We start from the raw sequence: 141,073 nt of genomic DNA, 5'->3' as shown, positions 1-141,073 counted from the left end.
TGAAAAAGGGTATGATCAATAGGATGTTAATAAAATCAGGCAAATTTGATGAACCGATCTTAAATGACTCCGTATATGATATTACATGAGTTTCATCCATAAAAAAAACATTAGTTTCAAAAAATTAGGTTTAATTTTAATTTCATTTAATCCCTTTTTGTTCAAAATTGTATAAGCTCTGGGTTAGCTTATTAGCCTTTTTTCTTTTTTACTATTTTTATAATATTATAGAGTTTATTTGATTGACTATTTTTATATATTAAGCTAAAGCTTCATGTTATAAAATAATAAACAACAAAGATTAAAAGTTAAAGACATTTATGAAGATCTGTCAAACAAAAAGGCATTTATGAAGAGCTTCCAAAAATTATGATTATATTAAATATTTATGAGATGTGTTTATGTAGGAATGCAATCTCAGTAAAAAAAAAACTATGTAGGGACAGAGGAAATTTGTATAAAAAAATAACTCAATAATGAAGAATTCTATCCTTTCAAAAAAATATAAAAAAAAGGATTTTATGTGATTGATGTTTTGAGGATATCGTGTGTGCATGGTGGCATCAGAGTGTGCATGTTAGCGCATTGTGGGTCTTGGAGCATGGTTAGGTTACGCGTGAATAATTGAATACTTTCCAGAACTTAATTTCTTGAAACGGATTTTTTTAGTAAAAAAAACATACCAAAAAGTGTAAAGAGAGACAAGATTTGTAAGCAGGGGAGGTATATTTAACAATTTCCCATAAAATTGCCATTCATTTAGCTTTTAAAAAATTAAAAATCATGAAAGAATATAAAATAAATGTCTGGAAATCGTTAAGGACAAAAAAATGAAGAAAAAGATAACTTGGCCCATGTGTCAAAGGAATCAGTATAGCACATGAACCTACTAATTGTATGTTGATTGTTGCTTTCTGCACCGCCATAATTTTCTACCAGCACCCATTACATTAAGTAAGATCCAATCCAGAATGTAATCGGGAATAAGCGTGGGCTACCTAGTAATAAACAGGCCCATGTGTCAAAGGAATCAGTATAGCACATGATATTTATAACCTATTTTTTTTATCTTTACACCTTCACATTTATTGGTTGTACTGTCGTCATTGTCGATCTTGAGTATGATATCATCCTAATTCCTCAACCCCTTTCCTTTCACTCTTTCGGAGGATGATTTTTGTCTGTAGTGAAAACATTAATTTGCTAGGAGAGCGAAATTTGGAGGCTAAGTTTACTTATCCTCCAGTACTAATTATATATATCATCGGGATTATTATTGTTCAAACTGAATAGTTTATTTATGAATAAACTTATTCATGCAATACATTTTTATATTTATATATTTATTCTTCTTTCTATCTATTTTCATAATATCATTCATTTTATTATATATCTACTTGTCTCTTTTCTTTTTTATCTCTCTAATTCAGTATTTAAACGTTGTTGCTCTTTATATATTGATAATGAATGAGGAAAAACTTTTAATGTTGTATAAAAAATGCTAAATGAATCCAGCTCAGTTGTTGAAAATATGTCTTAGTTATTATATATGAGTTTAATTCCCATGGATAAATAAACATATTGCATCAAAGATATACAATCTTGTTTGGATGAGTTTTCACATTTTTGTCTTGTCCGCCATAATACACAGGTTATAATACTATTTTTTTCTATAAGCTAAAATTATCAATCCTTGGAAATATTAGGGGGAAAAATCACCGTTTTTTTTTTCTTTTCCTACGTTCTGATATATAGTTACTCTGCATGTGACGTACCTTGATAAGCATGAAACTTTGTTTTTGCATGAAGCATGATCAAACGTGTCTACATGTAGTTCATATTTCCACTTTGAACGAACAAATTTATACTCCTCTGACAGCAAATTCCCCAAACAGATCATGTTGGCATCAGGAAACGGTATAAATCTCACATCTACACTCTTATGAATTTTCATTCGATCTAATGCCCTAAATTAATGTCTGTAATCTTTATTTCCTAACTATTTAGTTTTAAGTGCATGGATAATTTAAATATAATACTAATCTTTTATTTAAATTTAAATGGTCAAAATTAGAATTTTAGATAAACAAAAGATCAATTAGGCATTGGCTGAATAGATTGAATTGAATTCCTCTTACCGACAAGTCTTGGTTTGATTTCTGCAATTAGCAATTAGTTCTCCTTACCATAAAATTTTGCATGAATGATGTTGTACATTGCTCTTTTTTTCTTCTGCAAAAAAATGCACTACAAATATTTTTTATCCTGTCTAAACAATATATACACAAACATAGTACATTCTTTTTTATCTCCAACTTTGAGCTGTATGAACTGCCGAGACTTTTATGTCGAGTGCATGTGCAATTGAACCACACTAATCCATTTATAATTAATATGTGGAACCAATATTCTTGCTAAACAATATACCAACATTATCATGTTATGCACATTGTACCGGAGCTTTGACATTTCCAATTTCCTAATATTTTGAGCACTTTCTTACTACTTTCAAATAAAATTGTTTTGAATCACCTTTTGTTTGGTGAATACTCTATTTTCAAGATCTTCTTGAATACTATTTCAGTTTAAGATTGGTGATTTCAATTATTTGATGCACGCGTGGACCGCATTTCTGATTTAAATAGAACGAGCAAGGCAAAACTGATTTATAGAAAGTGAATTCTAACAAATTCTTGCAGAAAAATTTAATTATCATTTTATCCTTTTTAAGGCTTGTCATTCTTTTCTTCTTCTTTTTTTCAGATTTTAATATTTCAAAAGTCCTTTTTGTTCATCGTTTATATGGTAATGGTTTTTTCTTCTTTTTATCAAGTTCATCTCGTAGCACACTTATTAATATTTAAGAATTGTTTGGTTAGAAAAAAATATTTTTTATTTTCACTTTGAATTACAAAAGTGACACATTATTTTTACTTTGCTTCGTATTTTTAAAAGTTTGTAGAAATAGTTATAAAATTATTATTATTTTCTTGTTTCATTTTTTGTTTTCGAAAAGTAAATAAAAATATTTTCTTAAACCAAATATCTCTTAGCTTTTGACAAATGCAACAACATGGAAAGCTTAGAATGAAAAGAAAACTCCAAAATATAGCATGTGTTTGTGGAGACTTTATCAACTTAATTTCTATTTTTCCAATGCATAAAATGCAAAAATAATAATTTTGTTACTTTTGCATTTTATGCATTGGAATGAGAGAAAATCCATTGCAACTTATATACAAACATATTGATGAAATGAATTAGAAATGTTACGTTTGCCATTCATTCAGTTATAGTTTTTTATCAAGCGGATTTGACATTAATCCTAAAAGAAACTAACAAGAAATATGAATTTAAGGAGAATGGAACAAGCTTGAGTTGAAGTGTGCTATAAACTAAATCATAAAAAGATTGGGGCTGTGGATACTCCAACGTTTGGGTTGAGATTGACTCAAAGGTGTCTGAATTGATTTTTTGTTGAAGCCAACTAGACCTAACGCCATCTCATGAGTTCCCTTATTCAGATGGCTAGAGAACACATCGGAAAGCATTGGTCTGTCATGTTAACTCATGTACATAGAAAAGTCAATTTTCTAGCTGATAGTTTGGCTTCTAACATGTTTAGTAGACAGAGCAATGATACATTTTTTTTTAGTTCAAGGTATATTTTTTTCCAAAAACTAAAGAGTTAACTTCTCTTAATATATTTTTTCATACACACAATAAAGATTAAATTCCGGCTCATATGTTTAATAAAATTATATAAATACTCCTTCAAGTATTGAATAGTACCTATCAATTTACTTCCTAAATTGGTAGATTTTACTAATATTTAAAGACTACTTATAATTATTTATAATATATGGAGGATTACTTTCTTAAATTTCATGTCTGAAGTATTACTTATCAACTCTTAAAGGGTTTCTAATTTCAGACATAAAATTTGAGAGTTAGTACATGCATCTAATATCATATATGCATAACAAACTTAAATGTATATACAACGTAACAAGTGAAGAAGTTATAAATATAGAGGCTAATGAATATTCATATAGGGTCACAGTCATTAAATCATAAATTATTTATTAATTTTGCAACACTTAATTTAAAGTCATATAGCATGGAGATAGTGAAAATGTCTCCATCAATGAGGAAATGTTGTTACAGACGTAGATGTATAGTTGTAAAAATCAAACGGTGGATCAAGAGTACCGGTGACTTATAGTTGGTTACAATTTGTAGGATCTAGTGTTGTTACAATTTGTAAATTTAGCAAATGCATTTTTTAATAAGTCTAAATTTTGAGTCAACTATAATTAACAATTTACTTTTTTTAAACCATATCTTACAAGGTAAATAAATAAAATCCAAAATTAATAATATAGTCCTTAGAAAATTTTAAAATATAAAACTATAATAAATTAAATTTACTTGTTTTATAAATATTATACGAAATGTTAAAAGTTATTTTAATTTAAATATACTCTTAATTTTTTACATTTTCACTTTAACTATTTATAACTTGAATTACCTTTTAAATATATTTATTAACCATGTCTTCAATAAGCCAAACTTTTTAGCCACGTTTCACAGTTTACTTATTTAAATAAATTATTTTCACTGCGACTCTTAACTTTTTTTTGCTATATATGTTTTTATTTCATTTCGAGAATTACATTCAATGTTTATATCTATGAAAACAATAATAAAGTTTAAATTATTTAATATAATAATTATATATATTCTAGTTGACTAGTTCTAGCTAGCAGCCCTCAAAGTATAAATCAGTTGTTTGTCACTAGTGATATTTTTTTTCTCAGTTTTACTGGTCCTGGCTAGTAAAATGTTACAACTTGCATATACAGTAAGTAACCATTACATTTATCGCTTATTAAGCCATTTAATCATAACTGTACAATTCAACCAAGCATCTTGAATGGTTGCAGTTGCAGTCACGGTATGGAGCCTGCCAAAAAGAAAACATTTAACTTTTCTGCAATCAGTTAGTGCTCCCCACCTTACACTGCTTCCACTTGAAATAATTAACTACACTGTGCGTTCCGAACGAATTCTGGCCCATTTTTTTCTGACTTGACAAGATCATTATTTATGAACATTGGATTTTGGTGTTACTATCTTAAACATTGGAGCCATCCTTGCACTAGTTGAGTAATGAATACTTGGTGCATGTTACAAATTCAGTATCCGGGAACCATATCTCTCAATATACTCGATGTAAGTGGAAACAATCTGGCATGATTGCTTAATGAAGTCGTGTCAACAATTCGTGTTGTTCCATATTGGTTGGCTAAAACCGTGAGAGCAAGATATCAAATTGATAGAAGTAGAGTGTTAATCAAGGGTTCAACTTGGGCTTTGACATTCTAGGGATATTAACTACTACAACAACCTGTATTGTTCTTTTGTATTTTGTTCCCACATAAGTTCACATACTGTATTCAATCTGCTCGTGGGTCTCATCTCATTCATCAGCTAAATTAATTTGTCTATTTAAAATGCAAGTTCTGCTGAACTGTGACAGGTGAAGATTAATTTAATTTAGACTTAAAATATTAATGAAGCATTTGATACTATCATGTTGGAATTGAAATTGAAGACGGTAATTAGTTCCCATGCATCATAATCATACTCAAATGTCAGTGTCATAAAGATTACTTCTATAATGACAGACTAATGGTGCACGCGTATGCATTATTAAAGTATGCACCGGTAAGAAAAAACATTGCACGGAAAAAGATTTTTAAAAAAACGTTCAGAGGAACAGATGCAAAATAGGAAATATATGGAGATTGTTTTCCCATGAATTGGTTCTATCATATCAAAATATAAGGTTCTGCCAAACTACAACCAATTTAAGACATTAAAATTATATGCAGTAAAATGTAATAAACCCACTGAAAAGCGAAAACATCAATGTCCTCTTGATCCCCACTATCCAGTGTCAACCATTAGGCATTGACACTCGCATTCACAGGTGATAACAAAGACATGACTTGGAATCACTCAACAGTGGAATTCAGAGATGACAAACCTCACAAATACCTCACCAATACAACAGCTCGATCAGATCTGCAAATCTCGGGTCTTGCATTTAGATCCAAAAAAAACCCTACTTCCATGGTGTACATCAGGGCTACAACTCGTGGGATAATACTAATATTTTAGATTTATTTGGATAAAAATAAGGGAAAAAATTGTATACTGTCAATATAAATAATTTTACAGTCATATATAATAATTTAAATGATAATTTATTATTAGATGACAAATTAACAGTATAAAATTATTTTACATTATTAATACATAATCATTAAACTCAATATAAATACATAAATCCGGTTGTCACTTGTTCCAGTAGGCAACTAAATAACTAACGTGTCAAAACTAACCAACCAACAATGAGCATTGTGCTTAATCACGAGTTGCCAATCTGGTTTTCAAACTTTTTTCTCACCCACACTTCAACATCGAGCTTAACATATATAGTTTTCACAAACACCTAGAGGCTCTTGCAAGTTAAAAAAAGCATATAGCACAGTAACTCGCACGGCCCGTCTCACACATTCATAAGGCCACAGAACCCAAAAGATTCGGCCACTTTAGTCATACGTGTGGGCATCAACCCTACTTTTAGATCTATGCATGTCCTTTCCTGTCATGCAAGAGAAACTAAAGGGTAGATATGATATGAAAGATAAAAGTGGCATCACTCACATGGGTAGGTGCTGGTGGTGGTGGGTAGGACCAATACACAACCTGGCATTATATAAATATGTCTGGCCCACTTGCAGTGTCAGCAAACCCCATGTGATGGTGTGCCTTGTGGACCCCCTTTCTTTCCTCCCCAATAATAGCAAAAAAAAGACAGACCCCACAAATTTACAATTTGAAAGGGAAAGAAAAAATAATTGCAGGAACAATGAGACAATTTATCCTTTAAAACCAAAAGGTACACAGGAGAGAAGAGGCAAATAGACCAATTAGTCTAAAAACTCACTTTTGATTCTTGTTTCTCTTTTCTGTCTGGGTTGATAAACTGTGTATAACAACTAAGTAGAACTACAAACATAACATCCAAGCTAAAAATCTTCACTTTGAACTTTAATCCAGCTAAGATTAACAATTATACACTACCCTCCTCACTTCTGGCCTTCAAACTCAAGTTATCCATCACGGGGGAATTTGAAACAGCCTTGTAGTTATACAACTCTGCAATTACGATTATACCACTTCATCTGTGCATGCTTTCTCTGGGTAATGCTCCAGCTGTACAATGACTTCAAATTATATCTGTAACAATAAAGGACTAAGAATCTACACTACTACATATCCAAGGGTAGGAAATGAAATTACAGTGCCTGGGAGTGTTCCTACTACACATTAACTCGGGTGATTCTTTGTGTGTTATTTTAACCTGTGGTTCATTCAGCTACTACAGATATGAGAAGAAGGAAAATGGTACAACAATAATAATGCTAACAAAAGAAGGGGGAATGCCTGCCCCACTTCCTTTACTAAACTTCTTTTTCCGTATGCATTTTGTATGGTAGTAAATAGTATAGTATTGGTGATTGATGGTGATGGCCGTCATGGTGGTGGTGGTGGTGATTCTCAACAGATTTGTTTAGTCATCTTTCACTTCCTGTAAATGTTGCACAAAAAAATCAAACCGACATTCAAGACAACATGCAACAGAGCCTCATCAACATAAACTTCCAAATTGGCTTTTTACCTGAACTTGGGAAACTAAATGCCAATCGGTCCACCGGTGCCAGCAAACATCCCAATAGTTCCATGACCAGAAGAGAACCTAAATCCAAACCCAGATCATCAAAAAATTATGGACACTAAAACTCATGGCATGGGGAAAGAAGACTAATTGGCTAAAATGGGATGTAACACGCCAGTACCTTGGTATTTGGCAGTTAAAGGATTTGAAAGTTCCCATGTCAAGAGCCGATGCTGCAGGAAGTAATGTGCCAGTGCCAAATTTGGAGTTGGCAGATGCAGCCGAGGCATCTGCATCAATGGCCTCATTAGGTCCATTGGAGAAGGGAGCCATGAAGCCTCCAGGACCAGTAGCTTTTGTTGGGGAAGCAAAAGGGCTATCAGGGAGATTATGCTCTAAACTGCATGCATTTAAAATACTGACAATTAAATATGGGAAAATGGGAAAAGCTGAATAAATGCACAATTTTTTTATCGGCAAGTACTGAAAAAGGAATTTTTTGGTGTAAAAAGGTGTTTTACTATTCTGGTGCCCTGTATTCTAAATGAGAACAATTTTTATACCATTCTTGCAAATCACAATCGTCATGACTAGAGCTCTGCCTGCCATTGCCTTCATCATATCCATCCTCGCCATTGACCATCACTTCCTTGCCAACAGAAATGTTGACTGACTGTTGACCAGTAGAAACTGACGCAGTACCAGCTGGAGCAGAAGTTGAACCACTCTCTGGAATCAAATAGCATAAATCAAAACCAATCCATTCCATTCCCAAGAAATACACCAAGTTCAATCCAAGAGCAGCTGCATTTTAAAATGTATGAGAGAGAAATACCCTTTGGGGCCTCTGAAGTGATGTGAAAAGAAGGAACAAGATTTTGGTTGAACATGTTAGGAGAATGGGTGGGGGAAGGAATTGGGCTTCCAGTGCAGAGTGCACGCTGGTGATGCTTCTTGATGTCAAGAAGTTGCAGACCCATTAGCCTCCTACTTTGTAGCTCAAGAGCTTGCTGCAAATCAGCCTGCTCCTCCAGCTTCCTCCTCCACAGCATGTCTTGAGTATTGTAGAACATTCTGCCTCCTAAAACCATACAATTAAGACAGTACACGTGTTAAGTAGAGTAGGTTTCACCAACACAATCTGAAAAGACAACAAAATGGAAGGTTCAACTACCAAGTTGAAGATCAAATTGGTGGTCTCTGGCATCTAATCCAGTAGGAGTACCACATGGTGAAAAATCTCCTCTATCTACCTGCTGCTGCTGCAGCTTCCTGCAAATCACAAGAAACAATAGTGAGCACATTCAAAACAAACTCAAGGGAATAACAAAAACAAAAAAAAGATAACATAAGAGTAGAAAGAGGGGGTGCCTGTACTTGTCTGGGACTTTGCCCTTCTCCTTGTAAGGCTTAACAAGCACTCGTGCATCACACACAAAATGAGGGTTTCCTTTAGATAGAATAAGCTTCACGGTCTCTGGATAAACAAAGGTAACAAAACCAAACATTCGCTTCTGCTGGTATGGGATCCTCACGTCTTGGACTGGACCATATATGCTTCAACAACAGAAATAAAAACTATAAGTTAATATTTCTGCCATTGACCAACTATGCACACTGACCCCAGTTAACAAAGTTAAACCTAAACAATAATAACCTGAAGTAATTTGAAACATCTTCCTCCCTGAAAGTGCTATCTGCTGGGAAAGTCAAGTAGATCTGCCTGGAAGCTGGGTTTACCATGCCAGGACTGTTCAAAGAAAAATCATTTCTTTCAAGCCTGGATCGTCCAAATTTATGCAAATCCTCACTCATCATCAGAGCTGCAGCTGCCGCTCTGCAATTATTATCAACCATGATTAAAATTCTGCACCCCAACTATTATAAAGACAACAGTAACCAAAACACTTGATTGCAAAGGGGTACCTTTGGGTATCATTCTGTTGCTGCTGCAACAGGAAATTCATGCACTTAGGGGAGTATGGAAAAGTGGAAGAGGACATGAGCTGAGAAGCAGCAGCCAATCTTTGTTGTTGAGCAGATTTGGATCGTAAGAGCTCATGGCACTGCTCCATCATCTCAATCTTGCTAGGAGAGCCAACCATTGCAGCATCAGCATCTCCAAGTCCACCATGAAGGAACCTGCAACTAGTCCCATTTTTACAGTACCCTCTAGCAAAGTAAAGACAAGGCTTCCATCCCAACCCAGAATTAGGGTCCTCAGTGCCCAAACAAGCATCATTGACTGAACAACTCCTACGATGAAGAGACCCTCCCCAACCATAGGAAGGAAAAAGGGTAGGGTCAGCAGCAGTAGTAGGACTTGAAGAAAAGTCTGAGTAAGTCGGGTAAAACAAATCTGGGTTGTTCTTGTGAGAAATGCTAGTATTAGAACCATCATTCAGGAAAGAAAGCTGGTCTTGAAGTTGGAACTCATCAATTGGATCCGAGCCTCCGTTAGCATAGAAGGGTAAGGAAGATAAAGAAGTAGAAGAGCCAGCAACCAAATCGGTTTGAAGCTCAGACATAGTAGGCCATGAAGCAGAAGGGTTTGGGATAGTGAGAGGAGGAGGGAGGTTGATACCACTGACACTGAGTCTTGAAGAAGTGTTTGAGTTTTGCCTAGAAATGAAGGGTGAAGGAGAGGGAGGAGTGGAGGGTGTGGGCGGAGAGTTCGAAGGTAAACCCAAGTCCTTGCGGGCTTTGAGAATCACAGAGTGAACAAGTGCTTCTGGACCAAATGCTAATCTAATCATTTCTTTCTCACCATGGTCCTGAAGCAGAAGTAAACCCATGATTTTGGAAGCATTTTCAGCATCCAAGTTTTGGATCCTTGAAAACACAATTCTTGTAGCTTCGTAACTATCCATGTGTGAACAAAAGAGATTGCTACATGATTATTATCCCTAAAAATCAATTGTATTTTTTTTTTTCAAGTCGGGTGGCTCTTTCTCTCTCTATTCTCTAGTGGCCATCTTTCTCACTCCTTTTTTTTACAAGTAAAGCTTCTTTCTGAACCACACACAAGCCCTACCTACCACCAAGTTGATATGAGTGGTGGCACAGTGAGTTTCATTCTCATATTCCTGCAAGCAAAGCACAAAGGAGAAGAAAAGGGTAAGAAAGTTGAGCGTTAAAAGGAAAGGAGTATTCCCGTGTGGAGGAGGATGCCAAAAGTTAGTACCTTTGATAAAAGGGAGTGGGAAATAAGAGGGCGGTTGAATAAAAAAAGTAAAGAGTGCAGTGCAAAGGTTGCAGAAACAACGGAAGGAGAAACTTACAAGCAAAAAAAAAAAAAAACTCATCTTTTTTCTTAATAAGCAGGTCCATTCTTTTATCCAAATTAAAATCTGAGGAAAAGATGAGGGGCTTACCCATGAAGGAAGATAAAGTGTGTCTCTTGGCTTGGTTACTGTGGTTGAAGACAGTGATCTCCTCAAGCAGAAACACAATGGTAGTGAGTCAAAGTTACTAGAAAATAGAAAAGGCAAAGCATCAATTGCCTCAGTGCCCCTTATGTATGTTTTATGGGGTTCTGGGCAAGAGTGGGCAGTGAAGTTGAGAGTTCAAGTATTTCTCATTTTGCCCTTTGATCTCTCTCTATTGTCTTGTCTCTCCTCCCACTTGCTCTATGTAGACCCTTCCCTCTTTGAAGGGCGAGAGAGCGTGCGTGAGGTAATACTAGTAGTGTTGTGTGCTTGTGGCTTCAAATAAAATAGTACTAGTAGAACAATAACAACAGGTTCACTGACACTGCTCTCTATTAGTAGTATTTTCTGAGCTTTGATTGCTTTCCCGAGCACATGAGTTTGGTGTTCACGCTCCAACGGAGGCTCTCTCTGAATTCCATTGGAGAGTGAACAACACGTCCCCGAACCCCAAGGATATGGTCGCTGCATTTTGCTTTGTCGTTTTTGACCTGCCCCACTCCACCACTTTATTTTTTCTCCTACTCCCCAACCCCAACTCATGTCTCCATAATACTACTACTAGTCCTCAGTCTATTTTCTAGTCAAATACTAACTAGTATTTTTAAATATTAGTTAAGAAATCAAAAATATATTTTTAAATACATCAAATTATATTCCTTATAATTTTTATATTTTTTATAATACAAAAATTAACAAATAATGTCCTAATGATATTATTTAACAAAATCATTTTTTTATAAATTAAGCTCAATGATTAAATAATTTTAAAAGTATTTATCATATGAATAATAAATAATCATGTGTCTCTTAATATTAATGGAGTATACAATATTAACATTTAAAATTAATTATAAAGATTAAAATCGTAAATATTTTAAAAATAAGGAACAAAAAAATTAGTCATGAGAATTAAAATTATAAATTTTTTAAAGGTGATAAATAAAATATTTTAATTAAAAAACAAAGAAACTAAAATTATATATTTAAAAAGTATAGAAAGAAAAAAATTTATCCTAAATAATATAAGTTTTGAAATGATTTAAATCACGATTAACTATGAAAAGATGTTGATCTTCCTGATTTTGGAATGTTATACCGGCAAGATTCGAACCAGTCTCATGTGAGATTGTCCTACGATAATTATTATCATTCGAATCAAGAATGCCAGTAAAAGATGTTGATCTAACTTTTTTAAAAGCATAAAAATTTACTTTTAACTTTTATTTTAAGCATTAGAGAATAGGGACTTGTTAACTTAATGCCTTTTAGATTCTTAACGAAAACTCTAAAAATACTTATTAATATTTATTATAAAAAAATAATTAAAAAATACACAGTCAACGTTTGATATTAGGTTTTTTTCATAATTATACCTATTTAATCTAAAATGTTTTCAAAATACACTAGTTTATTAAAAAAATCCTAAACTACAATAATTGAGGATTTTTTTTTAGTAAATTAATGTATTTTGAGAATATTCTAAAATCATGATTTTTTTAAAGTGAAATACAAAATGTTATAATAAAAAAATAACTAAAATCATAATTTTTTAAAAGTGGGAGATAAAATATTCTAATTAAAAATGAAAGAATAAAAATTATGAATTTAAGAAAATAAAAAGATAAAAATTATATTTAAATCTATTATTTATTATTGATCAAGGTGTGTTCAAGAGAGCCTTAAAATCATACGAATTTGATGAATATATGTTAATGACTCAATATATGATGTAAGATGAGTTTTTAACATTTACGTTTAATTTTAATTTGATTCAAAGTTTTATAAACTCGTGAGTTGTTTTAGCTTACTATCCCAATTTTTAATTATTTTATAATATTTTAGATATTTATTTAATTGACTAAATTTTTATATCGAACTAACCTTCATGTTACAAAGTATTCACTTCTTTTTATAAGTTTCAAATTAAAAATATAATTTAATTTTTTTATAAGATTCAATTGAAAACGTTTCATGTATCAAATATTTTTTTTAAAAAAATATACTTAATTAAAGTCAATTCTACAATAATACGTTAGTGAGATAAACATAATTCAATAGTATTTGTTAATCTTATTTAAGGAGTGGTTTATGGTATTTTGAAATATGTAACTTAGGAGTGAAAACTAGTTAAACTCTTAAAGTTTGGATTTCACTTGTCAAAATAATTAATTGTTCAAACTAGGCTCATTTATTTGATCGAGCCTAATTTACTTGAACTAACTCATTAAGAAAATTAAGCTTGAACTTAACTTGTCCAACTCATTTATAACTTAATTATTTTTTAAAACTTTATCAATATAGCATTTAATAGTTATTTTAATACTAGATGATAATCAACAAATAGAAAAAATGTGTTTAATATGTGATACATGTAATTAAAAAAGTTTTGATTATTACATTTTCAAAATTAATTCAATGTTTTTTCTTAAAAGGCAAAAACACTTTTTTTAGAAGGTAAAATTGAATTTATTAAGATATCAAACTTGACAAAAGGGGTGTCAAAGTTTAGTACAAAAATACATGGGATCACTAGAATTAAGTTTATACATCATAGTTCCACAACAGTATCAATATGTATACTCAAACAATTAAACATCGAGATAATTAAGTTAAAAATAATAATAATAAAGATATTAAAATTTATGTTAAAGTTATCTTTATATTATTTAATTTGGTGTATATATATATATATATATATATATATATATATCACTTATTCACAAGTCTTTAATCTTTAACTTTTAAAGTTTAAACTCAGATTAGTGGATACATTTATTGGCTTAATAGTAATATAAGTTACACTCGTTGGTGAAATAATTATGTCTTATATCACATACAATGCCATTAAATATAACTATTAAAAATAATTTAATTTTATGGTTAATTTTGAAATAAAGTTTAAATTTATGATATTATTAATTAATTTAACTACCTTAATTACTTTGATTTATCTTGATAAATTAATTATTAGTTTCTTATATAAAGGACTAGAAGAAGTATTTTGTTATGTCGAATTTTAAATCACTTTAACACATAACTTAGACTCTATATGTGTTATAGATTATCGATTCAGTCCCTGTATATAAAGTTTTATTAAATTGATCTTTACATGTGCAAACATTGTAAATTAATTTCTTGACGTTATCTACACTTTAATTTGATCATATATACAAAGTACATTCTTAATTTAGTACTTGTATATGTAACATATTCTTAATTTGGTCTCAATAACAATTAAGAATTAAGCATGCATTGCATGTATAATGACAAAATAAAAAATACACATATAAGATTGTCATGCACATGGACTAAATTAATAATTTGTAAACAGTGTGATAATGGTAACCAATTTGATAACACTTGCATGTATGGGAACCGAAATGATTTTTTTTTTTTTTACGTATGAGACCAAATTGAAAATTGGACTAAATCATGTAATTAACATTAAAATTATTTTGAAGTTGTATGTGACTTCTTTTATTGATAAATGAGTTAAGTTATAGGGACTTATTAAAGTTAATATAAGCCTTATAGAAGTATTTATAAATTATTTATCAAAAAAGTCTGCATTGATAATAAAACTTGAACTCACTTATCTTTATATGATGTTGTTTATTCTTATCAATTGAATCAATTTTATTGAACGGGTGACTTATTATAATTAGATGGATATCATAGACTATTTTTAAAAAGTTAAATATATAAAATTAACATAGTGAATATTTTTAAAACTATTAATTTCACATAAATATATTAATAGAGAGTAAAATTATAGTGTCTTGTTTGTAAATACCAATGGTCCTGTATTTTATAACGAGGGGTTCGTACGCATTTGATCTATTTTTCCATTAAGTATAAGTCAGTGATGTGTATTATAGAGGAAAGTGAATGGGCAGTTCCCACTTGAAAAAGTTAAGATTTTCATGAAGAGAGAAAAATATAAGGGTATTGATAATCAGTCTCCTATAAGTCCCAATTACTTTTAAAGTATAAAAGGGAGTATGCACACTTTAGAGCTTCCCACATTTTGTTTGAAGTCATGTTCAATCATGCCACACACAATAAGTCCAAACACACGAATTCAGCTACAAATATATACCCAGTCCCCACACAGCCGGATTTTTGTTTGTCTTCTACCTATTCCAATTTAACACATGTCTATCACTATATCTCACCATTCCAAAACAATACACATCCTTTCACTTTCTCAAGGAGGGACTATTTCTATTTTCTACAATTATTTCCATTTAACTTTAAAACAAACATAATTTATAACTTTAAAGGTTGAGAAATCAGAAGAAAGTAAAAGATAGTACATGTAGTGAATATAAAATTTTGAGGGGTAAAAAGGTTAAATAAGAGACCTTCTAACCTGTTAAGTTTTCATGTCACAACTTTAAATATTTTTTCATTTCTTAACTTCAAATAGATTAATCTGTTTCAAAAAAAAAACCCTTAAAATAGATTATGTTAATTGACCAAGTGTATTGGACCGGTTTTAATGCGATCCTATATGTGATTTCTATTTTCATGTGAGTGACACTGTGATTTGAACCTTTTTAAACTCATCTCCAAACTCCTCTACCAAACACTTCGTTAATAGAAGCGAAGCGACATTCAATTAAGAGGCACGTGCATATATATAAAACAATAGTAGTATCAGTTTTTACGCCGACAACGTGAAAGCTTCAAAATAACATTATTATATGGCACATGTCTATCAGTATTACTGTATTAGTATTTTCTGCTAAAAATATAATTTATAGGTTAAAAATAGGAGTAAAATGACGTAATTCAAACTTCAAATGTTTTTTTTTTTCACGCCTCCACCAGTGAAATGAGTGGAATACAAAATGGGGAAAAAGTGAAAGGTGGGACAAAAAACTGAGGGAAAAAAAAGAGAAAATATGAAGTAAATATAAACAAAAAATGTGTAATAAATTCTTAATTCAAAACACATGATGGACCATCAAATTAAAACCATATGATACGAAATTGAATTTAACATATAAAAAAAATTATTTGATTTGATTCGAAAACTAGATCCTATAATTTTTAATATTTTTATGACTTCGATTAAAATTAATAAATAGTATAAAAATTTTATATTAATATCTAATTACATTGTTATAACAAAAAGTTAATCATGAAATAGATTAATTTAAAATATTCTAAATATTTTAAGATGTCATGGTGATGATAAATTTAAGATATTTTAAGATGTCATAAATTAATTTTTTAAGATATTTAATTTTTTATTTTATAGATCTGATGGAGATTATATAGTTAAATGAAATTTTAATTTGAATTTAAAATATTTTAATTTTGATTTTTCTCATATAATATGTAATATATATTTGTTTATGACCTAATACCATTTTGCTAGAGAATGAAATTCAAACTAGCAGACTAGCCGAGCAGCTTAAATAATAGGCGGAAAGAATGAAATGGCAAAGATAATAATGAATCAATGATATTTTGAGCATCATGACCTCTCAATCTCATAGGACAAATTGCCAATCTACCAACATGAGAGAGAACATGGTCACGTACCCACCTAATTTAATAATTATTAAAAAGGAAAACCCAACCCCCCCACCCCCTCAATTTCGGAAGAATCAAACAACACACAGCATAGGAGCAAAATGAAGAAATTCTTAATTAATTTTTCTTTTCATCATTAATTTTATTTGTAGTATTTCAAATCATGGTATTTTAAATACTCTCTATCTCTATTATTTAAAACAATAAAAATTGCTTGTCTTTTTCTCAAAATTGCTTGTCTCTATTTCAATTATTTTTAATTTAATAGGATCAAAGTTTTTATTTTATGCTAGATATTACTTTTTTCTTTTTATTTATTTTCTAAGGTTGTTTTGTAAAAACTAAGAAATGCAATAAATTTTGTTGACTTTATAAAAATAGGTATGAGATTTCCTATTTTATTCCTTTTTATTTCCACTTTATTATAAATACATGCGTAAATTAATGAAAGATAAAGAGACAATTAAGAGCATAATTAATAAAAAAATAATTAATGTGATTTTAAATTTTACAATTAATAAATAAATAGAAATAATAATTCTTCAACAATTTGACAATTAAAAAAGAACGGAAGAAATATAAAATTCTAATGAAGAATATTAGAACAAAAAACATCTTTGTTGTGAGATTAACACAATTTAATGAAATCAACTATTTTTTTTAAAGAAAATTGAACAAGACAAAATAAAATATTTATTAAAATGAATTTCTTTTTCTTATAATATAAAGCAAAGGGAGTATAATTATAGTAAAAAGCAACAATACTTCTTATAATTAAAGTAATTATACATTTAACATGAGAAAACAATTTAAAGGAAAGTTCTTCCACTAAAAATCCTGAGGAAAATAATACTGTTGGACAAAGATAATGTGTGTCTCTCACGACCACCACAACAGCGTTGTTTATTGGGTGGTTAGCGTTTGTTTCCCGGCAGTGGTGCAGGAATTCAGGCTAATTAAAGCATAGAACAGAACACAGAAAACCACATTAACACACATAGACATAGCAATGGGCAATCTCTAATACAGTATGAAGTGCCTTGCACGCTCCTTTGCACGTGAGCTGTCTCCAACTTTGGCCAAAATGTTGTTTTGCTCCCCCATGCCAAATAAAGACACATCGTTTCCATTTCCAAATGAATGGGACCACTCCCAGTCACACTTCCATTTGATAAGTACTATTTCCTAGTAATTGTTTCTGCATTTAAAGATGTGCAATCATAGTGCACCCTTTTCTCTTTGTTTTTCCCGTGTTGCCTTCTTTTTTCTTTGTTTTCTTCCTTGCAGTAATTATAAAATTTTGGTCTAAGCTCATTAATGACTTGCGCAAAATTCAAATGTTCCTATTATTTTCTTCTTTCCTTTTTTGAACTTTTATTTCAGGGAATCATAATTTGTCTATCTTCTTAATCCTAAATTGAACTACGTAGGATGAAATGATGATATGGGTGTGTGTATCTATTGTTACTTTTCCAAATGAGTGGGAATCTACTAACGACATTCTCTGCATTTCAGATTTAAATTTGTAACCAGTGAGCCGGCTCATATAATTGGAGTATGAAAAGTGATATTCGTGGCAGATATATATGGCACATAAACTCTATATCAAAGCCTCTACAATGTTTTCCTATGTATAAAAAAAAAGCCTCTACAGTTGAAATTTCAACTACAAAGCATCTAAGCCATTAAATATACATGATTTTTAATTATTAACGTAAAATATAAATATATAACACGCTAATAATCAGATATAACTGCATTAAACAGCATAACTAAAATTTATTACATAATAAAATTAAATATTTGCATGCTAAAATATACTGCAGAGATTATAGCCTGAAGGTTATGGTTATCTACAATTCATTTTTCCATATGTGTGCCTATGTTTTCTTGGTAAGAAAAAAAGAGGAGGAAAGTGAGATTCGTTTGATTTTTTTTCTCTCTCAAAAATAATACGGACAAGGGATAGAAGGACGAATTTAAGTGTAGAAATGATATTATTGTTGTTATTATTGTAACAGGAATTAATTAAGAAAGGTTTAAATATCACAAACTAACTCACTGTAGCGTTGAAATAGAATTGATGACTAAACTGTAATATACTGTTAACTCCATGTTAAACAAGTTGAAGATCCGTTCTGAACATGTTGGCAATGCAAGCTTCTTATGTTTGGAATAAGTAAAAACCTAAGTGCCAATATTGCACTAAAGTCAAAAATAAATTAACATGATATCTTTCAGTTCCTGATTACACAGCTAATGGTGTTGAAAAGGTGACAGCTTGGATCCTTCCGGTCATATTGTGATCATATCACTGTAAATACGTAAGTTAGAAATTAAATTCAAATCCTGAAAATAAATTAAAAATTTCTCCCTCGCTTTCTAATATCATTGTTTTGATTATTGCCACTTTAGCTTCATTCTGAAAAGTAAAACTAAAAACTACAAGTTAAAAGGTAGGTTTGCTTAAGACTGCACTTTTTTCTTTTCTAAAAGGACCTTGTCCAAATACTCTGTATTGATCTGTTGTTCACATGCACTTGCCCTCTTCAATGGATGTTTCCTTATTGTTGGGGTAAACTTAAGGGTGAACTGCCATTAATTACTTCTTTTATTTTTTTTTTCTTATTTACTTCTTTTGGGCGTAAATTTTTCCTCATAGTTAAGTATCATAAAATAGTTCGGTGGCATAGGAAAACTCTTAAATAATGGCTCGTTTGATTTAATTTTTTCTATTACTGTTATTTTAAATAATAAAAAATATCATTAAATTCAATTTTCTTGTTAATTAATTTTAGTTTACATGTTTTTTTTATATGATCTCTATCATCATTTAATAATAATGTAAAATCAATCTAAACATGTCGTATTATCAGTCATTCTGACCTAATGTAACATGTATTTAAATGTTGGTCTAAACTATAGAGTAATAATGTGACAACTAACATGTTTAGATACATATTGTATTATTATAATAAGTGGTGATATGAATATTTTTAAAAAAAATTAAAATTGAAAACATATAAGAATTAAAATCAATTAAAAAAACTTAAAATCAAATTAACTATGCTTATAAAATAAAAAAAATATTTTATTCATGTGTATTATTAACTATAGTTTTTGCTGACATCGTAAAGCTTTTTTGTTTCAATTCCAACATCATGAAGCTTTTTTTAGATATACTTTTAACGAAGAAACGAAGTTAAACAAAATTTATATGTTTTAGACAAAGTGAATAAGTCTGATTTACTATTTTTTTTTTTTTAAGATTTATATGCAGTCGGCAAAAGTTCGCCAATAAATGGACCGGTGCAGACTCAAATAATAATTTGAATTTTTTTTTATGATAGAAACAAAAAAAGTAAGATAAAATCTATCGCATCAAAATATATAAATATATAAATATAACAAATTAAACACAACAACTTAAATTAAACATGAAAATTTTAACATAATAAATAAACATATTTAGACAGATTACATTAATAATCGGAGCTTAATTAAGCGGAGTAAAAAACTTGATATAATTATACAAGTTTGAATAGAAAAGGAAAGTTATTTATAAGGTTGAGGAGCTTAATATAGGAATCCCTTAATGAGGAAGCATAATTTGATGGATGCCGTGGGGCGTATGTGGTTGAGTGCAGCTCATTTTCGAATTAAAACATGCACTGTCGTTTGCGACTACATATAATATCCTTTTTCAGACACATCAAAAGAAATATGATATGGAAATCCAACCCGCATCAAAAGATAAAACAAAAATGACATGCCAACAAGTGTATTGTTTTATTCACCAAACTTCCTAATATACCAGCGCATAAATTAAAAAACCCTAGTATTCATATACATGACATCATTATGTTAGAGTTGTGTTTAATACAAGTATAAAATTTAATTAGTTTAAAACAGTAGCCATTTCTTGTTCATAGATTTATTCTCATACTACATATTGAAATCCATAATTTTTTCTCATTCAATTAAATATTCTCAAAACATTCTCTCTTCTTTTCGTGGGATATGTATTTTTTGAATTAGAAAAAAAAATATTTCAACCATTTCAAATTACTATCTTCTATCTTTATCTATATATCTGATTTTTTAAACTGCATATTTATTCAATCTGCCTTTTTAATAAATGTGTTATTTTTCACTCTAATACTAAAACTAAATATATATTTTTTAATCTTTCTCCCTTCTTTCCCTCTCATATTTTTTTTATAATGCTTATGTAAATATGACAAGAACTTGGTTGTTGTAATTTCTTATACAAGAACCTATTTTACAAGTAGATCGAGTCCGTGTCCCTTTTCTCTAATGCTACAATAAAATAAGAACCCAAATGAAAATTTTGCATTGGAGATGGTACCACTTGCATAAAATTTTACAGTACAAAAATCCCAATTACTTTTTTTAAAAGGAAAAATTCCCAAATACTAATAGACACAAATAATCAAGTATTAATATTATCTTCGCAAGAATAACCTTTAGCAAATAAAAATTAAATTGTTAGTATAGACTCTGAAGATATAAATTATATAAATGATAATACATTCTTTTTAGCATATTTTTTTATTTAATGAACTACATCTATAATAACTTTTTTTAAGAGAACTTTTATAACTTTTAATATATATATATATATATATATATATATATATATATATATATATATATATTATTTTGATGGCTGACTTACGTAATTATTTATGGATTAATAGGTGTTTTGTATACTTGACGAAAATAAGTGTCAACATCACTGTTAAAACTCCCAAATGACTTAATATATTGATATTAATATAAAATACTAATATCTGTCTCAATTCTTTAATTACAAATCATTGAGAGGGATAATAACAGCTTATTGGGCGGTCTTGTGTCTAATCCAAGTCACTCACTTTATTTTTATGTCCAGATGAACTTTACTTTTGACCACAACCACTAATAAAAGGTTAACCTGCTACGGGGAGGAAAAAAAATTAGTTCCATTCAAGAAGTTAATTAATTTTGAAGTAAAAATGTTTAGTACTTCAGATTAGGGGTTTAGTTTTTTTAGTTTTCAAATTAAAGTTTATTTTTCTTAGTCCTTTAAATTTAAGGAATGATATTTTTAATTCCTCAAATTTGATAAATGCTTTTTAGTCATTTTTTCCATAAGTGTCAGACAAGAAACATTTAATTTATAAGTTATGAGAGTTTTTACCCACCTATATCCGATTCCGAGTAATCAAAAGTCACCACAAATTATAAATTTAATATATTTCGTTTGACATACACTAATAACATATATGGAAAAAAAATTAAAAGTACATTTTATAAATTTAAAAGACTAAAAAATAATTTTTAATTTGGGGATTAAAACAAAAAAATCCTTGTATTTAAAAGACTAGAAACACATTTAAGTTAATAATTCATTAGCTAGTTATTAAAATATTGTTTGCACCGGAATCTAATATTTTTCATCGATAAAACACTGTCACTTTGACCACCTAATGCATTTGCTTTGGGTTTAGATTGGGCCTTACTTCCAATGATTTTTCTTAATAAAAAAAAATTGAAGGGGGAACTGGGTGGTTCTCTTCCCCCCACTTTATTTTTGTCTAGACATATTTACATGGACAGGTATATAATAATGAGATTCTGAACATAAATTACGACGTTAAATGTTGCATAATCAACTCAGTAATGCCACATTGGAAAGTAGCAAAAACCTAAAATTGTAAAATTAGGGAAACAGAAACGTAAGTCACAGCCTCTAGGCTCCAGCACTCACGATCAGGTTCTCCCAGCTTCTCCTTCTCCGATTTTTAATTTCAATGATCCAAGAATATTACTCCAATGTGAGTTTTTGGGTTGTTAAAAGTGTTATAAAAAATGTGTACAAATAATACAGCGTTTATAACTATTACAATTCGCATGTACCAATAAAAAACTACTAATAGAATTCGCAACATGTGTCTTTGCTTTTATATTATACAGGAAATATATTAAATGAAAAAGAATCTTTTATAACAGAGGGGGAAATACATATTAATTATTAAATTTTAACGTAAAATAAAATAAAAATAAAAATTAAGAATAGGCTTGTTTTTAAAAAATCATGTTTTTAAAAATTAATAATCAAAAGATTTGAATTTACATCTCATTTACATACACCCTCAATACTCATTACTCCATAGTCTATACATACATAACACACAAGTTAATAAAAATGATTTTTACTCATTTACGTACACCTTCAATACTCATTACTCCATAGTCTATACATATATAACACACAAGTATCCTTTATAAGATACAATTTGATTTTTTTTTATGGATAAAGATTGCAGCCGATAGATTAAGACTAATTGAGTTTGCACCATTTAAACCAACAGTATAATAATATTACTTTCTTAGACTTTTTTTTTAAAAAAAATTATTTATTTATTTTAATAACATTATTTTCAATTTTTTTGCATTCATGATTATTTTTACCATAATACCCTTAATCACTTTACAATAAAAGTAATTAAGTGAAAAAAAAAGATGATGAATTCCAATAATTTTAAGAATAATTTTGAAAAATAATACAAAATAATAATAAATTTAATATTAATACTAACTAAATTAATCAACTTGGATGTAAAAGTATCTTATATTTAGGTACAAAAGGTATTATATTATATTTATTTTATTATAGATAAAGCTTATGTGCATTATTTTAACTATCTTTCACATTGTATTTCTATCAAATAGAAACCTTTGTCTTGTGAACCTATATCCTTGAGCTTGATTTATAGCACGTTCAAGCCTGAGATAGTGAGATATTAGAATACCACAAAGTGAATGACTCAAACATTTTTGGTTATTTCATACACGATCAATGTATCAAACAGATGTCCATGCTCTTGATTGAAATTAATTAAATTTTACTAATGTTAACAAAATTTATTTTTCTTAAATTAATTTTGCATATTAAAAAATAATTCAAACTATTTTGAAATTAGTTAATATATCAAATTTAAATTAGTTTTAACATTATTTAAAATTTTGATATTCTATGTACAATAATAATATATATACATCAAACTATTGACTATTTTAGACCTTTGTACTTAAAAAAATAAAAATTAAATGACCAAATTATTAAGATAAGTTATGCAGATGAAATAAGTGTTCATGTTAGTATTATAATACCAAGTCGGTCTAACTTTATTGAATAATGCGCGTGAGTTATTGAACTTTCTAGTACATAAATTCACTTCCTACTAATAAAAAAAATGTTAGTATTATTATAATTCGAATCAATATTGATTTTTTATTATTAATCATTCAATTGAAATAGACTTTTATTTTCTAATTTATTAATATTTTACAAATAATATTAAGTATATATCAATATATAAGCTTATAAATTTTCACAATTTCAGTAAACAAATTAAGGAAATTCATCCCAGTTTTGACTTCTGATTGAGTGAAGCCACAAGACACGTACCAAAGTTCCCAAATTAAGACAAACTGCTTGGTCAGATGACCCAAATCCAAGCTATAACAGACCCAGCAGCTAGACCAAAAACTAAGAATAATACACTCACAATCCCTGCAGTCTCTGCATGCTGCAATTTTACAATTTTAGGAATCAGAATCATCAATACACTGGTTAGGTAGCCATTAGTAAGCCCTAACAGGCAAGTCAGTATCGTCACTGGAATCTCAGTCCGGAAGAATTTGGGACCATGCAAGCAACCTAAGAAGAGAGGGAAAAACAACAATCTTGCTATGCAACCACCTATTGCAACTTTTGCATTTTGTAGGAGGTAAACTGCAGTCAGACACTTGCCAACAAGATCAAACACGTTATAGCCAGCAATTAGGAGAATCGGATACCAATCCTTAAGAATTTGAGAGTGCACATCCTCTGTAATGTAACCAGGAAATATTGCCAGAGTCACAATATAAATGAGCACAATGCCAAACCCATACCACTTGATTCTTCCCACAATATTCCATACAGTTGACCTCCAGACAGCTCCAGTCAGGGGACCATTGTCTTCATTTGCAGTGACTGCCTCAACCTTAAGTTCCTTATAGTACTTCATCACAGGAAGTTTGTGCACCATGTTGTAGAAAACCATGCATACGAAGACAATCACAATTGATACAGAGAAGTAGAGATTTGCACTCTTTTGCAGGCCAGAGGCATCTTGCGGGTAAACAGCTTTTGTAAATATCCTCAGGGCAGAAACAAGCACTCCTGAAGTTTAAACATCCATAATGAAAAGAGTGAAACATTTATCCATCCGAAGTTCAATAAACAAATGAATATATCAAAGACTCTCACAAAATGCTTATGAACCTAAAACCAGTACAATAATGTGCTTCAGATTTAAGGTACAAAATACTATGACCATGAAATAGATAAACCATATCAAACACAACTCTGCTTATTCTTTAATTGGTTTACATTGCCTAACCAAAAGGTCATCTGATTGACAACATTTTGTCTGTTAGATTATTATTTAATTTATTACCCATGATAAAAAAAAATGCTTAGGCAAAGGAGACGCATGACACGCAAGTAATAATTACTAAACATCACAAACCTAGGCAAGCTTAGCATAAAAAAGCTTAAGAATATTACCCCCAAAGAGAGTGCTATACATAACAAACCTAGGCAACCTTAGCATCAAAATGCTTAAGAATATTCACCCTCATAAGATTAAAAAAAAAAAAGCTCAAGAAACCAAGATTCCCATGATTATACTATAAGGTGATTTTAAAATTATTCTGGTGAACCCAAGACAACCTCTGGCCGAAAGCCAAGTAAACTGAAATCATTTAAAGGGTTGACCTTTCCCAAAAGACGTTCTGCCATAGGCACAAACTTAGGGATCAAATGGTTAAACATCTGAGATCCCCGAGTTTAGGGAAAGTATCAGTAAATCTATCATGTTTATACATCACTAAATAAGAGAATGGCTGAAGTGAAGAGTGAATGCGATACGAAAGCCTAATAAGTAATAAATATGACATCCCCACTCTCAATCTCTCATACCATAATGCAAACAAAGCATCTATTAAACTAAACCAACTAAACCCACCAAAAGCGTTAAATAGAAAAAAATAGAAGCAGTAATAGTAGTAACTAGTAATTAACAAGATAGATACCAGAGCCAGCAGTGCCGGCGACGACAGCTTGCATATACCTCTCCGGCAACTCGCCGGCGCAGCCCACAATGGAGCCCTGCACCAACGCATCGGCCACGGCGGAAAGTCCAACGGCGGCGGCGGTGACGTAGAAGCCGCTATACAAGCCGACCCTACCCTTGAGATAAAAGGCGTCGAGGAGGGGGATGATGAGGAGAGAAACGACGAAGAGGGCGAGGCCAACGTTGATCCTCACATAGGCGTTGGACTTGTGGCTGTAGAAGATTATGAGGGAGATCCCCACGAGGCCGATCAACATGTAAACGACGGCGAAGATGCGGTCAACGCTGGCATCGGGGTAGAGATAGGAGAAGTAATCAACGGCAGTGATGAAAGCGTTCCATGGGAGAAGGTAACCGAGGCCCAGGGTGAAATACACTATGTAGGCCATATCCCATTTGTCTTCTGGAACCCTGTTCTTGTTTCTTCCTGAACCCGAGGGAAGGAGGAGACACGATTCCGTCAAAGCCATCTTTCTTTCGATTCACACTCATCTTTCTCTCATTATTTATCCATAAAACTATGTAGGCCATATCCCATTTATCTTTCTTTGGATTCTTATTCTTTTTTGACTGTTGTTGATTTTGTTCCTCCTCTATTAGTTATGCTTGTTTTGGCCGATGCTATAGAGGATGTACATTTTCCTCTTTGATGGGAGCTTAATATAATCTTTATTCATATATATATATATATATATATATATTTTAATTTTTCTAGTTTCAAAAACTACAATATCAATGAAATACACTTTAAGTTGCCAAATTGATGTTTTACCCATTTGAGAAAGCTAGTAAAAACACAAGGTTTTTCTTAAAATGGTGTATTGAATGACTGGATCAAATATATATAATGTAAATGTTTTTCTTACTTATAAACGATCGATGGTTTCACAAACCAAACCCTTTGTGGAAGCTAATAGAATTATATGCTCGCTTTGAATGTAAGCTAATGACACAAAACAGAAGCAGCTGCAAGGGAAGACAAACATCAATTGACAATTGAATTCTGTACTACTCGGCCTAGATTGAGGTTTTTATGACCTACTTAGTGCAGTTCAAAACCATCACATACAAGTTGAAGCTAAAATATCTAAACCAACAGAACAAAACGATACATGAGTCTGTCATCTGGGTTACTGGATAAGAACAAGAGAGATCATTTGCGTGAAGTTGTCTTTAGCACATAGAATCTCTTTCAGAGTCACAAACTTATATTTAATTCTAATTATTAGTGAGGTAAATCGGATAATTAATAGTCCAAGTTTTATATAAAACAAATAATAGAAATTTTAATAGTTGATTTATTTTAAATTGATATAGTAGATGCGTTAGCACTTCTAACAATAAATGTTAGATATACCTTGATCACCAAAAAAATAATATACATCTATAACAAATCATAGAAATATTAATTAATTAATTATTTGTAAAGATATTCTGGTTCAAGCATTTTTTCTTTTCTTAAAAAAAAAAATCTTATATACTCCCCAAACTCAAATATTTTTAACACTAAGCCAAACAGATCAATATTTTTCGGTCAATCAGATATATCTTAAGTATCTATCACTGTCGCATTTTCTTTTACTCTAGCTAACAAAATATCTAAAATAAATAATTTGTTAAACACTTACATATTTGATATTGAAACAAATCAATTGAATCTAAGGACACTTTAATTTGCTTATATTTTTTTTAAATAGAAATACTTTTAATTGAAAAAGACGTCTAACAAGTTTATAGTAATTAGATGAATCTGTTTAAAGTAATTATGGTAATTTTATGACCTGTTTAACGTCATGCCTTGCTTATAAATGCACCGAAAATGCTAGGTTTGGTCACATTTTTGGTATCTTCATAATGTTTGGGGAAAAATTTTGTGTCAGGTTTTTACTGTGGCTAGAAAGAAGAAGAAAAATCATTTTACCATCTGATAATGTTCATGTTGGATTCACTGTGATCATTTTGATATATGTGATTGATTTGGTATTAATAAGGAATGACTTCGTTAAATATTATATTAAAAATGTTCACGTGTTAAAAATGCTGCGAAGTGAAGTGGATAGGAGAAATCTGCCTTCATCATGTTCGTGGTAGTGGATGTTTCCACGTGAGGAATTATTTTTGTACAACTAAATCGTATATTTTTTTTTTACAATTATAAAAGAAATAAAGAATACGTAATATAATGAAAAATATAATTACAAATAATATTGCAAAAAATTATATGAACAATATAGTTATTCTTATTTTAATTTTATCTGTATTTTGTCAGACACTGCGTTGTCACTGTTTGTCTCTTGTGTGTGGCATCTACACCTCCGTGCGACAATTTATTCAATTTTCTTCTTCACAACATGATGCTGAAGCTGAAAAAATCAGGAAAAACAAAAGAAAAAAGAAAAAAAAAAGATTATTCTTGGCTTATGAAGGAAGAAGAGCCTCCAAGCAAGGAGGAACGTGTCTGAATCTCCATATAAACACCGAGATTTCAGAGAGAAGCAGAATCTTATGCTACCTCCTTCGTTAAGTTAAAGGGTACAGTTTTTTAGAAAATTTGTATACAAAATTAATTCTGATAGTGGCTGGCGCTATTTTTATTATGGTTGTAAAGATGGATATTTTGGTTGGAATCAAATATGTATCACCGAAAAGAAACCTATAAATTGATGTGTTTCGAATCCAGGCTTGTTTTTTCTGTTTAGTTCTGTTTGCACTTTCTTCTATCCTTGCTACACAATTGGTTATATTTCTTAAAGGAGTAGTATAAACACTAAACAGTTAAAAGTCCTTACTAATTGCTTTGTTTGATAGAAGAAACAATTCAATTTCTACTTCCAAACTATCAATTTTACGTTTTTCTTTCATTTTCCTTTCTTTGTGATGATCACAAAGAATTTGTAACTGAATCACTTGCTGGCTGGCCAATGCAGAATTCAGTTTTTGGGCATGGATTTTCTCTCATGTGGATCTGGACCATGCTGTCAAGCAGTGGATATGAAGTGGAAGTTGGTTGGCAAATGTTTGAATTCACGTCAAGCAAGGTTTCCCAGTGTTGGAAATAGAAGCGGGTCAGTGAGATTTCATGACAATAAGGAGCTGCAAAGAGACTTTGGGTCTCTGAGTGCTCTTGAAGGGTCCAAAAGAACCAATTGCAAGGCTTATAGTGAAAGTTATGATGGCTATGTGATTGGTGGTGAAGAGGATGTAGCAGACATTTCAGGGGTAGAAGAACCTGCTACTAACAACGTTGTCATTCCAGGTCTGCCAGATGGGTCAAATGGTGCTCCAATAAGTAGTTGCTTTTGGGAGTGGAAGCCTAAACTTAACGTGCACTATGAGAAGGCAGGGTGTGAGAACGTGGATTCCCCACATGTTCTCTTTCTTCCTGGTTTTGGTGTTGGCTCTTTCCATTATGAGAAGCAACTCAGAGATTTGGGGCGTGACACTAGAGTATGGGCACTGGATTTTCTAGGCCAAGGGTTGTCCTTGCCTTTTGAAGATCCGGCTCCTCACTACAATAAGGAAGGGGCTACATCAAATGGAAATGCTTCTTCATGGGGCTTCGGAGACGAAACGGAACCATGGGCAACTAAGCTTGTTTACTCTATTGATTTATGGCAAGATCAAGTTCGGTACTTCATAGAAGAGGTTAGTGTTAGTGACATGCTGGTTTGATTGCAGCCATCTGGTTTTTCATTTCAGTTAATCTTTTTTACTCAAACTATGTGATGAAAAATGTACCATGCAAAAAACTTGAGTATATGTTACATAGAGATTGGTTGAGATCATGAACATGTAGCTGATTTTGTGTAGTTCACTGAGGAGCTACCTTGTTTGTGGCTTTCTGCAGGTCATCGGTGAACCAGTCTACATTGTGGGCAACTCATTAGGAGGATATGTTGCATTGTATTCTGCGGCACGTAACCCTCATTTAGTGAAAGGTGTCACACTGCTTAATGCAACTCCTTTTTGGGGGTTTCTTCCGAATCCTATTAAGAATCCTGGCCTAGCAAAATTTTTACCATGGGCTGGAACATTTCCCCTACCCTCTAATGTAAAGAGGCTGACAGAGTTGGTGTAAGTATCATCTATTTTATTCATTGCTTCATTTGTGCGTTTTAGGTAGACATGTTTTCAATCTTCTAGTTATGAACTGCTATGGCACATTTCATTAATCGAATTGTAACCCGCGGTCACATTCCTATGTGAATGATGATAGAATAAGAAACTCTGCTTAATAGACCAAGTATTCTATCTGAGAAGAGAAAACTAAAAGCTTTTTCACTAGAAGAATTGTGGTGTTGTGAATTTGTGATAGGTACCTTGTTAATGTATTTTGAGTAAGTAACCTTTGTAACTAGCTTCAACGTCAGACTGTGTTTTGATTGAATAATGTTTTTTCTTCCCTTTAGGTGGGAGAAAATTAGTGATCCTGCAAGTATTGCTGAGGTACTTAATCAGGTTTATGCAGAGAATTCAACAAATGTAGATAGTGTATTTTCACGCATAATTGAAACCACGAGGCATCCTGCAGCGGCAGCAGCATTTGCTTCAATTATGTTTGCTCCCCAGGCAGAATTATCTTTCAGCGAAGCGTTGTCTAGGTAGATAGTACTACATATCTAAATAGTATTAGATTTGTGTGAATGCCATCTATAGTTATGGTTTCATTCGAACAGAATGATCTTAAGTTTATTTGCGTTTTAGATGTCAGAAAAGCAATGTGCCAATTTGCCTAATGTATGGAAAAGAAGATCCCTGGGTGAAGCCGCTTTGGGGACTCCAGGTTAAAAGGCAGGTGCCTGAAGCTTCATATTATCAAATTAGCCCTGCTGGTCACTGCCCTCATGATGAAGTCCCTGAGGTATACAATACAATCCCTCACTAACTAACTAGTTTCAGTTTTGAAAGTTTGATGAGGAATGTGCTTTTTAATTTCCATTTTATTGGTTTATCTGTAGTTAATAGTTACTCCATGATAATAGTTGATATAAATAATATCATCATTGGCAGGTCATAAATTTCTTGCTACGTGGGTGGATCAGAAATCTAGAGTCTGAGGGTTCTATCTCATTGCCACTGCTTGATGGCCTAGACAATCTGAAACAAGCCAATGCCAGGGAGTTAGAATTTATGAAAGAAGGTTCAAAAAAATCAGTGATGGTGAGATTTTTCGACTCCAAATTCTCCCTTTGGGACAGGATAAGATCTTATATCAACCCTCGATTCAAGTTGAGAAATTCGGCAACCAAATCTCAGATTTAGTTTAATAATGTACATTTAAAATTATTATTTTTTGATTGATCCATGTACATTAGACATTAGTTATACAATAAGAATCAGTTGCCCTTGTCGTATGGTTTGCAAACATTACACATTAGTACTGGAGATGTCAAATAATCTCATAAATATCTTCAAAAACTTGAAAGAGATGGCTTTAGAGTCTGACATCAGGTGTATTGGTTCTATTATCCCTTTAAAAATCGTTAGACAAATTATATGATGAATACACAAATTTAACTGGCACGCAACAGTAGATGGTGACAGTGACATTAGCTATAGTGGTGATGCAAGGTGTTAGGGGGTGATGGTAAACGTGGGAGACAAGATAATAGTGAGGGAGAGACAAAATATTATTCTTTAGTTTACTAATTAACATTTTCTTATATACTTTTTGTCTCATGCTTTTTAGAAAATTATTCTTCAGTTTACTATTTCATGATTTTTAAAAAATAAATTAATACAAAATAATAGTTTTTATGGCATCCTGTCTTCTATTTATTTTTGTAAACAAAGGTATACATAATTTGAAGGTTTAATTTATGATAGATTATCAAATTTGTCCTTGAAATTATTAGATCCTGATAAATTAATATGTGAAAGATGTAAAATTTAAATTTAGTCTCTAAATATATAAGAAGTACAACAAATTAGGTTGTTAGACAATCTAAAGATAAATTGGTTCATAAACCTTACAACTTAATGTAAAATGATTCTTAAAAAATATAATTTATTATCAAATTAATCATTGAATATAATAACTTATGATAAAATAGTCTCACAAATTCAATCGCAAGATTAGTTTATCACATTTTTTGCACATTCAAAGACTAAATTTATATTTTTTATCTTTTATAAATCAATTTATCACCCTATTAAATTTTTGAGGATGAATTTATCTATTTTTTTAAGTGTAATCTTATTAATCCTAGAGCTTTATTGTAAATTTAGCAAACTATAAAATTTGATATTATGTTATTTATATAATATTTTTTTTATCTAAGCTTCAATTTCCTTAAAAATAATTAGAGTAAAATAATTTACTGGGTAAATTATTAGTGGGGTTCAATAATTAAAGAGTATGATTTTTAATATATTTCAACTAAAAACAAAAAAATATTAAATAGGGTATTGTTAATATTTTTCTTATTTTTTTATATCAAGAAAAGCTGGGATTTTTTATGCAAAACGTTTTTTTTATAAAAAAAAAACTAAAGTTTTACAATTCTTACATGATTTTAGTTTGACAAACAATATTTAAGTCCTGTTTGAATAAACATATTTGTAAACATATATAAGAGAAAAAGAATGAAAAGATAAAATAAATTTCTCACTTAAGCTAAAATAAACTTATGTATTTAACTTTTATATTTGAACAGTTGTTTGTTTTGAGATAGAAAACAGTTGTTTCACTTGGTTGACTTTTATTATCAACCCTTAGATGCATCCAACGGTCTACAAAGCTACTGCAGATAGGCTGTAAAGGGACTTGGCTGGAGAGGATTGGAACTCATTAGAAACCTCCTGGAAATTTGGAATTGATTATCCCAAATTCCAAATTATTAAATTTAAAAAATATCAGAGAATTGAACCATTAAAAAAATATACTAGAAGAAAGGCAAAACAAAACAATCATTGATATTTCATTTCATTTACATTAATCTCCCTTATTCCAATCAAAGCAGAACAATAATTCCAGAACCTCTTATGGACGATGCCTAATATGTACAGTGTGAAGATACCACCTAGCTAGTTATTTTACACGACTTAATAAAACAGATTCCGTAGCATTTTAGGACATTTCCTTCCTTTTTTGCTTCCTCTTGAAGTACACGAATTCACTGATATTAGGTCAATTTTAAGGAGTATATTAAGAAAAATCTTAAATTTTATTAATTTTCCCTTTCAAGTATCAAATAGTTATCTGTTCTAAAAAAAGATATTAGTTAACTATTCATACTATCAAATCAATTCTTTTCATATTCAAAATTTCGAGTTTCCAAAATCTCAACTGCACTACTTTAATATATATCAAATTAAAATACATTGACCTAATCTCTTTTCTTATTAAAGAATGCACATATCATTTTTTTATTTTAAAATAAATTAAAATTTGTTAAAAATTAAATGCAAGCATATTAGGTCTACAAATTGAGATTTTTATATTTGTGATGTATTTTTTATATTCTAGGTGAATTAATTAACATATATCTCGTAATTTTAAATTTTTTTAATTTAAATTTTATGCAAATTTGGAATATCTATAAAATATCAAAGATACTTGTCAATTATCTTAAATTGTGCAATTCAGCTCTATATTCTAAATCTGACTTGTCATCTTTTTTAAAAATAACTTTCATTATCATTAAGTTATTTGTGACTTTTCATGGATTAAGAATTCCATTTCATTCTTATTTATACTACTTGTTTATTCTTTTTGAATATCATTTTATAAAATTAATACCAAATTTAATTTAATTGTAAATTTTAAGAATGACCCGTTACATGAAATTGAAGGTATCTTTCCCTTTTAGATAAACTAAAATTCAAGATTATTTAAGCTTAATCTATTATAATTAAAATTTTATTTTAAAATACTAAATAAATTTTAATATTTTGACAAATGCTAAATAATGTCCTTAGTACATTAGTTAACAAATTAAAAGGAAAAATATTTTTATTGGGATGTTCAAAATTATATTGTCCATAATTTTTTTTATACCGCCTTATAATTTTCACAATAAATAATTTTTTATTTTAATTTATTAATCGATTTTTTAAGGGTACTTATTAGTAACATTCTAATATTTTTTATGAATATAGTTAATGAATTTTGTAGTCAATTATGAGAGACTCCTGGCTCCCCCTTACAAAAATTTGTATTTTTATGTTTCCAATAAGATAATATCATTAGAAAACAAAATCCTTAAAGAATTGACCTTACAATTACACCTACCTAGATTTACATGATAGCTATCATCTGCCTCTATCTCATTTCTTTCAGCCATTAAGTGGGAATAACTGTCTCTTAGACCAATTGCCAAAATCCCATCGACATCTCACCATCTCACCAACTCAAACCAAAAAAACACAATATGGCACAATCATGAGGAAGAACCCACTAGACGATAAAGATAACAAGTACCTGAGATATTCAAAACTTGAAATAGTAATGTTAACCCACGGTGAAAACTAATTTTATTCACCGAATAATTAATCAATCAAAAAGTTAAAAATTAACTAAAATATCTTGTTTAACATAACCGATTTCTCAACCGAAAAGAATATGGAACATGAAATATTTTTGTTGTGCTTTGTTAATTTTGAGAAGTAAAGTCATTAGTACATCAGAAGTCTGAGAAGACTTTCTTCATTAGAAAGTGTATTCCTTTGAACGAGTAACTACTTAACAAACATTTAATCTTATTATGCAAAGCACTAAATATATTTTTAACATTTTGGTTAGTTATTTGTGAAGAGTTTGTAAGATGAAAATGTGGAAGCATGAGGATGAAGTGGGTGGAGTACCCACGAGGGAGTCCCATATAAAATAGGGAAGTTATGGGGTGCCTATGGAGTAAGGTAAAGCACAGCGCCCACATTTAGCCGGTTGGGCTCCAAAAGTGCGGTACCCACTAACCAATTGGGTTGGTTTGATGTACAGAAGAACATAGCCACATGGAAACTGCTTGCGACACCCACCATACTGATTGTCAATTCGTATAACTCATCCGTATAGTCATATGGATTGACAACTAATCGATCATACGGATTGATAATCCGTATAGTCATATGTATTGACAACCCGTATGTTTCTAACTTTTTTAAAAAAATTTAAATCCGCATGGATTAATAATTAAATTTTAAATCTTAAATTTTGGTTTCAATATTTTTTTATAACTATCAAATTTAATATATTTTTAAATTTGATTTCAATCATTATCTTAAACTAATAATCTTATCATATTTTAAATTTTGAACTTTGATTTCAATATTTTTTATAACTACCAAATTTAATATATTTTAAAATTTTATTTCAATCATTATCTTAAACTAACCATCTTATCATATTTTAAATTTTAAATTTTGATTTCAATATTTTTTATAACTATGAAATCAAATATATTTTTAAATTTGATTTCAATTATTATCTTAAACTAACAATCTTATTATATTTTAAATTTTAGTTTCCATATTTCTTATAACTACCAAATTTAATATATTTTTAAATTTGATTTCAATCATTATCTTAAACAACAATCTTATCATATTTTAAATTTTAAATTTTGATTTCAATATTTTTTATAACTACCAAATCAAATATATTTTTAAATCTGATTTCAATCATTATCTTAAACTAACAATCTTATCATATTTTAAATTTTAAATTTTTGTTTCAACATTTTTATAACTACCAAATCAAATATATTTTTAAATTTGATTTCAATCATTATCTTAAATAAACAATCTTATCATAATTTTAAATTTTAAATTATGATTTCATATTTTTTATAACTAACAGATTTATTGTACAATTAAAAATTATGTTTCAATATTTTTATAATAAATTTTAATTATTTTTAATTATGATTTCAATATCTTTTAAATATTTGTTTCGATTTTTTTAAAAAGTTAGACAAATATAATATAATAATATTGAAAATTAATTGTTTCACCAATCTAATATTAATTTTAGCAATCTAATCTAATCTTAATAACTAATATATATATTTTTTATAAATAAAATCAATACTTAACATATAAATCATAAAAAATTATAAAATTTCACTAACATTACAAAACAATATTACACTATGAAATAATTTAAATAATAATTGACAAATATATATTTACAATGCAAACAAAAATTTCAAAAAAAATAAATTTAGAAGAAGAAAAATTGAAAAAAAAAATATTCAACAAAAAAAAAACCATACGAATCAGCAATCCGTATGAGTCATAATATGAATTGTCAATCACTATGACACATACGGATTGTTAATCCGTATGGTTCATACGGATTGTCAATCCATATGAACCATAATCCTTATGGAATTTTTTCAAAAAGTCATTTTTTTTGTTGGAGAGGAAGAAGAAAAACCACAACGACGTGAGAAGTGAAGGAAGAAGAAGGAAAGAAGAAAAACCACAGTTGTACGGGAAGTGGAGGAAGAAGAAGTATCGCAAGAGGAAGAAGAAGAATCATAACCATGAAGAAGAAGAACCACAACGAGGAAAAATCACAAACCATCAGGAGAATGAAGGAGACCACCACGAGGAAGAAGAAGCACACCGCAACACTAAAAAAGAAGGAACACTACAGCAGAATCGTAAGGACACACACTGCAGTCCTATTTATATTAATAGGATGAAGGACATTTTAGTCTTTTTAATGCCCAAAGTAACACCCTAGCCACATCTGATTAATTTCTATGTAGGGGATCATAACTTTAAATTTCAATATAGTATTTATTTAATATTAAAAAAAGTCAGAAATAAAAAAAATTACTAAACACTTCGAAAATTGAAAAGGTTGGAAACTTCTCAGGGAAGATGCTGGTCAATGAAGCTAACCAGCCGTTTAGTCTTCATTTTCATTTGAAATACATAAATTTTATTTTCATAGGAAAGATAGTCATAATTTGAAATTATTAATTTTAAATTTTTCCATGATATATTTTCACAATTAGTCTTATTAAAAGAAAAAAAAATTTGTTATTAAAATAATAATTATACTTTTTTTTCTTTAATACTATTTCATAGAGAATACATCTCAATTGCTAAAATTTGCATTGAAAATTCTAACATCTAGAAATTATGAATTCTACGCAAATATTTAAATTAAGAGTGACGTGATTCATGAAAATGATGGATTTTCTGTACAAATGGTTTTAAAATCATGACCTCAAGAAATGTGTGTGTGTAAATTTATGCCATACAAATTGAATGACGGCGATTAAAAATTAATTATTGATCCCATAACATGACTATTTAAAACAATTATTTTCGATCATTTATTAAATTTTAATTAATTATTTAAATACGATTTGATTGTTCTCGTAGAAAAATAGAATTTAAAAGGTTTTTTTTACTAACAAAAAATCCTCACCCGATGTTTGCGTGTACAAAAAAACCCTCACACGGGGATAGAATTCAGAGAAATGACCACAATAAGTACAAACTTGGATTAAACTCATGTAGTGAGTAAAGGGTTAAGATGAGAAAGTGTAATACGATAATAGAGAGAGATGACAAAAATGATGTAGCTATGACTTTGGTGGAGAAGAAATAGTTTCACATTATACCCGAACCCAATTTGGAAAACGTAAATTTATTTTTATTTATAAATAATATGTTTGACAAATTAATCAATTTGTTTGAATGTGATATTGGGTCTTAAATTATGATTTTGAGTATTTTTTTAATAGATATTATTTATCATAGATAAAATATTTAATTTATGAGTAAAGTTATAAAAAGAAGTTATCAATTTCGTATTATTAATCTCTAAGAAAAAAACTCCTAAAAAGTCAATTATGAAATAAAACGTTTAAAAATAACGTCATAAATGTAACTTATACTCAGTTTTCTTTCACGGTACGAGTGAAAATATTACTTAATTCAAACCATAATATACTATTTATAATAATTTAAACATGCTATGATTCACTTTATTATGATTTTTTTTTGCTTGTAAGAAGTAAAGACAATCTTACTTGAAATATATAGTTTTCTTTAGAGTTACTCGAAATATATAGATGAAAATTGTGAATAAGTATTTGTCTTAGCAAAGCTTTTTTGGTGAACTTCTTAGCAAAGTTTTGAACGGTAATATATGCGTTAAATTCTCAGCAATGAATCTATAACGTTTGTTACCCGTTCCCCTTCTCAACCAAAAAAAAGACGAAAGGAGGTTGGTTTCTGAATGAAGTATGGGTGATGAAAAAAAAAGTTGAAGTACATCACAGGTGAGGTGAAGTTGGTTTCTGAATTTAATTGAAGCTAGCTAACCCAATCCGTGAATCTTCTTAATTTTTGTATCGTATGACCCGATTTAGAAGCACAACAAACCAACCTACATAAACAAAAAAAATAAAATACAAACATCTTAGTTGCATTCGCTGTATTTTCCAGAAGAGAAACGTGAGCTGTACGTTAATTTTGTACAACATTTTATGTAAATAAATAATGCAATTAATAAAAAACAAAGTAATATACTTTGAGTTGTTCCAAAGAGTGGGTCCCTACTTTGTCTGTCTAATTTGTAGAGAGAGAAAGATACACATCCTCCAAGACACACACAGCATTTAATTTTTATAAAGAATGAAACGGATGCACATTTTTGCAATCCCATAAAAAATCGTTTTTTTGATACTGATTTCTAACACTCTGAAGCACATTTCATCTGTGGTCCAAACACAAAATCTTTTGTTTGCCCTGCTTTTGTTTTGTTTTGTTCCATTCCATCCATTCACCTTGTTCTATGTTCATCTCCAGCACCCCTTGATTCATTCATTCAAAAGCCACAAACTTGAATTGATGATGGGGTACCTCTACCTTTCTTGCAGAGCCGAATCCGCTGTCTCAACCTCCAATTCGGTGTCCTCTTCCAAAGAGAAAAGCAGCAGCATCAAGATCCAAGAGTTTCTGTACAGTGACCTCGAAGCTGCCACCAATGGCTTCTCCGACCGCAAGCTCCTCGGTAAAGGGAGCCACGGCTACGTCTACAAGGCCGTCGTTCGCGGCCGTCCCGTGGCGGTGAAGCGTCCATCGCGGCCACAGCATCATCATAACAATGTTCCCCAACGACCTGTCTCTTGTTCTTCTTCCTCTGCACCCTCCGAGGTCGACAACGAGATCGACATCTTGTCCAAAATCCAGAGCCCCAGGTTGGTCAATCTGGTCGGGTTCACCAATGATTCAAGAGACAGGCTTTTGGTGGTTGAGTTCATGAGCAATGGCACCCTCTACGATGTTCTTCATTCCTCTCCAAGGCCTCCCAATTGGGGTAGGAGGATTCGTTTGGCTTTGCAGACTGCAAAAGCTATTGACACTCTTCACTCCTCAACCCCTCCTGTGATTCACCGTGATATCAAGTCTGCTAATGTTCTCATCGACCGCAGCTACAATGCAAGGTTAGGTGATTTTGGTTTGGCCTTAAGAGGCCATGTTGATGATTACAGACTCAGGTCTACTCCTCCTGCTGGCACCATGGGCTATCTTGATCCTTGTTATGTCACTCCTGATAATTTAAGCACCAAAACTGATGTTTTTAGTTTTGGGATTTTGTTGTTGGAGATTATAAGTGGAAGGAAGGCTATTGATATCACTTATTCACCTCCTTCCATTGTGGATTGGGCTATTCCTCTTATTAAGAAAGGGAAATTGTTGGCTGTTTATGATCCTAGAATAGCACCCCCCAAGGATCCGATTGTGAGGAAGCAGTTGGCTGTGATTGCTGCCAAGTGTGTGAGGTCTTGTAGGGAGAGAAGGCCCTCTATGAAGGAGCTTGTTACTTGGCTTTGTGGGTTGTGTAAATTGGTGCCTCTTCATTCGTGGAATGGTTTTAACAACCCTTGCATGATGGCTGAGATTGCAGGGCGCCCAGTGGAAGCGGCGGCGGCGGCGGCAAGGAATTATGGTCAATTCAGTTCTAGGCTGGAAGGTGTGGAGGAAGGAAAGTTTGATGCTTTGGATGGCAGGTTGTCAAAGTCTGCAATGAGGTATTCTAGGAGGGTGTACTCTGATTTGGGGTTCAGCAGCAACTTGATGGACTTGATGGCTACCACTGAGGAGCCCGAATTTCTTAGAGATGCGGATGGGGTGGAACATAGTTCTAAGTCAGCTGAACAAGTTTCTGGTAGCTCCAGCAGGTTTGGGAGTGGAAGATATTCCATAAGAGGGAGGAATCTGTACCGGCCTTGTTGGAGCGACAAGGATGCATTAGGCTTGAGTAAAGGCCAGATTTTAGGTCAGAGTGAGACTACTTCGAAACAGGATGGGGTTTCTGGTTCCAATTCGAAGAATTTGAATTCTGTTGCTGCTGAGGTTATCTAGTTTGAATTTAATTGCCGAGACATTTAATTGGAGTGATGATGCCTAGGCTTGTGAGCTTTCCTTGCTTGCAAATTGTGTAGATTTGTTGTTGGTTCATTATTTGTGGATTTCAGATTCATTTTTAGTAGGTTTTTGGATTGAAGGGCACATTCCTGATGTCCCCTTAACGTTGTTCAAAAAGCTTTGCCTAAAGATTTTGTTTCCCCCTCAAAAACAAATGCAAAAGCCATTGTATGAATGATTCAAGAACAATTCTAAAAACTAATACATGAAGCTGCCGCAGAAAAATTGTAAAAAAAATCTACCATTGCTTGTTGGTTGAATAAACTGTTTGTATGTAGCTCAAATAAAATTTTCAATACCAGCACTGTTGTGGTCCTTCTTTTTTGCAATTCTGTTACCAGCTTTTGGTTTTTTGATCTGTCAATTTCACCGCTTATTTCAAGTAAGATTTTGAATTATTGCGCCTGTTGTTGTATGCTCTATTTATTAACTGGTCATTCTTTGATTCCTTCTTCATCTACCCATGGTATGTTCAAAATCTTTTTAGCAGTCGTTATCCATCTGTGTATGAACAAGGAGTAAGGATCCTTTAAATTAATTGCAACTTACCGAGTGGGTTTTAAAGGTACTGTAATGTATCAACAAGGAGATTTCTTGTTAGGTAGTCAAGTTTGCCTTAGACTTTGCATCCTCCCATTGGCATTAAAGTAGCACTATATTTTAATCAAGCAAATATCATTAACCTTGAGGCCAAGTTTGGTTTCAGAAAATTGTGGCGTAGATTAATATGCTAGTTTGGCATAGGATGATAATTTTATGCAAAACAAAGAGAAAATGACAAAAGGTTAAGGTCTCAACTTCCATAAGTGGTGGTGTCTAATGGGCCCCACTAAGCCGATAGCAAAGTTTCGATTCGTCATGTTGTGATCAGTATATGAAGAATTTGCATTATCACAAAATTGCAGCTGCTTAGGTAATACTAATAGAGACAGCTACGTAGCAGAAAGTGGGAATATTTTAAATCTTTAAGTTTCCGGTTTCTATACTTAGAAGTACAATTCTTGTATGTCTGTTACTCTTCTGGTCCTATTTCACGTGCAACTCTTGAGAGACGAACGAAATTATGCTTTAGCCACACAACGTGAAGTCTCTTACTGACTTCAGTAATATTCTGCACTCTGTTAACTATTTGAAATCTGGTAAAACTAGGTTAATACACCGAAAGAAAATATTACAAACCTCGCATAAGTGAAATTAGAGAAAGAAAAAATATTGAGCTCTTTGTAATCACATTTTTGTACAGCCTCTTAGTAATCACATATTCACTTGAGAATTATATTCACGGGGAATTTGTTTGACTTAGATGCCGCAAAATAAACACAAAACTTTAGAACAGAATAAATATTAGAATAAAAGTGTCGGAAAATATTCTATTGAACTTTCTCTTGCCGTACTAATATGTTTTTCTCTATTCAATATTACTCTAATGTTCTTGCACCATTAATTTTCTCAGATCATGATTCCTCACATGAAAGAGTCAAACTCTCTCATTCTAAGGGAGTTGCACTACGCACAAGATACAATATTTACTAGATTACTGTACTCTATTCCTAGATATACAGACTTTTAGTAGCTCTACCAAGTTCTAAGGATTCTAAGCATTTTCCAATACCAAAAACCTAACCAAGCATACAAATGGATGATCAAGTCACAAGTATGTAAAATAAACACAAATAGAAGTAGAGAACACTATAAATAATATTAAATAGATAGTTAGAAGTTTTACATTAAGAGTGCTGCTCAATAGAAAAACTCCCAAGCAATGAAGTTTTTAGCCCTCCATTAGTAAGGAGGGCTTAATACAAAGAGGAAATGATATTTGAATGAAAGAAAATGGTGAAACTATGAAGAAAATGTCTTCTCTTTAGCCTTGGTGTCGTCTTCCTTCTGTCTCACGTAGTCTGTCTCCTCTTCTCTCTCTATTCTCAGTGTTTTTAAAGGTTTTTGGGCTTCTCAGCTTACGAAGGCGCGCTTAGGGAGCATGTCTCGCTGAGCGAGAGTAAGTGGATATGCGCTAAGCGAGCTTGGACGCGTTAAGCGTGAGAAAAGACAACGTTCTCGTTGGACGGGTTGACAATGCATTAAGCGCGCTGCTCTCTGGCTCAATATTCTCTAGGATTTTGTTCTCGCTTAGCGGATAGACTTCCTCGTGCGGATGAGCCTCGCTTAGCCAATCTGGCTCGCCGAGCGAGCTCTTCAGTAGCATTTCAAAATCTTCTCTTCTTTAGCCTAAAAATCCAATTAAATCCAACATTAGTCAATAAAAATGAAGTTTTCACTGTATAAATTCACACAAGAATAAATTATTTACAAATCTTGCAAAAGAAACTATAAATTAGAAGTACATTGTTATTTTTTCACCTATTTTTAATGCAATTAAAACTCACAAATAACAGTTAACAAAGAGTTCGTGAGCTCGTTAACCTCCCTTAAAAGTTATTCTAAGATTTACAAAAATAAGTTAAGAACTTAAAAATCAATCATTTCATCTGCTTTTAGCATCACTATTTCCCATAAAAAACTCTAATGTAAAACTGTTTTCTTTTAAGGAATTGATTGATTGGAGAGAAGAATGAAGAATAAAAGAGAAAAAAGAAAAAAGAAATTAAAGAGATAAAGGGTAAGATTCACACAAATTTAAATTTTCTTCTTCTTTCCTTTCTATTTAATCTCAACCAAAAACCTCTAAAAGCATATTTAAGTAAAATTGTTAGCAACACACGTTCTAATAATTTTTTTTAAACACGCTTTTATTATTGACCGAAATTCATTAAAAATTAAAAAAAATGTGCGTCATTTTTTATTTAAGGTCCTTGTCTATTTATTTATAGATAGATAGATAGAAAAATTCTTAGAACAAATAATGTTCTATTTACCATTAATTTAGATTGAAATACATAATTCACTAAAATTTCATAAACAGATGCGCATTTACTTTATTTTTTTAGAGAAGATGCACGTTTACTTATTCACTTTAAAAATAATTTTATTATTTTAGTATTATGAAAACATCTTAGTTTCTTCTAATACAACTTTAAGAGTAAGGATATAAGCAGGGGTAAATGACAAAACAAGTGAGGTTTTCGGTTACTTTCACACTTCTGGTTATTAGAAAATTGTTTTAACAACAGCTTTTCTAGCTGTTTTATAAAAGGTTGGCGTTGATTAGTGAGCCCTGGTGGTTGGAATGAAATCAATCAAATTAAGTCATGTTCCTCAATATCATATTTGATCAATTTATAAAATCCTTATTTTGGCCTGTAGGCTTTTGGCGTTCTTAAAATGTACGTGACATAAGATCAATCAACATTACATGTGTTGGTAACCCACGTTTGATTCTCAAATTAACAATCATCCCCCGGTACAAAACCGCCCATTTTGTTTTTCTAAGCGTCCTTCTCTTTTCGTTTATATTAATCATTGCAACTGCCAAACTCAACCTTTCATCATGAATCTTAACATGCCACTCCATATCCATCTATTAATTCGAAGATTTATCCATTTAGACACTACCATTATTTCTTTAAAATAAGTAAGCATGCACTCAGTTTTTATTTTCCCCTTTTCTTTTTTAGACTGTATACCGTGATTATTTAATATAAAAGGATGGGATTTTATCCATACCAGTTTTACAAGATAGTAATAGTGAAATGATACATTTTTTTCCACCCTCAAAATGATACAAGTGATTTTGGGATACTTAGGTGTCTAATTAAATGCTTTCAAAGTCAACTAGACTTAACTTTTACCGTTTTTTTTACCATTCATTAAGGCATTGAGACCCAATGAAATAACAAGTCCAAAATGACATAAAACACAATTAGTATAACAAAAGTGATACAATTAGGATTTAGGCATTACAGAAGAGCGAATAAAACATTAGTTTAGCTCTCCACCTATTCTCTTTCCCATGAAAGACAGATGAGGATGAAAATTTTCAATTAAATCTCATTCCCAAACATCACTTTGTTTAAAAATTTATTTTACTTATATATATATATATATACATATTTAAATGAATCATATATTTACTGTATTTTAATTCAAATAATATTTAAAAAATTAATAAATAATAAGAATCTTAAAAATAAGAAACTTGAGAACTAAATTATATTTTAAAGTAAAATATGTAATTTAAGTTTATTATTTTTTTATAACAGTTTGAATTGTTGACTGTTATAATAAATATATTTTCAGTCATTATAAGAAATAAGAGAGTGACAAAAAAAAATTGTAAGCTACACATATTAGAACTAAATGATCATATTATGAATATTCTAAGATTGATCAATATTTTATTTTTGGTGCAGCTAACACTCGTCAAGATACCATTCAACCAATGTATTTGCCTCCTGCTATCCTTATCCTTTTGGCCAACAGTCATTGGTCACACCAGGACAAAGAGATAATAGTGGCATCGAGGGAGTGAGGGACTTTCATTTTCTATAGGCTAATGAAAAGATGGGGCTATTATTACTATGCTTTTGCTTCTGTCTTCCTTTTCATGATGGCATTCTAGTGGATCGAACTATCTACACCACTTTTGGTGAAAAAATGGAGGGATTTTCATATGAGAGTGTGGGCACTTTCATAACAAGTATTTCTGCACATTATTTGTATACTTGCCCGTATAAATAAATTAAATTTAATTTAATTTGCATCAATAAGATTTTCTCAACATCTATAGGTAAGAAACATTTTCCTACCTCAATTATGTTGATTTGGGTGATCAGAATTCTACTTTCTGTGTCGTACTACATTTCCCTCTGTTTAAGTGTTAACTGTCTCGGGCCATTTCTTCTTCCTCGTCCTTGGAGGCACTTTTTCATCGAAGGCTTATGAATATGGTGAGCCACTCTTGAGTCTATTGATCAATTCTCTTTACTTACACGTAGGGATGATAATTTTGAAAATAAAACACCATACATATTCTTTTAATTAATACATTAATTATCTAATTATAAGGAGGCTTAAAATTGGCATAATTTAACTTATCAAAGCACAGTATAACCAGATTTTCTTCATCAATTAGAAAAACCGAACAAAATCAGTATACACGACAAAACACTGAAATGGCATCACAACAATACGTGAACGTAGTACACAAATCCAATTATTGTTCATAAAATTATCCAAGAGTAAGTCAATTAAACTATGCCACCTTAAATGGTTTGAATTTGAGTTTCACAATAATAGCAATACAGACAGCAAGTCCATTTGAAAGGGCGATATTGTATTAGTTTAAGAGGAACAGACCAAGTCCAAGTCTATACCAAGAACCCTTTAACAGATTGTATACAATAGTTCATTCCTTTTTAATGACTCAAAATTGCCCTTATCAGAATTCTGAGGTTTCCTCTTAAACTTAAGTTTTTCTGTCTTGAGAGGTCAAGATCAGTAGAACCAAAAGACAATTAATTAATTTTATGTTTCGGAATTGAATAGCTGTTACCCAAGAAAATGACTACACAGACGCCAAGTTATCTTCACTCTGTCAGAGCCATTGGTGCAGCCAAAATGGTTTTTAGTACAGACAATGGCATCCACTACGAAGACAAATAAGAAGTGTTGTTTCCTAATCCGAGAAACAAGAACAATGAGTGTCTTTTACCTTATAACTGTTAGCTACACGTGAGAAAATATATATTCCTTTCCTTAGATTAAGGCTTTACAGCTCAGAAACTAACTTTCTGCATATCTCTCTCTTTTGAATTTATGAAATTGTCTTCTGAGACGGATGGAAAATAAGTATAATTAATGAATAGTTGACTCAAGACCCCTTATTATTTTTAATGTAATTAATTTCTACAACCATGTACATGCAGCAATTAGCCCAATACTCGGAAATTATTATAGGAGTTTTGTGTTTGTTTGAGCTGGGGCCTATAATTGAGGTTGTTTTATACCTTTTCTTCTTGCCTTTTAGAAAAACTGTACTCTTTTAGAATTAATAAATCACTTTTTTTTCCGTGGAAGGGAAAAGGGTCATCATGGAATGGAAGCTTGGTTCTGCAAAGGCCGAGAAAAAAGTCAAAAGGCTCCAACAATGCCATCAAGAGTCAGATCTTTTTGTGTCTGTACCTAAATGACATCTTTAGGTGAATTGAATCGCTTTTATAAGAGTTTCCAATGAAAATCTTTGTAGCAGTATAGAGATTTAATAATGTCTGATTCGTTGGACAAATTTCATGGAAGAAAAAGAGGAATAAATAATTAAAATGAACAGAAACCTAGCTTTCTCAAAAGGGTTAAATAAATTTTTGAAGATTGTCTCATGGCTATGTAGAATGAAGTCCTCCCATCAACTGTGATGGACTTCAAGGAGTTATTACACTTACACAATACACATCTATATCTATTCCGAATTTTGTATCCTGAGTCTCTTAAAAGACGTAATTATTTGTTGGATTAAATATGTTTGTTTTATTATTTTTAGTCTAGTTTTTTTTAAAAATTTTAGTTTATATAAATTTCTGTTTTTTTTTAATTTCAATCTGTAAGATTTTTTTTTTCATTAGTTCTTGTAAATTTATATTATTTTTTTCAATTTTAATTCCTACAAGCACAAACTAATATAGACTATAAAAAAAAATAGAATGTTAAAGAGACTACAATTAAAAAACACAAACTTACAATTGCTAAAAATGAAAAAAAAATTACAAAGATTAAAATTAAAAAAAACCTAAAATTATATAAACTAAAATTAAAAAAATAAACTTGCATAGAAAAAAAAAACACTAACTTACCAACAGCAAAAAGACATTTAAGCCTCATTTGTTAGCGTATTTCCCAAGGAAAAAAAGGCAACACCTCCATCCTATAATAATTGTCATTATAAGGGTTGTTTATACAAAATTAAAATAACACTTTTTAAAACTTTTTTCTTTTTTTAATATTACATTTATTATCAGACGGAGAGAATATAATATTAACAATATTTGATGGTGGAGAGTTAATTAGTAGTTTATCAAGAAGGATTATTGAGAAGCAACAATGAATTGCTCTATTTCTTTTTAAGTGTCATTTTTTTAAGAAGATTTTTTGTTTATATTTATCTATAATTTTCAAAGTTTAAGATAAAATTAATTTTATTATATATATATTTTCCACTTACTTCTCACCTAATTTTTAATTAATTTACACATTTGCAACCCGTATGTATTTATTATAGAATAGAATAGAAAAGAAAAGGTACAACAATATATTTTATGTACAATAATATTTTAAAATTTTATTTTTAAAAAATATATAGCTAGATTTTAAATAATTCACAGCAATAATTTCACCTTACGAGGAAAGACTTGGTTAATGTAGTTTTGTTGTTGATTTGCAAAAAAATGTTACCCCTTCCCTTAAAATAATATAATATTCGAACAGCTTAATCTAATTTGCAGCATTAATTAATTGTTAAAATAATTCTTCTTATATCTTTCATCTCTATACCCATTTGTAAGCTTTTAAGAAATGTGAATAAAAGGCTAGAATTAGAAAACACAGTAATCAAACAAACAAATTTAATGGTACAATATAAATTTATTTTACGTGATTATTCAATCACAAATTAATACGATAACTATTATAAAAATTAATAAAATTATTATATATAATAAAGCGTATGACTCTGAATGCATATTTTATTTTCTCCAAACAAAATCTAGAAGAAAAGGCTGCATCCTAAAATTAGCATAGGTGTTCATTTTCACCTATAGTGGTTACTTTTATGTTGTTTTATAATTTCAGTAATAACTATATCAGATAGCAGCAGTAACATACAGTAACAATAAAAGGACAATGAGAATGAATATTGAATAGCTGAAGTTCAAAAAGATTAATTAAGAAGAAATTCAATGGAACCCATTTGAAATCCAAATTGCAACTTCCACTTTTAAGATTAATTATGAAGAAATTCAATGGGAACCCATTTGAAGTTCAAAAAGACTGAGAACTTCTTGTTTCACTACACATTCAATGTCAAATTCACCGCTCAAAAACCCACTTAATGTAGCAACCCCACTATACTTCATCGGATCAGAAACAACAATATACACTGACTTAATGATTAACCTGTAAACAAGGAAGGGAAAAGCAGTTAGCAAAAGAGAGACACAGATATCCATTTGTAGTCACCACCTAGTTATGCTTACAGTGTGGTCTCATACAATACAATGTTGCTCCAGCTAGTTGGTCCCTTAGGAAGGCCTACACTTGAAGGCAGTTCAACTACTAACAAACCATCAATTGAATATCTTTTCAATAATGTGTACTGCATAGCAATATTATCTCAAGATTACAGCTATATAAAAGAACCAAACTATGGTTGAGTATTATAGATGGAATAGTGATGTGGACAAAACAGAAGATGGATTAATTTATGCTATGCCTCACTGAAGATGGGATACTTGCTCTGTTAAGAAACAGATGTTAAAAAATTGCTGAAATGAAGGAGGTTAATTCTCTAACACTATCCTTGGGTCATTGTTGTTAATTAGTTGAGCTAAACCATATCTCCGACCCATCATCAATATCATCTTCTTTCTAGCTTTCTCTCATACTCTTATTCACTTTTCAATAACAACGTACCTAGCAAAGCCTCTTCTCATTTTCTCTCGCTTATTGCTTACAAACCCATAGACCCTCTCACCCTCTTCTGATCTCTTTCTGTTACCCTCACTAAAAAAAAATGGAACCTTGAACCTTCCTAGCTCTTAACTAAAACACGCATACACATTCAGATCAAACCGATACTTCTTAATTTCTCCCCAAGAACCAACGTAACGTTGCAACCCTTCGATCTCTCAACACATTGAGTCATGATCCCCATGGCAACAACCCTTCACCACTCTCAACGAGGAAGGTAGACACTCATTTGCCTAGAGTTCTGAAACTCTCAAAAGACACTAAAGATTGGTGGGCAGTAACACTCTTCCTCGGGTAACGGATGATTACTTGTTAACATTGATCGGTTATTGTGCACGAGCATGTCTGGAAGTAAGTGCTAATAAATTCGGGGTTGAGGTTCAACGAGTGATTGTGATCGGCTTAATGAGGCATTATGGTGGAGTCGGGGATTGTGCTGCTGCTGCATATAAACCATCAAAAACAATTAGTGAATCCGAGCTGTTTTCTAGAAAGATGGCAACTTGACTCGTCAAAGAGAGCTTCAGGTTGTTGGTCTTCAAGTGTCTTGCTTATCGTTGGTGGTTCAAAGTAAAACATTTGTACTTCATTTGATCCATTATGTGAAGGAATGCTGGAGAAGATAGCAGAACAAAAGGATATTCTTGGCATAAGAGAAAATGTTATAAAGAAGCCACCTTCGATTTCTTTAGTTGAAGAATCTGAGATATATGGAAGGAAAGCTGATAAAGAGAAAATTATTGAGGACTAATTACAGTCAAGCAATCTAAACAAGGATGGAGGAATTCCTATTGTTGCAATTGTTAGTGTAGTAGACATTGGCAACACAACCCTTTCCTAGATTTTGTAATGATTGGTGAGTAAAGAAATTTTTTTCACAAAGATCATGTGTCTACATTTCAGAGGGGCTGAATCTATGTGAAATAAAAAAAAAATTACGAGTGTGTCACCATGAGCTATTGTGATATAATAGATTTGAATCTACTCTATAGCTCAGACTAAGAATAACACTATATAGATTAAGATTTCTAATTGTTTTAGATGATCTCTGTATTAATCAATTTCTTTACAGTTGCATCAACTCTCTTTGCTTCCTTACACTAAGGTGACATTGCAGAAAGAACGACCATTCAAGACATCCTTCCCAAGGGATTTTCCTTTCTCGATCCGGGGCCTCCATTCAAACCAAAAAGGAGCTAGTAAAAGGTAAAAAACAAATTCAAACTTTCACATGCATACAATATTGTTTAAAAATATTTTTTTTAATTTTTTATTTGTCTTAAAGAATCATTTTTTTAATTGTAAAATTACAAAAATGGGATATAAAATTATTCATAATAGTTGATTTTGTATTTAAGTTAATTTATTATGGAAAATGAAAATTTATCTAAAAAACTACTGATTTTTTTATCCATAAACACTAAAAATTAGTTTGTCATGAAAAACTTATTTCTTCGTTCAAAATATAAATATAGGATAAAAAAATCCATTGTACAAATTTAAATATAAATCCTCTGTAATCTATTTAAGATAAATTAACCAAAAAAAAATAATAATTGGATTTTATCCATTTTTTAAGATTACTAATATAATTCAACTAAAAAAATATAAGTATCGTCATTTGTCAACCACGATTATGGTGAAACAGTAAAAAATACCTTAAAATCGAAAGAATTACCACCATAATTTATTAAAAGAACAACAAAAAAAACCTTTAAAAGAAAATGATTTTGAAACCAAATTTTGGATTCAAGAGTCGATTACAAGTGGGGAAAGTATTTAACCCTTTCCTACAGTCTGTTTGCCCTCACGACATCCATTCTAAAATAATTACCTATAGTTAAATGAACAAATTTGAATAAGTAATAAAATTATTTATTTTATCCCTCGAAATGAAAAGGAATATTTTTAGATTTTTTATTTATTGTTATTTTTAACAAGAGAAATTTATTATTAAAAAGAAATTTATTAGAGGATTATTATTATATATATTTTTTTTTATCTTTTTAGTCTAACAAGATTGATTCTCTGTATCTCTATATGCAATAGACAATAAGAGCTACACAACTTTTTTTGTAAAAAACAATAGTGAATTATATTTTTTTATTATTTTTTTCTTTTTAATTTTAAAAGTTTGCATTATAATCAAGTAAGTGCATCCAAAGTCATTATTACAAAAAATTCTTATTATAATTTTAATTTATATTTTTTTATCTTTTAAATTTTAAAATGCTTTTGCCAATAATCAAATCAAAAGTACAACTGAGATGATTATTGTTAAATCCCTTTTTGATAATTTTTTACAATAATTAAATTACAATTACATCCAAAAAGTGGTTATCACTAAACCTTCGTAACTTCTGTAGTTACTAAAATGGGAAGTATATCTAAAGTAGTCACCACTAAAGCTTCATTTTATTATTATTATTATCTTTTCTAATACTGCACATGAACAGGATAACCAAATAACATAAGAAAAGTTATAGTTTAATGACATTAAAGCACAATAAAATAGCATGATAATATAGAAAAGTAATAACAAAAACAAAGAACTTGAGAAGCTGTAGGTGTTGGGAGGTAGCATTTATTTAAGAAAAGAGAATGATGGCATCAGAATGAATTTAAGGCATAAAAAGTATATAGCATAAAGCAAAAGTTAAAAATACTAGAGTATAAAACGAATAATGTGGAGAACCAGTGAAGAAATGAGTGAACAAAGTAAAACAACTAAATTATGATGGAATAGAAAACGAAGATCAGTGAACAAACATTAAAACCCGTTGACGGTAACTGGAGCTGCATCGGAACACCACCTACACTGCTATCCTTTTGTCCACATAAGAAGCAATGGGGCTTTGTGCTTCTATAGCCAGAGAAACGATGAACGTCCATGGCTCTGTGATGCTGCCTGAAAACTTGTGCTGCATACACACTCATGGGAAAGGGTGCTTGGAACCACACCCCAACGTTTGAAACTTTTGAATTTCTTTTTGTATTATATTGAAACTACTCTTTCAGACATTTTTTCCCCCTATTTTTTACTTCTTTTTTTGCGTTATTACTTTCATTTTTATTACTTCAAAAACAAAGATTCGAAAATCTTTAAACATTTTTGTATTTTTCTTTTACATTTTTGCATTTCATTTCTTTTTTAAAAAATTTTGCAACTTTTTTTTTTTTTACATTTTTTAAGTTTTCCCGGACAAAAATGGTTATTTACAAGTATATTAACAATTCCCTTTTATTTCAATCCAAGTTTTCAAACTTATTTAAATATTGGCACCAACATTTTTTCTTTAAACTAAATTATATTTTTTTAAAAATAATATTTCCTTAATATATTCCCGGAAAAATGCTTTTCAACAATTTCAAATATCTTTTGTTCAAATCCTCATCGCATTCCCCCAAATCTACAACTACTATATGTAGCCATGCATTACACTCTTGCCCTGTGCCACTAAACAACTTCAAACAAGAATATTTAATTTTTTCCAACTAGAAGATTTTGATGATTATATGCAAACTATGAATTAATATGGCCTTATTTTCCAATGTAGAATATAGAGTAAAACAAATATAAATAAACTTTAACCCTAAATATATAAATAAAAAATAATCATATAAAGACCCTTTTAAAGTAAATAAAATAACAAGAAAATTTAAATAAAATAAAAAATAAATTTAAATACATCTTTAGTCCTTCCAAATTACTAAATTCACAATTTTGATCTCTATTTTAAATAGAGACATTGTCTCCATATTTTAGAAAAATCATAGATTCAATCCTCAATTTTATCTATATTTTACTTTTTTATTTTGATTCAATTAAACTCATGACCTAACATGTTCAATCAAAATATCATCAGTAAATAATTTAATTAATTAAAATATAAAAGATATATTAATTAAAATTAAAAGTTTAACTAAAATTACAAATTTGCTGAAATAAGATATTAAAATAGAAACACTAAAATTATATGTTTGACAAAATAAAGTGACTAAAGATGTATTTAAGTCTTAAAATTACACAATTTTTTTTTGGAAAATAAGTATTTTCTAAAGAAATTTTAAATATTTTGAATAAAATCCTGGTGAACCGCACCCAAGCCAGCACATGAATTAAAAATAAAAGGATGTAAGATGCACATCCCAAAATGACAACTCTGGACCGAACGTTAAAGAGGTTTTTGGGACTGAGATACGTTTGTTTTTTAATCATATTTTCTTGTCCCGAGAGATCAGAAATCACTGACAAATTTATGTCAACCCACAAATACTAAAAGATCACTCTAGGTCCCAAGCACCATGGACCTGGACAGCCAGTTGAAACCAATGTACAGCTTGGAGAAATTAAATGATGGATGATTAAATAAACATGATGCTACATTATTCACCTGTTTGACGATCAAATCAATACTTATACGGCTAGTGTGATACAAAATACTCTTTAAAAATAAAAATAAAAGAAAAGGAAACATTAATCTATAACTGACATTAGAACACCTTGGGGCGTCACCATGGAGCCAGGGGGTGTGAAGAAAAACCATCTGGAAATTTAGGGCAAACAGACAGACAAAACACCGTTCTTCATATTACAGATATTGGTTGAAAAACAATCTGCTAAAATTTCTGATCTTTTCCTGAAAACTACCTTCATTAACAGCTTTTAATAACAGTCGATGTGAAAGCTGCAGACACAGCAAGAAAATTGTAGAAGCACATAGAATCAAAAACCCTGCACCTGAAATCTAGAGATGGCAGTAGTCTGTGTACATTGATACGAGGACCAGCAATCACTACTGCAAGATGCTAATCACACGAAAATTTTCCAAAATCAGCAAAAAGAAATCTGTAGCTTTTTTAACCTAGTCTCGCGCTCTGCCTTGTCTTGATCATCCGCTTGAGTGAACCTAACCAGGATTGGCATTCGTCCCACTCAGTAGTAGTAAGAAGAACCTGCAACACGAAAAAAAAAAAGAGGCTAGAATGTAGATTTGATGGAGTTTTTTACACAGGTAAATACTATAATTTGCATTTGCAATTGATTTACCTGAATTTGTAGGGCAGTACCAAAATCACCATTGTCTAATGCCTGACAAAGCTGAAGGAGCTTGTCAGAAGCATTTTTCGATATGTCTCCACTATTTAACTTGGCAAACAACCCACCAAGTCTCTTCGAGTTGTCTTCTATCTCCCGCCTCTTAGCTGGGTTTGCACGTGAACCTCCAAGGGCGTCTGATGTCTCATTGAAAAGCCTTGTCAAAGTTGTGACAATAGGCATTTGATGCCCTGGCACAGTCAACACAAGCAAATAGCTCAACAAATATGATGAGTTTAAGATTTGTATCACGACCCATATTAAAATAAGCACAAGCAAACTAATGATTCTTTTAGTGCAATTTAAAATTCCCAGATACTAAAAAAAATTACCAGGTACTTTTGAAGTATCAGCAGTCTGCAAAGTAGGAGGAGGAGCTGCAGGTGGTTGCACAGGTTGCACTTGAGGGGGACTGGGAGGTTGTATTGATCCCACCCCAGGTCTTTGGACACCACCAGAACCAGAGACTGGCATGTATCCCATTGGATTTGGGGTAGGTGCCACAACTTGTGACAAGTTCTGGCCATGACTCAAGGCCACTTGTGATGGAACAGGGGGTGTAGGCTGGTAAGGTGGATTGGTTGTCTGAAATATAGAAAGTCATGGTTTAATCCACAAGTAGCCTCAAATAATTGATGATACCACTTGAAATTAAAAAGGTTTACTGACATTATACAATTGAGATCCCAATGTAGGCTGCTGATATTGCTCCACATTTCTAAGCATGGGAGGAGTTTGAGGATCAAAAGTTCTCAAAGGTGGTGGTGCAACAGCAGTATTTGAGAAAGTCGGCTACAAGAAATAAATAATTAGATTTAAGAAAGCAATAAGGGAAAAGGTATAAAAAATCAAGCAGCCTATTATTTTTATAAGATGTAAAATGATATGATGACATACCTGGGGAGTTTGCACAACCTGAGTAGTCTGTGGTGGAACAAACAAATTAGGCTGTTGAGGTTGCTGGGGTGGAGTAGGAGCACCATAGCCTCTTCCATATCTAGGATCAAATGGCTGTTGATAGCTATCAGGATATTGAATTCCAGAAACACCATGCTGCACTTGAGTGGTTACTGGCTCCTAAACAACAAAGATTATTTGGAATAATTTAAAATTGTAAAACGACATGTTTTGCACCAAAAAAGAAAATGGTAAAGAACAAAGTTAAATAACTACCTGATAATAATTACTATTATAATTGGAATTATCGGCACCATAATAGGACCCACTATGTGATTGAGAACTTTCAAAAGCAGTAGTTTTGAAGTCTTTCTCTGCAAGCAATAACCATTTGAAAAGGAAACAAAAAAAGTGAAAAAAATATGGGTGTACAGCAAGCTTCACAATTAAAAAAAATGGAAACACTAGCAGCTGAATTTGTAACAAGATAATAATTAATCAAATAACTAAAAACTATGAAAATAGGTCTCTCCAATCAAGAATCCTTAAATAACAAAATAATTGGTGTTCCTCCCTCAATAAATTAACTTTAATGAGCTGCAGCTCTACATGCCAAATGTGGTTAACAAATGTAAGATATGAAATTTACCAAAAAGAAACTCTTGGTGAAAATATTTCAGTTTATGAACAATTAAACACTCCACCATTCATTAAGAATGTTTAAAGAGTGGCATAAGTAACCATTTGACTGGTTAAGTCTTCTTAAAACATAGCAGCATAGAACTATGCACTAAAACTTTAACCATAAAATAGAACTGTGCTATACTAAGTTTATTCATAACACAAGATTACTGTTCTACTAAAAAAAATAAGTATTCATCATGCAAAATTGGCATGCAAAGTGTCACTTGCTAATAATCAGCACCCCTTTGAGTCCAAGAAAACTTTTACCAGGTTCTGTAGAAAGTGCAATTCGATCCTTTAAGATTGTAAGTTCAGGCGACAGTTCTTCAGAACCCAAAAGTTTTAAATACTCCATCGCTGTAGTCAACAGCCCTTGACTTGCTAAAATTTCAGCATATTTCTCAACAAGCTTGCACAGAGAAGCACTAAACCGCTTCTGCCCAGTTGCCAAGGCAAGAACAATAGTCTTTTCCATTAAATCCTAACAAAGATAATCATGTCAATTTTCTAGCAGCAATATTGGTAAATGAGAATTTTATAACAGTTACAGGTCAATCTTACCTGAAGAAGGTCAACATAAGATTTTCCCTCGGTCTCATTTGACAGGCTCCTTGACCAAATTTCAACAGTTTTATCAATATTTCCAGCACATATATAACACAGAGTTGCAGCTAATGTATTGCCAGCCCCCATGAGTTTTGAAGCAAGTGTGTCACAAAGCATAGTCCATTCATCTCTCTGAGCAAACTGTTAATATGTGATAACATGAACGATATGTAATATATAATAACTAAATCATGAAAATTTATGGCTAATATGAAGTTTCAAATTTGTACTATAAGAGAAATTCTGGTCTCAACTTAATCCAATCATAACATGACCATTACTCCATTAGTAACAACAATATGAAGACATGGCCAAAAGGTGAAGCCAGAAGATGCAAGCTTTCAATATGCAATAATTATAAAGATGGCAATATGTTAACAAGAAATAATAAACTATTAAAAGAAACCCAGAGTATAATAAGAAGGCAAGTGAGTCTGAGATGCTAGTAAAACTTCATTAGGTAACTCGGCATTCCTTTTTTATCAATTTAAGAATGATAGGAATACTAAAATGATGCCAGCACTTCATAATCTAACTAAAAAAATAGACAGGCAGCAAAGACCAAAGAGACTTACACTACAAAGAAGCGCAAGGGTTTCTTTCCAAAACTTCAGTGGCCTGGTGTTCACTAAGCTCAAGAGATCATTGCTCACCATTGCTGATACAATCTGAAATTGGAAATGACCCACAAATGAAGAGATTTGTAAAAAACAAAAGATCAGGTAGGTATTAGATAGAATTTATGTTTGATATAAAATTGACAGTTTATATGATGTTATCATCAGCTACCTTCAAGTATGGTGATCGGACCATTTTAAGGTATTGATCCCGTGTACTTTCCCACAAGGAAGCATTCCCAACATGAGCAATAACTAATGCATCAGCCCATTTATTTGCAGAAATGCATTGCATAACTGCCCCCTTGTAGTCCCCAACAACTAAAGCATGCTGAACACTGTCGTCAAATGAAGGATCACTGCTCTCCTCCACTTCCACATCATCTTGGATTTTCTCTGAACCATTGGCATTTTCCACAACAGCAAAGTTGCCGGCAGAAGTAGATACTGGGGTATCAGCTTTAGGACTGGGAAGATTATTAAAGAAATCTTCCCCATTATCAGTAGAGAAAATAGTGGTTTCATTAGTAGCCACATGTCCAACATTGTCAACAGTTGTGTCCTCAAGTCCAAGCGCATTTACTTCTTGGGAAAGATCATCATTAACTGTATCTTTTGCTTCACTAGGTACATTGAAACCAAGATGTGAGAGAAGTTTTGTCCGTGCAGTCCCATCATCTTCAAGCATAACCTTCAAAAAGCCCCATGTTTCTCTTTCCTCCTCAGATCTATAACATCAAAAAGTGATCAGCATTGTTCAAGTGTAACGGATTAGGTTAGGCATCAAAAAGAAAGATCATGAGAAAATGTTGCACTTCATGAATAGAACTCACTCTGATTCCTCAGTTTTTTTTTCACATAAAACCCTCAATAAAGACCTTTCCCCATTCTGTATTGCAGCTTCAAACTCGGATGAACGACTAACTAGACCATTTTCAGTGACCAAGTTATGCACATAAACCTGGAAAATCACAAATAGAATGAATTCAATTAAAAGTTTTAAGAAATTTGCCATTCACATATGACCAAAGCACTAAAACCTTACCTCTGAAGCGCCAGCTGGAGAACCTGCAGCAGATGCCCTGGGATGAAATGACACAAGTTTGCCTCCAAAGCCAAAAGACACACCAGTAGGACGTTTATACCATTTTGGTGCTCTCAGTGGTACTGCACAGAAAAGAAATTTCATCAAGAGATTCCAAAAAAGCCCCGATACCAAGGTGTTCTTAAGAACAGACGGCCTTGCCTAACCCTCCTCAACACACAAAACAAACACACAGATACACCCACAATATGCATATAAAGAAAAGCTACATAGACTGTTTGAGTATGACAGTCACATACAGATGATATATGAGTAATTATATGTAAAATTATAATAGTTTATTCCATAGACGTAAAAAAATGCATCACCTGCACCAAAATCATTTTCCCCGATACCATTTTGACGGCAACCCTGCATACAATTACAAATATTGCTGTAAATAATATGGCCAATAAAGAGATATACAGGAAGAGAATCTGGAATGCAAATTATGACTATATTACCAAAAAGAAATTAGAAATACGCAAAACATATTTAAAATTGCTTACATTTTTATCCTGTATCTTCTTGTCTAATTTGGCTTAAAAGGGAAAAATTAAATATAATAAAGCCTAATGCCATGCAAAAATGTTATGAATAACCCAAATACCCAATTAAGCCAAGTCTATAAAGCAAAAACTAACAGTTTTTGACAAAAAGTCTAAATCAGTGTCAAAAGTTGATCATGGGAAAATGCTCGCCTACTTAAAGAGAGATTTAATTAAGAATAATATTTTGGACTTCCGGTAAAAGATACAGGAAAAACAAGAATTTTACACAATGCAAAATATATTGGGCAACCAGTATCATGTCTATAACTTCAACAAAAAAATTACTTATTTTATGAGTTATAAAGAATGAGATGGACAACAAATGAAGACAGACAGATAAAAGTTTACTACAACAAGCTATAATATAAAAAAAAAAAACAGAAACGTCTAATGAGGGACAACATGGATATGGTTATATCAAAATTTGTATTTGTAGCGTAAAATATTAATTCATTATACATATTGTAAGTCGCTACTTCATCACGTGCCACCATAACTACTTGTATTTATTAATTATGAACAATAAAAATATAGCAAATAAAATTTAGGCATGACTTATCTAGTATCTTATTTTCCATGACACTTTGTCATATCACTCCAAGTTTACTCTCAAAATGAATTTCTTCAACATTACAGCAGACTTCGACATACTTGCTAAACAAAATCAGGTGAAAACTTGCCAAAACTAAAATAAACCACCAAAAATATTTGTACCTTAATATTATATATGCCAATTTTTCCATCAAAGGAAGATGCTGATATTACTCCAGGTATCCTGGGATACCAATGCACATCAAAATTCCAATTGGTCCCAGCTGGCAATTCATAGGCAATCTGTACCCCACCCCCACCCAAAAAGGAAAAACCATCATCACTGAGCCAAAGTACTATAAATGTAAAGGTCAATGCAATCAAGCAGTACTGGAACTCATCAAACAGAATATGAGATGGGTAAAACAAGGCAAAACACCACCTCTCCAGAAATCATGTCCCAGCATATAGTCCGGCTATCTTTGCCACAGGTAAGCAAATAAGAGCTATCATTGGGACACCACGACATTGCAATAACACCTAATATAGGAGATTCAGGCAACAGAATCGAATAAGATAAACTGAACAGTGAAAGAGACTGTAGCTTCACAATAAAACTGCAAGAACTAGAAAATCAAGATCTAGAAGCCTATAAATGACAAATCATAACCTAACATGCTATCATCCATCTGCACATTAATTTAACAGGAATGATTGACAATCTTACAGTACATTATACTGGGTGCAAAAGCAAGAGCCAGAAAACACAGCTTTAATGAAGGAAGAGCATAGCATAGATAACAAAACTATAAATAAAAACAAAATGATCACTAAACAAACATGAGATGCCTGACAGGGTGTCTGCTCAATTGTCAAAATGAAAGCAAAAATCACTGTCATCAAGTTTTTGGAGGTACTCAATAAGTATAGACTTAAATTTAAATATACCCTATTTTCAGGCAAATTGTCCAATTCAGGCACAGTTGGCAACATGGGCTGTATACTGTCCACTATATAAAGGAAAAAAATCTACTGTACTGAGTACTTAATCGGATACCAATCCAAATGTATTCAGTGAAGCCTTTCTTTTGCAGTGTTTCCAAACAAGGAATAAGAAAGGCATAAGGTAGAATAATCCCAATATCCTAGGAAGCAGGGACACTTCAAAAATAGGCATCATATTCATGTCTAACATGTACCAATGTTAGACACTTCAAGGAAACTAAGGATACTCCTCTACTTATATTTTGGAATTTTTCAACTTTGAATTTTCTGAATTTTTATTTTTACAAAAATACACGTGGAAGTACTAAATAATTAAGTAAAGGTTTAATTACCCATTTAGTCCCTATAGTTTCCAAACTTATCCCTTTTAGTCCCTATAGTTAATAAGTGGATATTTTAGTCCCTGAAGTTTAATAAGTGGATTTTTTAGTCCCTGAACTTTACATTTTAATTTCCAAAAGGTCTCTGCCGTTAATTTTTTTTAACTCCGTTAGTTATAGAATTTTAATTGCAGGGACCTTTTGGGAATTAAAATGTAAATTTCAGGAACTAAAAAATCCACTTATTAACTATAGGGACTAAAAGAGTTAAATTTGAAAACTATAGGGACTAAATGGGTAATTAAACCTTAAATAAATGATAGTATTTTATTCACTCGTAAAAATTTTAAATATTGATTCTCTTTTGACTTAAGTTTTGGGTTTTTTACTAATACTAATTGTATATATTGTACCATAACTGAGCCATGTAACTTTTCATGCCCCCATGTCAAAGTCATGCCGGTACCCATGCCTTTTGTTATATCCAAGCTTCATAGCACTATATCACCCTCCCTCCTCTTCATATATAATTCACACAAATTTTACATAAATAAGAGAAAAAGATCTACAATAGCAAAAGTTTAATTATCTATCCAGTCCTGTTTCACAGCTAACATTACTTGTTCACTTGCTTCCCACGTTTGAAAGATCAGTGGGGGGATTAAGAAAAAAAATACAACAAAAAAGAGAAGGTAGACAAACAGACAACCATGAGAATTATAAACAAATTAACAGGAGTCATTACCTCTAGTGTGTCCCACAAACTCCTTTATTGGTGAAATTGTATTCCTCATGTCCCAAAGCTGCATCAACATGCTCATATAAGGTCAATACATACAATGCTTGAAATAAACAGACAAATAATCTGCAGTGACTATGCTATACCCTCAAAGAAGGAGAGCTGTCTTCATCTGATGCAACGACTAGTTGTGTGGCAACATCAGGATTCCACTGCAAAACAGAACACCGCCTTCTAACCGAATCTGCAAAGCTGCCAGTTCACAAATGATATATAAGGTTATAATTATTTTTTTAGGTAATAGAATACCAAATTTCTTCAAAAACAAAAGGCAAAAGATGAGCAACCAAGTTACCTTATCACTGGCTTTTGCTTCTTTAGGTCCCAGACCACTGGAAAATAAAACCAAAATATGTATATTAACATATATAGTATTCCACTAAACATATAACATTGAGAACAGAATATAAAGGATAGACTAAATTCCCTCCTCACCTGTGGTCCCATTATATGAAGTAGATGCTAATATGTGTTGGACTTTACTGTTCCAAGATAAGAATGAAATTTCTCCCTGGGAAGCAGACCCAGTACTCTGCACCATTATCATATACACTAACTATGTAAAATTTATTAATTTACAGAGACAGATATTTGAAGATTAAGGCATATTAATCCATCAAAGCAGGGGCAAATGTATGTAACATGCACACTCAAGGTAACAATCTCTGACCTTTAGCGGTGGAAAATGTGTAGGTTCTGAAGGATTGACCAAATCCCATATGCAAATTTCACCATCCTCAGCCCCAGATGCAAGAAGATTTGGTGCAATGGCATTAAACTCAAGACCACGAACCTGAAACATAAAAATATAAGATAGGATTTTAAATAAAGCAAACAATATATATGGTCAAGAACAAAGAACAATTAAAAGTCAACAGGTTGGCTTATAAAAGCAAAGCAAAACTTACTGGCCCTTTATGCCTTACAAGGTGTCCAACAAGAGAACTTTGATTTGACTCCGAGCTGATAAAAGTTATCAAAATAAATAAATAAACTCATTGGATAGGCAAAGTAAAAATTGTATATGAAACTAAAATCATAACTTGAAGAAATTAAGCTATGAACCAAAATATTCAGAATTACTAAATATTTTATCAATAATGCACCATTTATTTACTCCAACAGAAATTATTGTCTTTCTCCATTTTCATGGCAACCACTTAAAATTTGAAGAGAACTTGATTTTGAGCTACCATAGTTCAGATATAAGGGATTGCCAATATAAGATCATCCTTCACTTGCATCGACAGACAATGTCATCCATCTATAATTGCTCAAATTAGAAAATGAGAAGGGCAAAGATGTCTTTAAATTGGGGAAAACATGTGTGACATTGAATTTACATAATAATATATGAATAATTCTGCACAAAGAATGTAAATTTCAGGACTCAATCATTATAATTTATATATCTATTAGGAACCCTTCATCTCCTAATCTTCCACCAAGAAACCACTAGACCCACTGGCTAGTGGCTAGTGGCTAGGAGGGAGAAGGACCAGTAACAGAAAGCTGCAAAATCCTAACACTCCCAAAATATAATGAGCAGTGATAAAATAAAACTAGAAAGGATTACCAAAAAAAAGTAAGCAATTCTTTATCTAATAGCAAAGGGGCTGGTCAACTCTTTCCACCTGATGCATCCATTACTGTTTCTTTTTATTTGATACTTTAGGAGGATACCTTACCTCCCTGATTGTTCGCTCTGTTATTCCCAATGGGATTTTTTTTTCTTTTTTCATTAAGTAAATATAAAAGGAAATCTAAATTGTATAACGAACAGCAATATGATGCATTCATATCAAACAAAATTTCTATTCTAACTCAAAACAATCGTTAAGCACCATATGAAAATTGTATACACCAAATAATAATAATAATAAAAATGAGAAATCAAATCAGCAACTCGAAATTGAGTTTGATTTGCATCAAGATCGTATTATCCAATAAAAATATCGAGTACTACTTCCACTAATCACTGATGTTGAATTGTTACTCCAATTCACGCATTAAAAACCGTACTATGTATCAATCATCTCACAAATCATTAAAACCATTCATTCAGCCAAGTTCCAAATTCTGCAATCTAACCGTATTTCTAGGAGGCCATCTAACCCTAGGAAACTCCAATCTCCGCAAACACATGCCATTTCCAATATCAAAACAAAAGCAACGAGCATGAGAGAAAGGTCCAATTACCGAATCAGAGTAAGAGGATTCCAGATGTCAATGTTGCCATCAACCATTCCACCGGCAACGAGGCCGAGAGCGAAGTCTTCGGAGCCGGAACCGTTCTTCCCCCACGAGAGACGGTTGAAACGGTCGGAGCTCGGGCACTCCGCGACAAGAGGCAGTTCCTGATCGTCGGACTGGAAATCGAGCTTGAATATCTCGAGATTCGCGGAAGAGCTGAAAGACAGATCAACAGCGCCGGCCATGGTCCCGGCGGCCAGGTACGGGGCGTCCGGCGCCAGCGCTACCGACGCCGATCGATTCACCCCTTTGATGCACGCCATTCGATCTCAGAAAACCTAATTGCGCCGAAAACACGAAACTGAAATCGCGAATCGGAAATTCAAGCGCGGGTGGAGAGCGGAAATAGATCTAGGAATTCAGAATGTTTGGATCTGATCTGCGGAATGCGAGAGTGTGAAGAACCACTCTCTTTTTCTCCCTCTCCCTCTCCCTCTCCGTAGTTCTGTTGTTCCTCCTTTTTTCCTCTCTCTCTCTCTCTCTCTCTCTCCGTTTTTCTACAAATTAATTTTGCGTTGTAAAGAGCTCTTTGTTTTGAGTTTATAGATACACTTGCTGTGTGACACACTTTGGGCTTTGTCTGCAACGTAAAACCGTTTAAGCAATGTCTTAGAGAGGTGTATGAGTACACGCCGCACTGGATTATTATCTCCTACGAGCTACAACGTGAATCCGTGGCATCACTAATTACCGATTGACACGTATGCTATTGTGTGAGGTAATTTATGGTGCATTTGAGGCTTTCGGATTAAATAATCTAATCTGCTTTCATTTTATAATTACTTTTTTTTACTGCATCATTTCATAATTACTTACTTTTTTTAGACAATTATAGTAATTACTTACTACTATTCCGTTCCCTTCGCCTCTAAACTTAATAATTAAATTAATAAAACGATGTTAAAAAAATAAATTAAGAAAAGGGTATATTGAGTATCTGAGTCAAAATAAAAAATATTTAGTAAAAACCATTATATTCAGAAGTCAAACAAAAATTAATACTAATTTTATAAAAAAACTAACAATACTGTATTTAATATGGTATATTAAATATTCTTGACTAATACCCTTAAGTTTAGTATGTTAAATTAGTCAAGAATTATTCGTTGCAATTAAATAAACTAAGATATATGTGAAATTAATTATTCGTTACAATTATGTAAATCAATTTAACCAGCATAAATTTATTTTAATGATTAAAATTATTCAAATGTATGCATTTAAAATTTTTAAAATGTTGAAAATTATTTCAATTAATAAAAATATAAAGCAACTTCTAAATATTCTATTATATATATTGATAATACATAAAATTATTAAATGTATGCATTTGAAATTTTATAAATGTTGAAAATTATTTCAATTAATAAAAAAAATATAACTTCTAGATATTTTATTATATATATTAGCAGTTAAATTGCAAAAGACAAAATATTTAAATACTTCTATATTATTGTTCAATAGTATTTTAAAAAGAAAATAAATAGTTTATTTCAAAAATTCAAATAATATCAACTTATATTAAATAATATTTGATAAATAATCTATAAAGTATTTAATAGAAATATTGTAATAAAAAATTAATAAACTTAACTATAAATTAAAAAATAAAGATAAAAATCTGAAATCTAAATGAAATTTAAAGAATACAAATTATAAATATTTTAATGTTTTCAAATTTGTATTTAATTATTTTATTTGATTGTTTCATATTATAAAGTTATCTCAAATGTGATATGTTTAGTCCATTTCAATTATGATCTATCAAAGTTAGTTATTTTATTGTTTCTAACAAAATATTGCTCGTGAAGTGATTAAACATAAAGATTAAGTAAAGTGTCACAATATGTAATAGAAATGTCAAAATGAATTATCCAATTTATCACGGGTTACAGGTTATAATGGTTGGGCCATAATAAATTGAATTTCATTCAGTTTTCTAATTTGATATCCATATCCAACTTATGCGGGTTTTGATATTTTTTAGTTAAATCACCTTTTTGTTAAAAAAACTTTTATTCAAAATTTGATATTGAAATACACTGTGATAATGATAGTTATTTTTATTTATATGTTTATTTTAGTGCAATAAATAAAATGATAGAAATTATATTTTAAAGGTGATATGTACTATGACAATCATTATAATTGTTTTAAATACAAAAAAATGTTTATATATTATAAGATAATCTCGTTTATAATTTTATAAAATTTACAATAACAATAGTTATATATTTAATTCTTTATCGAATGAGTTGTTAATGTTACAAATGTCCAATAGCATTACAAATATATGTAGTTGAAAAAGTAAAAAATGTTTTGTAAAAAAAAATTATAAAATGTAATACATGTATTGTAATGGTGAGTAGTTTATGTCAAACAAATTAAAGTTTCAAAATTCTCCTAACATCTTAAATACATGCAACTAAAAAATACTACCTTTATGGTAAGATTTATTTTTAAATTTATTCGTTTCTTTTTATAAGATTATTTTTTGCATCAATATTTTTTTTACCAAAATATTCTTAATTACTTTATAATAAATAATATAAATTAATGAGATAAATCGAATAATTATAAGTTTAAAGGAGATGACTAGCACACATCAATTAATTAGATATAAAATAAATAACTGAAAAGACCAATAGTTTTAAGAGTAATATTAAAAAAATAATACAAATTACTAACAAATTTAATATTCCTAATTAAAATAATCAGATTTTTAAAGGGTTTGAATTGGTTAAAAGCAACTTTATATTTAAAGACAGAGGTAGTATAATCTGGAATCATGTACAATAATTTTTATAAGTATTTATTGTCAAAATAAATATCAAACCCTTTGTTAAACAAATGGAAGTTTGAGACAATTAGTAACTAATTTTAGTCTCTTGAACTTCTCTTGGTCTCATTTTCTCTCAACAAGGTTTAGAAATAAATAGATAGTCCAAACCCAACATAGGTGACTCGACATAATCCTAAATATGACACAAACTTTGTTGGATTGAACTAAAAATCTTCATTTAATTTGCACTCAAAATTTATAGTCCAATTACTAGTTTAAAAAAGAAAAAGAAATATACTTTAAAAAGTGTAAAGTTATAAACATTAATTTAAAATTAATAGCTGGGGTTAAAATAAAAGGTAAAATATACTTGTTATTTTTATATTTTTTTGTCAAACTTAATTTTAATCCATAAAATTTCAACTAGATACATCAAATAAGTGAATTTAGTTCCTATGTCATCAATGTGCAAAAAGATACATTTTAAAAAAAAGATATATGGACCAAATTAATTGATTTAAACAAAGACTAAAATAAAATTTATCCTAAAATAAAACACCGTGTATATGTTAATCATGAGTTGTTAAATTTGATTCTGTTAACTTTATAATTAACAATTACAAGTCCATACTTTTCTGTTTAAATATCATTTTAAAAAGTCAAATTTTATTTGTATGAGATGGAAAAAATTCACACAGCTGTCTACTTGAAAATTAACTTGATTGGTTTTAGTATTATTAAAATAGAAAATAATAATATCCCCCTAAATGTAATTTGATAAAAGTTTCCCGACGACAGAGAAAAGAGGGAAAATAATAGCATTATATTGTCAAGTTATGTCCTGCTTATATTATTGTTTTCAACTAGAAAGATTTAATAAGTTAAAACTTTTTTTAAAAAAAAACTCTTAAATAAACACAAACCTAACACATCATTTTTAGGTATAATCAATAAAATTATTACAACTAATAAAATCAATAAATCATACTATCAGCTAAAACATTTTTTGTATATTCTTTCTGTTTTTATTCTAATATTCTTAGTTAGAGTTGAATTATATACAAGCATTTAACAACATATATTAAAAAGGAAAAGTAAGAATAAAAAAGAAAAAAAATTGTATTCTAAACATGGTAGATATAATTCAAATTTTGAAATAATATATTTTGGTAGTGTAAGACTGTAGAGTAGTTTTTTTTTAATTTTAAATAGTAACTTTATTGATGCAAATAATATTTTTTTAAAAGAAAATATATAAATAAAAAGTTGCACGAAAAAAAAAAAATCCTTATAAATATTCTTATTTAAAGTAAAGGCTTAAATTAATAATGTGAGTTGAGATCTTTCTAAAGTGAGTAAATTATTTATAAGATAAAATAAGTAATTTCAATTGGTAGATGGAAAATTAACCGTGATATTATCATTGGTCCAACTTTTGGTCTGGAAAGTTGATGGTATAGGTTCTATACCAAATGAGTCACCACACCACCTTAACAAAAACATAATCTCTCAATCTGAAGTCACATATATTTTTTTATTTATTGTGAAGCGTGTTTTAGTTTTAAATATTTATTTATAATTTTATTTTTTAAATTATTAATCACTTATGATTAGAATTTTAATTTAATTTTAAACTATGTATCAAACAGAATATGTCTTTTTTTTTTAAATGCACTGAATTTCAATACTGCAGTAATAATTATCAATCCTAATTAAACTTGTTTACCAAAAGTCCTAATTAAAATTGAATGTTAAAATTTAAAATTATAAATCCAACAGGCAACAAATTAATCTTTAGTTTGCTTAAAATAACGTGTTTTATTTGTATTAATAAAGTTATTATTTAAAATAAAATAAACTAGCTACTCTACGGTCTTACACCACTCAAATATATTATTTTGAAATTTAAATTATAATTTCGAAATTCGAATATCAATCATGTATATATTTCCATTTTAATGAAATTTAGAAAAAAAATTCAGGAAAAAGATTTGGAGAAATCAGAAAGAATATGAAATTTATTTTTATTTGACAGTTTATTTTAATTTTATTAGTTATAATTTTTTTATTAGTCGGGTCTAAAAATAATGTTTTAGATTTGTGTATAACTAAGAATTTATCCAACTTAAAAGTGATGAACGTAAGAATGTTCTTCTCTTCTTCTATCACATTCTTTAGTGTTGCAAACGTACTATGAAAGCTAATGAAGCAAACTTTGGAGGAGGCGATGAGGAGCTCCAAATACAAAGACTTGATTAAAAACCAAGATGTGAAAAGTTTATGTTCCAGCATCATGCAAGATTATTCTGATTTGTCTCTACTGGTGGGGTGTGGCGATCCATTGGCTGCTTTATCTTGCTTAGTGAATCAGAAGGAGCGAGTTTCATATTCTCGCAGTAGCATATTTCCACCATGAACCCATCTGGGTCATCGAAGAAAATTTGATCCATCTTCTCCCTCCAGAGTCCTTTTCATGTACTTCAGATCCTTCTCCTTCAACTTTTTCTCCATTGCTTCCAGATTCACGCTAACATACAATAAAACAACCACAGAAAATGCTAATTAATCACACCACCCACCAGCTCTGATGCATGTACGTTTAAGCAATTATTGGCAACCGTCTCTAGTTCCTTTATTCTATATACTCCTTCATTTTTTGTTTTCTTGTACATGTCCTTATGAAAACATAAAATATACGAGGAAAAACACGTATTCTTTTTCTCATAAATTAAATATGAAGTTTCTTTTTTTTTCAAGAACACTTACCCTGCTCCTCACCACTTTCCTTTGATATCATTTCAACCTAACTACATAATTGAATTGTAATTTACACCCCAAACTATGGTTTGAAAAATATAAATTAAGTTCTATTTACAAATATAATGTTTGAGTAAATAACTATACGGAGTTGTAATTGAAGACACCCATGATGCCTAGAAAAAGTAAGTAAATGATCACAACATCATCTAAAAAATTCTACAATATATATCACTTAATTTATATAAACCTGAAAAGATATATGGTTGTCCTGGGGATCCAAGTGTTCAGTATCCGAAGGCAAATTCTGATCTTCTTGCTTGGACTGCACCAAGTGGATACCAACTCCATAGTTGAACAACCATGCACCCTCAAAGTCCAAAGCTTGGGGCCTCTCAATCAGAACAAATCCCAGCACCTTTGTGTAGAAATCTAAGGATACCTTCACATTCCTACACAACCTTGAAACGTGGTTCAGAGCCAATAATGGAGGTGGGTTTTCCTCCTTTTCTTTTCCTTCCTTCTCATTAATGTTTCTTAAATCCTCTCGTTTTTTCTCCCTTATTTCCTTCTCCTTTTCATCACTCTTTCTCTCCTCTCCTCTCCTCTAACCTCCTGCTTCTGCATTCTATTGATGAAAGCTTTGAAGAAATTCGTAAGGGTCTACGAATTTCCTAGCCAGGTGCACCGATCAAAATATATCCATCTCAACCAAACTATGTCCTGACTTAACAAAATCTAATTAAATAGTATATATTTTGATTGGATCTGTTTCGGTGAAATTTAATTCTAAGTAGGTTAGGTCGGTCCGTAAACCTAATAAAATTATTAAATTTGTTTTAAAGTTTAATTAAATATTATATTTCAAAATATATTTATATTCTTTACGTTATAATTGAATTAACTACTAGTACATGATTTGCTTTAATTAACAAGTAAAATATAATATATATGACAACAAAGTTACAACTAGCTAGTGCCATGTAGTAAGAACAATAAGCAAACGGCCTTACTCAAATTATTAATCTGCGAGTAAAAATCATAACGATGTGGCCTAATAAAAAGGTAGGGATGGGACGGGACACGTGGAAGATTCTGGAAGAATGCTGCGATAGAAAGCTTGTACGTGCATGAATGTGTCGGAGACACTGCATTTTTATTTTTATTATTATCTATGGTGAAAGGTGCGGAGTTACTTGATATTGAACGGTAAACACACGCATGCGGAATAAAGAAAAATAAAAGAAGAAACTGGTTTCTACGAGCGGTGGCATCGCTTATGAGTTATATGAAGGAAACAAGTCTGGTTGCATTGCATGGCATATTAGTGCAGTGTTCCCTTGCTTCTAGTTTCTCTGGCCTTTTGTTCTCACCCATTAAATAAGTACTATTACACTACTTTTACTTTATTTTGTTTTTTTTTAATTTAACGAAAATTGACAAGGGGTGTTGTCAGTTGTCACTCGGTTTAGCTGAAATCTGAGATAAATAATTATTCCATGCTACCATATAAAAGTAATTTAATTTTTATGTATTTTCTACTGTTAATTAATTAGAAATTATTGTGAGTATAATTTTCAAAATAACTATTATAAACTCGTAAATTAATAATCTTATAATACATGAAATAGTTTAGAAAGTTAATGTTTGATATTATATATATAATAAATCATCTATATATTATAGCATGTTTGGTTTAGTATTTATGTTATTGGATTCACGTTTCTCACGAAATAATACTTTGTTTCTTTTGCATTTTATCTTAATCTTTTGATGCGAAAAAGTAGTTAGTTTTATGCACCTTCAAGATATAATTAAAATTTATAATAGAATATTTTTAAATATATAAGTTATATATTAGATTTATAATAAACAAATAAAAAATAATCTTTAAAAATCTTCTTATTCAATTGTTCTAATATATATTGAAAGATGCTTGACAAATACATTTATATTTTGATCACTCAATGAATATAATATTAGGCGAATGATTATGGCCTTAAACTTAAACTTGAATCCTGATATTGTAGGACTATTGATACATGTACGACTTGTTAGAATAAAAAATAGGTAAGCAGTTAAATTGATCTGAATATGTGAGATGTTTATAAATTAATTCTAAAAAGATAAAAAAAAATATTAATTTAGTTTTTAAATATAAAAAATTAATTTTTAAATTTTATAATTTGATATTGAATTAATCATTAAAAATATAAATTATTATTAAATGAATCTTTAAATATTATAATTTAATTAATTATATTTTTTACACATTCATTCCTCAGAGATTAAATTTATATTTTGATGTTTTCAAAACTAATTTAATGAATTTATCACTGCATGATACTTTTTAGAGAGAAGCAATGAAAAATTCAAATATGAATATACCCAAAGTGGATGGCGCAAAGAGGAGAAGAGGAGAGGACTTTAGTGATGAGATTCTGAAAGTGGTGAATGAATCGTGAAGGAATGAATGCTGGATAAGGATTTGTATCTAGAACCCAAGGCCCACACGCAAAACGGAAGCTGAAGCCCACGCAAAACACTTTCTGATGAGTGAAGAGTTTCTCGTATTTATATTTATATAAATAATAAAAAAAAAACAAAAACAAAAACAAAAAATCTGGATTCTGGTGTTGTGAGTCGCCGGCGTTTTCCACTCGAAGCACACACCAGCCATAATCGATTACACACCGTGATAAGATAAGATTGAAAAGATGTTTAGGGACGTGTCAAGCTGCAACACGTACAACTACGGCGAGGCTGGGTATTGGGACGCGCGCTACATCCAAGAGGGTGGTTCCTTCGATTGGTACCAGCGTTACTCTGCTCTCAGGCCTTTTGTTCGCAATTTCATCCCTCTTTCTTCCAGGATTCTCATGGTTGGTTGCGGCAATGCTGGTTGGTACTACAATTCCCCTTCTCTCCCTTCTTTTATTTAGGGTTTCTTAATCATTTTCTCTTCACTAAATGGAAGAATACTGTCGTATTTTACAGTTATGTCTGAGGATATGGTCAAAGATGGTTACGAGGACATCGTCAATATTGATATTTCTTCTGTTGCAATTGACATGATGAGAACAAAATATGAGTACATCCCTCAGCTAAAATGTATCTAATTCATTCATAAGACTCTTTTCTTTATTTTTATAATCTCTTACCTTTTAACTAAACTCCTCATCTCATCAATCTCAATAGACATGCAGATGGATGTCAGAGATATGAGCTTGTTTCCAGATGAATCTTTTGATGGTGTTATTGATAAAGGTATCACTTACTCTCTTCAATACAAACTTTTCTCTAAATTATTGGAATCTAGAATGCATTATGCTTCATAATTCATATACTGATGCTACTTTTGCCCCCATGCTTTGTTGTTGCTTGATCTAGGAACTCTCGATTCATTGATGGTACGTTGCTTCACTGATTGTTCTCATAATTTATCCCATTTTTTTTTCTCTGCCTGCTCTAATCCTCAAATTTGCTTTTATTTTATGTACTTCAGTGTGGTACTGATGCTCCAATTAGTGCTGCTCAGATGCTTGCCGAAGTTTGTAGGTTGTATAGACTTTAATGAGAATAAATTTCTTCAGATTTGAACAGAAGTTTTTAATAGTCACACACTTCATTTCAATTTTCTCCCTAATTATGCCTATTTTCTTCTTTGCAGACTACTAAAACCTGGAGGGACCTATATTTTGGTAATCTTATGCATTACATGGATAAGACTTTCTTTGTATCAGTGTGCTAAATCAGTTTTGCAAGTTTCGAGAGTATAATGAATTAATAAATTGTCACTTGTTTCAGATTACATATGGCGATCCAACAGTAAGGATGCCTCATATAAGCAGACCGGTGTTCAATTGGAAAATTACGCTGTATAATATCCGTAAGATTTCACCCTTTTCATCTTTACTGGAAATGGAAAAAAAAGCATTTTTCTTCATCACTAAATGTAGATAAATTGTCCTTTTAAACTTGTTTTTGTTATTCATATTGGATAATGTATGCCAAATGAGGATCAGAAGAAGATTTCTTTTGATTCTGATCTTATTTGGATAATGAGCAAAGCTAGGTGAAAATTAAATATTTTTAGCTAGATAGAAGATCTTTGTGGTTGGTATCAAGATTTCCTTTGACAGTTGGAAAACACGGTTTCCAGTATTGTTATCTCTTCTGCCTTATTATTGTTCTTGTCATCATTGTTTATTCTGTTATGTTAAATCTTGAATGTTAGAGAGTTGATACTATGCTTTTCTTGCAGGTATCCTTACCAAAAACTAATTAAGATTTCCTTGTTCTGCTTGTTAGGAATGATATTTAACAAGGAGAATTAATTGAATTGAACATGTAAAGAATTAATGAAAATTGAGGGTATATAAATATATAATAATTTAAGCAATGTTTCACCTAATTGAAACATGAATTCACTTGAAAGTTAAGTGATTTATAAATAGCACAATCAACTTGTTTCATAATTTCATTTCTTAATTATGATTATGGTGATTCTTTTGTAAGAGTATTATGCTTTCATGAATTTATATAAAGAAACAATAAGATTTCTAATTTCCTAATAGTTGTGGGGCTTTAATTCAGTGTTATCATGCATACATTCTCTAAATCCTTGCAGCAAGACCAGGATTTCAAAAGCCCGAGAGTAGTACACCATCAAGAAAATCATACTTGGAGCCCATCCCTCTTACTGAAAAGGGCTTACTTCCAGCAGATTTCGTTCTGGAAGATCCAGATTCTCACTATATATATGTTTGTAAAAAGATAAATGACACAGAGATAGAAAATATACCTGCATACCAATTAACAGCTGATGTTTTATAGATCCGACTTACATTGAAGCACTGATGAAGGTAGTATTTATCCTCTTCACAAACTTTGATGTGCATCATAGTCATTTAAGTGGTTGTTCTTGTCATCTGTACCACTGGGACAAGTTACCACCATCAATGTGTTGTTTGTAATAGCGTTTTATTCCCATAAATTAGAGTAATGAAGCTAGCATGTAGAGATGATTGGTATTATTAAAATCTTGAAGAAATCAGACAAATTGACTGATTAATGTATTGTTTTGCCCGTGATTTTGTCTGGATGAATGGATTGTGGTTGTAACATGTAAATGGCGTTTTCTTTGCCTCAAGCTTGAATTCTATTATAATACGTTTCTGTCCTAGCATGAGCTGTGGAAATGCATTAATACACTTTCAACTGGATTTCGTGCCATGGTTTATTCTAATCCTCCTTCCTTGGGTTGAAGTTTTCTGATTGGACATTTGATATACTTGAATTATCTAAGATTTTTTTATAAACAATTCCCTTAAGAGAGGTTGAGTCTTAGACTCTTCGTGCAACAATAAGGCACTTCCCAGAGATGATAGGTTGAAATCCTGGAAACAATCTCCAAATGTGCATACATGTATCCTCCTTATATTCCATTAGGCGAGAACGTAGGATTGCGGTAGGAAGTAGACAGAGATGGTTTTGGAAAGAATGTGCATGTGTTAGTGTGACACGTAGAGGGTGTGACACTGATTTCATGCCTATCAATTTTCATTTTTCTATTCTCCATTTCAGTGCTATTGGTGCATAGAGTAAGAATATATTGGCAATAGTACTGTATTGGGGAAACAGATTAAAGTGGGTTGGCTCTTTTAGCAACTGTAGCTCTTTACCCATCGGCACTTTCTATCATATAAAATAAACGGCAGGTATCATAGGATTAGAACATTGAATTCCTATAAGTTATATCAATGATTCAACTCTTATTATGATTTTGGAGAAATCAATCTTGCCTGATTTTTCTTCCACCGAATGACATGAAATGTGTAAATGTGACTTTGGAGGTACCTATCTCTAAATACCAGGAACATTTGTTGAAATCAAAAGATAAACATGATAACTTCTGGAGCTAGTTTCTTAAATTGCAAAAAGTTTGAAATGTCACGATACTCAATGCTCCTACACCTAGCCAGATCCTCTAAAATCAAAGATTTATGAGGATTGAGAGCTCACTCTGGTTTTGGAAAACATTATTGTGAGTTGTGAAATTAAATATTAACCAAATGGATATTTTTTAGTTTATCCTAAAATAACATTTTATAATAGTATTTTCAAAAATACTATTCCTGATCATATAACTATATAGCTTATAATAAACAGTACTTCTAGCGTGTTTGGTTCAATAGTGAACCGAACCCTCTCAGCGGGCGTTTTTTACATGGAAATGCCGAAGAAAGCTCAGAAGCCCAAGTGAGAGAAAATATTAGTGTTAAAGGCACTAGAGACTAACAGACCCAAAACTAAACTGTAATCAATGAGAAGGGTTAAAAAGGGATCAGAATAAGAAGTCCAACACACCATAAGCCATTCTGCTTTCTTGACTTTGATAAAAATAAAAATAAAAAGTACTTTTAGGACCAAAAGGTTCAAGTACTTTGACGGTTTGACCAAAATTTAACTGGAAAGTTGATTTTTATTTTTCTAAAAGTGTAAAGTTGATTATTTAATTGGCTATTTTGGTCAAATAAGTACGGGGGAAAATATTTTCTGAATATTTTTCTAACACGGCTAACTAATCGTGCTGGAAGGGCTGTAAAGCTATCTCAAACTACTCCGTCTGGAATCTGTTTATTTTCTTCAAAACGCAAAACGCTTAAAGAATTTCTAAGGAACAGGTTAAGCTTTGCTAGCTTGGGTCCCAACAATTAAAAGCCGTGTTAATGCTTGTTTAGGTAGTGAAAACCGTGACTCGCGCTCAATATGGACAAATGCAATTTTAACTTTTCTCCCGTTTAGAGCACTGGTGCTTCTTGTGACAAGAATGTCTCCTAGATTTTGATATACATACAAAAACAATGGAACCCACGTACAAATAATACGACACCTTTTCTTTCCTTATATCTTTCAATGATTTGCAAATTCCTATTGAGTTCAAGAGACTAGTGATTGGGATTGATTAGATTTTTACACTTCAAAGAACGGCACGGGTGACAATTTAATTTCGACTCTTTATCATTAAGTAATTTTTTTGTATAAGTTAAATTAGCTAGTACATTTAAACAATACGAGGCTCCTACTTTTGGCAAAGAATGTGTTATCTCTTTATCTCATTATATAATAAGAGAAAAAGGATTTACACATATAGTATAAAAATTTTTAGACAGTCTAATAGTCATTCAATCATAATTTATCATATATGATAAATTTGTTATTTTAACATAATTTAAATATGATTTGTAATTAGATGATAATATAAAACTGTTTTACACATAAATATTAAATTTATATAATAAATCTTGGTTAGCCATGCTATTATGGTGGAATATTTCTTAATATACTAAATAATGAAAAGAACACTCCAAAGCATCCAATGTGGCAGTTGATAGTGCTTGTTCCTTTTGATTGCTCATAATTACTTCATACTCTGTTTTCTTCCCCTATTGAAGCTTACAGCATAAGCTTCAATTAATGATTTTTTTATAATGCAGCAGTAAACTTTTTTCTGAAGCAATTTGGGGACCAAATTTTTAAGATAGAGTACTTTATTAGAAACAAATCCCACGTAATAAAAGATTTTTTATGGTTTCGTTGCATTGTTCAACTCGAAAGCGTTTTTAGACCAAACAAAGACATGAAATTCAGAAAATGCATGTTCAAGCCACAAACAAATGCAGGAGTACCTTATCCAGCATTTTTTTGGAGGATCATGGATGTTGGAAAAGAAACCACCTACCGGGTTTAAATACAACAAAAATTGTATTTGCATGTACTATACATTTGTATAATTATATGACAAAGAGAAAGATGAGAGAAAAGAAAGAAAAGTATGAGTAAAATGATTGACGTCTTTTTTAAAGAAAAAAGGATTGATGTTATGAAGAACGATAGAAAAAAAAAATAGTAAAAGTACTATATCAATAATATAACTCTTTATATAAATTAGACAAACATAGAATTTCATATGCTTTTATGTCACCCTTCATCGTGGTGAGAAGTTTGGGTAATTTATATGAAGTTTTAGGTTTAAATCCCAAATGCCCCTAATTCCAATCTCTGAATCCATACATTTCCTCCAATAAACTTAGTTGTTTGTTTTGGTGAAATTTGATAGAAATATTTTTGGTGCAAACTTTTATGTGTAAAGATGACACACGGCACTGGAATTTAAACATCTGGAGCTAAAATTTGCTTGTCATGCTAAATTGAACTAAAGAAGAAATTAAGATCTCAGAGATTCATCCATCACAATTAACAAGCTAAATGTTGACTTTTCTGTGTGTTTGGAACCGCTAATGGGGCCCACTTTCCATGTGCATCACTAATGATTCAGCAATGTGAATCTTCCTTCATCCTTCTTCTCCCACCTTTCTATGTCGTTTCTATTCGCTGTGTCCGTAATTTACACAAATCATGTCAAGCAAATTTGTATTGAAAAAGCAGACTCATTGGAATGGCACGATTAAAAAAGTAAAAAATGCACACAATTATTATCCTAACCCTGAATTTAATAGATAAAGTGATTGTGAAATTGAATAATTATCATTAGCTACGGGAAAAAAGTTTACCGCTTTTAATTTCTTCCTACATGGATTCTTCCTTTTGCCACTTGGGTTTCCTTTTTGACATTCTCTTTGCAAAAAACCAATTCTTCTCATCCCAAAACCCATATTAAGCCTTAAAGGGAACCATTAAAAAAATCTTTCAATATTAAAAAGTTATTTCTCTGCATTGAAATATGAAAAAATATGTTATATAAAATGATATAAGATAATTTTATACTGTTATTCAATCACATATTATAATAAATTTATTTATTTTTATAATAATCATTTTAAAAATTATATCAACAATAATAATAATAAATGATGATAAGATTTTTATTCCAACAGGATATTAGTTATTTAACTCTTAAAACCGTTAAGCTGGACAATTATGGTCTTAGTTATACAATTTCATCTCCAGCTAGGAATTTTGTGTTACTTATTTAAAAAAATTAAAATTATAACCCTAAAATCCACTCATGTGGCCTAACACAATTGGCCACTAAAATTGGCCCACACCCTTATCATATCAATTTTGGGCTGCTCAATCTTACACTTTGAAAAATCTATAAGAGTTATTCACCTTTCTATAATATGATAGTGTCATGGCCATGGTGATACAAAACAGCTAGATAGTTTTGGCTTATTATATACCCCCCAAAACCCCATAGGCCATACCACTCTCAATTCTGTTCTCACATTTCCTATATATATTTGCCACTCTTTCTGTGAGCTTCTCAACAGAAAGACACAATGGGCAAAGCAAGTAGTACTTGTGCTCTTCTATCCCTTCTCATTCTTTCACTCTTTGTGGCTGAAATCTATGGAAATAGACAAGTTCAAGCTCTTAACAAACTGCACAAGTCCACCAAGTTCAGAGGAAATTCACAAATTGATAGGAGTGAGTTTGAGGTAGAGGAGCTTGTTTATGATGACATTGCTCACTCTCAAGAGGGTCTCAAAGAGAAAGATAGAATTGAGAGTCTTCCAGGACAACCCCCTGTGAGTTTTTCTCAGTATGGAGGGTATGTCACTGTGGATAAAGTGGCTGGTCGTGCCTTCTATTATTACTTTGTTGAAGCTCAACGTTCAAAACAAACACTTCCACTTCTTCTTTGGCTCAATGGAGGTAAATTACCAACAATCTTAGATCTAATTCTTTGTTGTTTTCAATAGGAAACTTGACCAGGTCAAACCCATGAAATTAATGCATCTTGAACATATATGAAAACTATGTTAATTTGAATTTAAAAGCCTTGCTGTTAGTTACACACTTTCGTTTAAGAGTGTGTGTGTGCGCCCACACGCATGCACATGTAAATGTTTCTTTGCCTCCAATTCATCCTATTTTAAGGGACACATCACTTTACATATAAACCAAAATATGCCACACAAAATCCACAAGAATCTGGCCTTAATTGCTTGCTAAATACATCCTATAGAGACGTTTCTCCTTTTTCCTTCGCAATGAGAATTTTCTCCGTTTCTCTTGTCAACAAATTATTGATTTTATTGAAAGTGATGTGTCAATTAAATGACAATTGTTGCTCTAAATGAACCAGCAATGCTTATAACCACACGTATTTTTATTTATTTTTTATGTTTTTTTAGTTGAAGCTTCATTATTTGGGAGTTACTTTGAGTCCACTTTAATCAAGTAAACTCATAAAAAACTCAAATTCAATATTCTTGTCACTTTGAATCATAGTTAATGTTTTACACGACTTCCATATTGTTTATACTGTACACTTTAATTTAATTAAACTGCCTAAATTGATGCACCGACCAGAAATTATTGTTAATGAACAGTTCTTTGTACACATCAGGAGAGAGACATGAGCTGTTATAGTTATTCTATTTACTAATTTATGTCAGAGAATGGTTCGATCTTAGTTCTTTCTGCTGATCATAAACCAGTGGCTTCCGTGATAGCAGGTGTTCAAATCCCATAATTCAAGCATCTAGACGACTTTTGCATTTATTGTATTGTTACCGTCCTTAAAAATAAGTACTAGTAACGAAGAACATGTGAAAGCTATTTATAAATAAATATACGTCTCCAATGATGTTTTTTTTAATGAAATATAAATATTTATTGGCTTTAGGAAAGTGTCAAGTGTCAACTAACTTAACTAGATAGTAAAATCTTTACTCGTGTCTACGGAAAAAATTATTTAATTGCGAATACAAGTTTTGTGTTCAAATCCTGTCTTTAATATGAAGTTTAAAATGACCATTTTCCATTTTTAAGTATAGTATACTATAATTTCTTTTAAACCCATAGTGAATACGAATTAAATTATTGTATATATATGGCTGGTTCACTGGTCATTATGATCAACATACTATGTTTTGTCAACTTGCGAGCCTCATTTGCTTGTTTACATGGTAGGGTAACGCCATGCTTTTGTGTGTACAAATATGAATATAATAATGTCCAGAAAAATAAATAAATAAATAAACTTAATTGTATATAATTGTGGTTGATAGATTATCGTTTAACTTTTCAGGTCCTGGATGTTCATCTCTTGGCTATGGAGCAATGCAAGAACTTGGACCTTTTCGAGTAAACAGTGATGGCAAAACACTACACAGAAATATATTTTCTTGGAACAAAGGTATATATACCAAAATGAAAATTCCCCATTTTGGTTTTTATTATAACATAAAGTAATCGTTTCAAGTATCTCACTTATGGCTTCAATTGGATTTTGAAGTTGCAAATGTTTTATTCTTGGAGTCACCTGCTGGAGTAGGATTTTCCTATTCAAACAAATCAAAAGATTATGATAACAATGGAGATAAGAAAACAGCCGCAGACAATTATTTATTCTTGGTGAATTGGTTGGAGAGATATCCAGAATATAAGGACAGAGATTTCTATATTGCTGGGGAAAGCTATGCTGGGCATTATGTGCCTCAACTTGCACATACCATTCTCTATCATAACAAAAAGGCAAATAAGAAAATCATCAACCTCAAAGGAATCTTGGTATGTGCCCACCTCCTTCTTACTCTGCAACTGTTATTGACGCATGTGTTAATTAGCTCTAGAATATAATTGATGGCTCCTATCTTACTTTAATTATAGTTTTGTTGAATAGGCTTTTTTCTAAATTCTTGTTGCTTTCATGAAGAAATTAAGCTTTTCAGATCAGAGTTGGGTTCACAGGCCTATTTGGGTCTGAACCAACCCACTTCTCCTTGGGTGGGTCCAAAATCTAGTTAGTTTATGGCTCGTGATTGGTTTATTAAATTTAGATCGTGGAATTCCAATCCTTGGTCTGTGATGAGATGATAACTTTCTAGTTTTTTGTGATATGTCACTAGTGACGTGATTCTTTAGATGTAAAGGTTTTCTTTATTGGACTGGACCAGACGTGATTTCCTTTTAGGCCCGTCCCAATATGGGTGTACAGGGTGGTGACACATTGTAGATTGGTCACTATGTCACCATAGCATTTGTTGAAAAATGAAATACTATTATTGGTGCTCCTAAATCCTAATTAACTTATTTCTATGGTATGCATTTCAAAATATTCACCGATGCCATATGCTCGACAACAACCAAGCATTTAAACGCTACAAAGTTAGGGAGATAAATAGATTTTAAAATTAACAAAAATGAGAAGAAAAAAAAAATCAAGAGTAAGTGGAGTTCCTGAGGTAGCCATAAGTTAGGATGAATTGTTATATTCTTATCAATTATTTGTTTTCACTATAATAATTAAATAAACGTTATAAATGCAAAACAACTCTTGGTACCTGAAAAAAAAAACTTTGGTGAGAAATAAATTCAAGAAAGGAGTGTTTAACAACTTTTCCTGAGTTTATGAAAAAAAGAAGAGTCAAATGATGAAGGATTGAGATTCTTATTATAGTTCGATGAACAACTAATTACAAGAATAGAACAAAGGTAACATATAAGAATATATTATATACATTGTGCAGATTGGGAATGCAGTGATCAACGAGGAAACTGACTCGGACGGACTGTATGATTATCTTGCTAGCCATGCAATCATCTCAGACAAAGCAGCTTATCTCAACAAAGCTTGTCAATCATCATCATCAAAGATTCAGGAAAGTGTGTGCGATGCAGCCGGAGATGAAGTTGGGGACGATATTGAATACATTGATTTATACAATATTTATGCTCCACTATGCAAGAATGCAAATCTCACATCCCTGCCAAAAAGGAACTCAGTAAGATTCAAATATTTGGCTGGCCTAATAGATTTTAGAAAACTCAACATTGCATGAAGCATGAACTTCACTAGAATTGATGCCATGTTTATTTGTTTTGCAGATTGTGACTGATCCATGTAGTGAGTATTATGTGTATGCATATCTTAATAGAAAAGATGTTCAAGAGGCTCTCCATGCCAATGTAACCAACCTCAAACATGACTGGGAACCCTGTAGCGATGTCATAACAAAGTGGGTTGATCAAGCTTCAACAGTTCTTCCACTTTTACATGAATTCCTCAACAATAGCCTCAGGGTTTGGATTTTCAGGTAAATTCTTCATTCACCTTTCATATAGTAGTATTTGTTAAAACTAGCAATTAACTTGTCCTTTTCCTATGTCTTTTAACAACTATTTTTTCGGTGTCTTTCCAATTACTGCTCCAGCCAAATACATCCTTAACTTTTGTAGATGTATGTATTCACAAATTCTGATTATTTATCTATTGTTTGGTACAGTGGTGACACGGATGGAAGGGTGCCTATTACATCAACCAAGTATTCAGTTAAGAAGATGAACCTTCCCATTAAAACTGCTTGGCACCCTTGGTTTTCCTATGGAGAGGTAATTTAAATACTGTTACACCCGGAATGTCTATATTATAGCTAATAGTTGTAAATGAATTATAGCTAATGATTCATATCAGACATTGAATTGAAAGAATAATCATGAAGTCTGGTAGCTGCTTTAACATCTTTAATCATAATTTGTAGCATAATAAAGCATTTGGTGTGACACAGGTTGGTGGCTATGTAGAAATATACAAGGGAGGCCTAAGATTAGCTACGGTGAGGGAAGCAGGGCATCAAGTGCCAAGTTATCAACCAGCCAGAGCCCTAACTTTGATAAAATATTTCTTAGACGGCACTCCTCTTCCTGGTCCTCCCAAAAGAAAGGACTAGGACTAGTTTCTTCAAATCCTGTTTTCGATAATTATTGTGGTAATTATTAATTTAAGGAAAATAAATACAATTATATTATAGTGGGGTTTCTTGGATTCTATTCTTGTTGGCGATCTTTCATTGGTAAGACTCATGTAAATATGATTATAAGCTCTCGCCAAAAATTGAACATGGCAACCTAGGTTCTTTGAACTTCCTCGCACTCAAAGAAAAAAGAAAATAGTTTGATTATGAAAGTATTGGTGAAAAAGAACACCGTTACTCAACTTTGTGATGGTTTCTTGCATAGTGTTGTTAATTAAGATATCCAGTTATTGCCATAATACTATTGTGCTTAGATTCGTGATAAAATCAGTGACAAGTTGACCACCCCATTATTTTCGTGCGTGGCATGTCCTACCGAGCTTGTTGTCTATAAACGCAATGAACTGGTTTCCCAAATATGTAATCAATATTATTCTTTCATAACATTTTGCCCTGCCAAATGATCAAACCCCAAATCAATTTAATTGGACAGAATAACCCAGCCCAAACGGTTAATCACAAAACCCCTAAATTGGAAGAACAAAACACTGAACAGGGAGGGAGTATAACCTAATTAACAGTAAACGGTATATTAATCAAAATGACGTTAAATAATATTTCTCTTGTACAAATTTGTATTCATAGCAATTCCAATAATTATAAAAAATAAAACGTATTCATGTCCATGCAAACCATTTGGCAACACATTAATCTCATCACAACTTTTTCTGAACAGCCCATGTTGCGTATATACCTTGCAGGCATCCTTTTTCCTTATTACGTTTTGTTTTAGGTTTAGGACATTGTCATTTGTCAATACAAACAAAAAGAATAAACTGTAATAAAAATATGAATTTAGTGCTTATCCTCCACCCTTAACAGCAAAAGAACTGGTATTAAGAAAGATAAATCATAACGGTTACTGAAACATCTGAGTTTCCTTTTCTGATTTAATTATGCAGAACATGAGTTAATTACCTACTGTATTGTTTGCTTGAGATGAGCACATTCAGTGAGTGGAAGATTCTGCCATGCCTTTCTAACTTTAAGATGGGTTTTTCATTTCCTAGTCAAATAGTCGAATTACTTAGCGAGGAAAAAGGTATAGTAAATGCATAATAAACTCGAATTGCTGACATTGATAAAGAATATAAATTACATGGAATTAGTTTTGTACATTTGATAAGGTACGGTACTAAAAGCAAAAAAAAATCATATAAATTGCACAGATTAGTTTTATGTATAACTGACTGATTATTGAATTTCAACACAGTCCTCCTCCTCGTCTATCTCCTTGTCCCAATCCAATGACAACGAGGTGGCCGATTTCATCAACTCTGTCAGTCCAGTGACATCCTCTAGGAAGGTAGGATAATTAATTGCTTGAAGTATGAACTCCATTCCTTGGTTTCGATATTCTGATACAACCTGAATGATTGCAATTTTAAAATCATGTGATAAAGAAAATGGTAATGATAAGTTCAACAGGCTAAAGATCAACTGAGATGCAAATAGCAGATCCTCGTGTATATCCATTAAACTTTGCTGCATAAAGCTAGGCAAATGAGGACAGTACACACGCTACTAGTAAAGCGAACTCTGATCAGTTCTCCATGCAACTTTTGTCCCCAAATTTCCAGCATAGTGATTATTTATTGAGTGTTTGTTAATTAAAATACACAAAAGATATAAGGACATAAAAGTGTTTTGATAATTGCAAGTTATAATTTTGATAATTACAGCCCCAAATCTTCCCTCTATTGGCTCAATTCCTTTATTCCAATTTCTTATTCCACTATTTCCTCTATGTAAAGAAATATTCTTCCACTTTGTACTGATTGATGTTAATGGTTCCCCATATTAAGTGAATAAATTTGAGAAAATGCCTCAGTCTAAGTAATTATTCTTTTAATTTAACAATTAAATTTAGTTAAACTAAGGTTATGTACTAAATCTTGTTAGCACGGGATCATACTCAGGTGTTGTTCTAGGCACAACATCCAAAGCACTGCTGCAGGTAACGGGAAGCATACAAAGCTAACTAATTGCAGAAGAATCATTACAAAATAACAGACACTACTTAGCACCCAGACTTACTGTATGACTACAGGCTGTGCAGCTGGAGGAGGAGTAACCTATAAGGGTCATTTGAGAAAATTGAGAAAGGGAACCACGAATCTGATGAGGCAAAATACCAAGAGGTTGCTCAGTAGCTCCAGTGACACTGTTGTTAATATCACCTTCGGCAAATATCCTGAAAAGGTAATAGTCAATTAATTATCTGAATTTCATGCTGCCATGCTGGATAAATAAAGCAAAGCAGATGGGATTTCTTCTTTGGTTCTCTATTGTAATGCCTCAAAATTCTTGTACATAAAATCAATGTTTGCTGAGTTACCCTTGAGGATGATGCAAAATCCCTACTAAAAGTTCAACTGCAAGGGCTGAAGCAATAGGAGCTAGCCCTGGTCGGGTCACAGTACATTGCTGGTCCAAAGTGCGGTTGGATGTTGACTGCAGAGAGCAGAAAGCCAACATGAATCAGTTATGTTACATTAGTTCAAATAACGCACACAATGCAGCACGGAAATTACATCGGTTGGTGCCACGACATCATTGCAGAAATAACAGCCCAATCTATGTTTTCCATTTGCATTATTTACTGGCATATCCGCAGATAAAGGACCAGCTCCATGGCGCATAACCAAGAAACTATCAAACCCCAGTGCAGCAGTAACAGTAATCTGCAGATTGATGGATAATAATAAATGTGTAAGCATGTTAGTTAAAAATACCCAATCAAACTATAGATTGGATAACAATCATAGCATATGCTTCAGTTTAAAATGTGAATCTTATTAACCAGTGATATAATTAGTGACATATGGGCCATTTATGAGAATAAACTGACCCAACCTTGTTAGTATTGGCACAGAGAAGTGTTGGGAGCCATCGACTTTCCCTTGTATCAGTCAATAAAAAAACGGAATCATGAGCATCAATTAAATCACACAAACGTTTACAATCATCAAGCACACTGTCCTGTTCCTGGCTTTGTACTGGATGTCCAGGCATTGGTATAGCCATAACAATGCCTTCTGCTTCCTGAAAAAAGAACAAAAAGCATGCAGTAATGAAAAAAATGTGATTATCAGGTTTAGCATAAATAAAGTCTTAGGGATTGATGATTTACCACTGCTGGAAATATCCGTTTAAGACTTTCAACTGCTGCCGTAGCTTTAAATTCCCCACCATTAAGACAGTCATCCAAAGTATAAAGAGACTGCCTCAATGGGTTAGACATAGCCACCCTTCCATTGTCAACTAGAGTAATTTTTCGAACACCCCATGCCTGCACGAGCAATAGTTTTTTCAGTTATCACAAATTGAAGGATAAAAGCAACAATAGGATTCTCTGAACACTCACCATAAGCATGCGCGCAACCTGGCATCCAAGTGTTCCAGCTCCGAGGAGAAGACACTTCATGGAAGATAAGGCATTCAAGTTTAAAGAAGGCAAAGCACGCCACCTCATCAGCTTTAAATTCAAATCTGCAGCAGATATGGCCAACCTGGAAAAAAGATGATAATACAAAAAATAGCAAAGCTGACAAACAAGTAGCACTACAGGAGTGAAAGATCAAAAGGGTGAGGGAGAAAGAGAGATAAGAGGGAAAAAAAAGCAGGCAAGAAACCTGGTTGGATCCATGGACTGCGCAAGGCTTATACACCTAGGAGCTTTTCTCCCCTTATTAAGTTCCCATCCAACTGCACTAGGCACAGTGTCTTTCCACCCTATAATTACTCTTTCCAAGTTAGAAACCCAATAAACAAATTAAAAGAGATATCAACAAGCAGTTACTGGTTACACAACTAATGCAGCTCTACCTTGTGGAACTGTTATCAGTGCTTCACCAACAAGGGACAACCTCATATCTGCAAAACCACGGTTCTCTCTGTAGCAGAAAAATTGAACAGAGTTGAGATTCCACCTCGCAGAAATAAGTGCTAAGAAGTTGCGAAGAGGCCATCCAGGATTATTTGGTAGATGACATGGGTCATAAAATCCAAAAAGGATCTGCCAATAGAATCTGGTAAATTTCATAAAAGGACATATATAGTTTCACATTCAAAAAGCAATTTCATAAGGACTGCATTTAATTATGGATTAATTACACTTGTGATCCTTCTAGTCTGGACTGTATGCAATTTTGGTCCCTCAATTTTTCTTCGAGCTAATCAAGCTTAAAATTAAGGAAATTTGGTCCCCTCATAAATTTTATTCTTCCTAAAATCTTTAAATTCTCATTTTATACTCAAAATTTTTACAAGTTGAAACAATTAAATTATCTTCTACTCAAAACTTATCAACCAAAACATTAAATTCCATCCAAAACATAAAAAATCTAAAAAAAATCCTCTTCTAAACTCTAATCTTACATCTTATAGAATTCCTTAAATTTTATCAAGTTTCCACTAAATTTCTTCTAAACTTTAAAATCATTCCATATCTCAAATCCATCATAAATCACTAACTATTAGGATAAAAATAATAATTTGGGGTTATTAAATAGAAGAAAATCAACGGAGAGACTAAATTTGCTTAATTTGAAAATTCAAGGGGCTTGATTAGCTCGAAAAAAACTTGGGGGACTAAAATCACTCGAAGACTCGAAGTCTAAACCAGAACGACCAGAAATTCAATTAAACCTTTAATTATTATAACCAGAGTTAAAGTAAAGTAAGAGACCTTGTGAGCATTGCTCTGACATGCTTCCCAGTCCTTCAGAAGCCTAACAGTAGCACGTGAGTTTGGATCTATAGTGACTAAAAAAAACGGGACATCTGCCACATATTCTTAATTATTAGGCAACGCAAGCCAAGTTAAGAGAAAACAACAGAACGGACTAATGAGATTGCTCCAGATGTTTGAGGAAAGGAAATTAAGAGATCTATACCTGTTTTTGATTTTGAGCTACGCCACTCGTTACAAGCTGCAGAGAGTGATTCAGCCTGGCATTCCACAAAACAAATAATGTTAAAACCGAAGAAAGTAATGGTATAATGAAACAAATGTATTGAGTGGAGAATAATGAAACTCAAAGAACCTCTGCTGCGCTGAACCACTGAGAAGCTGGCTTTAGATTAACCACAGTGGCAGGAGGATCAAGCATCAGAGCCGGGAAAGCAAACCAGTAGTTGAAAGTCCACTTTTTCAAGTCAGCAAAAGAAATAACAAGGAATGTTGAAAGTACTGAACAGTCCTCCACAGCTTTTCCAGTTAGAATGTCATCCCATATCTAATTTAACAACATCAAGTGAGATCAAAAGTTTTCAATTCAATTTATTTTCTCTAGTGCTGTCTATATGAACAATGGAATAGAATAGTCTCTGTCAACCTTTGCTGCCTCTTTCTTCAACAGGTCACTCTTATCAAGTGCATGGAAGCTTTCCACAGTATTAGTGTTGTAAAGTATCCCTGGAACAGAACACCTGTTCCGGTTGCCGCGGCTGGGTTCAGGGATTAATGATGCCTCACTCAATTCAGAAGGTAAAGACTCAGCTAAAACAGTTAAATGATTTGATACTTGAGAGTGAGAGCACGGTGCATAAAAACCTGCAATCAAGCCAGAGAATTCTAAGATGAATGAAGCCAATCTATAATTCGCATCATATTGCAATTCTAAAAATTGCAAAAAAAAATGCAAAATACAATTATGCTTATTCTTTCTATCATAATCTTAAAGTGAAAACAAAGAAAGAATAGCTATATTGAAATTAAAGATCGAACCGAATAAGGGAATTGGAGAATGGTCAATGCCAAGCTTGTTGAGCTTCAAAGAAGACAAACGGTGCCAGAAACCCTCATCAACGGAGCTCTGCATCGGTGCGAATTGCAGCAAAGCCTCCATCTCTGCTTCGTTGGGTTCCACCCACTTCAACAACTTCCTAACGGATTTATTTCGATTTTTAATTTTCAGCAGAACTCATCGTCGTGCTCTTGGTTGGGGATTCAATCGCGTTCTTCTGTCAACAACCTTTTAACGTGTTCTTGTTAATCGAGCCGTACATGCTCAGATTCTTAAGGGCTTTTTATTTTGTGGCCTCTTTCGGCCCAATAAATTAACCTGACCAAGAATAAAGATCTTTCCTAATCTCTAATTTCACTCTTCATCATAGTCTGATATCCATTTTCGATATCTATCGGGTTAAAATTTATTATCTCGTATTTTTTAGGTATTGAGTATCTCCGTTATTAGTCCGGTTCAAATTAAAAAAATAACTTTTTTGTAAAAAAATATTGAAAATTTAATTTTATAATAAATAAATTGATTGTTAAATATTTATTTTTAATCACTTGTATATCCATAAATTTATTAGAGAGTATGTGTTTACAAAAATTGTTAAGAAAAAATATTAAATTATGTAAAAAAATTTAAAATTAAATTAACTAATAATAAATAAAATTAAGACTAACGCATTTGTCTAATGTGATTTCATTATTTTTTAAGGTAAATAAAATACACCAAATAAGAAACAACATAACTCAAATTCATAGACACTAGTCTAATGTTCATTAGTTCAAATTAAACCAAATTAAAAATAACTAGAAAATAAAAATAATATTCATCATCAAATTAACCACCAACTTCACCAAAGATGTCATCAACATCTTTTCCTCAACTTGACATTTATAAAATTAAACATCATACTTTATATGCACAATGCAAATCACAAGTGTGCACAATGCACCAGTGTGCACAATGTATCCCTAATATTTTTCCTCGACTTACCTAGTGAATTTTGGATTACCCTTGTTTATTATTACAAATAAATAAATAAAGTTGGGGATTCTTAATTTTTTTTCATTGATTCCTTTTTAATAGAACAAAAAATCACCACAATCCCATTAAGATACATTTACTATGAAGGAAAAAGAACCTCATTGTTTCAACAATATCTTTGAAAGAGGTTTCATTATAGGGAAATCAACAATATCTTTGAAACAGGTTTCATTAAGAATTAAAGGGAAATGGTTTCATTATTGGGAAATGCATGTTATATTGTCTCATGTACTTATTTCTTGAAATATAAGAAAAAAATTAAGAATTAAAGCAGCTTTAGGAATTCACATCACCAACTAGTCTGCAGCACATGATTACTCTTTATCACAACTGAGCATAATATCATCAATTTAAATGGAATAAAAATAGGATTAAAACAGGATAGTCTGCAGCATAGGATTATAGTAAATTAATATTTAAGTGAAAGTAAAATATATTGCAATAATTTTAAAAAAATATCAAAACCAAATCTGCAGTCCAACGATTACAACAAAGAAAGAAAAGGAGGGAAAAAAAAGGCTTCTCACTGCTTCAACTCTAATCCAAAATCAACATCAAAAGAGAAAATACAAAGGAAAGTGCATATTATGGATAACAACGTTTTGTTTTTTATCATCCATTCAAGAAAAGAAACTAGTTCTACATCTGTTGTTAACCGAGCCATAAAGGTTCAGATTCTTATGGGCCTTTCATTTTGTGGCCTCTTCCGGCCCAATAAATTAATTTGACCAAGAATAATCATTAAAACAAGGATCCTAATAAATATTCATTAATCAGAACTTTTTATCAATTACAAGATGGTTTTCGTGAAAATAACATAAAAAATAAATAAAATTTTTCTCTCTTGTTTTCCATCTCTATCGTAATTGATTGATTTACTTTATCCATTACATTATTACGTACACAATAACTTTGATGATGTCGATAATGTCACAATCAACTTTAGTTTCAAAATTTGCATAATGTCAATTCTCTTTTGTCCATCTTTACTACCAATACTCAATACTCAATTACTCATTGACATTAACAACTACAATAAATCAAATTTTACATGTTACAAAGCTAAAAACTACATCAACATTTTTTTAATATGTTTTTCATACTAAAAAAATAACTCCTTTTTATTTTACTACCTTACTTTTTTTATTTTAGTTTATGGATCTCACTAACACTAGATACGAAAATCAAACATAAAGTATCAAATAGTAAAATAAATAAATAAAAGTAATTTAGGTAATAAAATCAAAATGAACTATTTTAAAGATATGAAAAACATTTAAGGTGGAGTACTTTTTATTTTATTTTTTTACAAATTTCAATCTCGAGACCAAAGTAAAAGTTCTCAAACACGAACTCATCTTAAGCCTTCTTGACATCAAAGTCATCACAAGCCAACCATCCCTCATTGGCTCATTCAATATCAGAACTTCACAGTCCAGACTTCATTAAATATTGTCATTAACGTGTATATAAGCCTAGCATCATGTAATAGGTGAAACGGAAGTTGACATAATCACTTTTGTTGAATTGATAAAATAGAGCTTCCTCAGTTACTTCAGAAATCGAACAATCAACTATGACAACTACAGTTTCCCAAACACACAATAACCAAAAGGAGAAAAAATGGAGCAATTCAAAGCAATACACACATACCAAAATACTCTAGCAAGGTAAGATTATCAAAATTGCTTTTACAATTTATAAGGACAAAGGCTCAAAGACAATGCGCCATTCACAAGATACATTCAAAACCATCCTTGTTTCTCCGATCATTAACTATTTACTTGCTGGCTCTTGTGGCGGCTTAATGATGCCTAGTTGCCCACCATCCTTCGTTGCTAGAGTCGCTGCTTTGATCTCATTGCAGTGGTTAATGAATTTGCTCACCTCCTGGTTTCACAAAATTTTAACCCAATTTAGTAAAAAAAAAACAACAATATTTCAAGATAAACACAGCTAGATGAATTTGTTTGTTCATGAAATTATCTCAGGAAACACTATAGAAAGTCCATCCATAAAAAAAGGACCAAAAGCACAACCTAGATCGCTTTGCAGACTTGGATGCTACGAAATTTCCAAATAAAAACAGTTATCAAGTCTGATATAATTGTTCTAATGATCTTCGAGAAAAAATTAGAACAGTTATGAAAAGCAAATTATGAAAAATGAAACCTAATTAGCTGCTAAACATCCACATTCCCCATTCAGAAACTATAAAGGCCAAAAAGGAATAAAGTGAGTGGGGATTAGAGATAAGCGAAAGGGGCTTACACGATCAGTATCCATATCCTTTGTAACCTTGGATGGCTTCACGAATCTCTTTCCTGCGGAGAAAAAAGGTAACAGATTATTGCAAAAGATAGAAGGAAGAAAAAAAAAAGAGTGGAAAAGGAAAAACCTTTACGAGTAACAGGGACTTTCCCATGACGATTGGGAGGTATTGATTTCTTCTTTGCTTTACCCTTGAAAAGATTCGCCTTCTGCGTCATTTTTCTCTGCTTCTGTTGTTCTTCTGATTGCTAGGGTTAGGATTTTAACTTTTGAGTGCAAAAATTCTGAGGTTGGGAAATTTCTGATGCACACTCACGCTTGGTTGGCGGCGACTGAAAGTAGCGCATGCCTGCAGCTAGAGATATTGGGCTCAGCCCATAAAACGATAACATAACAGTAAAAAAAAGCCCAAATGTCCAGACAAGCTGAAAACAGGCCGAAATCTTTTCTTTTCTTTCTTTTAAAAACTCTTATGGAACTTTTTTTTTGTTTTTACTTTTGAAAATAATTTTGAAATGCATGTAAATAAAAAAATATAATATTAAACATGGTATTTATTATTGATTTTCAAATAATAAAATTTAAAAATAGGTCTAACTTGACCCAAAAAAGGTACAACATCTAGGAATTGGTGTTTTACTTGTTATTTGCATTTGTAATTTTTTACATTTTAAAAAGGTTATTTTACTAAAATATTTTGATGTGAGAAGAGTAGTGGTTAACTTATTTAATTTTTTAATCTCATTGCAAATTCAAACTCCTAATATTGTGAAGATAATATTAAGACCACAGTTGAGCTTCTCTCTCTCTCTCTCTCTCTTTTTTTGTTTTATAATTAAGATGTATTTTAAATCCAAAACCTAAAGGGGCAGTTTGTTAATGCTAATAGGTTTGTGTCAAGAAAACGACTAAAAAATGTGCGTGATAACAGAAAAGTTTACAGTAACATATTCAGTTCAGTAATGAGAAGAGTGTTGTTGTGTTGTCATGAGCTTAAGTGGATCGAGCAAAAATGCCATGATGCCTGGGTCATCCAGTTCGTGTCTGACTTTGGACAAACACAAATCTATCTCTATACCAAGCAGTGTGATGATTTGGAACAAGTATACTACAGTTGCTAGTTCACCAGCTCCTCTAAAACAAATTGCCGATTTCCAAAAGTCTAACTTACTCACCATAAATATTTCTTTTACTTCCAGTTACAGAAGTATAACCGAATTAAAAGCTGTGATCGTATGATATTTTCATTTGCAGTACCGGGAGCTAGTTCCTAAGTAGTAGAAATCAAGAGAAGCCTTGAAGAACATTTTTTTTGTCAGGCGTGTGTTACTTGTGAGAAATTGACGCTTCTAGTGTCTCTAAGAAAATGCATAAATACAATAAGCATCTGCATATAATTTTACCAATAATCTCTGCAAGAACACACACCCTCTTTAAATCTGTGAAATCGCGCTCGATCACGCACAATAATCTCCCTATTATAAATATTTGATATAATTTTTATCACAGCATGACAATCCACACATATTCTAAGGTTTTTTATAACTTGAATTGGTGTCCCATCACTTGTACTAATTAAACCATATGCTACGGCCAACTTCTCACTGTGATAATTAAGCACATTTTCCTTGTCCTCCTCTCCTATATCATGCAACACAAGATTAGTCTCTGCTGCATATCCATAGGCTCTTGCCCTGAACTTGATCTCATCCAGTTTTGCATAAATCTCTTTGGAATTCGGATGACTCTGATCACCATTCACAAACTTGTGTATCTTACCATCAATCTCTGTTGTATAACTAAATCCCGGCACCTTCCTCACATCCCTAATTTTCATGGCCTCCCTCACTCTCCCCACATCATGCCATCTCTGTTGTGCTGCATAAACATTCGATAACAAGACAAAATCCCCACAACTGTTAGATCCCATCTCCACCAGCTTCCTTGATGCCTTCTCAGCCATTTCCACATTCCCATGAGTCTTACAAGCCCCAAGCAAACTCTGCCAGAGCACCACATCAGGCACCATAGGCATTGAGTTTATAATATCACATGCTTCTCTTATCCTTCCTGCTCGACCCAACAAATCAACCACACTCCCATAATGCTTAACATTAGGTTTCACCCCACACTCCTTCATCGTATCAAACAACCTAACCCCATCTTCCACCAAGCCAGCGTGGTTGCACGCACACAATGCAGCAAGATACGACACTGCATCCGGATTCACTCCATCTAAAGCCATCTGATCTAAAAACTCGAGTGCCTTACACCCATCACCATTCATTGCAAACGCCATGATCATAGTATTCCACGTGATAAGACTCTTGTTGCAGCTCATGCTAACAAACACCGAATAAGCTTTATCAACAAACCCGCATTTCGCATACATATCAATAACCGCATTACAAACAATCACATTGGTGTCTAGCTTCTCGTCCACAACATAGGCATGAATAATCTGGCCGTGTTTCAAAGCACCCAATTGCGAACAAGCAGAGAGTGCACCAAGAACAGTTACTTCATTAGGCCTCCATCCCTCATCCTTCATTCTGTTGAACAAAGCTATAGCCTCATTGGGGCGGCTTCCTTGAGCCAACCCAGAAATCATGGCATTCCACGAAGCAATGTCTCGCTTGCACATATTATCAAACACCTTCTGTGCAGCGTCAAGATCACCGGTTTTGGCGTACACGTCCAGCAAAGTGGTCAGCAACAAGATATCAACTTCGAACCCAAAACGAAGAAGCTGAGAATGTATCTGGGTGGCTTCGGAGAAAGCCAATGCGCGCGCGCAGCCCTTGAGGGCGAAGGAGCATGTCAAAGCGTCCACCTTTTGGGGACCGCGTGACATGGCGCGGTACCATGACAGGGCCTGCGTGGGTTCTGGGCTTTGGGCCAGGCCTCGGAGAACGGCGTTCCAGTCGTTGGTGGAGGGAGTTTCGATTAGCCGGAAAATTTGGGCGGCGAAGGAGAGGTCGCCGGCGGGGGAGATGGAGCAGAGCTCGAGGAACTTGGTGCGGGAAGGGTGGAATTGGAATTTACCGGTGGTTATGAGATGGGCTTGAAGCTGCTTCATGCGAATCAGAGAGGTGCATTTCTGCAATAATGAATCCAATTGACACTGAGAAGCCATTGTATTGAATAGGCAGGAACCACATCTATACTCAAAATCATCTGGGTAATTAAATTACTTTAATTTATTTGTTTTATAAATATGTAAATAAATAAAAAATGAAGCGCGCATCACTGATGTAAGTTATTTAACATTCAGTCAAAAGTCTAATATTATTATTACTATTTTGTACTAAAATAAGCATAGAAACATGCAGAGGTGTGATATTTGTTTATGTGCTGAGTTGTTTGTTTGATAGTATATTAATGTCCATAGAAAAAGAAAAAAAATATGTTACATGTTCAGGTGAGTTTGAGTAGTCTCAGTAACTTGCAAAGAAAAGTCATGAATAATACTACATGTATTTGTGTATCAAGCAGGAGCTGATACTATCTATTCTTCCTTTATTGTATGTTGCATATTGAACCATTGGAATGAACTAGGAGCCTCGATTGAATCCGAAGCCCCTGTTAGATAACTGCAAAAAAAGAAAGGGTGAAAGTAACAAAATTGCTGGGATAAAGCTCATAAAGGATCTGTACAACTAAAATTTTAATCCTTAAATCCCACATAATCTTGAGATATGGAAGGGAACCTTTTAGCATGATAATAATCAATACATCTCTTTATGGTTTTTCTAAAATTATATTGCCTTGTTTTGAATTAAAAATAAATCAAATGCCATGATTTTTTATTTTTGACAAATATATAGTTGGAAATAAAGTATATAACGCCATTATATACAAATTTTTAAAAAAATATAAGGCATTATATTTTTTGTGATTGTATATAATTTCTTAACTTTCTTGTTAGTTTGATTGCCAAATAAGACAAGTGGTACAGTTAAGCAATGAATATGAGGTTTCAGACAAATATTACAGAAGCAAATAGATGAATAATAAGAAAAGAAACAAAGTTAAGCAACCGCTATTAGAGCACTGCCAATTTGAATTTGTTTCTATTCATTTTAACTTTAGAAGGCAAAACACACAAGAACAATATGGCATTGCCCCACAAATGTCTAGCAAAGATGTGACTCAAATTCATCGCATGCTGCAGCTTTCTGCTAGCTACGAGAGATGGATCTTATACCTTCACTGGCCACCATAAAGGGTGATAATTGGAGACTCGAGTCATGGTGCTTGCTGACCTCCGTTATTGCTCAATTTACAATATTGCTTTCAGGAGGAATAAAAAAAAGTACAACAAACCAACTGTACTTCAATAATGAATCAACAGACAAGATTTGACCCAAATCATCCTATGACAATATCTAGTAACTGAAGAACTGTTATGCCTAATCCCGTATCTTCTGGACTCCAACCCAGCGAGCATAATCCACCCACCTGTTCCCAGAAGAGAAGAATCATGTAACGAATGATAAGAAGTGAAGAACCAAATTTAGCAAAATATATACAAATATATCAAGATCAACTTAGAATCTTACAATAGTGAGCCCAAGAAAGTGTTTCCAGTTCTAACAGCAAAGCAAACTGCGCTTAGCATAAGTTTGTGCTGGTGCAGCAAAGGTTCAAGAATACGTTGTTCAATAACTCCAGCTAGTACTTGGTACCTGGTGGAAAACAAAGATTTCCTGTTAGATTCTGCTTATACATGCAAAGAAGAACTCATTACAGCTAGGATGTATTATTGAGGTCACACAAAAACCGATTAATCTCTAAGCCTTGTAGAAAAGTTGCCTTTTTATACTAAAACGCCTGTATATAGTATTAGGCTATTACATATTATCTAGGTCATGGAATTTGGGAGGAGGGGAGGAGTGGATCCATCATGGTCAGAGGGCAGGAAATGCTCCCTCATTCAATCCAAGAGGATCATTTCATCATAGAAGTTATTTATTTGTTAAAAAAAAAATACCTTAAGTTGCTAGATACTGCCATGTAAACCCCATAGGCAATACTGGTCGATATTATTGGTACATCCTCAGCCTCAGCAGCAAAAGATTTATCAACAACTTTTCTTGCATTGATCAACGCATTAGTTACACCTGTACCAATCTGGAAAGGCAATGCAATCACTCATTCCATATACTACAAGTCTACAATCATGCATGGCAATTGTAAGGCCTGAAGTAAGTCTAGCGGCTGAAAGATTTTAAAGAGAGTTCACCAAAACTAGAAGCTGAAAAATGTATTTCTAAGCATGTAAGATGTTAAATTACCAGTGATGCACCAGTTCCAACAGCAAATAGCTTTGCTCCATTTCTCTGCATAAGAGATGTTGTTAAAAAATCTTCATAAATGACAAAATAACTGCTTTAATTTCTCAGGATCCAACACATACCACTATAGCACCTATTCTCTGAATAAGTGAATATGAGGTCCCAGCCAAAGCCACCTGTTGAGAATTGACAAAATTAAACCCAATCACCTAAGAATGTATTATTATTGGAAAAAAAATGATGATATTTATCAATGCAAAAAATAATAAAATAAACAAAAGCATATGAAGAGTGATTTAAAAAGTGTTAACCTGAAAAGCATTTTCAGGGCAGCCATAGAAGAATTTAGCAATAGTTCCAGCACTAACAGCAAGTGGTGGTCGGAGAGAAACTGTGGGGGCAGGAAGCCACACAAGCATAAAATCTGCTACGATGGCCATCACCTGTTAATTAATAATAAAAGAAAATAAAATATGGAACAATGCCTTATTTGCTGCGTAAAGAAACAGGATAAACTGAGTTTTTCAGGGACTAAGCATGTGTGATTATTACAGAAGGGGAATGTAATGTACTCCTAAACAGCTTCTGGGAATGGAAGGGAGACTCAATAAGACACCAAATAATATACTATAACCAAAATGATAACTTGTTGAGATGCATACCACATCAGCACAAACAAAATCAAGCTCCTTAGTAAAATTTTCTTTGCGCTTCTCCAACTCCGCAGCAGTCTGAAAAGCAAAGGTGATACTTGTTACAACCAGATGATACGCATGATAGATGCTTCACTCAAATAGTCTACTACATCAAAATGCTGAGAATAACAAAGGAATCACCAGAAGCTCCCTACTCTGTCACAAGAATTAGTTGACTACGAAAATTCTATTGATTTGCTGGATATCAGGTCCACTGGTCCAGAACATAATGCATCAGATCAGAAACTTTAGCTGTTAAATATTATTTTATTATCCCATCACTGTTTAGCTCAGTAAATTGACAATGGCAATAATATTAGATGAGTGGAAATAATACTATATTAGAATAATTTTTAAGAAATAAAAGATCCAATTATATAAATTTTAGAACAATTCAACCTAAATATAAAAACGTAATTTTAAATAACTCTGCCCCTAAGTAAGTAAATAGATCCAGTCAACTAAATGATGTGTGTTCATCAAATTAGAAATTATAATTAAAAAACCTGCAGGGAACACACTAAAACAGTGCACATTATCATTGGCATAAAAGACCAGTGAATTTAGGATTTGATTCCTCATAAGTGAGGGAGCCAAATCCGTGAATTTAAGTGTGATTGATTTGATAAACTTAATAATAATTATAAAGTTACCAACATTCTATTTATTTTTGTTAAATTTTTGGGTGAATCTGGAGTATTCCCAACCCAAAGCTAAAGACTAATCCTTCAGTTAGATCCATTTAAGGAGTTGATCTTTGAAGTCCCAACATATGTTTTTTCATATACATAAATTTGGAGATCGAACAACCCCCACCCCAAATGCTCGAGGGAGGAGCACATACCAAAAAAAGAAGGTTATTTGCTAACCATGTTATACAATGTTGGTATTTTAGTTTAAGTTAAATAATAACCTGGTATTTGTTATTACAACTATTAATGGAAAAAAATGAAAAGAGAAAATGTGGCTTGGTCTGGTGGCTGTCTGGCTGACCATAAATATAAGTAATCATACACTACTTGGGCAATTCGGCTAAAACCGAACAATTAGTATATTTTTAGAAATAAAATGGAGAGTAATATGAATTTATCTTAGAAGGTTAAATGTTAAAATCAATGTAGATGTGGCTTGGCCTTTCGGAGTAAAATTGACGACCAACAACCTTTCGGAGTGAAAACAGAATGAATAAAACAAGCAACAGTCACATGCGGTTGGTTGTTTGGTCCATCTCATCCATGTGTGGTAGCAGTAAAATTAAGATAAAAACAGAAATGCGGATAATAGAGGCGAATTTGGCAAAAGGAACCTTTGTAAAGATGCCAACACCGCACTCCATGGCAACCTTAGCGAGGAACAAATCATCGGCCAGTAACCTCTCCCTAAACCCTCCGAAATTCAGCAGCCACCGGAACACTGCCGATTTTTCCAGCTCGAACAACCTCTTCACAATCGAGCCCGGCACTCGCCCCGCCTCAACCGCCGCCGCTAAATCCGCCGGCAATTTCTCCAGCGGCCTCCCTGCCTCGGCGAGAACCAGCAGCGCCTCCTCTCGGTTCCGATCCCTGTCCTCCGATTCACCGTCGCCTCCACCTCCACCTCCGCCGGCATGTCCTCCTCCGGTTCCTCCGCCAGGGGCCGATGCAAAAATGGGGGTTGTGGGAGAGCGAAGAGGTGTGAAGAGGTTGGAAGAAGAATGTCTTGGGCGGCGAGATGAGAGAGTGAAGGAGGGTAGTGGGAGAGAAGAGAGATGGCAGTAGTGGTTTTGGGCAGGGAGAGAAAAAGAACGCGCGGAGAAGGAAGGGACGGCCATTGCAGTTGGAGGGTGGAGAGAGAGAGTGTGTGGCAGTTAAAGGTAGGAGTTTGGTGGTGGAGTGGAAAACTGAACTAGATGATGACTTGGACTTTCTTGTCAGACATTATCAGACTGCTGTTTGTCAGTACCCGCTCCCTGTACCGTGTGCTCCACGCGCTTGATGAATGTCGAGTTTAACTCCACCGTGAAAACCATTTGTTAAATATGCAAGCATGACTTTTTATAAGGGTTGAAGTTCGGTTTGGATGGTCACACGCCAAACCAGACATACCCATAATAGTTTGAGTGAACTCTGAACTAAATTGTATAATTGCTTTAACAAACTAAACTAACTCAAAATACTTTAAACTACTCCAATCAACTATGGATTGTCAAAACTGCTTTGAAATGTTTAAATTGTTCCCAATAAACATACTTTTTAGATTTTGCAATCTCATTAGTTATAGTTCAAGCAAGTCGATTTAGGAGCAGTTCAATTTTAAAAAATTGAAATAATGTAGTTCAATTGTTAGTTAAAGTTTTTTTTAAACAATATTAAAATAATAATTATTTATATAAGTAATTCTTTAACTTTAAACATCTTAAAATCGCATATAACATATTAAAATATATTTTTTTATAAACAACTCGTTAAACGACTCTCATGCAAGATACTCTTAGCCATTTGGTTTTGTTAAATTATAGATTTTAACCATGTTAAAAGAATCTTATACGGCTTTTATTTTATTGACATTACTATTTTTTTCACAATTTAAATTATAGTTATAATTGCATATTGGGTCAAATAACTTAGTGAGTACAAGACAATGACATTTTACACTTTAAAGGCCATAATTTAAGAGAAGTTTAAGTTAGTTTTTGGTTTTCATAATTTTACAAAAGTTTTGTTCTTGTGATTTTTCCCAAGGCATAAATTTTACTATTTTGACGATTAATATATTGATACATTAAATTATAAGAATTGGTTTCAAAAAATAAAATATATTTCATTAATAGCAACCTACAGACAAAAAGTTTAATAAATAAAATTATAGAAACCAAAGCCTAAAAGATGTCATAAAAATTAAGATCAAAACTAAACTATTAATATCATCAGAACTAAAATATAGTTTAACATTTTAATAGAAAGAAGGTTCTATGGAAAAAGACTATTAATGTTTTTTCTTACACAAAATATTTACATATTCGATCAATTATCTTTCTTGATAAATCTTTATGTCCAGATAAGAGAACCACTTTAATCAAACAGACTTAATTAGTGGCTGATATATCACAGAAGGCATTTGAAAGCTGCTTCTTTATATGCTGTGAAGATAAAATTGAAATGAGAGTCTAATCTAGCTATCTAAGTGAATGAAAACAAAATCCGATATATGTGGACAATATTCATTACTCATCAAGTCAAGTAAGCAACAGATGGAAAAGGCCAAAGTAATGTCCCTGTAGGAGAAATTAATTGGTGGTACGAAATTATCATAATCTTCAAATATAAATGATTATTTTTTCTTGTAAATTAAAATTTTTAAACATATATCATTTAAAAATTGATCAAAATTGTAAACACTTTGAACTACCTAATAATTTATTCCTTTTAAGCGTGTTTTGAAAATTGCAAGTTTCACATTGGCAGTGTGTGAAACTATCCATTAGATGGGTGATTAGTGATCATATTCATGGGTGCTCAATGTAGCGTCTGTTCGGTTGGGTATTAAAAAGACCGGCAAGTTAATTATTAGGTAGCATGTTGACTATATTATATATTCAATTTTTTAATTTATAAAACTTAGTAATTAATAATACCAATTTATGTATCATCTATAAATTAGTAGGGACTATGATATATTTCGTCAAAAGACTTGAACGAGAATCATGTTGAACCAATTCGTATTTGTTTTTGCATAATAATAAAGATTTTAACGAAAATTTGAAAGCCAACGTGAATCTTGTATGTTATCCAAACACACGAGTAATGCATGAACAGATGAACTACAATTAACAATTTACAGAAAAATTCCTTATATATATATATAGTAATTAATTCATATCTCAAAATTTATAAAATGGCGTTTATAATAAATTTTGGTATATCAATCTAGCTATTCACAAGTTATGACTCGCGAGATCCACAGTCTGATAAATTTAAAATACAGTTTTTTTTAACATTTTTAATTAGTTAATATCAATTAATAAAATGAATCTAATATTTGTTTATTAATATATTTAGAATATTCATTAATAAAAATACTGAAAAAATTACTTGTAATATAATTTTCACGTAAATTTTGTTAAGTGATTTAAGCTGGTTTCATTATTTCTTCTGGACAGAATTTAAGTTTGTTTCATATTTAATAAAACTTGGATAAAATTTATGGATTTTGCTGATTAGTGTCGTTAAGGACCTAGAAAGATATTTATTCTACAAATCATATGAGAGTATCATAAACAATTTAATTTTTCATATCTCAATAAAAAAAATTATTTTAGATTTCTTAACCAATATTTTTAGGACACTAGTTAACATTTTTCAAAATTTTATTACAAAATCAATAACTGGCCTTTCAAAATTCTTCAAACCAGATTTATTTATGCCAAAAGCCCCCAAAAAAAAAAAAATAATACAAAAATTCTTCAAACATAATAATAATAGCCAACAGTCAGAAAAAAGTTATGGACGTGAAGATGTGAGGGGATGGATGGCAGTTAACGATCAACTTTTCTCTTTCAGGTAAGATGCAACGAAAAACTAGCATGTGTTACCAATTTAACAGGGTTTGAAAATAAAATAAAAATCCACGCGTCATTGAGTTGACGTAGGGTGCATCTTATCCCCTTGATATTTATATCCGGATAGGCATGCTAAGTGCTTCCAGAGACTCTCAAGTCTGAAGCATGGCTTCATGTAGCGCACCTCCCTCCCTGATGCTGGTCCACCCTCAAGACCTCTCTCGCTCTCAGAGAACCACATTCTCTCTCTATCCTCTCCTTTTTAAGCCCTCCAAATGCCTCCACATAGAGCCCAAATCCAGGACTTGCCATGCCCTCGTCGCCGCTTTGGCTGCAGAGGTCCAAGTGCCTCTAACTGTCCACGACACGGAGGAGGACGACGGTTCTGATGGCTCCACCGCCACCTCCGCCGCCACCACCACCACCACCACCACCAAGCCTAAGAAAGGCAAGGCCGCGTTGCCTCTTAAGAGGGACAGGGTAGGCTATCTCCAATTTCTTTTATTAATTGGCTTTTTTTTTTTATACTTAAAATTGCTTCTAAGCAGAATTCTTTTATACTTTTTTTGGCTTCTGTTTCTACTTCTCTTATGTAGCTCATTAGTAAAATTGGCGTATCTTAATGTCCTGTGCTTATTTGGAGCCAATTATGGCTTGCACAAGTTGCTCACACTTCCATGATCTATTGGAAATGAACTTGCCTAGCGTTTGATGAAAGTGTGGTGACATCCCATGAAAAGAGGTTGAAGATGAAAAAGATCAATGGTTTTTATTTTTATGACATACCAGCTTCAGAGCAGACAAGTCCGTCCATAAAAATACATGCTCATTTACTTTTGTTTGACCTAAGTTTATGTACCAACTGTACTTTTGTACAATGATTCTATTTAATGGTATTTATATAAAAAAATATCTTCTGAAATTTCAAGGGTATATAGTTCGAGTGTGAGGTTGCGGGTGCTTGTGTGTGGCCAGTAGTACATCCTTGAATGTTAGTAGCTAGTGGTGTTTGTCCCACCATTCTATTCAAGCTTCTTGCTTGGTTTTTCATTACATTTTACCATTTGATTTGCCTCCTTTACATTTATATGCATCATCGGTGTCTTCCAGCAGTCATGATATGATTTTTATAAGATAAACCAATTTTTTACTTCTTCCAAAATTGAGGTGATTGTCTGGGTTGTTGAAATTTTCATACTTGATGTTATGCTTTTACCCTTTATTTCAAGGCTGATTGTTCTTTCATTGCCTCACCAGACGAGATCTAAGAGGTTCTTGGAAATTCAACAATTGAGGGAGCGTAAGAAAGAGTATGACTTGAAGACAGCAATATCTTTGGTTAAAGAAACAGCTAAAACCAAGTTTGTAGAAACAGTAGAAGCCCATTTCCGCCTCAACATTGACCCTAAATATAACGATCAACAATTAAGAGCAACAGTGAGTCTCCTGCTACTTGCTTGATTTTGGTATATCCAGTTACATTGAAAACTTGAGCTATAAACTTTATGATGCATGAATTCATTCTGAATCTTTTGTCCACTCTTTCTTGACAGGTAAATCTTCCTAAGGGAACCGGAAAACCCGTTAAAGTGGCTGTTCTTACTCAAGGTGCTTATGCTTCTCAATTTTTACTCCACTTTTAGTTAATTAAAGGTTTCCAGATAGTGCTGAATTTTTTTTTTCTTATAAAGAGGATGCAAGTGAAAGGAAATGCATCCATTATGCAACTTCATGTACGAATGAGCATTAGATGATAGCTTTTTTCTCTTGAATGTGGACATTGTGCTGTCCAGGTAAGGTATTGATATACATGAATTTATGTGGCACTGCACAGATAGGAAGTCATATCATTCTGGATTCTGAATTTTTAAGCAACTAATATCTGGTAATTCTTAAAAAACTTAAGTGCATCTACTTTTGGTAGTGTGATGGATCATGGAACTACTTCATGTGTGGATGAAGTATGAGTTGCTATGGTTGTGCAAATAAATAATTATGAGAGCAAAGGATTATCCCACTATGATGGGTTCCTTGACTTTTGACTAGTTTCTAGCTCTTTGTTTCAAATACAAAAGTTTCAGTAAGGAGGCCAAAGTTGAATCCTTTTGGGATGATGAGGTTTATGTTCCTCTCTTTAGCATGAAAATCTGTTATGGGATTGGATTGATATTGGTGCTCTGCTATCACTGTTTCATGGGAATTTTCAGCTGTCTGATGTAGAGGGACTGAACTGGTTTTCTGCATTCTTGATTTTGGTCTATTTAATTGATGTTTTTATCTCTCTCTTTGGAAGATATTTATGCTCCCTGTAGTTGTGCTTTTTCTCTTTCTATCTAATTGTATATCTTCTCAAGGGATATTCTAAAACTTTTGAATGAAAGCCTAGAATAAGTTTATTGCACATTGATATTCCTTGTTAAAAGACATGGATGATAGCTTTTAAAGTTTAACAACGAAAAAAGTGTGAACTGGATGACACATACCCATCATATATAAGGCTAAGAGGTGGATTTGGACGTCCGTTATAATGACTCTAATGAGAATCAAATGGACAAAAAAACCAATTAGTATTCCTTCCTGCCATTTACAATTTATGCAGAACCTGGATTGCCACTTATAATTCGTAATCTATTTCTTGTTTTGACTAGTCTAATTCATAGTTCATTTTGATAGGCGAAAAATTCGATGAAGCAAAAAATGCCGGAGCTGATTTGGTGGGTGGAGAGGATCTGATAGAACAGATAAAAGCAGGGTTCATGGAGTTTGATAAACTAATTGCTTCTCCAGATATGATGCCTAAGGTGTTGCTCTGATTTTCTCTGTTTTAATTTGTGATCAGATTTTGTCAAATTTAGTGTTTTTTCCCCCAAGTATATAATTTGAATAATCCAGAAAAGGATGAAATCTCATTAAGTGATCTGCAAAATTGGTAACTGACTGAATTATTTGCAAATTGGATTCTCCTAATGTAGATTAAAAACCACCTTTCCTGTTTGACATTTCAAAGAACTTTTGATAAGATGCATTTGTTTTCTCTATAATGTGTTTTAATAAATTAATAAACCTAAGTGCTAGTCAATTGGTAGCATGCTGTAAGGTACTCTTCAAAGCTACTATTATTAAAATTTTAGATATATCGTCCTGATAACTTTTCTGTAAGTATGAAGACTTCAGTAATTCAATAAAGTTTTTTTTTTTTTTAGAATTGCTTTTTATGGTGTAATCTCCCTTATTGTCATTGTTGATCGTGTCAGGTTGCTAGCCTAGGGAAGATTCTGGGACCAAGAGGACTGATGCCAAACCCAAAAGCTGGCACTGTAACACCAAATATTCCCCAGGTGTATTATCCACTTCTATTGTTTATTTTCTTCTTTTCATGCATGTTATATATATTGAACCTTCTTGCAAATACAAATTATTGTACTTGCATGACCTATTTCCATTTTGGTTTTTTCTTCTTTGTTAAGAGAAGGGGGTGGGGGTGATGAGAATTTACAATACAAGGCCATTGGCCACAAATTTCAAAGTTTTGCTCCACAAAATTATGCACTAACTAACTAGGCTAATCAGAAAGGCTTTAAATTCATATTTTACAGGCTATAGCAGAATTCAAGCAGGGAAAAGTTGAATACAGGGCAGACAAAACTGGAATCGTGCACTTACCTTTTGGAAAAGCTGACTTTCCAGAAGAGGATCTTCTTGTAAACTTGCTTGCTGCAGTAGTATGTTCTTCCCTTTGCATCCTTTCTAACTGTATTTCACTCACTCAAATGATAAACTTCTAACTCAATGTCCTAATTTCACAGAAATCAGTAGAGGCTAACAAACCTTCAGGTGCTAAAGGTGTGTACTGGAAAAGTGCTCACATATGCTCGGCCATGGGACCTTCAATCAGGTTAAATATCAGGGAGATGCTTGATTACAGACCTCCATCAGAATAGAACCTTCACATGTAAATGTTCGTTTGGCCTCTGTCAGCTATCCCGGGTGCCATTGTGAGATCTTGCCAAATATTTAGTCAAAGATGTTACCAAAGTTACATACACAGGGGATAGGATCTCTCTGTTCCAAATGTTTGCACTCTGCTACATTACATAATCTTTGACCCCGGCTGAGGATTTTCCTTGTATTACTTCGTAACTAACACCAGAGATCTAATTATATTTTCTTTTCGTGGGAATAAATTTTCATTTTTACGTTTTGATCATTGGTATTAGGTATTTCACTCTTCAACCGCCTGTGTTCATTGTACTCAATACAATTGCTATGGCCGAGTAAACCATTTACAAGATCAGCTTCATGTTTTCTAGAAGCTATATTCTGAGTTCTAATTGACACCTGCTGTTAAAAAAAATCACACCTCACTTAATAGCTGTAATTGTAACAAAACTTATTTATAATGTTGTACTATTTAATTTTCTTTTAAAACAAAAAAAGGATAAGAGTTTTAAATTAACTTAAATTTAAAATTGTTTGAAAATGTTTTTATCTATAAAATAAAAAACATCTCAAAATTTATATAAACATTATTTTTGTTATTTTACATCGATTAGTTGTTTTAATAGTTAATTTATTAAATACTTATATTTTAATTAGATGGTAATTTTTAACCACTTAACTTTTAGGTATTACAAAATAAATATTCTTAAAAAATACAGCTTTTTTGGGTGAAATACTTGCAAAATACAGCTAATACTGAAAATTAGTAACTCTAGCTGCAGAGTTGCAGACGTCTCAAATAACAAGCCTCAAGCTATGGCAAAAATCCTGCTTCTGTTTTTAACGGTGGAAGTTTCTTGCATGAGTAATGATTGCAAATTTGCAACGGTGCAGCGAATCTTATTCTAGATGGGACTCACGGAATCCTTGACTAACATAAATTCTTTCAGAAAAAAAATCATAGTAGCTCATTTTTTTACATTCATAATTTTATTATAAATGATGGATTTGTTTACGGTGAAGTTTCAAAATTGGGATTCACCCGTGATCATGTAATTTTAACTTATAATAGTGGGTCATCAACCGGTTGTTAAAAAAATAAATATTGCTAATTAAGATCTTATTCCTCCTTATTCTTCTTCTCTTTATGCAACAACATCCCCTTCCCCAAACATATCTCATTTATTCATACCAAATTGAAGAAAAATGCTAATAAGAATACTAATCAAGCATGTGTTACAGGGGAACAATCGGTAACCCAAATCGAAACACTAAACATAAACAATCTAAGAAATCGTTCATTTCTGGCACAACAACATTGTCAGTCCCTTTCTCTTTGTCCTCCAACCATTGCACAATTAATTCAAAATCAAACCACGAAACCCTTTTCTTTCACTTCAAGGGCAAGTACTAAGATCTTTGTGTTCACTTGCTACAAGAACTCTCCTTGCAAGAACGAGAAGTACAATGATTCGACAACAAAACCAAAATAAAATCTCCGTCCATAGCTCTATGCAATACACGCACCGTAGACAAATCCATACATGACATGTACATATTTGATGATAATTTAGGTGGTGCTTAACTAAAAGACAAGAATGTGTGAAGGGCATGGGATGGGGATAATCGTTTGTTAGAGTGGTAAAGAAGTGGCACTGACTAATGTAGGAGCCAAGCTACGTGGGTGATCCAGGGCGCCAGTGGCTTTTTTCAATCATATAAGTGGAGCCCAGCTACTGACAAAAACTACTTTGTTTGGTCAAGGAAGAAGAAGGAGGATCAAACTATGTACTATCACAATGTGTTACATAGAAGGAAGGAGAGAGTATATGATTTTTTTATTTTATTTTATATCATTTGATTAACAAATTTATAAAAAAAGGATACCATCACTCCTCCAATGTCTGGAGATTTAAAAATATATATTTGCAATTTTTTAATTATATTTATTAAATCATCTGAAAATCTTATTCTATCATACATCTCATCTATTAATATTTGTAAAAAATATAGCAGTATATTTTTCTTCCCCTTTCTTCCAAATTAAACTAAGAAAATGTACCTTTCACTCTCCCTTCCCCTGCCATCTTTTCCACTTCCACCTTTTTAACAAAGTATCCTATCAAAAGAATCTACTCTAAATTAATATATAAAATTTTGTTGCATGAAAATATGCCACACTTACAATTACCATTTATAGATATTTATTCAAAAAATTAATTAAAAAATAGCAAGGAATAAATAAATAATACAAATTAATCAGGTTTCGACTAAATTTCATTTATTTCTCTATGTAATTTTATATTTATATATTTTGTGTCAAACTTTAAATATATCATAAGCCAAACTCAAGAAATATTAATTTCAGTTTAATTTACAAAATCATAAAATTTAAAATATATAAATTACAAAATATTTAATTTAAAATATAAATAATGAATAAAGTTTAAATAATTACATAATTTTTTTATATTCATAGAAGTTTCTTGAGTGAATTTATCTCTCTCTTTTAAATGAAACATTTATCCCTTAATGGCATGTATTTAATTTCATTAATACTTTAAAAAAAGATATAGTACTACTTAACATAAAAAAAAACAAAGGCACCAAATTCATAAGAGTTGTTAAGGAAAAGTTAAACCTGAATGATTGGTAGTAGGAAGTGAAGAGTGAACAGCACTATACTATTATTGCCATGGCAGTGTTGTTGTTGTTGTGTAGTCGAAACGGTGCGTTTAAACTTTTATAGGAATAGGAGTAGGTAATGCGGGTGCCAGCTGTTACCATATCACCCTTCTTCTTCTTCTCTCGTCCTCCTCTTCTGTTCTTCCTCTTCACTGCTCTTCCTCTTCGATTAGGGTTTCATTTTTTCAACCCGATCTATATTGCGTTGCCGCAGCTATTCCTTCCTCTCTTCGATTTTTTCACTTCTCGCTCTTACACGGTACGCTGTTTCGTCTTTTTTGCTCTCTTATCGTAATCCCTAAATCAACCTTACTCTCTCTGTCTGTTTCTTCATTTCAGCACTTTTTAGCTCGAATCCTTAGATTTTTGTTATTATATTCGACATTACTATTTTTGGCTTGTCAAATTTGGATTTGGTGATCGTGCCACTTAGAGTTCGTTTTTTAGTGCAAAGAGGAAATATCGTTGTTTATTTCATTACTCATCTATAGAACTTAGTCATTGCTATAGTTGTCTCTTTTAGCTGTTGTCTTTAGCTGTAATTTTCCAACCTAGTGACCCAACAATGTAATCTAATCTGAGGTGCTAGGCTCAATTAATTTATTTGTTTGTTTTAATTTTTTATGTTCAAATCTTGTTGACACAGTAGGAGAGATGAACTCTATGGGGGAAAAAATGGTCTGAATGAACACGTGTGGTAAAAAAAAAAAAGAAGCAGAAGCTGAAACCGTCTCCATGGTTTTATATGGTTCCACTTTATTTGATATTTTTGAGGTCTACTTATCTTGTTATAGGAAATTGCAGAAACAAAATCCTAGGGCTTAAAAACCACAGTTGTGAGAATTGATGCCTGAGAGAAATTCCAGCTAAATGCGTGTCAAAATTTTTCAGGCTTGAAAATCTTGAATTATAATCTCATTATGTTCTATGCAGTAGCATGTTTATATTAGATAGTAGTTTGGAATAGTACTTGATTCTGATTATCCTCTTTCAACAAGCTTTAAACTGTTCTCTTACTTTAATCACAGATCTTAAGCTTCGAAGTATTACAAGTTTGCTTCATTGCTATGTGGTGCCACTTGGCTTATCACCGGCAACCACCTGGTTATCCTGTGTAAAACTCCATGGTACCAGAGGGCTAGGGAGTCATGGGCTGCTCTCAGGATGCTAATTTTTATAAGGGTAAGCACTACTAGATTTGATGGATGAGTGAATCATTAATTTACAGTTTAGGTTTTCATAAGCTCCTGAGTCCTGATTGTTTGCAAACTCATGTATGTGTTATTGTTGAGGTGGTCATCATACTGTAATATGTATTGACAAATTCATAATGCATTTTTAAATATCTGTTGGATCAAAACACATTGGTATACTTTACTGGCTTGCGTTATCTTTGAGCACTGTTCTATGAATTATACTTCTGCTAAGTCAAGTGCTGATTAAATTGTTGCAGGTTCTTTGTGCTGTCAGCTAATTCTATTTTTCATCTGGCTTCCTACTTTCCAAGATGTGACAGCACGGGAAATACATGCTGACCACAGAAGAATTTCTTCTCTGCTAGAGTTAGCTAAGGAACCTCCTTCTGGAGAATCTGCTCTCTTTGACCCCATAGAAATATCACCTGCTGTATTACCGAAATTCCCATATCCCACTGAGTCTTGGCCACCAATGTACCCTACTTTCCCAACTAGATATGAACCAGTTTTAACTGGAAAATGCCCTGTAAACTTTTCTCACTCAGATATATCAAGTATCCTAGATAAAACAGCATCTGATTGCTCTGGACCTTTGGCAGCCCTTGTTGGGAATGTAATATGTTGTCCTCAGTTTAGTAGCTTGATCCACATCTTCCAGGGTTTCTTCAGCATGAAATCTGATCATTTGGTTTTGCCAAATGCAGTTGCTGATCATTGTTTTTCTGATATCATTAGTATTCTAGCCAGTAGAGGGGCAAATAGTACAATCCCCACACTTTGTTCCATAAAATCATCTAATTTTACAGGCGGGTCATGTCCTGTGAAGGATGATTCTACTTTTGAAAAAACAGTTAACACAAGTAAGTTACTTGAGGCTTGCAGCACTGTTGATCCACTTAAAGAGTGTTGTAGGCCTGTTTGCCAACCTGCGATAATGGATGCAGCACTACAGATTTCTGGAAGACAAATGATGATTAACAATGATGAAAATATGGCTGGGGAAGTAAATCACACTGACTATCTTAACGATTGTAAAAGTGTGGTTTATTCATATCTTTCCAAAAAACTATCATTTGAGGCTGCAAATACTGCATTCCGAATACTATCTGCTTGCAAAGTCAACAAAGGTATATTGTTTAACTGTTTCATTCTTAATGTAATATATTTTAAGTTTAGAGAGGTTGTCAGTGGCATGGCCAATCATCTCATTCGTGAATAAATTGGGAAGGAATGTGGGGGAATGTATTTAAGTAGTTTTATATTACTGGTCATAATGTACCTCATTCTTCACATTTTGAAATTGTTTTCTGTGGTATTGGTTTAGATTCTTGTGTCCTGTCCTGTTACATGAGTGCTTCCATTTTTTTTCCTTCCATATTTGCTGTTTGGTTATGGAGAGATTGGGTTCCACTGGGTAAGAGTTGGATTTTGTGTTTTTTCATTGCAGACAAACTAAGATTGGCAGAATGTTGAATAGAAATACACGTCCTTTAGACCTTCTTTTTAATTGCATTATGATATCTGATATAAATTTAACTGTTCTCAAAAGCATGCAAGTCAAATTATGAGATGGATGGATCTACCTGGAATGAAAGTTGTATTTATGAATGGCATATATATAAAATTTGTTCCGCCAATAGAATCATAATTGTTTCATTTTGTTGTTTCAACACTTAATAATAGAGTAAGTATTGCTTGTGCAGTTTGTCCTTTGTCTTTAAAGGAGCCAACAGAAGTAATTAATGCATGTCGGAATGTAGCTGCCCCTAGCCCTTCCTGTTGTAGTTCATTAAACACATATATTGCTGGGATACAAAAGCAAATGCTAATTACAAATAAACAAGCTATAATATGTGCAACACTTTTTGGATCTATGTTGCGTGGAGGTGGAGTGATGACAAATATTTATGAGCTTTGTGACGTTGATTTGAAAGATTTCAGCATACAAGGTATTTATCCTGCTCAATTGATATTCTTATTTCCTGCCCATGACCACTGTTTGAGCTTCCCTGATCTAATTCTTCTGTTGTGTCTCTGCATGGTGCTGGTGCGGCAGCTTATGGACAACAAGGTTTGCCCTTTTTTTCTATTCCTTGCATTCTGTTGAGAGCTGTTGGTTTTAAATTCAATAATCTGTTTTTAGACATTGGTTCAGACAACACATGGTATTGGCAGCAAGGACTAAGGAATTTGTGATGTAACATTTGATAGTTGAATCCAATTATGCTATTTTGGAATTCCCATTCTTTTTAGAAGGGTGATGGATTAGGTTGTTAGTTAAACTTGGGATTATGAGAGATGTATACTAGGTTGATTAGAATACAATCTTGGGTATCCCTAATAAATAATAATTCTATGGAGTGGAGAAAGAGCTCCTTTTAAAGCACAGTAAATACATGCTTGATTCTTGTCAATTAATATTGTATTGTTGGTAAATGGTGAGACTGTTGTTGGTTCATATGTAGGCTGTTTACTTCGAAGCTTGCCTGGTGATGTGATATTTGACAATTCATCAGGCTTTAGCTTTACATGTGATTTGAGTGATAACATTGCTGCACCCTGGCCTTCTTCATCATCTTCATTTGCATCTATGTCACTCTGTGCACCTGGTATGTGTTTGGACAAAGTTGGTTTCTCTTGATCGCTGCTTACTTTTTTAATTCCGGATGTTGGTATTATGATAGTACAATATACTGTTTGCATTTGCTTGACTTGTCTCTATTTTTTTTTTTGCAGAGATGTCATTACCTGCTCTCCCAACTTCTTCTCAGACATTAAAAAATAATGGTGAGTCCCATTTTGAAGTGTGTTATAAATTAATACTATTCTGGCTGTCAGTTGACGAATTTAATATATATCTTTAAATGTTTCAAGTTTTGTAGCATTGTGCATACCCAAGTTTTACGTCTAGGATACAAGAATTAAAATTTTGTTGAATTGTCTCAAATTCTGTGCTTTGAAGATGAGTGCAGTACTATATTTTGACATTGTGATTATGTTGGATTTTGCAGGTTGTACTTCTGATGGAGTGGGATTGCTTGTGCTTATTTTTTCATCTTTCATCTTCAGTACACTGTTGTATTGAAGATATTTTAGGGTTTAGATGTGTGTCGGGAAGGCATTTCAAAGTGTCTTTGGTGTGGCTTTTGCATGTATATTTTTGAATGGCCTCATTGTATTGTATAGAAATCTCCCCTCCCCCCCTCCCCAATTTCCACGTGTCTTCTGCTTGTATGTTCTGGAGTTAGTGCTCATTTGATTTAGGATCCATAATTGTGCTGTGAAGGGTTCCGTTATTTTGTGTTGAAATGCAGACAAGCAGATGCTAGATTAGCCGCTAAAGTTTACTATGGCAGCAACAGAGACTGATTAAAACTGGTTCGGGAAGGGGGAAATGAAACATGCTGACTTAGACGATGTTTTGATGCTAGTGGTGTGCCTCATTCGGAACTGACAATGTTGACTTTGACCACCAATTATTATATTTAAAGCACGTGAGTAGAGTTTAACTCGAGACTAATCATTAGGGGAGTCTTATGGCTTAGTATTAAGGTAAAATTTGGGTATTTTTGGAGGTTAGAAACCTTTACAAAAATGTGCCAGATTAGCTCGAAGCGGACACACGCTGGCTTCAAAAGGGAGCAGAGTTCTTTTAAAAATAAAATTAAATAAATTCATATTTTGAAAAATATGCAAAAATAGCAATAATATGCTGTTATTTATGTGGAGTCAATCAAAATGGCTCGACTTATTTTCTTTCCTTTCCCATCACGTTATTTTTCTTGTCCGTAATATATGAGAATCAAAATCTATTAATAATGGTGTGACATCTTTTATGAAAAGAGTCTCGTTCATATTTGTAGTAAGCTTATGAACAAAATGTTAAGTTATTCATTTTGAAACTTAACTAATTAAAATATGTATGATATAAAACCCCTTTTTTTTATTGGTTTGTCACAAATTAGTTTGAAGTATTGGATAGAAGTCACACAAGATCTAATAAAAATATTTCCCAAGTTATCAACAATAAGCGTTTGTAGTCCAACGGTTAGGATAATTGCCTTCCAAGCAATAGACCCGGGTTCGACTCCCGGCAAACGCAAGTCCTTTTATTTTTTGCCTTCATAGCTAGTGTTCAATTTCAATACACCTTGTTCTTCATTTTTTCGACCATATATAGTTAATAGAAGACTTATAACTTATTTATATTCTAACAAACCCTTTCTCACCCTTTTAGGCCACAATAATTACATTCATTCTTATGGTTTTGGGGGCAGGAAATCAAAATTTTATTTTACTCATTCACATAATTCTTTTTCTAATTTAGCAACCTTAATATTTGCCTTGGTCTAGTTTATTGGTTGTGTTGTCTCCGAGGATTGAAATCCAATCCGTTCCTCCTTTTTATCTGATAACACAAAAATGGTAAATGCTTTGAGAGTTGGCAGTGTTATCTCACTCTACTCCCTTCGGAACACGAGACCCCATCTTCCCCTTCTCTCCAACGCCACGCGCTTCCGTTCCAAGTTCCCATTTTTCACCCTCTCATCATCGCCAAACCCATCTGGGTATCCTCCATTTCGCACACTCTCTTCTTCTTCTGCTTCCACAGATGAGGCAATGACCACCGAAACCATCACTAGCAATAATGCAAGTGGTGAAGCTGACAACAGTATTAAGGATGCGGCGGGGTTGCTTGACATGAGGGTTGGGCGCATTCTGAGAGCATGGAAACATGATGAAGCTGATTCTCTCTATGTGGAAGAGGTTGATATTGGTGAACCTGAACCCAGAATCATATGCAGTGGCCTTGTCAAATACATCCCTCTTGAAAACCTTCAGGTTTTACTCTTTTTTTCATAACTAGGTATTGACTTCTGCTCGATAGAGGGTTACTTTATTGCAAGTTTTTCAATTTGGATTTCCAACTGACATATTTTTGTTCTTAATATCAAGTTTAAATAAAGAACAATATAGGAAAAAAGAAGAAGTATTTTTTTAAACGAAATTACTTAAATTACTATGTTTTACATTTTTTTTTTTTTGTATTTCAGTCCAGAAGGAATACTAATTATGTGTCGAATTAGAGGGAAACAATCATCCTGGTCCAATTAGAGGGAATCACAGTACAAAGTATCGCCAACTAAATTTTCCTGAATCTTAAAATTTAAGGATATGCAGACAGATTCTATACGATGATATTTTGAAAATTAGCTTGAAGGTTTTATCCTATCTTGCAACTAGCTTTTCTACATGCGTGAGGGGCAAGAGAGTATAAACACATTAAAATGGCTGTTGCACTTGGACATGTATCCTTTCAGATACCCCTCAAACACCATCTTATACCCCTAATCTGCATCCAAAATTCTTTTACTTGAAAAAAAAACACTAATATTTTTGGAGCATTAATGATTTGGTTTTAATTTAAGATTTGTGTGTTTTATGTTAATTTTATATTGGTTCCATATGTTGTATAGTCGTGTATCCTATCATTTGGAATTTACCATATTCTCACATCTGTGTTGTATCATATTCATGTGTCATGTTGTATCCAAATCCATGGTTCCTAGGTCTGGTGCTTTCATAAGAGTAGAGAAGGAAGATATATTAGGACGAAAGATTTAGATGATTTTCACCTTATGAGATTTTGTAAAGGGAAGTATATTTGTGTGTGGAAACTAGAAACACATTATTTGAATGATTGTATCAAATTTTAAACTGCCACATGCCACAAAAGAATTAGTTCAGTTCAGGTTATTCTCTCTTGATAGTTTCTATGGTTTCAACTTTCAAATCCAAACTTCTATTCATTTAGATGATTCTTGTAGTGGTAGATGTGGAGGAAATGTATTACCAAATCTTGGACTGCACTTTTCCATTCTTCAAAGCTTCAATTTCTAAATTTTTAAAACTGACAATCAACAAATGAATTACCAGAAATGTACTCTCTTTTTCTGTTTTCTTCTAAATTTTTTTTGTGATAGACTCTTTAATGTATGCTTATGTATTTGGTAGGGTTCTACATGATTTTCTGACAAAAGAAGAATGAAACTTTGATGTTGTTGAGAATAATAAATAAAAATTGATGGTTATATAGACTCATTTGTCATTTGAATCTATGTACCACAGACTCTGGTATGAATACCAGACATGACACAAATATTTGCACTTTGACATGGCTAAAGTCTAAGATATAGAACATCAGGACAACACACACAAGATGAGTTACATATCTTTCAAAAAGAAGGTATATTCACCATTTCAAAAAAAGTTTTACAACTTTTTTACGTTATGAGCCTCACAAAAAATACTGAGAAACCTTTTTTTAAATATAATGCATATTATATCTTAAGCTTATATTTCTAAACATTTAAAAAGAATAAATGTATATTGTTTTTATAATACTTGTATCCTTGAAATACCATTCATATGAAGCGTTGACTCAAGTGTCGGTCAACAAATTTTTTTAATCTAACGACACCTCAAGCAAGAGGAGTTTTCATGCTTCGTTGGTTTGAATTCTTTGTGCAAAAGAAAATTATAAGATGCATGTGTCCTGTTCCAGCTGAGTATGTTAGCTGGAATTTATCAAGGTCTGGAAAAAAAACTATTATTTTCTATTGACTGCTCTTTGTGCATCAATTGTACTTATTAAAATGTGAATTCTATGAGCAAGATACTTTATGTTGTGTAAATATTAAATAATGTAAATAATGATGGAATAGGCAGACAAACTTATATGACTGCTTGAATAGTTGCTTTTGTGTGTGTGTGTGTGTGCATGGCAACAGTGCAGAAACGTTTTGAGGCTATGATGTTGTCATCATATTGATGTTTTCTGTACAAGTATTTAACATTATAACTAATTGTATGGCACACGCAGGGGAAAAAAGTTATTGTCCTTTCCAACCTGAAGCCAAGAAATATGCGTGGTGTCAAGTCCTGTGGAATGCTGATGGCTGCTTCTGATGCAAAACATGAAAATGTTGAACTTCTGTTCCCTCCCGAGGAAGCAACTCCTGGTGAAAGAATTTGGTTTGGAACGGAAGATGAAAAGGATAATCAACCTGATGCTGCCACTCCGAATCAGGCAATCGCTCTTCCTTAATAGCAATTAATATGACTGCCTAGTTGAATGGGAAGTTCTAGAATTTAGATGATTTATTATTTTATAAATAAGGCTAACTCGCATTTGAAACTAGACAGTTTGTTGGGATACCATACAGTTATTGCGTCCAATAGTAATTATCCATCACACAAGGTATTTATTACAACTAGAGATCGAAAAAACCACCTAGTGGAATAAGGTTTTGTTGTTGTTGTTATAGAGATTGAAAAACCGTAGGGTCAGGTGGCATTTTTAATTGGAGGCCCCCAAGAAACTTCTTGTTTGCATGTTGTTGTGTACCATAGTAGACTCTAGAAACTAAACCTTCAAGAGTATATAGATCAATGAGCTTGGATGGGTGTTGTATATATGTAAATCTTACTACACCGTACTGTATAAATGAATGCCATTACCATTTTGATTAAATATGTTAAGATAAACAAACTTTAATGTGTAGGGAAAAAGTTTATTGCTTAAATATGTTGTATAGAAAATTGAAGAATTGACTGTGAGGAAGAACAATCTAAAAATTGGGCTTTAGAGAGCTTAGAAAAAAAATGATTATTGTTTTTCTCACATGTGGGTAATTTCAAGAGAAATAATTAATTGATCATCCTGTCTTTTTTTATCTAGATCCTATTCTTCTTCTTTGACCTGTCTATCTGGATCTTATTCTTCTGTGACAACGTGCAGCTACAAAAGAAAAAGATATGGGAATTGGTGCAGCCTCATCTTAAGACAGATACTTCTTGTATTGCAATGCTAGGGGAGCATGTCATGCGTACATCTGTGGGTTCAGTAGCATGCCAGTCATTGCAGAATGCAAATATCTCCTGATCAGCACTGTCAATTTGTTACCCTACACAGCCATTCAGGCACTGCCTATCTGTATGCAATTATTCTGCTTCATAATGGAATTTTTTATTGATAAATTGGCGTTTGTTTTGTATGTACTTTGATTTTTTAAATAGTTTCAGTTTACATTTTATCACTTTCACTTGGACATAATGATTTCAGCAGAGTATAAACCTCATCATACTGCATAGGTAAATGATTTTCCTTTATGGCATGTTTACTTTTGTTTTCATTTTTTTTTACTTTAAATTACAAATCTACCATCTGCTAAACAATATAAACAAGAGTGGTTTTAGCTGCAACTAGCGATTATCTGCTAAACAATATAAACAAGAGTTTTTACCAGAAATTTATTAGTTAGGACACGAGTAACTCAAGTCCTTGGGTTTCGTTTTGGTCTGTAGTTTGCCTGTGACCTTTTTTTCTTTTACTATTATTGCTGATGAAACAGAGGTGATGAATAGTGAATACAGTTGTAGGACAAAGATGTGGGGATCATTTCGGTATGCTATTGGATGATTGCGTAGCCTTATCAAGGTGGTTCAAATGCAATGTTGGGCGCAATCATCGTTGCTACTGTGATATACACAAATATTTTCAATCAAGAGTTCAAGGTCTTTTCCTTAAATGACCTCAATGACTTCCGGTTGATGTTTCCATCATCGATGGAAGATATCACTTCCTTTATTAATTACTGTTTTATTCAGCAAAAAATAAAACTTAGAATGATGAAAAAGTGTCTTCGTCAATTAAATAATGGGACAGTTTTTAAATATACTGCGACTTGTATTGGGTCGCTCACAACCCTTTCCGTACGATACAGTACCTGTGCTTAGGGTTTTTCTTGTATGTCCAATAAGAATTGATAACCTGTAATAAAAAATTATATATGTAAAAAAATTAATTATTAAATCAAAATTAATTATCACAAAACTTATTATATAAATTTATATATACATTAAATATACATTAAAAATTTTAATATTATATATAGTGACATTAATTATTTTATAATATGATTGATCTATTAACTTAGTTGGTTAGAACATTCTGACATAAAACACATTCGTATGAGTTTTATAAAAGGATAAAATTGGAATTATGCATGTTGTGTCGGGTGTACCTACAATTTGCTGATGCAAAAAAAAAAAAAAAAATCCGCTTAACATGCAAAGTTTTGTGATGAATTAAACCATGATGCATGACTTTGACACATGGCTAGCCTAGACCTAGAAATAAAAAGTTTGAAAGGAAGAAAGTAATTAAGATTATATATATAAGATGTAATGATTTTGATAATATCATATCTTATGAATTTCCTGTTTGCTTTTTTCTTTTTGCTGAGAAGCCTCAAGTTTGTTTTTAACCACCCACAATTCAGCACTCGCATAAAAGATACCGGTTTCCACTAATATTTGTTTTTCCAACGTGAAATTTTATTTTTTCGTTTTAGTATATGAAGTTTTTTATTTGATACTTAATTTGAGATAAATTGATATTTCTAGTTATGACTCTATACCTAGACCAAAAATCAAACCTCAAGTCTTAATTAATAGATCCAAGGGTCGAATTATTTGTGACAATAATTTTATTTGGCCACAATTTTTTTTTCTTTGTATAACTTATAAATTGTCTGAGACATTCATGCAGAGCCTTAAAAACATTTTCTTCTGATATCACATATTTTCAACTATGAGGCCACAATCGTCTTATTAGAAGTCAGACGCCTTATCCATTAGGCCACAGGCGCTTATTTAATGAGACGAGCTACAGTTAAGTAATTATCTGTATCCAAAACTCTGGATATTTGGCATATGAAACAATTTTTTTGACAGGAACATATGAAACACAACTAAGAGTGGGTTTATATATAAAACATAAATATAATTTATTTTATGTTAACATATGCATGACTCACTTTATTAGTTTGAATTCAATCAAAGCAATTACAAACAAAAGGAGTAAATTTTTATTATCTTCTAGAAAATATAATTTTTTTTAGCTTCATGTTTTTTTTAAGTGTTTAAATACTTCTCACTCATTTTTCTAGAGTAGGGTAGATATAAGTCATCTGTGAGTGTTTTGTGAGGCAAAATATTTTTTTCTGATTGAGACAATATCTAGTATCTTCTCACTCTTCTTTCTTTTATACAAAAAAAACAAAAAAATCTACTCACTCAAAAGCTTTATGTATAAAAATATTTCTTATATCATCAACGTAATCACTTATTTCCCAGATATGCTGAGGACTTTAGTGAGAATGAAAAAATTGACCGGTGGGATATATTCTAACTCGTCTCATAATATTTATTGTACCTTGTAATATAGATATATATTGAGAAAAAATATATTAATAAAATAAAATTAACAGATATGTCAATGTGTAATAAAAGATACTATGATAATGTTAAATTTAATATTTAGCCAAAAAAATGCAGATAGACAGGTACTAGCGACAATAAGATGAATTTTTATTGGATGTTTGCATAAAAGCATTGAATTTACAGTCACCCTACATCAAATGTCTTCTAATTAACTTTGTTACTGGCATGCAGATCCAGCACTACTTGCCTTTTGCTCCACAACAACAATAGCAGACTTGGTCATTTCAGAGCTAAAAACTCATGTACATATGATTGGCAGCAGGCAGCAGCTTTTGATGTTATTGTTAACACAATGTCTTTCTCATAATATATATAGCCAACTATTTTGGTTTGTCTTTGCTAATTTTGATCGATACTGCTATTTAGTCATTTTTACAATTTTTTATTCTATGAATTGCTAAGAGTGTCTAATTTGCGACCCTTGTTTATGTACTGCTATTATTTTTTAATTGAATTTGTTCCCATATTTTAAATGTCTGATCCATTGTTAAATATAAATTTATAAACTGTAATGTATTATTACTCTTGTACCAATCTGAATTTTAAATTAATTTTTTTACTAATCATGTAAACATAAAATTACTTCCTAATTAAATAAGAAATTCAATGATATGCAATGAAACAGGAGGCTAAATTTTCTTTGGAAAATAACAAGATGCAAACTGAGGTCTTGGTAATGTAAATGTAGAAAAGAAACTCAAATCAGCAGGACTCACTTTGGCAAGGCCAAAGACAATATAAATTTTACAAGCTCCCGTCCTTGAATCCCAATAACTCCTCAATACAGTAGCAACTTGCTACACCACCTTAGTAGTCACTTGATTCAGGCTTCCGAGCCAAAAAGAAATACATTGGTGTGAAAATCTCTTTCCTGAAAATGCAACATATGCAGGTCAAGTTTGATAATCATGTGATCCAGAAAAATTCACAAGCTAGTCTCATTAATTCTTCAATAACACTTGAAAGTAGTGAAATTTCAACATCATTTTTTTTCATTTATACTTCTATTACCAATTCTAACTCCACTTGAATGTAGTTTTAAAATGACATTGGAGGATTAATGGAAAACTTACTTTCCTCCTTCAACTAGTCCATCTGCAGCCTTTTCTAGGAATTCTTGAACCCTTAGACTTCCCTTTGGAGCAAATCCAACATATTCTAGACCCTTGACCTATAAACATTCCAATTCACAACCCACAAATAATATCAATATTTTCAGTCATGAAACAACACATGAATTCTTAATATAAATAAAGTGAATTAACTGTTAGCAATTTAAGTTTTAGTAGAAATACCAAGCTTCTTGTGAAAAATCGTCCAACAGCAGTTAGACGAAAGCTAGTAAGTGAGAAACGACTTGTATCCAGAGGAAAGTACCAAGGAACGGGAGACTCAATCGCAAGATCTTTCTCCCAGATTAGCTTTATGCACAAAAGAAATGAATCTTCCCTTAGCCAATTAGGTTGTTTGGGTCATATGTTAAAAATATTCATAGAACAATATTAGTGAAGAATATTAATAAGATATCGATGTTTACCTCAAAACCTGCTTGCTTTAGAGCTTCAGCACACTTTGTGGTCAATCTAATGTCAGGGAGTCCATCACCAATCTCAATTTCTGCCTATACCCATAAATTATTTCTATAGAATTACAAACACATGTTGAGGCAAGGGAAAAAGTACAGATATTAAGTCAAAATCTAAATTATTTCTACCTCTCCGTCATACCTTTATCCTTTGGTGCTCTTCGTTGTTGGGATCGAAAGCATCAGTCATGCACCATTCATATGCAGCAAAATATTGGCCAGGCTTCAACACTCTAAAGATCTCTTTGTAGCATCCATACTATCCGCAATTCAGTATCAAGAAAGACAAATACAAGTTTCAGATAATCCAAATTAAAGACAGAATTTTGTAAAATCACAGTTTCGCACACGCTCTTCATGCAGTTAAGCATGACCACATTGAAATTTGGTTAAGAAACTCTGGTCAATTTATGGGTGCATCCGCAACTACAAAAAGTTGATATGCGGTTGTATTGTAGGAAAAAAAGGATTGATGAAAGGTGAATTAAAGTATGAAAAAATGGTCACATACAGCATCTGGTGCATGACAGGTGGCTTCAATTGCATACACTGCGTCAAAACTATTGTCTTGGAATGGCATTTTCATGAAGTCAGCCTGCATTATCAAATATGATAATCATGCATTGTTAGCTTTAACCTTAAATTATATAATTTCATCATCAAAATATCCAATGCAACCCCCTAAACTTTTTCATCAAAATAAATAAATAAATCCAATGCAACATGGGGTGAATTATTTAAAGAAGATCAACCTTGACAAAGTTGCAAGTCTTGTCCACTCCAGCAATGCGATTGAGCGCCTGTTAATTAATTAAAGCTCATAAGAGATCAAATTGTTTTTTTAGTATTAACTACCCATTTTCAACAATAAAATGTGGTAAACTCAGAATTTATTCAGCAACAAGTATTTTAAGAATTTAAGATGATTGACATGGTCAAATTGCTGTGTCAACATGTTGTACAAATTGCATATTCATAACATACCTCTCCTCTTGTTATCTGATACTCATTGTTGTTCAATCCTGTAACTGATGTTGAGCTGCACAAGTACAACCAAGTTCAATTGAGATTGAGAATTACAAAGAACAGAATTTATGGAAATATAAGGGAGTGTTTGGTTGTTTTCTGTTTTTATATTCACTGAAAATAGAAAATGGTGATGAAAATATGTTTGGTTGAATTTTTATTTTCATTTTCAATGAAAATATTTTTCCAAACAAACCAAAAACGGAAAATAATAAAATCTCGTTTTCAGTTGAAATCCGGAACCTCAATTTGGTTAAAATGAAAATGTGGTGACAAAGTAATTTTAAATAAATCTAAAAATACATTTCCTTTTAAAAATGCATTTTTCAAAATTTTTATTTCTTGAAAGCAGACAATAAGAAATGAAACCAACCATATTTTTAAATTATAATCTTTTAAAAATAAAAATAATTTTCAAAAAATAAAAACATAAAATAAAAATACAAACCAAACATACCCTAATATTTTGAAATAGGATATCTCTTTATCCATGCAAAAGAACATTACACGAATATACTTGATAGTTTTTATAAGCTAGTACAGGAAAAGCACGGAAAGCAAAGGGAAAAGATGCCTCATAAAGGAAGTTCCATTTACCTGAATCGAGAAATTTCTCTTAGTGGCCCCCCAATTCCACATCCAACATCCAGGACCTAAAAACAAACAGTATCAGTTTAATTAATATATAGTAAAACAAATATGAGTATGCTTTATTCAAGGTGAGAACCTTTTGTCCAGGCTTTAGGCCAAGTTGTAAAGCAAGGAAGTGCTCATGTCTTTTAATGCTTTCTTGAAGAGATTCCCCTTTCCATCTGAATGAGAAGAAAAGTAACAGAAGACATAAATGGTTGCTTACACTAAGAATTTTTAAGTGTGGAGAGCAACAAACCTGTGGGCAAAATGGAAAGATTGCCCCCAGCCAAACTCATAAAAGCTAGTAGAAAGATCATAGTATTTATTAACCTGAAAAACATATGGAGATCCTATGATACTCTTTTTGTAGATAATCAAGTTGGCAAGAATTAACATAGAACAACAAGACAACTTCACCAATCACAATTATTGTATATAAACAACGCCACAAGTGATTGATAGAGAATAACTAAGAATAGAAGAATAAAATAAATATTAATATCTCTCACCATATCAGTGTAATTAGCTTTTCTCTCTTCCTCTTGGCCTCCATGACAAACATGATACTTCTCATACCTGATCCATAAGTTCATTCCATTTGGTTTTATCAGCCATGATAACTAAAAATCAGATCTAGTACAAAAACATATACATACATATATATGTTCCCTCGAATATTGCAACAATGTATTATAAATAGTAATGTATAATAGGAAGGAAAAAGAAGAAGGGATAATATATCATGTATACTTCTCAACTGCGGACAAAATTTGAGATTTTTCAATCTTTCCACCAACACCTGATGCCAAATTCATTGTGACAGCTTCCGGCACCTCTCACAAGGAACTTGCTATAAGATGCAAACACATGAAAACCGAAACTGCATCAGAACCATCGAATATTAAAGCAAATGCAACGGGGCAATGAAAACGTGGGACAAATCTTACATGGAAAGAAGGGTGTCAGAGAACCCAACAGAAGGAAACGGGAATCTTTTCAGAGCTGAAGAAGAAGAGAGAGAAAGCACGTACGAGGTAGTGATTATGATCCTTTCTGACTTTTTTTCTTCTTCTATATAGACGGTCTTAACCATAATAAATAATAAATCAATTCAACTGAAAAACAAAAAAACGTTTAACGACAGATATACATATTAAACGAAAGCCGTTGCATTGTAATGCCAGACTGCAGAGTGAAGACAATCCACAATCCAAGGTAACAAATCAGCTGAATTTAAATACACATTTTACGTGTCTTGCCATTATGTTATGTGGACGGACACACGCATGACGCATGCATATTTGATTTGACCTTAGAAAATTAATTTTAAATACATATTTGATTATAGTTATATCTTTCACGGGGAAATTTAAAATTGATTATGAGTTGAAGGAAGTTTCAATAGTTTTGGTGTTAGAATTCAAAATTTTATAATAAAACATTTAAACATAAATCACATCATTTTAATCGAACTCAATTTTATCAACATTTATCCCAATATACTTATACATCTTAGAATATTTTTTCTTCCTTTATTTATTAAAGAATTCAATTAGAATACATTCATTATAAGGATTTTTTTCACACCATCATATGTATAATATTTTTTTAACCTTTATTATATCTACTTTAAAAGTCGTATATATAAAAAATTAATTAACTATAATATAAATATTTGTACATTAATTTTTTTTTGCCAACCATAATGTTCATGTTCGTATAAAGTATTCACACACTTAAGGCAGTAACTAAACTCCATAAGGACCTAAGCACGCACTAAAGGTGGATATTCCCATTTTTGTTAAATCTTGTCAAAAAAATTACTTCATTTAAACATATATTATCATAAAGGTTGTTCATCTTTTGATTTGCTTATGAATGAAACTCCCTTTTACCTTTCTTGTCATAATTAAATTAGAAGTTTGATCTGGTTCTTTTTATAAAAAATAATTTATAATATTTTTTTACTAAAATATTTTTAGTTGAGTTATTTTTTTAATTTAATAAATAGTAAGTGAAATATAATTGTATTTATGACATTTTGAGAGTCCAACTTTGTTTTGTATAAAGAGTATTTTGGGAATTTTACCTTGATCGTTCACATGCATAGATAATAAAAATTAAAGAAATAAACATATTAATGATGAGAGAAATCAAAAGAATTAGAATTAAAAAAATATTTAAAAAATAATAAGAGTATGCCTCGTTAATGTAAGATTAATTTTGGAAAAACATAAATATTTAGGACAAATTTAGTATTGCTAACTAAATTAACTTATTTTTTATTCCTAAGGAATTAATTATTTGAGTCTTATGAAAAAGAATGAATGGGGAATTTAATATAAAAAATTATAAATGTGTGTGCCAAAATAACATATAACTTTTTATGCGCAAAAAATGTATGTATATTCGTATAAAAGGATTTGTCTTACGAACAAGCTAAGTCCAACACATTTGGCATATAGCTAGGTTTCTTAAGCATCTTAGTGTTAGATTCCTAATAATATGTATGAAAAAGATTTTATTAATAGAAACAAAACTCATTTTGATAATTTTTACGCCTTTAGAAGAATTGATTTCTAACTATTAGTTGAAAAAATATCCCTAGTGAAGAAAAGATAACAATTTGTCTTTATTTTATTTATTTATTCGATGAAAGTAGTGAAATTCTTCTTCATGAATCATCATCCCACTCCATGTATTTGTATTAAATTAAGTAATAGTAGTTATAAGATAATAAGATACTTTTATAAGAATCAAAATGAATCTAACTCATTTGATTGGGCAAAATACCTAAATTATGGTAAATCTCTTAATATCGTTTTAGATTTTTACATATAAAAAAAATATTTTATAAGATTAAGTTATAATAAAAAAGATTGAACGCCATTAGAATTCAATCACAAATAAATTCACCAATAACCAACAAATAAGAGGGGTAAAATAACTATGAAGAATAAAAAGTACAATAAAGCCTTGGTAATATAAAATTATAGATGTAAAAAAAGAAACTCAAAACAACTGAAGTCACATTGGAAAGGCTAATTGAAGGCAATAAATTTTACAACTTTTCTCCTTGAATTGCAATAACTCATTTGCAGCACCACCTTATTGACCACCAAAATTAGGCTTTCGAGCCAAAAAGAAGTACATTGGTGTGAAAATCTCTTTCCTGAAAAGGCAACATATCTAAGTCAAGTTTCAAAATCTTATCCTCCACAAAAACATTGACAGCTTACTCTCATTTAATTCATCAATATTTTGTTTGGGGCTCATATGTACTACTATGTAAAGAACATATTACCCTACGAATGAGGGTTGTACATATTACCTAACAATTAAGAGTAGTCTAGTTTCAACTTCAATTTTTCCTTTATACTTCTATTACCAGTTCTAACTTTTTTTAAAAGAAATTTCAGCATGACAATAAAGGATTACCAAAAACTTACTTTCCACCTTCAAGTAGTCCATCTGCTGCCCTTTGTAAGATTTCTTGAACTTTTAGACTTCCCCTTGGAGCTAGTCGAACAAATTCTAAAGCCCTTATCTACAAGCATTTCAATTCATCACAACCCACAAAAAATATCATTATATTTTTCGTGTAATAAAACAAAACCATGAATCCTTAATATAAATAAAGTACTAAAATAACCGTTAACCAAAGTTTCAATAGTAATACCAGACTTCTTGTGAAAAATCGTCCAATAGATGTTAGAGGAAAGGTACTAAGTGAGAAGTGACTTGCATCCAAATGAAAGTACCAAGGAACTGGAGAATTAACTGCAAGATCTTTCTCCCAGATTACCTTCATGCATGCACAAATGGAATGAACATTCCCTCTTAGCCAATTAGGTTGTTTGTTTTATCTTTTAAATATTCAAAGAACAATATTAGTGAAGAGTAACAATAAGAGTTTGATCTTCACCTCAAAACCTGCTTGCTTTAGAGCTTCAACACACTTTGTGGTCAATCTAATGTCAGGAAGTCCATCACCAACCTCAATTTCTTCCTGTACCAATGAATTATTTTTATAGAATTATAAACCATGTTGAGGCAAAGGAAAGAGAAAGATAAAGTCAAAATCTAAATTCTTTCTACCTGTCTAGCATACCTTTATCTTTTGGTGTTCTTCATTGTTGGGATCGAAAGCTTCAGTCATGCACCATTCATATGCCGCAAAAAGTTGGCCAGGCTTTAACACTCTAAAGATCTCTTTGTAGCATGCATACTATCCATAATTAAACATTAGAAAAGAAAAATATAGGTTTTAAATAATCTAAATTAAAGACAAGATTTTGAAAATTCACGTACACTTTCACACAAGCATTTCATACTGTTAGGAATTACGACGTTAATGTTTGTTCAAGAATATTTGTCAATTTATAGGTGCATGTGCAACTACATAAGGTTTATATATATGATTGTAGGAAAAAAATTAAAACAAATTATTTAAAGTTCGAAAAATAGTCACATACAACATCTGGTGCATGACAGGTGGCTTCAATTGCATATACTGCATCAAAATTATTGTCCGGGAAAGGCATCTTCATAAAGTCAGCCTGCATTATTAAATATTATAACCATGCCATTGTTACATATAACCTTAAATCAGATCATTTCATTATCAAAATATCCAATGCACCCCTCCCTTAAAATAGATAAATTAATAAATAAAAGCAACGCAACATAAAAATAAAAGTCTAACAATATTACAAAAATTGGACTAATACATATGTTAGATAATTAAATGTGTCTCCTTCCCTAGGAAAAAAGGAAAATAATTTATTTACAGAAGGTCGACCTTGACAAAATTGCAAGTCTTGTCCACTCCAGTATTACGGTTAAGTTCCTATTAATCAATGAAAGTTCATAAGTGACGATCAATTTTTTTTTAAAGAAAAACTTTCAACTATAAAATGTGGTAAACTAGTATAGTTTATTCATGAACTAGGATTTTAAGAATATATGATAAGACTATTGACAAGATCAAATTGTTGGATCCATATGCCTTGTAAAATCATAACACATACCTTTGCTCTTGTTATCTGATACTCATTATTGTTCAATCCTGTTATTGATGTTGAGCTGCACAAATTGCAAAATAAACATTCTATGCCATACTTGGTAGTCGGTATCATTGGAATATTAATGTTACAGTTCATTTGGATCCATGATGTAGAACACGGTATAAGTTCACTGTATTATGTACTACTACCGAGTAGTTAATGTATACTATTTGTTAGGTACGCGAATTTCAACGAAAAGGAAATAAATCTGATTGTATTAATTTAGAAGCATAACTATGCTTCATTTCTCTCCTATTCCTTTCCTATCATTATAAAAGGTTACAATGCACTTTAAGTTCTTTATGTTTTTAATTATATTTACTTTGATTTTTTCATTTAAAAATTTTAATTTAATTTTTTATTTTTTTAAAGTAAGTCAAAATAATTTTTCAAAAATAATGTTTATTTGCCTTATTTGAAGACACAATTTTAACTTTTTTTTTACTATTTTAAAATATAAAACTTGTCTCATTAAATTCACATACATAAAAATTATAAAACCTAACTAATGTTTAAACCAAAAAAGATTTTAAATATGATAAAAATCACATAAAAGTGAATTTAATAAGTAACAAAAATTAAAAAATCTAATATCAAATTCTTTTTCTATTATTGGTGAAACTCATTTTTCACCATTTGTTATGACCCTTTCTTTTCTTTCTTTTTTTCAATATTAGTTGGGCTACTTTTATAATATTTATGCAAGAAAAGTTAATGACACAAGTTTTACATATCAAATTAATAAAAAATAAGATTCAAAAGTGTGACCCATAACCGACAAATCAATGTTTGGAAATGACCATAAAAGACATAAAACTAAATTGATTTTTTTAAAAGATAAAAAATAAACAAAATATAAACACAAAAGACTAAAAGTGCATTTTTGTCATTATAAAACAATACTGTACATAGTATATAGGATATAATTGCCTTCGAACTCGAGAAAAAGTTCAATAGGGGAAAAATGTACATTTGAAACACTGTATTGGTGGCTATAGTATTTGTCCACATTGAAAAATCCATGACCTTGAAAGTATGGAAACATCTTAACATGTGTGGTCTTTTTCTTTATTTGAGGCTGAAGTTTTATCTACATCGTGGTGGAAAGTAAAAAAACCGTGATTAGTAAATACCACAGTTACTTAGAGCGCAGACGAAAAACTGTGGCTTAAACTTTAGAAAACGATCTTTTCACATGTGAGCAAGGTTTTTTGTTGTGGTCTAAAGTAAAAAAATGTTGTAGTGTGTAAATAGAATATTTATTTAAGCAAAAAGAACATCTCAGAAATATACATGATTTTATGAACTAATTTTATGAACTAGTACATAAAAGTAAGTAAGGCTAAGGAAAAAGATACCACAAAAACGAATAATTATGGTCCATTCACCTGAATCGGGATATTTCTCTAAGTGGTCCCCCAATTCCACATCCAACATCCAAAACCTAAAAACAAATAGGTAAAACTCATGAATTATAAGTAACATATAGCATGACAAATATCAATTTGCTCCGTCGAGCATAAAAACCTTTTGTCCAGGCTTTAGGCAAAGTTGTAAAGCAATGAAGTGCTCGTGTCTTTTAATGCCTTCTCGAACAGATTCCCCTTTCCATCTGAGTTAGAAGAAAATTAACAATATACATGAGTGGTTGAGTTCACAACAAATTCTTGAATTTTGAAGTACAAAATACAACAAATGGATACCTAGGTGCAAAATGGAAAGATTGCCCCCAGCCATACTCATAAAAGCTAGTAGCAAGATCATAGAATTTATTAACCTAAAAAACATATTGAAATATTTTCATAAATAATCAAGTTAGCAACAGTTAAGATGGAGAAATGATAATCCCCGACTACATGAATCACATGTCATAAATGAGAATAGATCTTCTTCATTTTCATTTTTGTCCATTTCTTTTATTTTATGAGCTTTTGGAGAAATAAATCAAATAGAGATGATACACACTTTATGGATAGTAACATTTATTTTCTCAAAAACTTAATAATAGAAGAAATGAAGAGAAAAAAATAGAAAAAAAAATTTCATGTTATAAACGACAACAACATAATTGATTGGAAGAGAATACGTACAAATGAAGTTATATATATAGGTTTAATTTTTTTTTAAAAAAAGGGTACTTAAAGGTGGGATTTAAACTCACATCCTATACCTTAACACTATGCACAAGAACCACTAAATCACTTAACTTATTTAATATATGTATAAAAAAGTCTATTATATTTAGATTAAAATGTGTAGAGAACAACAAATAATTATTATTTTCTTTAAATATTATTAATAAGTAAAATTATTTCTCAAAGGCCTAAAGCTAGGACTTTTATTGGCCTTACCCTTAACACTTGTATTTCTCACGTATGGTAGTGTAAAGAATATTTAGGTAATAATTCTTTTAATAGAAAATTAAAAATGAAGTAAAGTATCGTATACTCAAATATATCAAGGGAGGATATGTATATATTATAACATAAGAGATGTGAGCAATGCAGGTATTTGCATCTAGCAGAGAAAGAGATATAATTTACTCTTTTGTTTATTTACTTAAATTAATAATCTTCATTTTTCTTAAGTTACTATTCTTTCAGTTTTTACGTTACCATCTTTGTTAATAAAAGAATTCATTTCGTCACCCAATTTCGTCCAAGCGATTATTTGGTTGCTAAATGAAGTGAGAGTATAAATATCTCTCACCATATCAACATAATTAGCTTTCCTCTCCTCCTCCTGACCTCCATAAGAAGCATGATACTTCTCGTACCTGAATCATAAGTTTAATACACTATCAGTTGTCCTCCTACGAAAAATAAGCTAACAATTTTGGGAATATAATTTCCATTCTCTTTCACTATACCAGAGTGAAATAGTCAGCAACCAACATGTCGTTGCAATACAATAGTCTAAGTTATACACTGTTAAGAATAATATATATATATAGCTAGCTATAGTGTGAAGTAAAGGAAAGAAAAAAGGAAAAAAGAAATGCCATGATGAGAAAGGGTATATGCATACTTTTCAACAGCGGACAGAACTTGGGATTTGTCAATGTTTCCGCCAACACCCTTTGCCAAATTCATTGTTGTGTCTTCTAACACCTCACGTACGTAGAATTAAGAAGGAACTAAGATGTAAAGGTAGAAAGACCAAAACTGCATCAGAATCATGAAGAAAGCATATGCAATGTCGTTTCGAAAATTATGCCAGCATGCACAAATCTCTGTGTAATTGAGATGAAAACTAAGAAAAATATTGATAATAAGGCAGGAAGAACACGGGACCTCACTTAGGACTTTGGATATATATCTGTATGCTATAAAAGTTTCATAATAATAATAATGAAAATACAACTTCACTCAGGTGGATCTCTCTCTTCTCAAAAACAATATACTAAAGATGTATTTTTTTTTTATCTAGAATATCACTAGTTAAAGGTTAATGATTAATCTCATAAAATACTATTCAAAGGTTGATCTCTCTCAACATATGTTTTTCCTAAGCAAATGTATATTTTAATTTACAGATAAAATCCTCACTAATTGACTTACTATTTTTCTTTTTTGAAAAAAATTCTCTCTAAGGCTTTCTCCCACTCTTTCTCTCTCTAATTATGATATGTGCGAATGCTCGTAGGTCTTTTAAGGCCTCTATTTATAAAGTACAAATAGTTTTGCTAATAAATTTTAAACGCTAATTCAGTTGGGAGTTGAAGATATTTTAATTTCAACATTCTATTTAATGCTTTGGCTGGACACCAACACCAATAGACCATGATAAAAACAAATTATGAAAACAACATGGGTCTTGAATAGGGAGTTGAATATGTCCGATCTTAAATAGGAGTGGGACTTATGGCTTCACTGCCTTCTTTAGTAGAAAGGTTGGACTTGGAATTTAAAATAAGCCTATTTATTTCAATAGACTGTGTTTAGGTTTATATTAGTCTATTTATTTATCTATATAACATATAAAATAAATATACATAATAATATTGTTAATTAAATAAATCTATAAGAGTAAGATCAGATTATTAAGAATTTAATATATAAAAAAATAATAGTGAGACTATTGCACGTACGGACAATGTAATCATAAATGACTAAGTCAATAGTAATATCACTCATAATTTTATACACTCCACTAATGTCTTTTATTTTTTTTTCCTATTTATTATACCTATATTTTTTAATTCTCTCTCTACATATTATTGAATACATTACTCCATCATGGAACATTTTCCAATTATACATACATATGTAGAGATGAAACTAGGTTTGAATTGGTCCACAGGCCCTCTTGTTTCTTTGAAGAGACACAGATGACTCTCTAATCTCTATCAATAATTCAATATCATCATAAATACCGCGGACACACATTGGATAGGGGGCAGAGCTTGAATTGAATCATCTCCCACACCCATCAGCCATCACCATCTCCGATGAGATGTTCCTTCATTAGGCCTATCGTGGGCTTTTATTTGTTGGGCTCTAAGACTTTACCTACGTGGGCTTTTGTTATAGGCCCACAGAAGCCGGCCCATGGTGTAAGGTGAAAGCCGTAATTCAACTTTCTCAGGGGTGGGTGGATGGGTGTTTGTTTCAATTCGATTTCTTCTCTTCTCTGCAGAAAATCGAATCAATCGATGGATGCTTTAATTTCGTGTGGTTATTGAGGAAATTTCATATCCGCAAGGGCAGAGAGTAGAAGGAAGAAGAGAGAAAGAGGGAAGGTAATAACAAATCCCTCGCTAGAGCCTAGAACTAGAATTAGATTCTGCCTGTGATCATATATTATATTACGAAATTCAATTGCAGCTGCTGCTGAATCGTAATCGATCTTATATCTACACTCTACCATGGACATTGATGATGATTTCACATTTTGTCAGGTAAACATAGCATTAGCAAGCATGAAATGCCATTTTGTTTTTATCTTCATATTTATTTTGTTAATGATGATGCATGTAATTGGATACCATGAGTGTATATAGGTCAGTGCACCTGTTGATGTTGAAACAAACAAGCTTGCTTCAGATATAGCTGATATTTCCATTAAAGAAGAATCTTCAAATGCATCTAATACTGCTCAGGATAATGCTTTACCCAATCAGAAGGAGGCTACCGTTGGTTCTTTGTCTTTCACTGTAACTAGCACAGCTTCTAGTCGGCCAAATGAATCCACCACAAAATTAGTACCAACTCAGGCTAACATTTCGTCTCTAAAGTCACCGGCACAGAAGAATTCCGTTAAGAAGCCAACGGTTCGGGCCAAAGTTCCTTTTGAGAAAGGCTACAGTCAAATGGACTGGCTCAAGCTCACCCAAACACATCCTGACCTTGCAGGTTCTCATACTCAATTTTTTTACTATGCAATTTCAATCATTATCTTTGTTGGTTCATTTTTCAAAATTTCTTCCAATTTCTTAGAGCTTTGTAAGAGAAATACATATTAAAGAATTAAGAGCTTCTGGATAAGCTTATCCAAACTTGCTTGTGGTTGATTTTTATAGTTGATACTTGAAAATAAGCTTCATAAAATTTGCTGTTAGTTTTAGTGCACTTGCGGTCCCAATTCTCTACTTTGTAATATCTATTATATAAGCTTCATAACTTCTTCTTTTAAAGGCCTGGTTGAAGGCAGCTTCACTGATATGTATCGGTGAAACATCCAAGACCTAGAGTATTGGGGTCTGACACATATCAAATACGGATACTTGAAGCAAACTAAAGCATCAGTGCTTTATAGAGCATCACCAAACAAGCCACTAAAATAGGAAGAATCACCAAGGCACAGCACTAACAGTAGAGAGGGTTGAGACTTGAGATAGACAAGAGGGAGAGATGTTCAGGATCAGTCACGTGCACAAGCACTGAAGCACAGCCACAAGCACAATTCAGAAATTAGAACTGAGAGAGATGAGAATGAGAGATGTTCGAAGAGGGAGAGAGAATGGGGGTGGGCTGAGTGTGGCTCATATATGAGAATAGGTCTGAGAATAAATGAAGAATCTCTTAGTTAGGGCAAAAATGGGTAAACAAATGCATTTGGGTGAACCGGGTTGTACAACCCGATCCAGAAAACCCAACTAGCAGGATCGGGAAAATTGTCCAATCCCACTGAGAAACAACTTCATGCATGATCCAGCTTGGGAGAAGGCCATGAGATCATAAAAATCGTGGGATTTCACAATTTAACCAGTGATCTTGGCAACACTGGCAGTAATTCCTTACTATACTGAACTCTGTTGTTGGACTAAAAGCAAGCAGACCACATGTATATGCATTTATAAGAGATTATTACTTGCAATCCTATTCCTAGGTGTTTTTATCATTTAACTTGTAAAAGATGCCATTGGCAAATATTATATTTATATTAAATTTTTGGTTGCCACTGCTTTTAAACTTATAAATTAGTTATTTATTTGTTTGGCGTTACTCCTTTTAAGAATGAGAGGTGATGCAATGTGTCAATTTTATGATAAGATTCTTATCTGTCTTGTTCCAGGTCTGAAAGGGCAGTCAAACAAGAGACTTATTTCTATGGATGAAGTTAGAAAACACCAGACAGAGGGCCAAATGTGGACTGTATTAAAAGGCCGTGTTTATAATATATCTCCATACATGAAGTTTCACCCTGGAGGTACAGCTATCAACTCAATCTACAAGTTCACAAGTAGCTTTTATAATTCCAATTACTGGTTTCGTTAAAATTAAAAATTCTTAAGAAAAATGCTAATATTAAAAAAAATCATATTACAAAATTAAAAAATCTGGCAGGTGTTGATATGTTGATGAAGGCGGTGGGAAAAGATTGCACATCTTTATTCAGTATCCCTTTTGTGATTTAGTAAGATTGTGAGCATCCTTCATTTTCTGTCTGTTTTAATTTAATGCTACCATTGGGTAGATTTCACTTTCTTCTCTCATTCAGACATCGATATTTCTCTATGAACAGTTTTCTGTGTATTCATTGCTCTGAACATGCTAGTCAACCTTGATAAATGTTTCTAACATGGGAGATGTTACGGTTGATAATGAATTTATAGGTTTCTAACACGTTTTCTTATATCTTAGCTATGTTCTATATGAGGAATTCAAGTTATGCGCGGAGTTTATATTATCTGGATTTGGAGCTTGCATAACTTCTCTTCCTAGAAATAAATCTACCTACTTAAGAGGTGTTTGGTAAGAACAGGTGGAGATCTTAATTTCCTAAATGCTTAGAATCCCATTTATAAGATATTTGGGTATTGAGATAGTATATAAAATAAACCAGGATTTTTATGCATGACATGTCATAGCAACATTGGGGTCTTAAGTGTTTTGTATATATCATTCTCAAGTAAGTTCTAAATAGGTTTCTAAGTACTTGCAAAGGGGACTATGTTGGTTATTCCTATTTTATGCTGGCTATTCCTATTTGTTTGTTCATAGTTCATACATATGCCATATGCCTATGATTCAAGTTGCAGCGTAGGTGCCCTAACATGTTCATTTGTTCCCCAACATGCAAGTTTCTATTTTGTTAGGTTTACTTCCGTCCTTTTCCTTAATTCTTGAATCAGATAAATACCATGCTTGGGTTAATGCTGAATTCTTATTGGAAAAATGCTTTGTGGGTACCTTAGATGAAGGTCAGTGAAGATTTCATTCTAATAATGCATAAACACATGAAGATGGCTTGGCTCCAATCCGTTATACCTCTTCATGGGCCCTCTCTATTTACTGACCAGGGGCCATCAAGCAAGGAGGAATAAATTCTGTAGGTATACACGTTTCTGTTTAAAGATCTCAATGGGAGTTTGTTCTACAATTATGGATGAGTACAGTTATCTTGTAAACTAGAAATTTGGATTAACAATGTAACAATTCTCTGTGTGATGCATTGCCATTTTATTTTTTTGGGTGATTTTATTGCCAATATTTTAGATAAAGGAAACTGTAGCATATATCACCATTCATGGCGCTGAGTTGCTTTCGGATGGTAAAGGTGAGACTCACTCACACCTATGCTAACGAATAACATCAAGATTTAGATGGGTCATGACGGCTAATGAAACATGAGCTGCTTAAAACAAACCCCTGGAAGTGTCAGCTATTTCCCTTTTGATTACTTATAAGGAAAAATAATCAGGCACGGGGAAAATTTGATGTGAAGATGTTTGATTTCTATTTTCAAAACTGTTATTAGTTTTCAAAATGTAACTAAACAAGGTTTCACAGAGGGTGGTGCAAGGGATAAAGCAGAATGTGAAATTGAGGGAGATTGAATAAGAATGTAAAAAAAATGAGAATATTTTTCAGTTGTTTCTGCTTATTTTTTAGTTCTCAAGACACTTGTTTTGGAAACAATTTTTAAAAATTAATAAACATTGATTGTTGAGTAGTGTGGAATTATTTTTAAAAATAGTTTTTAGAATTAAGGAAGTGAGAAAGAGAATCAAACAGATCTTTAGAGTTCTGTATTTACACTGAAAGTTTATACTGGAGGTAAGTAGTGTTAGTGTCTCACACGAGCGTAAGCAGGCTTGCTTGCAAAGTGGCAAATAACACAATGTATTCAGAATATTCATACTTTGTTGGGCTGGTTCTAGGCATTTGTTTGACAATGAGGTGTTGCAACATGCAAGATAGTCTGTGACTGTGTCTTTGATGTCGTATTTATGTAGTGAATATCGAATAGCAAAACAGTTTGTGTCTAGAGGATGGTCCTAATGTTCAGGGTTGTTTTATGCTACAATCGTGTCAGAATATAATTCACTTTTTTTTTTTTATAATGGTCATATTAAGATTTGAATAAAAAATCTCATACATATTACTCAAAAGTCCCAATCATCAGGCCGATTCCAGTGGTTCCGAGCATTCACTTACGGAAAATGTGTACTTGTGACAGGGCCTAAGCAAGTTGGTGCATGTGCTGCGTTGATTTAGTTATAGGCAAACATAATCAATTTTACACACGTGACAAGTTTATAGATCAAACCGGACCAATCTCCCTCTCTCTTTTTCAGACACGCAGTACATTAAAAATGCAAACAAAAACATAATACTTTGGATCATGAAATGTATGGATTTTAGATGGGTGCTAAAAAATTACTTGTTATGATCGTTCAAATTTTAAGTGTACTTAACATTTTTTTTTAATTTGATTTTATGTATACTCTACTTAACTCGTGACATTTTAAAATTCAACTTGAACCAGTTAAACTGTTCATTAGACGAAACCCAAAAAAAAATTGTATTGACTTATTAAAAAGTAGAGGAGGTCCTTACGGAATGTCTACTTTTTGCGTTATACACACTACGGCAAGTTCAAAAAAAAAAAAGCATTATAGGTTGATCGTTGATGGTACTTAGCTAACCATGTTCTGTACCGACAAATTTAAAGATTCTTGAACAGTTATAGTCTAACACTGTTTGTCATCCATGTACAATACTACTATAAATCATCCAAGTTTTTCTCCCCCTTTCCTTTTCTTTTTTGGGTAAAAAAATAGGTTTTAGAGGTCTAATCAATAATTAATGAATTCCTAATTTGAAAAACCAAGAAATACCAATGTTTTACTACTCATATATCTACTATCTATTTTTTTTTTTTTTTTACTTTCTCTCTTTTCTTTATTTGGGCACCTTTTAAAGAAATAAAGTGGAGAGATCATACTGCCATATTAAGACAATAGTCCCATCACTGACTAAAAAAAATGACAAAAAGTTCCATCCACCTGGCCTTAGACTTATAATAATGAAGTAGTAATTAATATCTGGTTAGTTTCTTACTATTTATGCATGCATGTTCACGGAATTCTCATAACATTCAAAATGTTTCCTAATTTTGCACTAAAAACATGTTTATGCAACTTAATCAGTCTTAATCATTTCCACTTTTTTGCAAGGGTGAAAGCCTGGGACAATGACTTCACGAGAGATGAAAATCAAAGCTTAATTTTTATTATCTTCTTTGAGAAGGAAGAATATGCAAAAGATAAGAAAATAAGAATTCAATTTGAATTTCACCCAACCAAGGGAAATATATTATTTTCTATTTTCTTATTCAATCTATGTTTTATTTTCTCTTGACCCCATCTCTCTCTCTCTTGCCAAGCAAAAACCATCAAGTAGTTTCCTCTTAAATTGCTGAAGAAAGTTTGATCGAGAGAGTCTTGATTGAGTGAGATAGTCCTTGACCCCACATTCTTCCTTTTGGGTTATGTAATATATCTTGGTTTGAACTTTCATGACTGATATTTTTGGGTACCAAAATTCTCTTAAATTAAGTCGAAGATTTATTATGGTATGAAACTAAACCAAATCTAATTGATGAGTATAGTTTGACATATGACTACTGGTTCCGACTGCCAATTCAACAAAACTGAAGTTAGGCCTGGAGGTTTTTCTTTTTAATTTGAAGGAAACATGAAGAGTTAGTGGTTGCAACTAGAGTAATTAAATAAAATACTGAAGTAAGTTGCTTCCTATCAGTGCTTCCTTTTGGGTTATGTAATATATCTAAGTGATTGATCTTAGTTTCATCAGTAGGGAAAGACAAATATGTTAAAAGTATATATATAATTAATAGCTTAGTGAAACTACGATCATTTGCAGCAAAACCTTCTTCATATCATTCTTTATGCCACAAATAGATTTTGCACCATTAATACCATAGGTCTTGAACACATTTCATCAGAAATCATTTATGTTCAATCTCATTGAGATTAGAGAAAAAAGAGACAATGGTAAGAAAACCTGATCGATCACCATGATGAAGGCTAGCTAACTATAGAGAAAATGCATCATATATTATTTGTTTTTATGATAACTAGAACAAGAAAAAAGTTGTAAGAGAATAAAAGAAACCAACTACTTTTGATTTATGTCAAACTAAAACAACTTCCCATCTCTTTAGGAGACAGTAATATACAAATTTATGCTGGAAGTACTATATTATATGAACAAAACTTATAAGCACTCACTAATCATGGGAGCATAGAAGCATTATGATACATCTTCTAAGTATATAAAACCTTCCTCTACCTTCTTTGAGAAGAGCACCCATGCCTTTGCCCATTAACTTTCTTTTGGATACTCTTATAGTTTCAGTTTCTATCTTCATCTTCTCTGCATGTATGATGAAGCCGGGGCTTTGCTTGTTTCCTCTTTGCTCTTTTTGAAACATGTAGTGTACTTTATAGGGCAATTTATGTGCTCTCTTTATGCTTTGTGGATTGCTTTTTGAGGGCCTTTGGATGTGCAATCCAGTTGCAACATGAGGTGATGATTAAATTGCATGAAAGAGGAGGGAGATGGGTGCACTTAAATAGGAAAATAAAATAAAATAAAGGGTCTTGTGGTGTTCCTGTGCTCCTAGCTTTCCCTGGTCGCCAATGAAGAAACGAAACGTGGGGTTTGTGGTGGATCTTATGAGATGTCCCAGCTATGTGAAAAGTTACTATTAGATAGTCTCATATCACCGTGTGTTTATAATCGGTATCAATTTTTATGTGACATAATGATGAATTTTTTAATTTACAAATAAAAATTAATAGTACCTAATTACACGACGTGAGATGATGTAAAAATATTAATAAAAATTGATTCATTCAAGTGATAGAAAATAGGTTCATTCATATCTGATAAAGATGTGAATTCAATTTTTATTCAATATGAAAATTTTATTGATATATAATTTATAATTATCTCTAAAAGCGTCTTTTGATAAATTTTCAAAATTCAATTTATCTAAAATTTTCAGTAAAAAATAATCCTAAACTATATAATAATTTATGCTGCTGTTTTACCAGAAAGTTACACCTTGGGCCCCAACACTCCTGGCAACCTTCAATAATAAAGAAGAAGGAATGTTTAAAACCATACAACACACTCTATGTCTCTCTCCTTCCTTTATCTCATCCTTTTGTTTTGTTATTCCACCTCATATAATAAAATAATGACTTTCCAAAAAGGATGTTTAGGGCTTTCAGTCTTATCTCGACCAAGTACTTCAGTGCACGAGATTCCTATCATCATGTGGAATGGAGAAAGTCAGAAATCCAATTTTAATATTAATAAAATTAGTGCACTGTTATTCTCACGAACAACATTTCTCGCCTATACTCATGCACAAATTTGTTGTCACTATTGATTCAATTTTTTATATATATTTTGTAATTCATGCACCAGCACAGCATAAACGTTTATTTCCCACAAAAAGTTTATTTTGAAAACAAAATACAAGCACTGTTATATATTTATTAACGTACGTGTATGTTACCACTTATGGCC

The 141,073-nt window shown here is 32.0% G+C and overlaps 17 protein-coding genes, 1 non-coding gene and 1 pseudogene across 29 annotated transcripts; 9 read left to right on the top strand and 10 right to left on the bottom strand.

Annotated features, from left to right (window-relative positions):
* Window positions 1-7,001: 7,001 nt before the first annotated feature.
* LOC100797806 (zinc finger CCCH domain-containing protein 53) lies at window positions 7,002-11,625 on the bottom strand. 4 transcript variants are annotated; one of them, XM_006591930.4, is made up of 10 exons: window positions 11,125-11,625; window positions 9,677-10,836; window positions 9,408-9,587; window positions 9,122-9,307; window positions 8,925-9,022; window positions 8,586-8,831; window positions 8,314-8,479; window positions 7,932-8,150; window positions 7,754-7,831; window positions 7,002-7,663 (listed from the first exon to the last, which is right to left on the bottom strand). In XM_006591930.4, exons 2-9 carry the CDS (start codon window positions 10,618-10,620, stop codon window positions 7,768-7,770), a joined length of 2,103 nt encoding a protein of 700 aa, XP_006591993.1. In that variant the 5' UTR covers window positions 10,621-10,836; window positions 11,125-11,625; the 3' UTR covers window positions 7,002-7,663; window positions 7,754-7,767. The 4 variants fall into 4 exon arrangements, 2 of the variants coding, with proteins under 2 accessions (XP_006591993.1, XP_014619884.1); XM_014764398.3 differs by having other exon boundaries at window positions 9,128-9,307; XR_005887528.1 differs by having other exon boundaries at window positions 7,754-8,150.
* Window positions 11,626-24,145: 12,520 nt separating this feature from the next.
* Window positions 24,146-26,562, bottom strand: LOC100793043 (equilibrative nucleotide transporter 1). Its single transcript, XM_003539844.5, has 2 exons — window positions 25,876-26,562; window positions 24,146-24,961 (listed from the first exon to the last, which is right to left on the bottom strand). The coding sequence occupies exons 1-2, from the start codon at window positions 26,384-26,386 to the stop codon at window positions 24,234-24,236; spliced, it is 1,239 nt and encodes a 412-aa protein (XP_003539892.1). The 5' UTR covers window positions 26,387-26,562; the 3' UTR covers window positions 24,146-24,233.
* A 1,638-nt stretch (window positions 26,563-28,200) lies between these two features.
* Window positions 28,201-31,270, top strand: LOC100791985 (putative pheophytinase). The gene is made up of 6 exons (XM_003539842.5): window positions 28,201-28,448; window positions 28,844-29,561; window positions 29,764-29,990; window positions 30,326-30,517; window positions 30,621-30,777; window positions 30,927-31,270. Exons 2-6 carry the CDS (start codon window positions 28,860-28,862, stop codon window positions 31,176-31,178), a joined length of 1,530 nt encoding a protein of 509 aa, XP_003539890.1. The 5' UTR covers window positions 28,201-28,448; window positions 28,844-28,859; the 3' UTR covers window positions 31,179-31,270.
* A 7,139-nt stretch (window positions 31,271-38,409) lies between these two features.
* Window positions 38,410-40,644, top strand: LOC100819674 (serine/threonine-protein kinase-like protein At3g51990). Its single transcript, XM_006591928.4, has one exon. The coding sequence runs from the start codon at window positions 38,733-38,735 to the stop codon at window positions 40,248-40,250; it is 1,518 nt and encodes a 505-aa protein (XP_006591991.1). The 5' UTR covers window positions 38,410-38,732; the 3' UTR covers window positions 40,251-40,644.
* A 12,652-nt stretch (window positions 40,645-53,296) lies between these two features.
* Window positions 53,297-63,960, bottom strand: LOC100788642 (protein transport protein SEC31 homolog B). Its single transcript, XM_041007310.1, has 22 exons — window positions 63,342-63,960; window positions 62,051-62,105; window positions 61,813-61,935; window positions 61,578-61,674; window positions 61,438-61,474; window positions 61,229-61,334; window positions 61,089-61,146; window positions 59,461-59,558; window positions 59,202-59,321; window positions 58,266-58,308; window positions 57,898-58,019; window positions 57,686-57,813; window positions 57,025-57,580; window positions 56,811-56,903; window positions 56,191-56,376; window positions 55,897-56,110; window positions 55,222-55,319; window positions 54,946-55,125; window positions 54,718-54,840; window positions 54,381-54,633; window positions 54,001-54,239; window positions 53,297-53,906 (listed from the first exon to the last, which is right to left on the bottom strand). Exons 1-22 carry the CDS (start codon window positions 63,656-63,658, stop codon window positions 53,811-53,813), a joined length of 3,342 nt encoding a protein of 1,113 aa, XP_040863244.1. The 5' UTR covers window positions 63,659-63,960; the 3' UTR covers window positions 53,297-53,810.
* A 4,352-nt stretch (window positions 63,961-68,312) lies between these two features.
* LOC100819134 (lactoylglutathione lyase-like) lies at window positions 68,313-70,157 on the bottom strand (annotated as a pseudogene).
* Window positions 70,158-71,349: 1,192 nt separating this feature from the next.
* On the top strand, window positions 71,350-74,066 carry LOC100785452 (EEF1A lysine methyltransferase 4). Of its 2 annotated transcripts, none has more exons than XM_041007309.1 (8): window positions 71,350-71,839; window positions 71,932-72,045; window positions 72,133-72,201; window positions 72,325-72,344; window positions 72,440-72,492; window positions 72,605-72,635; window positions 72,742-72,823; window positions 73,565-74,066. In XM_041007309.1, the coding sequence occupies exons 1-8, from the start codon at window positions 71,830-71,832 to the stop codon at window positions 73,768-73,770; spliced, it is 585 nt and encodes a 194-aa protein (XP_040863243.1). In that variant the 5' UTR covers window positions 71,350-71,829; the 3' UTR covers window positions 73,771-74,066. The 2 variants fall into 2 exon arrangements, with proteins under 2 accessions (XP_040863243.1, XP_003539878.1); XM_003539830.4 differs by having other exon boundaries at window positions 71,353-71,835.
* A 3,979-nt stretch (window positions 74,067-78,045) lies between these two features.
* Window positions 78,046-82,845, top strand: LOC100783864 (serine carboxypeptidase-like 40). The gene is made up of 7 exons (XM_003539827.5): window positions 78,046-78,615; window positions 79,997-80,104; window positions 80,204-80,478; window positions 81,438-81,692; window positions 81,796-82,004; window positions 82,194-82,299; window positions 82,476-82,845. The coding sequence occupies exons 1-7, from the start codon at window positions 78,240-78,242 to the stop codon at window positions 82,635-82,637; spliced, it is 1,491 nt and encodes a 496-aa protein (XP_003539875.1). The 5' UTR covers window positions 78,046-78,239; the 3' UTR covers window positions 82,638-82,845.
* Window positions 82,846-83,781: 936 nt separating this feature from the next.
* ATG7 (autophagy-related protein ATG7) lies at window positions 83,782-88,673 on the bottom strand. Its single transcript, NM_001255589.2, has 14 exons — window positions 88,453-88,673; window positions 88,061-88,278; window positions 87,770-87,961; window positions 87,620-87,674; window positions 87,412-87,506; window positions 86,550-86,739; window positions 86,357-86,456; window positions 86,089-86,233; window positions 85,855-86,013; window positions 85,578-85,766; window positions 85,256-85,405; window positions 85,060-85,175; window positions 84,759-84,915; window positions 83,782-84,089 (listed from the first exon to the last, which is right to left on the bottom strand). Exons 1-14 carry the CDS (start codon window positions 88,571-88,573, stop codon window positions 83,916-83,918), a joined length of 2,061 nt encoding a protein of 686 aa, NP_001242518.2. The 5' UTR covers window positions 88,574-88,673; the 3' UTR covers window positions 83,782-83,915.
* Window positions 88,674-91,156: 2,483 nt separating this feature from the next.
* On the bottom strand, window positions 91,157-92,123 carry LOC100777443 (uncharacterized). Of its 2 annotated transcripts, none has more exons than XM_003539815.5 (3): window positions 91,905-92,123; window positions 91,778-91,830; window positions 91,157-91,396 (listed from the first exon to the last, which is right to left on the bottom strand). In XM_003539815.5, exons 1-3 carry the CDS (start codon window positions 91,993-91,995, stop codon window positions 91,283-91,285), a joined length of 258 nt encoding a protein of 85 aa, XP_003539863.1. In that variant the 5' UTR covers window positions 91,996-92,123; the 3' UTR covers window positions 91,157-91,282. The 2 variants fall into 2 exon arrangements, with proteins under 2 accessions (XP_003539863.1, XP_040863242.1); XM_041007308.1 differs by having other exon boundaries at window positions 91,911-92,113.
* Window positions 92,124-93,067: 944 nt separating this feature from the next.
* LOC100818600 (pentatricopeptide repeat-containing protein At1g34160) lies at window positions 93,068-95,678 on the bottom strand. The gene has a single exon (XM_014764397.3). The coding sequence runs from the start codon at window positions 94,911-94,913 to the stop codon at window positions 93,177-93,179; it is 1,737 nt and encodes a 578-aa protein (XP_014619883.1). The 5' UTR covers window positions 94,914-95,678; the 3' UTR covers window positions 93,068-93,176.
* A 144-nt stretch (window positions 95,679-95,822) lies between these two features.
* On the bottom strand, window positions 95,823-101,215 carry LOC100818590 (protein RETICULATA-RELATED 4, chloroplastic). 2 transcript variants are annotated; one of them, XM_041007307.1, is made up of 9 exons: window positions 101,205-101,215; window positions 99,076-99,648; window positions 97,737-97,805; window positions 97,386-97,517; window positions 97,197-97,250; window positions 97,075-97,119; window positions 96,771-96,910; window positions 96,340-96,465; window positions 95,823-96,238 (listed from the first exon to the last, which is right to left on the bottom strand). In XM_041007307.1, exons 2-9 carry the CDS (start codon window positions 99,577-99,579, stop codon window positions 96,190-96,192), a joined length of 1,119 nt encoding a protein of 372 aa, XP_040863241.1. In that variant the 5' UTR covers window positions 99,580-99,648; window positions 101,205-101,215; the 3' UTR covers window positions 95,823-96,189. The 2 variants fall into 2 exon arrangements, with proteins under 2 accessions (XP_040863241.1, XP_003539855.1); XM_003539807.4 differs by lacking the exon at window positions 101,205-101,215 and having other exon boundaries at window positions 99,076-99,771.
* A 1,144-nt stretch (window positions 101,216-102,359) lies between these two features.
* On the top strand, window positions 102,360-106,508 carry LOC100819124 (50S ribosomal protein L1, chloroplastic). Its single transcript, XM_003539808.5, has 7 exons — window positions 102,360-102,786; window positions 103,564-103,743; window positions 103,860-103,914; window positions 104,980-105,107; window positions 105,561-105,644; window positions 105,903-106,028; window positions 106,113-106,508. Exons 1-7 carry the CDS (start codon window positions 102,472-102,474, stop codon window positions 106,245-106,247), a joined length of 1,023 nt encoding a protein of 340 aa, XP_003539856.1. The 5' UTR covers window positions 102,360-102,471; the 3' UTR covers window positions 106,248-106,508.
* A 2,409-nt stretch (window positions 106,509-108,917) lies between these two features.
* On the top strand, window positions 108,918-113,633 carry LOC100814511 (uncharacterized protein). The gene is made up of 8 exons (NM_001369342.1): window positions 108,918-109,189; window positions 109,959-110,112; window positions 110,384-111,253; window positions 111,830-112,075; window positions 112,183-112,197; window positions 112,592-112,735; window positions 112,863-112,913; window positions 113,138-113,633. Exons 2-8 carry the CDS (start codon window positions 110,079-110,081, stop codon window positions 113,209-113,211), a joined length of 1,434 nt encoding a protein of 477 aa, NP_001356271.1. The 5' UTR covers window positions 108,918-109,189; window positions 109,959-110,078; the 3' UTR covers window positions 113,212-113,633.
* A 523-nt stretch (window positions 113,634-114,156) lies between these two features.
* Window positions 114,157-114,228, top strand: TRNAG-UCC (transfer RNA glycine (anticodon UCC)). The gene has a single exon. It is a non-coding gene; the product is annotated as a tRNA-Gly (tRNA).
* A 311-nt stretch (window positions 114,229-114,539) lies between these two features.
* On the top strand, window positions 114,540-118,105 carry LOC100499829 (uncharacterized). The gene is given in 3 exon segments (NM_001249650.2): window positions 114,540-114,968; window positions 117,010-117,216; window positions 117,928-118,105. Coding segments are annotated over 3 exon segments (771 nt in total). The 5' UTR covers window positions 114,540-114,548; the 3' UTR covers window positions 118,072-118,105.
* Window positions 118,106-121,085: 2,980 nt separating this feature from the next.
* On the bottom strand, window positions 121,086-126,444 carry LOC100818061 (cycloartenol-C-24-methyltransferase). Its single transcript, XM_003540542.5, has 14 exons — window positions 124,665-126,444; window positions 124,468-124,567; window positions 124,227-124,293; window positions 123,974-124,047; window positions 123,812-123,896; window positions 123,682-123,737; window positions 123,043-123,097; window positions 122,811-122,858; window positions 122,570-122,653; window positions 122,201-122,317; window positions 122,011-122,094; window positions 121,769-121,894; window positions 121,547-121,644; window positions 121,086-121,344 (listed from the first exon to the last, which is right to left on the bottom strand). The coding sequence occupies exons 2-14, from the start codon at window positions 124,530-124,532 to the stop codon at window positions 121,281-121,283; spliced, it is 1,023 nt and encodes a 340-aa protein (XP_003540590.1). The 5' UTR covers window positions 124,533-124,567; window positions 124,665-126,444; the 3' UTR covers window positions 121,086-121,280.
* A 237-nt stretch (window positions 126,445-126,681) lies between these two features.
* Window positions 126,682-132,420, bottom strand: LOC100817534 (cycloartenol-C-24-methyltransferase). Of its 2 annotated transcripts, XM_003540541.5 has the most exons (14): window positions 132,344-132,420; window positions 131,811-131,919; window positions 131,493-131,559; window positions 130,487-130,560; window positions 130,311-130,395; window positions 130,172-130,227; window positions 128,748-128,802; window positions 128,519-128,566; window positions 128,193-128,276; window positions 127,829-127,945; window positions 127,643-127,726; window positions 127,397-127,522; window positions 127,167-127,264; window positions 126,682-126,889 (listed from the first exon to the last, which is right to left on the bottom strand). In XM_003540541.5, the coding sequence occupies exons 2-14, from the start codon at window positions 131,873-131,875 to the stop codon at window positions 126,826-126,828; spliced, it is 1,023 nt and encodes a 340-aa protein (XP_003540589.1). In that variant the 5' UTR covers window positions 131,876-131,919; window positions 132,344-132,420; the 3' UTR covers window positions 126,682-126,825. The 2 variants fall into 2 exon arrangements, with proteins under 2 accessions (XP_003540589.1, XP_006591990.1); XM_006591927.4 differs by lacking the exon at window positions 128,519-128,566 and having other exon boundaries at window positions 132,344-132,416.
* A 584-nt stretch (window positions 132,421-133,004) lies between these two features.
* Window positions 133,005-136,690, top strand: LOC100806129 (cytochrome b5 domain-containing protein RLF). Of its 5 annotated transcripts, none has more exons than XM_003539784.5 (6): window positions 133,077-133,524; window positions 133,610-133,683; window positions 133,786-134,137; window positions 135,300-135,434; window positions 135,572-135,622; window positions 136,360-136,690. In XM_003539784.5, the coding sequence occupies exons 2-6, from the start codon at window positions 133,651-133,653 to the stop codon at window positions 136,434-136,436; spliced, it is 648 nt and encodes a 215-aa protein (XP_003539832.1). In that variant the 5' UTR covers window positions 133,077-133,524; window positions 133,610-133,650; the 3' UTR covers window positions 136,437-136,690. The 5 variants fall into 5 exon arrangements, with proteins under 5 accessions (XP_006591988.1, XP_003539832.1, XP_040863240.1 ...); XM_006591926.4 differs by having other exon boundaries at window positions 133,132-133,524; window positions 133,906-134,137; XM_006591924.4 differs by having other exon boundaries at window positions 133,132-133,524; window positions 133,885-134,137.
* The last annotated feature ends 4,383 nt before the right edge of the window (window positions 136,691-141,073 follow it).

The sequence above is a fragment of the Glycine max genome, chromosome 12, assembly GCF_000004515.6.
Source record: "Glycine max cultivar Williams 82 chromosome 12, Glycine_max_v4.0, whole genome shotgun sequence".
Lineage (NCBI taxonomy): Eukaryota > Viridiplantae > Streptophyta > Magnoliopsida > Fabales > Fabaceae > Glycine > Glycine max.
Note: the sequence above shows the minus strand (reverse complement) of the source record. Positions and strands in the feature narration are given on the sequence as shown.

Bases quoted from the DNA above. Each gene is read 5' to 3' on its own strand.
- LOC100797806 (XM_006591930.4), bottom strand. From the start codon at position 10,620: ATGGATAGTTACGAAGCTACAAGAATTGTGTTTTCAAGGATCCAAAAC. The intron at 9,023-9,121 runs GCACCCCCTCTT...TGTGATTTGCAG, and splicing joins AAAGTCCCAGACAAGTACAG to GAAGCTGCAGCAGCAGCAGG. The intron at 8,151-8,313 runs GTATAAAAATTG...AAATGCATGCAG, and splicing joins GATTGTGATTTGCAAGAATG to TTTAGAGCATAATCTCCCTG.
- LOC100793043 (XM_003539844.5), bottom strand. From the start codon at position 26,386: ATGGCTTTGACGGAATCGTGTCTCCTCCTTCCCTCGGGTTCAGGAAGA. The intron at 24,962-25,875 runs GTATCTATCTTG...TTTAAACTTCAG, and splicing joins CGCCGGCACTGCTGGCTCTG to GAGTGCTTGTTTCTGCCCTG.
- LOC100791985 (XM_003539842.5), top strand. From the start codon at position 28,860: ATGGATTTTCTCTCATGTGGATCTGGACCATGCTGTCAAGCAGTGGAT. The intron at 29,991-30,325 runs GTAAGTATCATC...TCTTCCCTTTAG, and splicing joins AAGAGGCTGACAGAGTTGGT to GTGGGAGAAAATTAGTGATC. The intron at 30,518-30,620 runs GTAGATAGTACT...TTTGCGTTTTAG, and splicing joins TTCAGCGAAGCGTTGTCTAG to ATGTCAGAAAAGCAATGTGC.
- LOC100819674 (XM_006591928.4), top strand. From the start codon at position 38,733: ATGATGGGGTACCTCTACCTTTCTTGCAGAGCCGAATCCGCTGTCTCA.
- LOC100788642 (XM_041007310.1), bottom strand. From the start codon at position 63,658: ATGGCGTGCATCAAAGGGGTGAATCGATCGGCGTCGGTAGCGCTGGCG. The intron at 57,581-57,685 runs GTGAGTTCTATT...TTGATGTTATAG, and splicing joins AAAAAAACTGAGGAATCAGA to ATCTGAGGAGGAAAGAGAAA. The intron at 56,111-56,190 runs GTAAGATTGACC...TATCTTTGTTAG, and splicing joins CTTATGTTGACCTTCTTCAG to GATTTAATGGAAAAGACTAT.
- LOC100785452 (XM_003539830.4), top strand. From the start codon at position 71,652: ATGTTTAGGGACGTGTCAAGCTGCAACACGTACAACTACGGCGAGGCT. The intron at 71,836-71,931 runs GTTGGTACTACA...CGTATTTTACAG, and splicing joins GGTTGGTTGCGGCAATGCTG to TTATGTCTGAGGATATGGTC. The intron at 72,636-72,741 runs GTAATCTTATGC...CACTTGTTTCAG, and splicing joins CTGGAGGGACCTATATTTTG to ATTACATATGGCGATCCAAC.
- LOC100783864 (XM_003539827.5), top strand. From the start codon at position 78,240: ATGGGCAAAGCAAGTAGTACTTGTGCTCTTCTATCCCTTCTCATTCTT. The intron at 78,616-79,996 runs GTAAATTACCAA...TTAACTTTTCAG, and splicing joins TCTTCTTTGGCTCAATGGAG to GTCCTGGATGTTCATCTCTT. The intron at 80,105-80,203 runs GTATATATACCA...TGGATTTTGAAG, and splicing joins TATATTTTCTTGGAACAAAG to TTGCAAATGTTTTATTCTTG.
- ATG7 (NM_001255589.2), bottom strand. From the start codon at position 88,573: ATGGAGGCTTTGCTGCAATTCGCACCGATGCAGAGCTCCGTTGATGAG. The intron at 88,279-88,452 runs GTTCGATCTTTA...GCTTGATTGCAG, and splicing joins TTCTCCAATTCCCTTATTCG to GTTTTTATGCACCGTGCTCT. The intron at 86,457-86,549 runs GTAGAGCTGCAT...GAGTAATTATAG, and splicing joins ACTGATAACAGTTCCACAAG to GGTGGAAAGACACTGTGCCT.
- LOC100777443 (XM_003539815.5), bottom strand. From the start codon at position 91,995: ATGACGCAGAAGGCGAATCTTTTCAAGGGTAAAGCAAAGAAGAAATCA. The intron at 91,831-91,904 runs GTTTTTCCTTTT...TTTTCTCCGCAG, and splicing joins AGTCCCTGTTACTCGTAAAG to GAAAGAGATTCGTGAAGCCA. The intron at 91,397-91,777 runs GTAAGCCCCTTT...TTGTGAAACCAG, and splicing joins AGGATATGGATACTGATCGT to GAGGTGAGCAAATTCATTAA.
- LOC100818600 (XM_014764397.3), bottom strand. From the start codon at position 94,913: ATGGCTTCTCAGTGTCAATTGGATTCATTATTGCAGAAATGCACCTCT.
- LOC100818590 (XM_041007307.1), bottom strand. From the start codon at position 99,579: ATGGCCGTCCCTTCCTTCTCCGCGCGTTCTTTTTCTCTCCCTGCCCAA. The intron at 97,518-97,736 runs GTATGCATCTCA...ATTAATTAACAG, and splicing joins ATTTTGTTTGTGCTGATGTG to GTGATGGCCATCGTAGCAGA. The intron at 97,251-97,385 runs GTTAACACTTTT...AATTCTCAACAG, and splicing joins GCCCTGAAAATGCTTTTCAG to GTGGCTTTGGCTGGGACCTC.
- LOC100819124 (XM_003539808.5), top strand. From the start codon at position 102,472: ATGGCTTCATGTAGCGCACCTCCCTCCCTGATGCTGGTCCACCCTCAA. The intron at 103,744-103,859 runs GTGAGTCTCCTG...CTTTCTTGACAG, and splicing joins ATCAACAATTAAGAGCAACA to GTAAATCTTCCTAAGGGAAC. The intron at 103,915-104,979 runs GTGCTTATGCTT...TCATTTTGATAG, and splicing joins AGTGGCTGTTCTTACTCAAG to GCGAAAAATTCGATGAAGCA.
- LOC100814511 (NM_001369342.1), top strand. From the start codon at position 110,079: ATGGGCTGCTCTCAGGATGCTAATTTTTATAAGG. The intron at 112,736-112,862 runs GTATGTGTTTGG...TTTTTTTTGCAG, and splicing joins TATGTCACTCTGTGCACCTG to AGATGTCATTACCTGCTCTC. The intron at 112,914-113,137 runs GTGAGTCCCATT...TGGATTTTGCAG, and splicing joins TCAGACATTAAAAAATAATG to GTTGTACTTCTGATGGAGTG.
- LOC100818061 (XM_003540542.5), bottom strand. From the start codon at position 124,532: ATGAATTTGGCATCAGGTGTTGGTGGAAAGATTGAAAAATCTCAAATT. The intron at 122,859-123,042 runs GTATGTTATGAA...ATTAATTAACAG, and splicing joins ATCAGATAACAAGAGGAGAG to GCGCTCAATCGCATTGCTGG. The intron at 122,654-122,810 runs GTTGATCTTCTT...TTGATAATGCAG, and splicing joins AGACTTGCAACTTTGTCAAG to GCTGACTTCATGAAAATGCC.
- LOC100817534 (XM_003540541.5), bottom strand. From the start codon at position 131,875: ATGAATTTGGCAAAGGGTGTTGGCGGAAACATTGACAAATCCCAAGTT. The intron at 128,567-128,747 runs GTATGTGTTATG...ATTGATTAATAG, and splicing joins ATCAGATAACAAGAGCAAAG to GAACTTAACCGTAATACTGG. The intron at 126,890-127,166 runs GTAAGTTTTTGG...TTGCCTTTTCAG, and splicing joins GGACTACTTGAAGGTGGAAA to GAAAGAGATTTTCACACCAA.
- LOC100806129 (XM_003539784.5), top strand. From the start codon at position 133,651: ATGGACATTGATGATGATTTCACATTTTGTCAG. The intron at 134,138-135,299 runs GTTCTCATACTC...GTCTTGTTCCAG, and splicing joins AACACATCCTGACCTTGCAG to GTCTGAAAGGGCAGTCAAAC. The intron at 135,435-135,571 runs GTACAGCTATCA...AAAATCTGGCAG, and splicing joins CATGAAGTTTCACCCTGGAG to GTGTTGATATGTTGATGAAG.